A 144,179-nucleotide genomic window follows, 5' to 3' on the forward strand; every position below is an offset into this window, starting at 1 on the left:
AACGCAGGGCTTTGATGATGAAATTAAAACTCTAGATGAAGGCTGAAGATGGAGTCATGGCCTAGTTGTCTCTCAGAGGTCATACATGATTATAGCTCTTGGGAGAGTATCTTCTCAATAACTTTGCAGGTCTTGACAGGCCTGATATCAATAGCAGACTGATTCCACTGTTGTTAGGTATCCAGGTGGAGGCGTGTGCCCATGTGACCTGATGGTTGACCCACCCATTGAAGTTGTGGCAATCAGGAATTTCTCTGAGAAAATTCAGTTTTGAATGAAGAAACACAGCAGGAAAGATGGGCTTGTGAAACTTTAAGGTTGTAGAACTTTGAAGAAAGTTTAAGAGCCTTGCTGAGGATAATGCTTTGAGTCCTCACTTGGATGTTTAAAACAAGGTCATTAATGCTTGCCCAGACTGCAAGGCAATGATTGCTTCTGGTTAGCACCTGTCTTTCAAGTTCTGACAGTCAGGGTCTATCCTGTGCAAAACAAAACAAAACAAAACAAAATAAAACAAACAAACAAACAAACAAACAAAAAACATCGCATCCTCAGGCAGAAATAACTGTAATATCAGCCCAGTCCACTGACCCATCTTTTTTTTTTGTGGTTCAGATAACCCAGATCAAGCCATTATCTTGGCATCAGAGACTGGTTTAATGCTAGGCAAATGACTTAATTCAGACTCAAATGACATAAGAAGTTTTTGGTTTTATTATTGTTGTTGTTGTTGGTTTTGTATAATTGTTTGTTTTAGAGAAATCTGCGGGCGCTCATTCTTGGTTTTGTGAAGAAATTACTAGTGATATGCTGTCAGTCCCATTGTTTTACAGACAGTTACAGCAGCTGCAGCTTTTCTTTCTTCCACTGTGAAGCAGGAGGCCTGGAATAGAAACATAAAGGGAGATGTTTGGTTTGCTTTCTTGCGACTATATCAATCTAGTTTGACTTTGGTCAGATTCCTATGAATCAAACACTGAAACAGGGTTCATGTTAGGGAATCACAGAGGAAACTGGAGTGTGTAAAGCAGATATATCAATGTGGTGTAGCACAGAGGCAGTCTGTCAGGTGTGGGAAGAGGAGGCCACACAGCATACAATGGTGGGGTGTAGGGTAGAGTCAGTAGGACCCCAAAAGAAAACTTCAGTAGGTTACAGATAAGTTTTCTTTAACTTGAAACAAAGTGAACGGGGATTTCATGGCTCCACATCAGTCACTGGCTAAAACTGCTTCAAGAGAACATAGAATTCTAGACACAACTTTCTGTGCATGAAGGTCAGTCTTTCAAAGGGTTTCAGATATGTGCTGTCAAACTGAAGCCACAGAGGCCAGGAAAGGAGGGTACAGATAGGATACAATAGATCTCTGTCAGAGAGGATCTGAGTGTAACAGCATCCATCACCCTTCAGATAAAGCTACCTTAGTTCCTTTCATTGTTTCCTTATCAAAAGAATCATTAGCTAATTTAGACAGGTGAACTCAGGGCACAGAATCGTGGTGATGGATTGGTGTTTGACAATGCTCAAGGAATATTATATATTGCAACAACAGCTAGCTAAATGCTCTCAACAGATTCAAGCATGGTAGCCTAGACAGACCCTAGGTGGGCCTCATAACTTTGCCTTCTGCTGCACAGCTTTGCCTGGCCCCTTCTGACACAGAGCAGGGCTGGTCTGGTTATCAGCTAAGCAGTTACAGAAGTGACAGATTTTCACTTATGAGGGTTAGTTGAAACTATTCTCATAGTTCCACCTTAATTGTTGGGACCACTGGCTTTTAGCAAAGTCAGATGTCATGCTATGAAGGTGCACACAGCTGTCTAGAGGTCCATGTAGAGAGAAACCAAGGTCTCCTGCCAATACCCATGTTCATTCACGCCCATGGGACACACTATTTTGGAATTGATCCTCCAGTCCCAATAAGCTTTCACATAACAACAGCGGACATCATGACTGTAACATCTAGTGAGAAAAACCTGGCTGGACAGCTTGGTTATGTATTTTTACATTCCTTACCTGAAGAAATTGTGAGAGAAAGTAAATGTCTATTGTTTTATGTTGTTCCAGTTTGGGGTGATTTTTTAATGTGGCAGTAGATAATTAAAGCCGTGGCAAACATCCAATGTTCCAGACATGACGCTTTATATATCTATGACAAGGTCCATCTCATCTCTACATTGCCTATATTGATATCTGTATCTAGATGCAACATACTCTTCCATAGAATAAGTACACCTTATTTCATTCATTCATTCTTTGATGGTGCTTTCAGCATATGCCAGGAACTGTGATGGGTCCTTGAGACACAGTGAGTACCCTCTAGGTGCCTCCAGCATAGATTATAGATTTTTTTAATGTCAAATTCTTGGATTCATATCAGGTTTGTCAGCCATTGGTAAGATCCATAGAAAACACGTGACTCAATGGCTCCACGTTACTCAGCGCTCTCCCCAGTCTCACCACCCAGCCCCTTGCAGCTCAGAGAGTTGCTTGTGTGCTTCCTTTTCCACCGGTGTTTAAAAATTAATACACAGAGGAGGCTTCACTGCGGGCTTTTCGTTTGCACTTCCGTCAGCCCTCCTCCACTCCTCCACTCCCCTTACCCCACCACTCCTCCTACCTCCCTTTCTACCGTGGGTAAACCCTATGGTCTTCCGTGTCATATGGATTCTAGGCCTCACTTTAGACTCACTTTGCCCTCTTGCCGTTTCCTTTCCAGTTTTATGATCCATTTCCTCTATATATATCAAAGCCTGTGATATGTACATCTTAGAAAACAAGCAATATTTGTCTGAGTTATTATGCACAATATAACAGTTTGCATCTCTATCCATTTCCTATCTATGATTTTTTCCTTCATGGCAGCATGAAATTCCATTGTTTACATGCACCATGCTTGGTTTATCCATTCAGCTCTTGACCGACATTAGGATGCTCCTGTTTCCTGGCTATTGTGAATGGCATAGCACAACTCACTGGTAAACACGAGCTAATGTGGAAATGGATGTGTCACTGAAAGTGATCCACAGATTCAATGCAAATCTTACCAAAGTTCCAGTGATTTGTATTCTATTGTAGTAGATGGCAATTCGCTTTCTAGGATTTTACAGTTGTAAGTTGTGTGCCCTTTTCCATTCTATATAATTTGAGATCCACATCTTCTTGGGTTTCTGTTTCCTTTTCTTTTGTTAATGGGCAACAGTTTGATTCTCGTTTTGCTGAGAAGAGCTCTATCAAAGCTTATGAGTCAGTCTGTTGCCTTTCAGCTGCTGTTGAACATTAGGCTGTAATGTCTGGGCCCATGTCTCTTTTTGAACATATGTTGTTAGTTCTCTTGAGGAAGCTCTCAGAGAGGGATGGTTGGTCATAAGGTAGGTGTATGTCCATCATTTCAAGGAACTGTTGAGTTTTCTGCAAACTGTTCTTTACTTTCCCACCAGGACAGTGAGAAGGTTTTGGTCATCACTTATTTTTCCCAGAAGATAGCATGGCCAAGTCTTTCTTTTTGGTTTCTAATTGGTATTTATGGTATCTTGTAAGCACACCATTCTATTATCTAATAAATGTAGCTTTCATATGAGTTTTTTCTTACCTGTATAGTGTTTTAAAATATTTATTTTGGGCTTTGGAGCTCTACTTTAATGTCCAGTTCTGATAAACATGGTGTAAGGTCCTTTCTAATGAAACTTGGTTTGTGAAAGTAGGGATGGGAAGAATTAAGATCCAGAATGTTGTGGTGTGCCGGTGAGCTCTGAGAATGAAAGGATCACTGCACTCCTGAGCTGTGGTCACCTTCGAGACATTTGCAGAAGATTATGTCAGTCAGCACACTGTCATAGAGAAGGTGTGAGCTCACTAGTCCCCACCAGCTCCTAAGGATCTCATGAGGTTAATGATGAGACATTTTCTTCCATGGTGTAGCCACTAGTGAGGGACTCAAACCTCTGGAAATAATGCACCGTTCATGCTTCTGTTAGAGCCCCTAATGTAGCCCACTGGGTACATATACTCATACACACACACACACACACACACACACACACACACACACACACACGGCATGCAGGCATACAACACTGCCCTGATTGCACACCCTAAAACTATATATCATGATCTTTTCCACTCTACTCTTATTTTTTAGCTGTTTTAGTAATAGGAAATATTAGCATTTCCATGTAAATATTAAAATCAATATGTCAGTTCCTATAAAACACACTTATAGCTGTCTTGATATTACATTATGTCTTTAGATAAATTTGAGAGTTGTCAATATATGAGTCTTCTAATCCAGGAAAAATTTATATTTTTCGCACCTCTGTGCCACCAGAGACCCTGGCTCCTGGCACGAAGGCTTGTCTTCTTCTGAGGCACACCAAAAGGCAAGCTTAACTCCTCTAGACTATACTCTTTATCAAACAGAATTTTGAGGCCATACTGCCAAATCTGAACTACATGCAGTTGAACTTGTCAGTGGTTCACAAGTTTCCCACTTCAGGTGACAGAGAAGTACTAGAGCCATCCATCACCCAAGACTCAGAGCATCTTTTATTTTTGTTCTTCTCGTTCAATCTCTTACTTTGTCTGTTTAGAAAATATTTCTTATCATAATTTAAAATAAATCTTTCAGATTTTCAAAGCAAGGAAATGCCAAATAGCATAGCTGCCTGAGGTATGATGAATGAAACTTGCTTTATGTATGACTGCCTGGAGAGTTTCATGCTTTGAGAGAGAACCTTTATTCATTGGTCAGATAGGAGGGTTCCTTGGTATCAAGAGAAGTAGTTAGACTTTGCTTCATGTTTTTCTGAGTGGCCATTTTGTCAAAGACAACCAATGTCATTGCAAATATATTATGACATAAATGTTTCCATTCTTAAATAATAAATTAGGGTAGCACTTGGCATCAAGGCTTCAGAATTACATCTGATGACAGGAGTCTTCTGGGTGGAATAAATGGTCAACATGTGATACGGAAAAGACCTCCGGATTATTCTGGCATCATTGTGCCAGCTCAGGGCTGTGCAGTGTGACTTCCACACAGACAATGTTTTCCTGTATCTGGACCAACAACTGTTGAATGGCAGTGAGTCTAAAGGTCCCTATTTGATTGACATTTCTTTTATAAGACTGACTCTGCTTTAAAATATGATTCCTTCTTCATGTTAAAAATTTGTCACTGAAATGTTCAAATTACATTCACCACCTCACAAAGAAGTCAAGGAAAAAATACTAAAGGTTCTCCCAGGACTGAAAGCCTATCTCACCCACATCAATACTTGAAAGAGCAGATTCCAAGGGGTCAACAAATGGAATCAAGAGTTTGGCTCAAGGACTCAGTGCCAGTTTCTAACAGGCTTTTGTGGACCTCCCACCCCCAAATCATGATACTGAGACTTATTATTAGTTATGGATGCTCAGTCTTATCATACGCTTGTCCCACTAGCTCTTATAACCTAGTGCAATTGTTTCTCTTCATCTATGATTTGCCTTGTAGCTTCTTACCTCCCATTCATTCTGCATGTCTTACTTTTCTGCATCTTAAATGTATGGCTGGCTGGTGGCTGCCTGACCGGCTCCAGGCATCCCCCTCTCTTTCTCTCCCACCAGCCCCTCCTGTCCCTCCTCCTCCTGCTATTGGCTGTTCAGCTTTTTATTAGGAAGGCAAGGTATAGCAGCAACATACCTTGACATAGTTAAACAAATTCAGCATAAACAAAAGGAACACAAGCTTAAATAATTAACAAATGCAGCATAAACAAACAAATGCAACACACCTTTACATTGTTAAATACTTATTCTGCAACACAAACAACTGTAACACATCTTCACTTTCTTAAACAAGTATTTTATTCCACAACACCAGTTAGTTAAGGAAAAGGATTCTGGAAGCAAACATGAGAACTTGGGAAAACGAGAGCAGATGTTACCAAGGGCAACCAGAGTGTGTGCAGATGGTCTTTAATCACCCCCACAGTGTATCCTAGGACCCTCAGGGGATGCCTCAGTGATATGATCACGCCCTGTGCAGAGCAAGTTCTTTTCTGTACACACCCATCTACGATGTTTAGCTTATGTTTGGGCATAGTAAGGAGTTAAGAGTAGCTGACAATAAAATAGACTAGTTAAAACAACAGTTTATACGAGTATTGTATCTCAGCATATCTTGTGCTATAGTGCCTTTGTTGTGAGGATAGAGAATAATGCAGTCTGTGTAATACTAAGAAGTGAGGTGACTACCACAGTCAGAGTAGTACTGTGTTGGGCTATAATATAATATAAAAGTCACTTGAATCCAAGCACAGTAGAAAGGGACAGTGTATCTGGTAACTCAGGTGGCTACCAAAAAAGCAAACAATCAGGTAGGAAATACGGTGTGGATATTTTGACAATATAAATTATGTTCCAGACAGGAGAGGTTGAGACTTCTTCCCACTGCTAAGAGCATCAAAGTGAAACTTGTGAATTGTGTATTCCTTGAAATTTCTATATGACATTTGACAATCACTCTTTCCCAGTGATTAGAGTAAACCCGGACAAAGGAGTTTACCATTTAGATCCTGGGGCTCATCCTTCCAGAGGATCTTCTATGTTCTTCATATGGCTTGTCCCCCTAAAGCTTCCTGCATAGAAGCTGGTTCCCTGAATCCTTGAACACGTGGGACTTGGGGAGGGGATGAGACCATGAGGCTGTAACCACATGAGTGGATTAAGGTTGCATAGACCCAACAAATAAAGAGGGAGCCTGGCTGCTTCATATCCTCCTATTTCCATGATTGATCATGTGATCTTTCTGCATGTATTGTCTTTCCAGGACGTGTCCTTTGACACAGAAATTATGTGACTACCCAGTCACAACATGGGCTAAGACCAAGCAGCACCATGAGAACACACCTTAGAATTTCCTCCTTGAGGGCTCTGAAGAACACAGCCATCATTTCCTGTCACCTATTATATGTGTTTCACTTCTGCCTGGATATAGTTGGGAGGTTTGCCAGCTTATACAGAGAGACCAGAGAAGAAAACACAGATGATCTTGTGGTTTGGAGATAAGGTCTTCATCAGTGGCTAGTAATGCAGTTGTCCACCCTGGCTGCTCAGAAAAGAGACTGGGGCTCCTCTGAGCCTGGGACAAAACACTTGCTACATATTTAAGCTTGCTGTTTCGTCCTGAAAGTGTAGGATTCCTTGAGCAGGCGAGATGCTTCAGGGGGGAAAGTTCTTGTTTTAAAAACCTTGAAAGTTTAGTTCAATTCTAAGAGTTCATTACTGTTGGCCATCTGGGCATGAAGCTTACCCACAAAAGTGGTTTATTGCCCTGGAGAAACTCCTTGAAGAAAACTAATTTGTATTTGCAAATGGTTATCAATTAGCCATACTTCTGGGAGTTTGTGTACACATCTCCTTTCAGCTCTAAGACAAGAACCATCTTTCCAAAGTCATCCCCATCACCTCATAAGCATAATGCATGTTTTAAAAAGGCAGGATTCCTTTTTTAAATTGGGAGGTGTGAACTTTCTCCTGGCGAATGTGTTTCCTTCTAGAAGGCACTGCACACCTCTGACTAAAAGCATCCCAGTTCTGAAAAAAGATGAAGACACAATCGAATCTCTCTAGATGCAATGCCATGTAGATTTGGGATTAATGGCCATAATGGTAAGGTATTTAAAGCATTAATCCTAGTCCAGTGGCAGAGGCATAAATACAATGTACTAGGCAGAGCTGCAGACTTCCTAATAAGTCGCCTCACAAGGCATTAAAGGTAGCACATAAATTAGGTGGCCACTTAAAAGCTACACCAGGCACTCATCATTTCCCCATCTTTAAATCCGGTCAACCTTAATTTTAATGGTTTTAATCAGCACATAATAAGCAGTATACAGTTAGTTGTTCAATTCACTAGATTTTTACACACCAATGCAGCTGTACAGCCATTAATCACAATCAATACTGTGACTATGTCCATCACTGTAAAGGTTTTCTCACGTCTCTTTATGAGCCGCATCCCACAGCTTCTTCTGAGGCAACCCCTGATCTGTTCTCTGTCACTGGAGATTCTAGACAATTAGATATAATTAGATGCATACACTGTACACTCTTGTTTTGTCTGGCTTTTTATAGTCACTGCAATTATTTGGAGACTAATCCATGTTGTTATATGTATCAGGAGTTTATGCTTGTTTTCCAGCTGAGCATTTTCTGTGGCATGGATACAGTATAATTTGTCCATTCACCAGCTGGACTTTTCACACATTTGCAGTTTCTGGAAATCACCAAGAAAAAGCTTCTGCACACTTACATAAAAACATTTATGTGGCTGTGTGCTTTCACAAAGGCAAAGGCTGGGGATGTGTTGCCTGCTCTGTGTTCAAATATCCAGAAGCTACTAGACCATTTCCAGGGTCACTGTCTCAGTCTACATTCCCTCCAGTGGAGTGAGAGCTCTGGCTCTCCATCGCTGCCCACCATTCAGTCAGGGTATGAATTTCCCCCTTTGTAGAATTAACTGGGGTCTCATTGTCTTTTCTTTTGCATTTCCCTGAGCTCTAAGGATGCCCAATGAGGTTTCTAATGCGTTACTTTCCATTTACATGTCTTATTTGGTAAAGTATCCAGTAAAATCTTTTGACTGTTTTTATAGCTCCTTCCTTCCATTCTTCCTCCCTCCCTTCCTTCCTTCCTCCTCTCCTTCCTTCCCCTCTCTCTCTCTTTATCCCTCCTTCCTTTCCTAGCTTCCTCACTCCCTCATTTTCTTTCTTTTGTTGAGACTATCATATATGAACACTGCATCTCCATTACTCACACCTTCCCTCTCCAACTTCTGTGTAGCCCCTAACTCCCTCCAACCTTATGACCTCTTCTTCTTTAATTGTTATCAACACACACCCATGCACGCACACACACACACACACACACACACACATACACACACACACACACACACACACACAAGCTGTCATGCAGGTTAGAAACCTATGCCTGATTGGAGAAACCCAGGGAAACAGCTGACCTGAACAAGGGGGAGCTCATGGACTCCATACTGACAGCTGGGAAACCAGCATAGGACTGATCCAGACCCCCTGAACGTGGATAGTTAATCTATTGGGCCTCTGGTAGAGAATTAGTATTTATCCCTAGTACATGAATGGATTCTTGGAGCCTACTCCACACAAAGGGATACTCTCTCAGCCTGGACACATGGAGGAGGGTCTAGGCCCTGCTCCAAATGATATGACAGACTTTGAAGATCCCCCACGGAAGGCTTACACTCCCTGGGGAGCAGAAAGGGGATAGGATATGTGGTCTGTGGGGGCGCAGAGGAAGAGGGGAGGGAAAGGGAACTGGGATTGACATGTAAAACAAGCTTGTTTGTAATTTAAATAAAGAAGGAAAAAAACTTTGCCAAAGGAAGATAACAATGGGGAAAGAAAGAAAGAAAGAAAGAAAGAAAGAAAGAAAGAAAGAAGGAAGGAAGGAAGGAAGGAAGGAAGGAAGGAAGGAAGGAAAGAAAGAAAGAAAGAAAGAAAGAAAGCTACGCCAAAGCTCTATCCTGGAAGACTGATTTTCCTCTTAGTAGTCATTGATTGGTGGTCTCATTTCTCATTTTGCAGGACTTATTTAGGGAATTATATTCTTGAGATTTCATGTGTGCAGTATCCCTGTAATGTCTAGAAGAGACTGTTCAGCGGCAGGTGACTTGGTCTTCCAGCTCTTACAACCTTTCTGCCTTGTCTTCTGCCATTTTCCCAGAGCCTTAGTTGTTGTGGTTGTATTTCAGATGCATTGCTTGGGGTTGGCGACCCCACAGTCACATATCTCTTTCATTTTGAACAGTTGTGAATCTTTGTAACAGTCTCTCTCTTGGTTAGGGTTATAGCTATGATGAAACGCCATGACCATAGCAACTTGGGGAGGAAGGCTTATTTGACTTATGCTTCCACATCACTGTTAATCACTGAAGGAAGTCAGAACAGGAACTCAATCAGGGCAGGAACCTGGAGGCAGGAGCTAATGCAGAGACCATAGAAGAGTGCTATTTACTGATTTGCTTCCCATAACTTGCTAGGCCTGCTTTCTTATAGAATCCAGCATCACCAGCCCACGGGTGACTCCACCTACAATGGGCTGAGCCCTCCCCCATCAATCACTAACTAATAAAATGCTCTACAGGCTTGCCTATAGCCAGATCTTAAGGAGGTATTTTCTCAATTGAGCTTCCCTCTACTCTGATGACTTTAGTTCGCATCAAGTTGATATAAAACTAGCCAGCACAACTGTCATCTGTTGCAAAAAGAAGCTTCCTTGATGAGGGTTGAGAGCTACACTTATGAGGCTGGGCAGGTGAACCAAACTTTTGACTTCAGAGTGGTTTTTATACATTTTTGCTTTAAGTCATTCACGAGTATTTGATTAGCAAATGTTTTCTCTCCAGCCGTGGTTTACCCTCTTAGTCTCTTTATAGTTACTTCATAAAAACAAAAGTTCTTGAATTTGATGGTGTTCAATGTATTTGTTGTATTCTTTAGGAAACATGCTTTAGTGTAAGCCCAATTCGTGAAGGCCCTCTTTTCTTTTCTTCTCTCTTCCTTCCTTTTCCAGAATTGTATAAAACAGAGCTGAACACAGTGTCCCAGACCTATAATCTCAGCTGCTTGGGAGACTGAGACAGAAGAATTGTAAGTGAAAGCCTGCCTGAACTACAGAATGAGTTATGAGCCATCCTTAATACTTGATCATTGTAATGTCTCCAGATGGAGAATGGAAGAAGGGCTGAGTGCTAGCATGCTTGCCTAGCCTGTGCTAAGGCCCAGGTCAAAGGAGCAATGAACTTGGGGAGGGGGTGAGTCTGTGAGAAGATATGATCATAATATATTGTATATATGCATGAAATTCTCAGAGGATAAATAAATGATTTAAAGATATCCGAGTGAATCTACCTTAAATGACCAAGTATGGTTTCCGAAAATATATTTTAATAAAATTTCAATACTGGAAAATCCTGTATTGTTTGGAATTTTATGTCCAAGAATATAATTAGTTTTGGATTAATTTTGCTATGGTATAAGCTGCTGAACTCACAAGATCCTTTGTGTTTGACTTTCCAGTGGTGCAATTGTGGTAATTGTGGTAGTGAAAAGACCAACTTGGTTCTTTTGAAAATCTGGGCCTGTGGTATTTACCCATGGTTCTCATGCACTCAGCCAGATGCTGAGGCTAATGTGTAATCTCAGCATAACATAATGAGAAAGCCACAGCTTTCTGGTGAGTGTCTGTATATCCTGACCTGTGTCCTTCAGTTGCTGTGGTGGATAGTCCAAGTCAGTTCAAGTATATTTTCTTCCTGTCTCCCTGCTCAGCACACTGCATCTTGAATGTTTTCCCGGATATAACAGAATTGCCATTCGGCTTTGTAAATATAGTCTAGAAATGCCAGACAGCCATAGGTTCACGTATGAACGAGACCCTCCCTGAGGTGGAGCAAGCAGTGAAGCTTTAATCTATGGGTGATTGCTTCCCTCTCGTGCCCGTGAGCACTTCTGAGCCAAATTGGGGGAATCAGGTCTCAGTGGCCACAGCACAAGCTCAGACCCATACCCTCATTAGTCTTTTCCTCTTTCCTTGTTTAATTTCCCTAGGTCCCTCGTGGTTGCCTTCTGTGATTATGACACAAGTCAAACACCTGCACCCAAGTCATTGTCTTGGGCTTGGCTCTCAGGGGATGTCAGACTGAGACGATGGCTATTTTTATGCTGCTAGAGGCAATTTACTTTCACAAAAAAAAAAAAAAAAAAAAAGACCAAAAGAAGACTTTTCAGCGTTTTCAAGCTTATAGTGTAGATACCGGAACTTATAGTGTAGATACCGGAACTTGAGCCCAGATCTCTTGCCCCAGGTCTTTAGGATCATCCACCGTAGTCCTCAACACCGTGGCAAAGTCTAGGGGCTGGAAGGAGTCAGAGCGGGAGGAGCCACATCGCACGGCTATGTCACCTGCAGACTATGGACAGCAGCAAATCACTCACTGTATCCTGTGTCCCAATTTTCTCATATAAAAAATGGGCATAGTTTTTATTTTTATCTCAAAGGACTAAAGGAATTGGTATTTATAAAACAGAGCTTAGTGTGTGGTGAGCTCAGAGTGTTGATATTACTTGTGCTGTCTTTGTTGTTTTTCCTACCCACACCATACTCAAACTGTCTCCCCCCCAATGTCCAATGTACACATGATAATCTAGTTATTTTCCTGGGGGGATGGGGAAGAATGATGCTGAGATGATCAATATCAGCACAAACATATCACTTAAAAATTACTGCATCTTCTAGAGAAATCATGTACTGTGAGTACAAGGAATCTAACAATTTTGTAAAGTCTGCATCTCTTTAGAATGCCAAGAGACCACCCGTGCATCCCAGCTGCCTGGCAAAGCAAACCATGAAGTTGGAAACTGCATCTCCCCCTTTGATGGTCATTCTCACCACACTGTCAGTTTGTATTTCTAGGTACTCATTCCTATCTGAAAGTCTTCCTTTATTGCTTTGTCTGTGTCTTTTCTCTCCAGCATGGTGAGAAGTTCTCTGAAAATAAGAAGCTTGACTATCAATCATTTTCTGTGAATCTAGACTAGAGAGTGCAGCAGAGTAGGCATTCAACCTCTGAGGGCTATGGAGAAGCTTCTAAAATGTCATCATGGCTGTCTTCGATAAAACAAGGTTCTAAATATATTGAGGTCAATCAATTACCCTGATCATTTATAGATATTAGACAGTACAGTTAACTGAGCTTAAGTCTAGGATGAAGTAAGGTGAAGTTGAGAAGAGAGTGGTTTGGCTGGGATTTGAGAGGCATACTCAGGTCATCTGTACTTTCCTGCACTGATCTGGAAGTGAGACCATGTCCCCTGTGCTCCTGTCATATCTCCTCTTTACAGTCCGGCTGTGCTGGGTCCTATGCATGGCGTGAAGCAGACACTGGCAGACTTTCCGGGTTCTATGCATGGTGGGAAGCAGACATTGACTGTCTTGCTGGGTCCTACACATGGTGGAAAGCAGACATTGGCAATCCTGATGCAAGAGAATGCAAGGATAGCAACGAGGTGATCATACATCTTCATTGGTTTCATCAAGAAGCAACTTGCCAGTCAAAAAAATTGCTGAAGGGCAGACATCAACTTCAAAACCTTTCACAGGAAAGAAGGAATGCAATAGCATGCCCCCATGTCCACGGATGCATCTGACTTCAGGCACAGATTAATCAAGGAGTCCAGATGAGGACATTAGGATTCATTCTTAATTCTTCATGTCTGATTTCTGCCTTTCTTTATTTACTGTTCATTCTAGAGAATATTGTCCTTTCAGATGACCAATAGTTTTTCTTCCCATTCATCATTCTTTGGAGGATTTCTATTGCTGATAAATTCCAAGAAGAGTGTTTGGATTACCATCTATATGGCATGGCTTAAAAGCCACTGTTAGACCTCATTTCAGGACCAATGAGAAGTCAGTGGCAAGACAAGAGCTCAGCTTGAAGCTAAGGGTCGTGAAATTACTTTAGGGCAATACTGACAAGAATGTCATGGGAGTTTGCACTTCAAACATAAACAGCTATCACCATCATGTGAATGGAAAATGAATCCCTGGCAGGGAAAAGCTGAGACTGTCTTTAGGGAACATCCACATACTCTTCACCATGTCTTCAGAGTCATTGAAATCTCTTTGCAATAGTCTACTTAATTCTTGATTGCTTGACTCTGTTAACTTTGGTGTTATAGTTACCATTAAACCAAATCACCTTCTATAGTTTCTTTTTCCTGGCCACCATCATCATGTGTATCTATTGTCTCTATTGTTACCCCTTGAATAAACAATCTAGTAAACATGGTACCTATTCTGTAGACCAGGGGTTTCCCATTAACCACCACCCATGGATAATCTGCCTCCTCCTCTGTGCACAATGTAATGACTTTTAGTATAATTATTGGAAAGATCAAAGAAACTCCCTGCCCATCTGGAATTCACAGAGGTAGAAAAGCTGCAAATTGATCCCAGTGTACAAGTTCTTTGAATAAAGATGTTTGACCTGGATTTAGAGAGTCCACAGACTTGGACAGAAAACAGTTGTTACAGCTATTACATACTACATCGTTATTTTCACTTTTAAGAGAAATCTGGTGTTTCCCTTCATTATGAGTATAGATAACAGTCTACAGTTGTTTTAGAAATGCATGCAACTTTGCCATGATCAAAAACACTCATTTTCACATAAGACATATTATTTACACTTGCCAGCACTTTGAAATTATAGTAATTATCAGATGTGTTACCAGATCTTGTTGGCTAATTTGCTAACGCAATCACAACTTTTAAAGTATTTTGTTGAACAAATTTTAATATAATTGGGATACGTTGCAATTCCATGTGCTTTATTTTATCTAAATCTTGCAGTCTGATCACTGCACACCACTGAATTGTGCACATGACCTGCAGTCTAGTCGGGGTCTGTTCACAGAGTTGTCTTGAGTCACCACTCATTGCCCTCATCCTCAGCTACCCTACCTATTTTGCAACCCTTGGATAATGGTGGCTATATTCTCTTCTTCAGGGATATTCCAGAGTTTTATAATGCTTCCCACTACCATGACTGCCCCAATAGTAGCTAAGCTTTACTGACATGTACTCTGTCTGATGTCCATTCAACTCACTTAACCTGTGTTCCACAATTCACCTAATCTCAGTCGTTTGATATTTTGTGTACAAAATCTTAATAAGATATTCACCATCTTGTGGACTTAAAATGTATCTGATACTATTCTAATCCCTTTATGTATATTCATTCATCTAAAAAAACCAAGTGTGTAACATCATTTTAATGCCTTCAAAAAATCCCATCCTGCTTCGCCACACGCTGAGGTCCCTGTAATCTGGAATGGCTGTACTTTTATAGCCTGCTGCAAGATGCACTGTATTCAACATACATTAAAGTTTTTGGTTTCACAAATACCATTTTCAGTTTCTAGCCTTTGAAATTGTCCCCTGCCGGTTCCCCACCTCTTGTCACCAAAATTACCATTCATGTCATGCTGTCTACAGTGCCTTCTTTCGTAAACTTGAGTGGAAACACAACACCTCTCTTCGGTGTAGCCTGCACTTGCTAATTGAATGTCTGATTGCAACAAGGTGTGGAGGCCACAGAGCACCTGTGACACAGGGACTTGCTTTATTTAGCGTGTATTAACACCTGTTTGTTAGCGTACAAGGGAAGAAGGCATGGGTCCTGGCACCAAGAGGCTTGGAGGAGACAAAGCATCTGTATATTCCAACATCACCACATAAAAATTAGGCACACTGGGAGGATGGAGGTGCAGGAGTAAACGTCTGGTGAACCACAGTCAGAGCCCAGGACAGTAGAGGGAGGGGCTGTGATGAAGGAGGGAAATGTAAGCTCTCAGACACTAACGGAAGGGCATGGAGAGAAGGCTCCCATCAAGGCAGCACTGTTGCTGAGATATGTACAATACCCGAGAACCTTAGTGGTAAGGTTTCTGAGAAGGCAGACTGAACCTAGGTGCACATATGGTAAATTAGAGAGGACTCTAGCTCTTAAACCTGGTACTGTTTGACTTTGTGGGCATCATTAAATTGCTCGACTGTATAACATGGAGGGATCAATCATATGTATCTTCAATACCTTGATGGGATGGACTGCAGTGCGTGTGTGTGTGTGTGTGTGTGTGTGTGTGTGTGTGTGTGTGTGTGCATGTGTGTGTGTGTGTGTGCATGTGTGTGTGTGTGTGTGTGTGTGTAACCCTTTCCAAATGCCTTCAAGAGGATCATGTCAGGACCCTCACAGAGTCACTCAGCTCCTTAAGGTCTTAACACTTGGAGCGCATCATCTGGGGTCCAGTGGGATCATCAGTGGGATCCTGGCAGAAGACATGGTCCTTGTTTTGCTCTGCTTTCAGCCTTTCCTTCTGCTCACCTCAATCAAGACAGCAAACAAAGACCTAGAAGCAACAGAGACTACAGATGTGGTTACAGGTATCATGTAGGGAAGACACTTGAGGGTACTCTGCAGCTGAGAGCAGCTTCTTTCTCCTGAGATGGAGGCGATTGGTACTTCAGGGCAAGTCTATTTCCAGCTATGGCCACACAAGCATCATCTGCTCCCTATGAGGTTCCGTGTTCCCAATCTTCTTTCCAAAGCTTTCTTTCTTCAGAGCAGATCCCTTTTCCAAAGTGAATCCTTGCCAAATCTCCTAAGTGGTGGTCAGTTGGAACACCCACTTGCTAGGCCACTTCACCATTCTCGAGTTGGTCTTTCTTCATGGACTCCAGTGCCACAGGCCATAACTCCCACTGGCAACTGCTCTTGCTGAAGGACCTAGTCTACGGGAACTCCAGAGGCCAATGGGGAGGCAATCAATCAGACTGTGCTCTCCAAGGAAGCCTCAGGGACATCAGACAAACACCAGCATACCTTAAACTTGTAGCTCAAGTACCATTCACCATTACAAGCCACAGGAAGGACAAGCAGAGCAGTTGTCATCTGCCAAGTCACTTTCCCTAAACATATAGCTGGAAAACAAGGAAATCCCAACTCCAAGAAATATTGCAGCCCCCCAAAATAAAGTCTTCTGAAAGAGGGTTTCTCTAACTTATAATACAGGAAAGATGTCTTAAGTTTAACTTAGGTGGATTCACACACACACCTACCTCTCAAGCAAAATGTTTTCAGAAAACCTTTTCGTACCCATGCTCTATATTTAACAAAACAACATCTCTCTCTAATAGAATGGAATTTCTGTTATTTAAGTAAACAATAATTATTTTTTTCAGTGGTCAGGAAAATACATTTTGGCTAAAACAATGGTTTATTTTGGCCAAGCCTGGCTCTTTTTAAATAACCACATTCATAAATTTTATAAATACAGGCATAAAAATTGGACAGAATCCAGGATTATGAGGACAGTGAAAAGGCCATGCAGTGACTGTGAGGGTAAGTTCATACCACCACGCATCCCACACAGAGCCCACGCGGGTGTGAATTCATACCATCATACATGTACACAGATCCCACTTTGAGGTGATTTCTCAGCACTATATGTGTACCATTAGCCATCCATAAAGACCTCTGAATTTCCCCCAATTTGAACCCTGCTGTGAACACAATGTTGGCTGACAACTATGTATCAGTTGAGTCCAGAAGTTGGCCCCAGTGGATGACTCTGCAGGGATGTCTGCTAGTAAGAGAGGCTGTACAGGTGGGGAAGAAGGAGCTTGGGGAATTGATCACTTTTGCGTATGCCTGTAGTGACCCTAAAGCTGTACTGAAAATAAATTCTACTGAAAATAGGGGCCTGTGAGCCTCATGCCTTTCCCAGGCCTTAGGACCACAGAGGAAGTTTTTGTGCCAGACCTCCCAATTTGTCCCAAGTCACCCATGTCAGAGCTTCACAGATCAATGTTAGTGTCAGGCTGGAATAGTAACACCACACACCGTTCTGCCTCAGCCATGTTATAGCAGGGGAACAATGAAGGCATGAGAGGCATGGATAATTCAATAGTGTCTATTTTTAAGGCTGTTTAGAGCTTATCCATCTTGGCAAAGACTATGCCCTCTCCTTGAACCGTGGCTATTCAGAGACATTGCAAACTCTGGGCCATTTCTAGGAAAGAACCAGAGAATATGGAAGGACATGGGAACATACTTTGTAACCCATTTTAACCAAGGTTTCCTGAGGAATTAAGGACTCTGTAATCCATGGTTCTTCAGACTTTAATGGAAATGTAGGTTTAATGGAAAATGTTGATTTTAGAGCTGTGGGTGAGAAATGCCTCGACTGGAGAGTCACATATGCAGAGACATGGGCTCACTGGCTAGAAGAATGAGATTTGTGTAAATATGAAGCCATGCCCAGGGAAGGGGCAGGATATCCACATTAACTTTGTTGCCCCTTTGATGAAATCTCATGGTTCTGGTCCCCTTCTACAGTGCTGAGGGTGTGGTGACTATGAAGATAGTACTACTGTTTCAGAACCTTATGCCACCAATAACTGTCACCCTCTAGAGTCCATCCACATTACATATTCATGACCAATCAGAGTTTGGAGAAGTATATTCTGCAGGCTGACCTGATCTGCCACTTCCTGGAATAAATAACTGTTTATTGAAACCCATTTGTGTTCATGTGGGTACAGTTTGTATTTACATTCATGCTAAGATAGCAGAATTGAGTAGTTATGACTAAGAAAAAAAGGATCCACAAAGTCTAAAATGTGTCTCTAAAGAAAAGGGGAAAATAGAACAGAGAAAACATTTCAACAGACTGAAAAACAGTAAATAGAAACTTTGTTCAAAAAAAATAGACACATTCCATGGAATTTATCTGAGCAGATAATAATTTATGAATAGGTGATTCTGGGACTCAGTTGAAATTCAGAGTGCCCTGGACTTCACTAATGACTGAATGCTAAAGTGAAGTTCAGGGTCAGCCTGTTTCTTGGACCTCTTGTCTTATTGGTCATGGTCTGGCCATTCTCTGCCTGCCACTGGCTAGCACTTGGGTGCATGTGATTGGCTGAGATGCAGTTGTTTCCTAAGGTCTTCAGGTAGATTTTCAGCTTGTTTGTAAACTCCGAGACTGTGTTGTGTGACATGGGAACTAGTAATCAGACAGGACTTCAGGGCAGAAGCCTATTACTTACTGGTTTGGAAATACAATGCCAACAACAGAAAGTAGCAGCTAATGGATAGAAAGTGGTTTTATTCTTGTCCATCAAGGAACACAAGCCTTTTAAATGTACCCATGCTAGCTGCCCTTCTACAATGAGACTTCCGTATATAAGGTTTGTGTATATAAATGAAGTGATGGTGCAGGAAACCATTATCTCTGCCTTTCTCCACAGTGAGGATTCCCCCTCTCCTTTCTTTAGGAATTTCCAGAAAGGTGTGTCCCCGCGTCCTTCTCTGTGTGACTCCTCTCAGTCCTTCAAAGTTCCACATCAATTCTGTGAGTGTGCTCTGTGTTGCTGAACCAAGCGAATGCCCTCTCTACTCCTCACCTCTCTCTCACAGCCACCGGAAGCACATAGGTGCCACTTCCTCTCCCTCAAGGCTGTCACAGGTGTTTCTGCTCTAGGTGCCCTTTCCTCTGTTTCTTAGAGCCACCATCACAGTGTGCTTCTGTTCTCCCCGAGCAGGTGGCCCCTTCCTCTTGCTCATATCCCTGGGCTAAGCGGGTCTTCTTTGTACCCAAACTCGTTGTGTCACCTCACTTCAGTGACTCGTGCTGTACACCCGCTTCTCTCACAACCCATTCCCCTGTGTGACTATCCAGTCCCACAAACCTAGACAAATCATGTGCTCCCATTGTAGTGCAGCGGAGTTTGTTTTGGTTATCTCAACTCTCCATGATTAAGACTGGAGTCCTTGATAACCTTCTACCTCACCCATTCTAAGCCAACTCCCTTTGTAATCTGATAACTTCTATAAAGACCTAAACTCAAGTCAATCTTCATCTTTCTTCCCTTAACCAATCACTGATTTCTATGCATTTACCTTCAGAATACACCTCCAATTAACTCATTTCTCTCCAACTCCATAAGCAGGTATTCTATTTACCTAAACACCGTACTGTGTATGCTATGTGTCTCTCTCAGCATTCACTACTGGACTCCTACTTAGTCTATCCATTAGCTACCAGGATCTAGGCCACTGGTACAATTCCTATTTTCGTCAGTCCCATCTCTGTTCTGTCTCACTCATGTGTGCCATTCCTCCGGAATGCCTTTCAGCCATGGTCAAACATTCTAAACCATGTGACATTTGGACCTGTCCTTCCTATAATGCTTTTCTTCAGGACTATATGTATATAGTCTTTCTTAGCCAGTCACCATAGTTAAGGAATGAGAGGGGGAGTGAACATGGAGTTGGAAGGGGAGAGGGAAAGATAGAGATAATATAAATATAGTATTCATACATGAAATTCTCAAAGAATAAAACTTTAAACTAAAAAAACCAAAAAAATAAAAACAATTCAAGACAAACAAAAAATAGAAATTCTATGGTTTATAAGAAAATATATGCAAACCAAAAAACTGATAGTAAATAGTACTCAAAATATAAGAAACTCATGCAATCCAGTGTCAAAAGGAAGCTCTTCAAATCCCCCAATAACCCAGTTTAAAACGGATACTGTATTCATTAATTTTCTACTACTCTGAAGAGACACCATGACTATGGCAGCTCATATAAAGGAAAACATTTATTTGGGGCTTGCTTAGAGTTTTAGAGGTTTAGTCCGTGATCATGGGAGAAAGCACAGAGCAGCAATTGAGAGTTGTACACACTGATCTTTGGGCAATAGGCAGAGGGAGAGGCACTGGACTTCTAGTGAGCTTTGGAAGCCTCAAAGCCTACCCCAGTGACACACCTTCACCAACAATGACACACCCCCTGATCATTCCCCAAACAGTTCCACTCCTTGTGACTAAGCATTCAAATATATAAGCCTTAGGGTCATTCTCATTCAAACTGCCATAGGCATGGAACCAGAATACTTATTTTTGCAAAGAAGGCATAAAAATAGCTAACGAGTAGCTAAAATGCTGTCTCACCTTAAAAATAAGGAAGGAAATGCATTAGTAGCTAGTTGCAGAAGGACAAGTGATGTCTCATTCCTTTGTGGGAGTATTGCCTGAGTAGACAGTATGAATTTGTTTGGTTGCCCATGACCTCTAGACTGAGTCTTTACACTTGTCCTTGTTTTTCTTAAACTTAATTGAAGGAAAGCTTTTTGAGAATTTGATACACAAGTACCATATTGGCTTCATTTCCATGCCTCAACCTCCAACTCTTTCTGTGTGCCCAACTCCCTCTCAAGTTCATGACTATTTCTTCTATAATTATTATTGCTATATACACATGTGTACATAAGAATGTATACAAACTCTCAAGCCTATTTATGATGTTCTTCATATATATATTTAGTGCCAACTACTTGGATTGGATAACCCATCAGGGGGATCATCCCTGGAGATAACGGATACCCCCTCTCTAAGTAACCTCCTTTTATCAGCAAAAATGAAGAAAATAAATTCTTTTGTGGTGTCTAGCCACAAAGCATACATGCCCCCCCACACAAATATAGACCATACATAATTTTAAGAAAACTCATAAAATGATGATTTTGTGGCTTTTTCAAATATCCTCCATGCTCATGGTATTTATCTGTCTTTCCCCCCTCTCCTAAGTCCACAGGACTTTGGAAATGGTTAAGGGGGTAGGAAAGGACACTGAGATTTTAAAAAAAAGCCTGTGGAGAGGCACACAGCACACCCATGACAATGAAGCTTGCAGTGTCAAAACTGGAGAGGAAGCCCATGAGCTACCTGCAGGAGCAGGCAAGATATCAAGCCCAGAAAAGGCAAAGTTTCAACATCTTTCAGGGAAAATTGTCACATCTGTCATCTGGATCCCTAACATATCAGTAGTGCCATCAACACATTCTCCAAAAAGGAAGAATGCTGCCTGTGGGTAATGTGGGTGTCTAATGCATTGCTTCAGACATTAATAATACTCTCCTGGCATTATTAGAGAACAAAATACTATCTCTGAAATCAGATGGATGGATTAGGGCAAGCTATTTAATGTTCTTGGAGAAGGAGAACTTTCTCAGGTTGACAGGACTTGTACATTGTGGGTGCTTCATAAATGGGAATAGATATTTTCAACAAATTAAAAAAATCTTGAAACAAGTCACTGTCCCACTGGCTTGTCCCCAGTGTGTGACAATACACCTAGCACATAGTGGATGTTTAGTATGAATTGAGTGAAGTAGATGGTTGAGAGACCTTGGCCAGTACAGGGTAAATTCTAGACTTATTTCAATCCACAGTTCTTCTTTTACTGCTTTTTGAGACGGACAAGTTAATCGTCCTCATGGTCTTGCTCTCTTGACACTTAGTTTGACTTGTCTCTGCTCTGGTCTTTGTAAGGTAAACACATCTAGTTAATTCCCGGTGCTTAGTTATCACAATGACAGTCAGAGGCCAAGGCACTGCTTATTTTAGGGTGACACACCATGAGTCCAAAAACGAAGCACTTATTCCACACATCTCATTTTCAGTAGGACTAATATGTTTAATCAATAGCAATGATTCCCGAAGTCCCCGCTTCCCCTTGAACATGCCCTGTTCCTTTCCTGGAGTTTGTGGCCCTTGCCAGTTCATGTTTGAACTCAGTGATGTGCAAAGCCATGTTGGAATTCTTTTCAGGTATTATTCAGGTGGGATAAGCTGGGCTGTAATGACTGTCATCTTTAGTAAGCATCAGGAGCTGCCAGATCATGGGACACACCCTGAACAGTATCCTCAGCCTGTGGTGTGATCCAACTTTCCCTGATCTGTTTTACATTGCTGCATCTTTGACTATCTTGGACCCTCTTCCTGGGCCTTTTGTTACCAGAAATCTCTACTCATTTTTGGCCTCCAATTCAATGCTGTTTTCCCAATTCATTCTTTGTTCTTTCCCCTACTCCAAAAACATCAGCCCAACCACTTCACCTAAACACAGCTGGGTTCCCTTTCTGATCATATTGCAGTCTGTATGTTAGTGTGCTTCTGACTAGGTTTTTAGCTTGCTTAAGCCAGAAACATTTTTCTAGAGCCTTGTGTCTTTACTAGGAGAGTGTTAGATGCAAAGACATTTAAAATATATTTGTTCTCAATTAAATTACTACTCCCATTTCTTTCCTCCTTAGGTTGAACTGTAATTGCATTTGCAGATCTATTCTAAAGGTGTTCAGTTTTCCATTAAAACTGATATGTACCAGATGGCCCATGAAGGCTTTAGTTTAATTCGCAATATGGGTGTTGGTAGTTTTGGTAATGATGATGCACAACAAGGATTTCAAGCAGCATTATCACAGCTTAACAATTACAACTCTTTCAAACCATCATTGTCTTCAGGGACTCTCAGCAGGCCACAGTCATTAGCAACAAAACCACATTACCACACTTTCCAAATAGGAAGGATGCTGCCTTTGGGTGATGACAGGAAGCTGGACCAGAGATACTGTGTACCTCAGCATCATTTCAGGTCAGGGACAACCAAAATCTATGAATCAGCTTGAGATTCACTGAAAGTTAAGATGAAAAAGAAATTCCAGAATGTCTCAGGGGGTGCAAGTGTCTGATAGCTACTTCTGCTTCCTTGAGCTGGCCCATGAAGGGGCTCAGTGCATTGCCATAAAGAAGAAAGATGCCTCTCTCAAACAGTTTCATTTGTTTGGTTGAAATTTCTCGTTAAGAATTAGCATTTCCAGACAGACACTGGGAAGGTTTATTGGGAGCTGGGGGACAATCATGCATATTAGTTTTACAAAACCATTTATCCTTTCTTACAAGGATGAGCCACTATATATTGTAAGCCTGTGTTTGAAAAGAGTGTTTGCCCAGCCAGATGACTGAACGTTTGCCAACAAGGATCCTTTGCACCTGGATAGTGTAACACAGTCAACATTCACAGCCAAGAATGCTACTCATTTGTTCTCCACCCAAAAATCTATCCCAAGAGACTGAGTATGGGGCTTGGGTCCCCTGATTACCCAGCAGCTAGAGTTATTGCCTAATAAAGAACCAATGTCTAAGTCTATGCATGTTCCAGGAGCACTGGCATTTAGGAAGCCGTTACTCCACTCAACAGAGAGTGGAGCTGAGTATGGATGCAAGCAAGCTACTCATCAAAGTTGTGTGACTTCAGGAAGCTGATAGAAATGTTAGACTTAAGGGCTACACACAAAGTTATAGCATGAATTCTCATTGGTCTTAATAATAAAGACCCTGAATCAGATAAGGGTCTTATTGCTTAATGCTTAATGCTTTCAGCTTAATGCTGAAAGATCTTACCTCTACTGAATCCTAGACCAAAGTGACAATCCTGTTCCTGCTAATCCTCAGAGCGAATGCCACGAGCTCCTGTCTCCTCCTGACTTACACTCCTCTCTCTCCCAGCCATGTCACTCCTGTCTCCACATCCCTAGGGCTGGGATTAAAGACCTGTGATTCCCAAGTACTACGATTAAAGATGTGAGCCACCACTGCCTATTTCTGTCTCTCTTTTTGAATGGATCAATCTCCTGTAACGCAGGGTGGCCTTGAACTCACAGAAAGCTGCCTGTTTCTGCCTACCAAGCACTGGGATTAAAGGCGTGTGCCACCACTGCCTGGCCTCTCAGGCAAACAAATGACTAGTCCACACTCTGATCTTCAGACAAGCTTTGTTAAAGCACAAAGAAAGTATCACCATAGAAAGCATTTGTGGTAATTGTAAAGAGAGAGCTAAGTAGCAAAACTGATACAGATTGAGTCAGATCCAAAGACCCACCTCTCTTTTGTGGGCCTCTCAGCCTATTTTCTCTTTGTTTTTCAGGTCTGGACTTCCTCTCTTTGTGCTGTTGTTTCCTCTGTCCCTGCTGATTCTGATTATATTTGTTCTTATGCCTTCCCCCCATGGACTGTTAGCTTCTGCTTTCTCATGACACTAGCTAAACAAACATTTTGAGACAGGGTTTCTCTGTGTAGCTTTGGAGACCACGCTGGCCTCAAACTCACAGAGCTCCACCTGCCTATGTATCCCCAGTGCTGGGATTAAATGTTTGTACCACCACTGCCTGGGCCAAACACACTTCTTTTTATTTTTTTAAACCTCCCGTTCTTCTGCTCATTCCCAAACTTTCAACTCAACAGTTACATAGGAGTGTGACTGATTTTCTTCCAGACTGATGATATTATCATTCATTCTCATCAACAGTTAATGAGAGCTTCTACTACTACCAATACCTTGTAGCCAATGGAGCTGCCATTTCCTTTCTTTAATCTTAGTCATTCTAACAGATGTGCAATTGCAAAACTTGTATGTTGTTACAGATAGATGCTGAAAGGGTTAAACTAAACGCAAAAAAGGCTTCAAACTTTCAGAACAAACCCAGTCCACCTTCCCCTTTAGTCTCTAGGAAACTTAGTTCTTGGAGATTATGTTGTGTGTAACAGGCCTAGGGCCAAAACTTAACACAAAGAAACTCCAGACCCCCTAACCTCCTGGATACTCGGTTCCTGGGAACTGTGTTTGGCCACAATGAAGTTCCATGAGAGACCAAAATCTCCCCTGTAGTCTCCAGGGTATTTAGTTCTGAAAAATATTAGTATCTATGTACAACAGGTCACCTACAAGTTACAAGAGAAGGTCATAGAAAACACAGAATGTTCCTCCCATCACTGACCAATGAGAATAATTGGTACACAAGTATCTCATGCCAAAATAAGACTTTGAAAACTTCCCTTGTTCTCCAAATGTCAACCAATCAGGAACCAACCCATACCTCTTCCCTCTCACTGATGTAGCCCTACAGTTTTTCCTTTAAAAACCCAGCAGTAGACAAGAAACTCCACTTCCAAGTCCCTAACACGGTTGGATGGAACAATAAACCTTGCCTTTACAGTTTGGTGGGTCTGTCTCCCTGGTGGTCTTTGGGGGATCTTCACTACTTGGGTATAACAGATACATGCCTTCTGATAAGTCTTCATATTATATAAATATAAATTTCTTTAAGTAAGAGGTCTCCCTCCAGGAGCCTGAACTAGGCCCTCTGTATGTGGGGGACAGTTGTGAAGCTTGGAGTAGCTGAGTGTCCCCTGGCAGTAGGACCATGACACGAACCTGGCACATGAGCTGGCTTGTTGGAGTCCACTCTCTATAGTGGGATGCCATGCTCAACCTTATTGCATGGCAGAGGGGCCCTGACCCTGGCCCAACCTAGTATGCAAGACTATGTTGATTCCTCATGGGAGTCTTCACCAATGAGGAGGAGTAGACTCAGGGTGGGCTATGGAGGAGTGAGGGGGAGGGAGAGGAGACCAGGTGGGTCGGGAGGAGGTATGGGAGTGAGAACTGTGGTTGGAATGTAAAATTAATAAAAATGGCAAAAAAGTAAGAGGTCTCCCGAGGGGGTATTTCCCTGCTTAGATAAAGAAACTTAATTTCTTGGTAGGAGAAGCAGTAGGAGCTGCTTGGGCAACTGGGGCATATGCAGCAACAGTGTTAGCAGTGTCCAAGAGCTTAGTTAGAAATGAAGACTCCCAGCCCATAACTCAGACCTGTTCAATACTGATCTACGTTTTAATAAGATATCCAACCACACTGTAAAGGAAAATGAATGTTGTTCTAGAATAGTAAGTGAGCACATGGGTTCACAAAGGTGGAAATGCCTGCTACATGATGAATAGGAGCTGTTTTCCAGACAGTCCTGAAGCCTTGAGTATAGCTGTCTTAGAGACACTGTTGCTCATCCTTTCAGGTCCTTCATTCTATAGACAGGCAACCAGTTGCTCAGGGTTATGCAATTAAATAACCAAAAAGAAGAAAATAACCTAAACCCCATTGTCCATTGCACACAGTATTGCAAATACGAAATCAATCTTAAATAGTGAAGTAAACCACTGGTAAAGTACACTTCCATGTACAATTGAAGAAAGAAGAACAACCAGTTGTATCCAATGACACAGAAGGCTGAGTTTTGACTGAGGTGCCTATGAGCTGCTTGCATTTATGGAAATCACCAGTCCTCAACTTGCAGAAAAGCTAAAATAACAACCCAGAATCTTTGTTAATCAGTACAACTACACTTCTGGGAACATCCAATGGCTCTTAACAGCCAGACAAGACAATGGCCAGACGATGGCCAGGCTCTGATATAAACACACTGGATCTTGTACAGCTGAGGTGGAATAGGAAACTCTGCCTTTCTCAATGACTAGAAACCCCCAACAAATTCTGTCCTCCTCATCCCCATACCTTGGGAGGTGACTATGTCATTCCTACTTTGTTCTCACAAAGGGGATTCATCCTATGAGAGAGGCAGTGTCCTACGCACCAGTGGGAGGAGAATTAATTTTGGACTTGCCAGTCCAGAACTGTGAACAATAAAACCCTGTCTGCTCATGAATTCCTGCTAAGGAATTTAGCAGCCTTGAACACATGAAGCAAACCCCTGCCCTTGCCACTCAATATGTGGCCAGCAATCCTACACTTGGAAACTCATTAGAAATGCAGAATATTAGTCTTTACCCCAAATCTGCCGAGTCAGAATCAGCATTTTAATAAAATAACGATGAATTTTGTGCACTTGATGATTGGCATGCTACAGAAGTAAATTCAATCAAGGGACAAGCACCAGGCTGTTTCCACGGCAGGTGATTTCCAGTTCTACGCTCAGAGAGTTCCACTGACGGCCACTGACACAGTCACAGAATACTTCCTGCTGGAGACACAAGACAGAAACAAGTGTGTGCACTGCTAAGTAGGTATAGTTTAATTGCTAACTGGAGGCTGGCTATGAAGCCAGAAGTTTCAGCTCTCCCCCTTGAAAGTGACGCTGACCATGTCTTCTTAGGTTACACCAAAGTATAAATGACATAAGAGAAAATTCTGACTGCAAAATGTCTGCTACATGGTAAGTACCAGATAAACACATTCATGTTCTCACATAGTAAGATAACCTCTTTTAGTTTCAGAATTTCTTTTTGTATGTTATAAAATTTACTTATCTAAAGAAAAACTGTGCTGGAAGACAAAGGTGGGAAGACTACCGTGAGTTGAAGAGCAGCTACATAGTGAGCTCATGATACCAAGTCTCATAAAGTCAACAACAACAGTAATCATAGCAATAACATGTATCTGTAGATCTTTGCATCATATTAACCTGATATATAAAATTCATATTTGCCAAAAAACTTTACTGAAAAAATGTCTGCAATATTTTCTTTCACAGTTTACAAAGCGTGGGTATTTAAAAGCAAAGATGGCTTAGACAAGAGAAAATCAGTCCTGCTCAGTCTTTAGAAATGGAAATATGTTTGCTGTGCACACTGATGAGTTTCCTAAGCACGTTTTCATCTAAATATTTTATGTCTATGAGGTTTGGCCATATTGTCCTCCTCACCTTCTTCTTTTTCACTTCCCTTCCCTTGTGAGTTCATTTCTTTTTGAGACTTGCTAGTGTGTGTGTAGTGTGTGTGTGTGTGTGTGTGTGTGTGTGTGTGTGTGTGTGTGATTTCATGTATCTCTATAAAATCTAGGATGCTCTTATGACAGCAATGACATTTGTTTCTGTGTCTGGCTTATCTGACCTTCAGTATCCATTTTCAGAGAAAGACACCAAGCTCTTCGTACTCAGAGGCTTTGCAGGAGGTGAGCTACTCCCAGTTTGTGAGTTTTCCTGAGGGTTCTGATGACCTCAAGATGGCCCATGCCCCAGCTGCCCGAGTCCCCACTGTGTAGAGCTTCCAGTTCTGCTGCAGGAAATCTGCTGGCCCATGTTGCTGAGCTCTCTCCCACCTTCTCCTGGAAAAGTTTCTGAGCTGACTGTTTTCTCATTCTTGTTTAGCTCCTTCAACACTAGATCACAGACTGCTCAATGGCCTGCCTTGGTTTCTTATGGTGAGGACTCAGCTTGGCTCCATGCTTTAAAAGAAGACAGGGCTGGGTAGGAAGTGAGAGCATCTTCGTAGTGCAATTCTCCAGGTTTGCTCCTGTCAGCAGGTTGCCTGAGGGTGAGCTGAAATCCCATGTTCCATGTCCATCAGAGTGCTGAATAGACGTCCTTTGCAGAGACATTTCAGGGGACTTGATTGCTCTTTCGAGCTCATTACATGACATACTGATGTCCTGAGACACAGAACCAGCCCTGGCCTCAGGGCACCTTCTCTGGAGAGGGTCGCTGCGGAGTGTACATAAAGGGTTCCTTGAAGAAGAGTAAGGAACTCGCTGGCCTTCTGGACAAAATGGAAAGAGGGAACACTAAACGGCTGCAGTGAATAGAACAGATTTTAATGTAGTACTTCAGGTATTAAATATTAAAAGGTACCATTTATATTTGTAGACACACAGTAAATATGGGGATGCATTATACTGATCAACACAATTAAATCAGTAATTAAGTAAACTAGAAATGTTTTCCAATGGAATTGTAAATCAGTTTAGCAGTCATACCATTCATCTCAGGGAGCAATGAGAAGAACAGCTAATTTAATATGTGTGAAGTCAACCCCAGTTTCTGTTGGAGAGCTCTTAGAGCTGATGGGACCCCTCCAATGGATGATAGGGTCCAGGAGTACCGCACGAGAACACTGCATGCTGCTGCGTTGCAGTGGCTAGCTTCTCACCCTTTGCTTGGGGACCCAAGATCGAAGCTTGTACTTGACCTTCCTTATAGACATGATTGCACAGTCACAGCAGACATGCAGCTGCTGTGAGAGAGTCTCCAATTCCCACTCATTTTAGTCATAGCCATCCACAGGAGGCACATTAGGGTATCCCAGGTCAGAGCAAGGGACTAGGAACTGAAGGGAACAATAGCTGTCCTGTTGTCAAATAATTGTTTAGCCAGGCAAAGATGAGGTACATTTTTTTTCATGCTGTATTTGTTAACTATGTAAAGACGTGTTGTGGTTGTGCTAAAAAAATAAAATTAACATGGCCCAGAGAGGTAGGGTTAGCAACTGGCTGACAGGAAGTAACAGGGAGGAGCTTAGCATGCTTTTTTTAGTTGGGGCAGTGTGGAAGGGAGTGACTTCGGGGACACCAGCAAAGAGAGAAAGTTAGCCAGTTGCCTCTCTTTTCACCCTAGCCTTTGAATCTCAAGTTTTAGTCTAACTATAGAGATTTAGTTAGAACTACCTTTAGCAGCAGCAACAGAGCCATTGTCTGGGGGAACAGAATTATCCCCAAGCTATAGCCTTTGCACCTTGACCTCTAGTAGTTTAAAGGGCAGCCACCATAACTAAGGTAAAATAAAATTTTGATGCCCAGTGTGGGGCTCGAACCCATGTCCCTGGGATTAAGATTCCCATGCTCTACTGATGACCATGATGATCATGTTATACTGAAGGGAACAATAGCAGTGCTCCTGTCATTCCACAACCTATGAAAGGAGGCCTGCTTTAGAAACCCTATGGTCATGTTTATTATATCAGGACGTCGGAGGAGGAAATACAATCTGAAGTTGAAAGTGTTGAACTATTGTTACCTTCACCCCGGTATGGGCATTGTCAAGGAGGCCATGGCTATGATCAAAATGGAGGTGACCATAGTGACACAGGTAGATAGATAACTGTGTCAGTCTGATAACCAGTCAGCTGTCTACTAAATTCATGATGCATAACCAATCAGCAACAGTCCAGCAGTCAGCATGACTTGCAGTGATCTTGAGGTACTTATTAAAAATCTGCTGGAATTGTCATGGATCATCTTATCTCATTTTGAGCCTCTAACTATCAGCTGGGGACCCATTCCCTTGTCTATGGGAATAAGTTGTTTGTTTGGAATAAAATAGGAAGACTGCAATGGTTATGTGACAAACCTAACATCATGGGGCACTGCCAATCTCAGCACATTTTAAAACTTCTTCCCCACCACCCTTAAAATGTAGAGCATTTATAAAGAAGAACCTCAGGAAACAGTATCCTGAATAGAAATCACTAGAGCACCACTGCCCATCTCTGTTAACCAATATACAAATTATTTAAATGGAATCCTTCCCTCAAATGACATCTGCAGTGTTGGAACTTATTCATGCTATGAACTGATAAGCATCCAGGAATCAAATGAATTTGATGCTTCACAGCCTGCTTGTTGGCCTGTTGTGTGCACTGGAGGGCTGGCTAGTTGGCAATGCTATCTCTCCATCTCCCTTTCTAGCATTAGTAATGCACATCTGGTCTACTCAGGGATGATCACTCACTCCCTTCCCTTTAACCATTCTTCTCTAAGGAAGTGGAGGCTTCATTCTAGTTTTATCACTTATTAACACATGGACAGACTTATTTTGGCCTGTTGCCTCTTGTGTCAAATAAGCTTTGGCCTGTTGTCTGCAAAGGTGGCTTCCTGTAAATCTACTCATGCTAGGCATGTATCACCATTGCCAACCCCCAACTTGAACCTGTCCTCCTGACTTGCTGCACTTATCCAGGAGGATTCATCGGTGTAAGAGCCTGGCTCAGATCCACCTTAGGCCTTGAGAGAGCTGACAGCCTCTGCTTTCACTCTCTGGGAACCATACTATGCTGTACAGAGAGTGACCCAGTAGAGGGAGGGGCTCATTGGAGGTGGGGGCATGAAGACAGAGGGCTACATGGGAAAGTGACTGCATGTAGAGGAAATAGCTGTGTGTAAAGGAGGGGAAAGGTATCTGACAGCCATGGAAAGCTCAGCCATGTGAGTGAGGTCTAGGATTTGCCAATCAGTGACGTCTAGCCATTCTCTATCCTGGCATTTTCCGATATAAGTTGTCCACTCTGAGTTCAATCCCAATTCCTGACACACAGGTCCTCAATCAATGAAAGCTAATGTTATGGTCCTCAATTGTTAAGGCTTTTGAAAGCCAGAGGAAGTGTTAGGTACACAAGCTCATCTAAACATGTCAGTCGCTAAATAGTAGTGATGGTGCATTAGTGTAACTAGGGTTTTATGCCAACGTCACTTGAAGCTGTCTGGGACATTGTATGTGCAACCTCTACACAGTACTGCAGGCAGGGAGGAAATGTGAAAGACAGAGGTGAGAGGCATGTTTTAACAGAGATGATGATACATAAACACCGCATTGTGAAGGTCCATTTATAGTGCCCCAGGTTAGGGGTTGGCTGATGATCCACTTTTACAGTAAGAAATCTAACTAGGGGCTCAAGTACACCACCACATGAAAAGGCTGCATCCAGGTCATCCAGAGGCCAACACACCTTCTAATACAGAATGCCTTCTCGTTTCCTAACGGTGTCTTTGCAGGTAGAGAAGCGTTCAGAAAGAGCGGCTGCAGTGATGGAGTCAAGAGACGGAGAGTGCATTTCAAGGCTCGTGCCTTCCCAGCCTCCATTAAGGAAGTCCATGCTGCTCTTGCCCTCCTCCACCTTAGGCACCCTGAACTGAATCAGGCTGCGTGGCACTGAGGGCAAAATTCGCAGCTGACGAGGCTCAGGCGGATGTCTGTACACCAGGCCCTGTTCCCTGGCAGGAGCTCACCAACATCAGAGGAACCACCTCATAAATTCGCACCAACAAGTCTGTTTTGGCAGCTTTTCAACACAACTGAGGCAGATGTGAATATTAAAGCTATTCTTGTGTATACATGATCAATAAGAGCCACTTAAAAGGGGCTTGGGGGGCCTCTCCCTGGAAAAGTTCCTATCTACTTGTGTTAGATTCCTCTGTCTTTTTCCTTTCCCTGCCCTTGTGACCATCCTGTTTGTTATATTTAAGAACTGCTGTCAGCAACGTTGTAGTGTGAAAATAATTACCGCAATGTCAGCGATTTTTATAATCAGGGTTTCATGCGTTATTCAACACCAGAGGAGTCGTTCCCTAAGACTTCATCTCCTTGGATTTGAATTTCATTATCTTGTAAAATCCACACCACTAACCTTGTATTTTTTTAATTTCTCAGTAAAAGCAGTAATTCACCTTTACTCCCCCCACACCAAAATGCTCAGATTTCTTTTTAAACTGGCTGATGTTCAATCATGGTTCCTTGAAAAATGTTCAGGCTTTAAATGAAAGCAAGCTGTTTCCATTTTTTGCACATATTAGAAAAATCCATCATGAGTTACCTACCATCCTCTTTAGCAGAATTTACCGAGGTAAACTTATTTTCTGTGCTTCGTGGCCTGAAATAGCTCACCCTCTTTAAATATCTGCCAATATTCAAATTCATGTTGAAAATGTATTTTAGAAGCAACCAGCTTTCCCGATCAAACTGATGCTCACTTTTTTTCTTTGAAAATGCTACCTAAAATCCCTTTATTCCTTTTTTAATCAGTGCAGCCTAAAGGTAGACATAGGACACAATTTCAAAGTGGCTTTCAGGGGAGATTCAGGAAGTTGCTGGCTGTAAGAGGGATAGATTTGCCCACCTCAGTTTAGGAGACGTAACCACAGATACACACAGAAGGGACAGCCACCTTCTACAAGCCAACTGTCACGTAGTGTTCAATGAAGCCCTGTCAGAGTAAGTGCTTTGACCTGGAGCATTCGAAGTGTGTCCCTTAGACGTTCCTTCAAATCTGTATGATACTGAGAGCTGTTGAAAGGCAGACCATAAAACAATGAACAATAAAACAAGCCAGCAAGTGAAACCACCCCAGACTCTCCAAATATATTTTCTTCAAACTTCAAGCTCCTTGGAATTCATCACTAGAACCTTTTAAACAATATCTTGGATGACTCTCAGTGTTTGTTTATATGGCTTCTTGTTTGTGTTTTGGTGACCATGTAAATGAGAACATATATTTTTCTCTGTTAATTAACTATGTTGTGATTTAAATGACCAGTTTTGCTAGCTAACTTCCTTGAACTGGGACAAAAAAAATGAAATCAACATAAGAAAATGTGGTGTCTAATCTTGGTTGTCAACTTAACCACATCTGGAATTAATGAAAACCCAAGCAGCAGGGCACACTGCAATTGGATCATTTGATGTCTGAAGACCTACCCAAAACCTACATCTCACCTTCTGGTGGCAGCCTACCTAAAAGAACATGGAAGAAAAAGCCTTTGCTTTTTGCTTTCTTGTCCTCACTCTTGATGTTGAATTCATCTATCCTGCCGCCAAGGCATTCCTTGATGGTCATTAGAACCCACTTCCTCAGGATTCCAGTGTGTCCTGAAGACCAGCTGAGACATCTGGCCTTGTGGACTCAACAGCTATTGAATTCTTGGCCTTTCCATCGGGAGATAGCCACTGTTGGATTAACTGTTCGAGGGCTTGCAAGCTACTCTAATAAATTCTCTTTTAGTGTATAGAGGTTTAGTTCTATCATTCTTATTCCTCTAGAGAACCCTGGCTAATACAGGAAGAAGCACTTAATTCATTAATAAAAATAAATAAAAAGATTAGTTAATAACAAAGAGGTTTATTTTGGTTCACAGTTTAAGGATGCAGTCTGCCATGATATAGAAGGTGTGGGGAGAGAGTGTTGAGGCTTAAAGGCAGAAGTGTAAGGAAGAAGAGAGAGGAAACCTAGTAATTACCTTACTTCCTCTTTCTCTCACTTTCCATTCAGTTCAGGACTCAGCCCATGGGCTGGTGCCACACACGTTCAGGGTTGGCCTCCTCACACATTTGTAGGACATCCCTTGATAAACCACTATAATAATACACTGTTGATTGCATTAAGACTCTTCTGGATGCAAGGAACAGAACTACAAATTTTAGCATCTTCTGGGCTACAGAGATATCAGCAAGCCAGGTTACAGCATGGAAAAGAAGGGGATATTTCTGGGCTGAGTAAAAGGACAAGCAGACTCACAAATGTCCTTACCTCATGACTCTCTTTGACACACAACCACTTCTTTATTTGTATTAGCTTTAACATCACCTATTGAATGCTTGGTCTCCATAGCAGAGAAAGTCTCCTCTGTAAAATTGAGCATTACAGCCCAATGCACAAAGGAAGATGTGTTCTCGAGAAATTCCAGTGAAGCTTATGATCTCACTTAGCCTTGATGCTGTTCATTGCATACCCTCCTAGCCACAGGACAGGATTCTAAAATTAGGCTGAGGTGGGCATGTGCTCAGCCTTATGGCAAAGTAGTTGGAAGAAAAGGAAGGACTATCACAGACATTGCAGCTGGGGAAATGTCCTTAATCAAGTGTCAGTTGGCTCATGTCTACTTGGCATTCACCTGTTTTCTTGCATGACTGTCTCATATATCATGTTCTTTCTGCCTGCCTCTCTGGGATTTCAGTTTAGTTGAACAAGCATTCATTCAGGCCAACTATTTCAAGTTATTGGAGAGGGAGCCTGGGAAGCCGCAGATAAATAATTCATGTGTCCTGCTCTTGAACAGTTGTCTGTTAACTGGAAGCCACTTCCGTTTGCCTCTGTGTTCCAGGACACTCTTGATTCTGTATCTAGTTACAAAAGTGCAGGTGTTGAACCTGTACTGATTTGCATTGCAGACAGGTATTTTAACCTAGTACTGGACCCTTTTTGTGATGCTAACACAGGGTATTACATGGGAGTAGAAAATGGGTTTTGTGCTGTGGGTCACAATGGCTGCTTATGCAAGACTGGAAAGATTCTGTCTCTGAGGTTATGCTTGACATTACTGAGGGAGCTATAACCAGTCCACTAGCCTCACGGGGAAGGCAGAGAGGTGCAAGCTCACCCTCAACTGATTGGAATGCCAGGCCCAGCATTCAGAGCTCGACAATGCTGTTAATTGACATCACTGTCTGAGTCTGTGCATTTTATCAGTAAGAGAAGAACTGCCTTATGGTTGTCGTTACCAACCAAGTGCAGATGTATATAGCTTCATATACACTTGAGTTTATACAGCTGGCCACATTCAAGATGGCAGGATGCTTCTGATGCCTGATGCGCAGCGTAACCAAAAGATACAAGTGCTGAGGTTGTAGCTCAGGGGAAGGTCACATGCCTAACATACACCTCACTCCCCTCTTCAGTACCACAGGGAAAGAAAATGAAATACTCAGGCAGGAGAAGAAGCAGCCGTCTTATACCTAATAGAAGAGTAGGTGAGTTGGGTCAAGTTCAAAGGATACTTCACATTTAAAACCACTTCAATTACAATTGATTTATTTTGCATACATGCATGTGGGTGAATCGCCAGAGTGTGTGTATGGAGGTCAGGGGACAACTTGGAGAAGTCGTGTTCTCTTTCTACCATGTGTGTCCTGGGGAGCAAACTCAGGTCATTTTGCCAGCCCCACCCACATTTTTCATTTTTGACTTAGGGAAACTGAATTTTCACATAGAAATAGTTTTCTGTGTTATCCAGGGAAGAAGAAACTTATTTTGAATCATAAAAGAAAGTAATACTTGCCTTAAAGCATCAGGTCTATTTTTTTTCTTGGTTTTGCTTGTTTTGTTTTTTCAATAATTCTCTGGAAGCACTTGACTGGCTGGAAATAATTGATAAACCTGTTTTGTTTTTAATCAGTCTAAATGGTAACTTTTATTCTCCTCTTGGAGTCAGAAAGATTCAGTTGAAGAAATGATGGCCAGAGAATGCGGAGCAAGCATTCGTGTTCATGTTTAGTTAGGAAACATTATGGGAGGACCAGAGCTCTGAGGAAGAGAGCTCTTCCCCTCATTCATGGAGGACTTCCACACAGGTCTCAAGCAACCCTCATTACCTGAGAGCTGCCTTATGTAAAAACCATTTTGGGTTTATTTGCTTGGAGATGTTGAGAAAGCTGGGGGACTTGTCTGGATTCCTGGGGCTATTCATGGCTATTTAAAGGAGGGGAGAAAGTGGATGCAGGGGTGAGAAGAAAACAAAGGCCCTGCAGAGAGCAAGAGAGGGTGGTGCTGAGAGAATGATATCTTCAGAATTGCTTCCTAGCTTCCAGACCCTGAAGGGATCACGTCACATCTTGGAGAAAGCATCTTGCTTTCACACCAGCAGTTGCTTTTCATGGTGACACAGTTGCCATGGGGATGATGTACTAGCTTGTGGCACTTTCTCATCTCTTGCAAGGCTCTGTTATAAAGTGAGCACTGGGATTCCATACCATAGACATGGATCTGCAAAATGCTAACTTATGAACTAACCTGAAGATCAGCTCCACAGCTCTAGTTGATCAGTCAGCAGCTTCAGGGCTCCTTTCTAAAAACAGCGCGGAAGTGGCCATGGGTCCAGCACAGGCATCCAAAATTAGAGATAGGTATTTCTGCCAGGCATTGAGCTCTGCAGAGTAAAGAAAGAAAATGAAAAGCAATGGAAATTCCTTTGGCTATGAGCACAGTTTACTCACACTCTGGTGGGTTTCCAGGGAATATGTGCTTTCTCAGTCTAATAACTTGAAAGCATTTTCTTAAGCTTGTCAAATCCAAAACTTTTACAAACATATGGATGATAGATAGATAGATGATAGATATAAATCTTCAAATGCAGCCTTTGCTTGTATGTAAAAATCTGCTACTGCATAGGATAACTTCTAGGGGCTTCCATGTTCTTTATTCATTGCTGAGCTTGAACACACAGAAAACACTATTTCAAAAAGGAATTTACAATCCAACACCTCGTTCATACTATACTACCTGGCTATTTTGGCCATAGCCTGTCTCTTCCAACCAAGTTACCCTCAGAAGGTAGCAGTCGTGCTCATTGTAATGCTGAGCTGCTCTGATACGATTTCCCATTGTTGGAAACTTCAGCTGGTTTTCACTGTGTAACTCCATCCCTACTTACCAGATTATCTTGTGTCAATCTTCTTTCAAAGAAGAAGAAGAAGAAGAGGGAGAAGAGGGAGAAGAGGAAGAAGAAGAAGAAGAAGAAGAAGAAGAAGAAGAAGAAGAAGAAGAAACCTGCCACATTCTGCTAACTCCTTTTAAAGATTAGCACCTAGAACATTGTATGCAGATCAGATGTTAATAATCCAATATTGCTTTCCTGTTTTAGTTTTAGTTTTTATTACATGTATATGATGATTTACTCAGGATAATTACCATTTCCATTGTGTTGAGAATCCTTGCACTCCTCTCTGCTAGTTCTTCACAAAGTATATAGGACTTTGTCATAAACTGTAATGTTCTGTGCTGTAGGGCACAAGAACAGGAAATTGTCATAAACTGTAGTGGTCTGTGTAGTTGGGCACAGGAACAGAAGCTGCTGTGTCTTCAAACTTGTTAATCACAAGGCATACTGAAGGCAGCTGTGATGTAGTGTAAGCACCACACACATGCCCTTCACAGAGCTGTCTCTGCCCCCTGGGGTCGCAGTGCAATGTGTGCTTCATTGCGGCAGGCTTGGCCATGGACTTGCTCTGGCTGAGGCATGACAGCAGTGTGACATGGGCCATTTACAATGGAAACCTGAAGAGTGTTTGGATTTCCATCCTGTTATCCTGTTGCCTGTTCCATAACTCCTACCTTGCCCCATATAGTGTCTTCCCTGTCAGCTGAGGTGGCAGAGAAGTGACAACTTAACTAGAGCTACAGCTCACCCAAATTAGATTCTAAGACTTTGGATGTTCTGAATATGCTCCCTAGGGTTGTGGCCTTGGCCTCTGTTTTCAAGCCTGCTTGGTCTCTTTTCTCAAATAAGAGAACATCCCAATTACTCTTTGAAGTAGTCAAGTGACTATTACAATAATAATGACGAAAAGCAATGGATTTCATTTATATTTTAAAACACATAGTAAATTCGTTCATCAGACAAAATTGTATTGTGTACTCAGTTAAGGGAATCAACTGTTTTTTCCCACTCTTGACCTGGAACAGGGGATGGGCAGTGACAGTTTGGGTGTCTCAGTTATTAAGCAAGATTAACCTACACAGGATAGGGATGTGGTATGATATTTTACCAGGGAGAAATCACTTACATGAGAAGCCAAGAACCCACGATCAGCGGGTCTGATGCTCTCCAAGACCCGACCGGAACCCTAAGACAGAGCGAGTCCCCTTCCTCTCAGCTCTTTATCCCTCCTCCCTCCCCTCCCCAGCCCCCAGCATCTTCTACATACCTGTGACCACGCCCAAATGGGCATGGTCAACGCTACAGGTACCTAAGATCTCTTCCTACACTTAGTGACCTTAGCACATCCCTTCCACGTGGAAACCTGACACATTCTGTTGGGAGGCATTGTTTAAAGCCTGGTCCAGCCCCCAGCTTTGCATGCCTCCTTGGCCAAGGGCCCAGGCATGTGAATGGAGATAGCCTTGGCTTCTCCAGCCCCACACGTCTCAAGATGTGGGACTGGGCACCTCTGCAGTTCTGCAGCGCAACATCCCAGTTTCTGCCCCTCAGACTCCCAGGCATGGAGAATGGCTGGTTCTTTGGGGTGGAGTGTTGCACAAGCAATGGGTAACTGGGTATTCTCCTGGATTACAGAATCACTTTCAGAAGATAGAAAGCCTCCCTTATTGGTTTGCTCCTCCTGGTGGTGTTAGCATTAGCTGAATCTGTGTTATTTCTGCCCCTCCCAGGACAGTTTTTAACCATTTCCTTAGGTTTGAATACCTAATATACCCAATAACCCAGAATTCTACACTGTCACCCCACCCCCAAAAGCACCCTTGTTAAATTCTAACACAATATTGTAGATATAGTTTCTGTTTCACCTGGTCCCACAGCCTATTAACCCCAAATAAATACACAAAGACTTACATTAATTTATAACCCCTTTGGCTGATGGCTAGGCTTCTAATTGGCTTGCTCTCTCTTAATTATTAACCTTTTTCTATTCATCCAAGTATTTCTACATGGTTTTATTTTACTGGAGAACAGTCCAGTTCTCTACTCCTTCCTCTGCTACTTGGTGTCTCCCTTGGCCTCTCTCTGTGTTGTCTCCCCAGCCTTCTCCTCTTTTCATGGACCCATCTATACTTTCTGTCGGGCTACTGGTCAATCAGTGTTTTATTCACCAACCAATAAGAGAAGCATATATACAGAAGGCTATCCCCTATCACAACATATTCCATTTGAAAATTGCATTTAGTTTGAGCAAGGGAAAGGAAAATTAAAAGAAAACAAAATGAATGTTTAAATAGAAAATATATTGAAAAAATTCTGCTATGTACAAGAAATTACTGTATGGAATTGGCATATAAACTTGGGCATTTTAATAACTAGTATTACTTTAACGAAGGGATCTTACCTTTAGTCTGGGACTCACTCAGGGCATGTCAATACAGATGACTGGACTTGCCATGACAATTGTCTTTCCTTTGGGTGTCACAGAGCCCATTCTGTGAACCTCACTGGATGAGCCCTTCCCTGGCACATATGTTTCTGCAAATCTGTGACAGGTAGAAATATTTCATTGGTCATCTGACATTCTCTTGTTTAGCCAAATAACTCATTTTAGTTGGAATTCAAGAGCAAATCTACATGATGTGTAATATACCCAGGAAGCAATGTGAGTTCTTTAGCAGTTTATTAAGGCTTGTCTTATTCTTTTCTTATCTATTCCTTCCTTTATTTGTCTTAATTAGTATGACAAAATGGCCTGCTTCCTTCATCTTTACTCTTTGAAGCACTGACAACCTTATCTAGATCCACACACATGCTCCATGACCAACTACCACCTGGGCCACACCCTCAGATCCTAAGGCTGTTGTTCAATTGATCAGAAAACCAAAAGCAGTAAGTGTACTTCTGCCTTCTCCTACAGCATTGCTTAGGAAATATTTAGACAATGCAAACTAAGAGCTACCTTACAATTCTTGCTGTGTCATTGTGTATGCTGAAGAAACACAAAACCAGGGACAGCACTTTTAAAAAACTGCATTTAATATGAGGCATCAAACTATCCATAGGTGTGCTCACTTTCCCTCCCTCCTTCTCTCTCCCTCCCTCCCCCTCTCCCCCTTCCCCCCTTACACACACACACACACACACACACACACACACACACACACACACACACAGAGGGGGGAGAGAGAGAGAGAGAGAGAGGGAGAGAGAGAGAGGAGAGAGTTGATTTTTATGTCCTGGATGCAAGGTTAAAGTTTGGGACATGTGTCAACATTGCCTGAAAGCTATCTCCTTACTGTGATAGTCTCTCTTTATCAGTCATTGCCAAGTTTGTTCAGGTTGCTGAGAACATCCTCCAGGACATAAATTGAACTGTGGTGATACAGTCTAGTCAAGAATAGCAGGAGTAAATAACTTGTTTTTCTTACACTAAATCTGAAAAAAAATGCGTTGCCAAATTGCCGTGATCTATTTTCTTACAGAAATTTTCTTCTTTTCCCAAGAGCAGGCTTTGTCTTTGAAATATTAGAAGATTTGAGAGACATAATTTCAACACTTTATTGTTGAAAGTCTTGAAATATTCATAATTTCTTTCCAGTGATCAACAATGAATTACAGCTTTAGCTTTGAAGAAAGCCTGAGTAAATATAAGACATTTGGAAACTTTTCTAACTTCATTCTTAACTTCTTCACAAAGGAAAATGTCACAAAGGATAGTTATACAGTGTGTACATTTTAATCGAGAAACTACCAATATTGACATTTAAGGTAACATTTGCACATTTTTTCTAATGTTTGGCTAAGTCCTGGATCTCTTAATGAGACATAAACAATGATGAGTGGGGATAGTTGGTGATTCTGTTGACAATTGGCATAGTTATTTGCATATTGCTGTCTATGTCCAGTGAGATGCAGAGCCAGCTTTCCCTGGGACAGGGAAGGGTGAGGATGGCTGAGTATGGCCCTCTGATTTCATCACACATGGTTTCTATGGCCCCCTAAGGTGACATGGGTTACAGACATCAACATCAACCTGATTTGGCATCTGCATCTGGACTACAGGGGTGTAGCCCTGTTTGGAACATGGCCCTCTGAATTAGCTCGGGCCTGGACAACATCCTGGCTCTGAGTGGAAGTAATGACTACTGAGGTTGGGATGATTCTGGAGGTGGCATAGCCCCTGGATACTACTAAGGCCTCAGGTTGTAACTCCAACCCTGGGCTTCTGTGCGACCTTTGGTGGCAATACAAGTGGATTTCATCATGCATTGAAACTTTTAAAGGAATTTTCTTTTTCTCTAGCATGGCCATGTCGTCACCACTGACAATTCCTCATACCACTATGTCATGTTTGCAAAACTCCGACATAGACAGCTGGTCCTGTGGAAAGATACACACAGGATCTCCATGACTCAGGGCAGCTGGGAAATATCCCAGAGGGCTTCCAGTGAGAATTCATAAAGGTTGGTGTACCAGAAACCAGATCAATGACTCACTGCGATGAACAATTGCCAGTAAAACTGATTAGTCAAAAGGGTATACTGTGTGACACACCATTCCCAATGCTACCAGGATGAATGAAGAGGTGTGGGAGAGCCAGGAAAGAAGGAGAAGCAAAGAGAGTTTGTTTGCTTAGTTTTGGTTTGCTTTGTTCTTATTTTTGTTTATTTGTTTCTCATTTGTTTGTTTTGGTCTGAGTTTTTAAATTTTCTTTTGGGGCTGCTTCAGGCATGAAGGGATGATATGAGGGAACTAGGGGCTGAGTGGAATTCGGGTGCTTGATGTGAAATTCTCAAAGAATCAACAAAGAAATTATGTTTTAAAACAAAACAAAACAAAACAAACAAGCAAGAAGTTTCCCAAATTGCTCCCCCAACTCCTCACTCTGGTGCTTGAAAATGCGTATGATCCTCATGACCCTGAAGCACAAGGGTTCTCCCAAAGCTTTGCACCCTGCAGCTCTGGGATCCTCCCCATTTCATCTGGGTTATGGTGTCTTCCTGGAGCTTGCGTGTGATGTGGGCAAATCCTCATCCTTGTAGTTCATTGCGTCCCATCTTTTTCCCAGTCTAATTAATCTTCCTTCATCATGTTGACCCTATACTTGTCAAGTCTCTGACCTTTCCTAGTAAGCTGCAGGAGCCTGAGGTGAGAATGGCTCCTTTCCTTCTCCTTGTCCAAAGCAGGTTCCAATAAATGGAAAAGACAGCACCCATCACTTCTTCCTGACACTGAATGCTCAGAGAGGTCAGCATCCCAACTTTGGAATTCACTATGAGATTTTGAGCAAATCACCAATGGTTTTACTTTTGTTTTAACAGAATCACTGACCACTCTGTACAGAGTGGGATTTAGAAAGTGCATACTAACCAGGGAGACTACACTCACTAGCCAGCTTCCAACCATTTACATCAGGCTCATGGTAGTGGAGGAGTGCAAAGATTGCGGCCCCATTAGAGCATGGAGGGTCTATTTCCCAGAAGTCACCTAGGCAAATATCTGGCTTCTGGATCCCAAACTCTCCCATCCACTTGCCATTATGTGGAGAGAAGACCAGTGCTGACTTTTACCTGGAGAGGTGGGCACCAGTTTTTCAGTCCCTCAATTAATGAGATTGGGAGTAGTCCAAGCTTTCTTGCTAGTGCTGAACAATTGCAGTCTATTCAAGGACCTTTAAACCAGGTGCTATAATATATATTTCACATCTATGTCTCAACAGTTCCACGAGTCCCTTGTATATTCATAATATCTTCCTCTTTTCTTAATGCTACTAACAATTAGTTAACATTTTAATATTCCTTTTATATTTCAGCAAGACTTTGGGACATAAGACAAGGAACTCATGTACTTAATAATTTGAATCCGACCAGAATGCCTCTCAGACTACAGCTAACATGTCTGCATACGAGTGTAAATTGCAGGAGGTGTTCATCAGAGAACTGCATGCTTTGGGCCTTTAATTGGGCTCATTTAACCACAGTGTCTTATTTTCTTGGAGTCTTAAACTTTGTTGGTCAACTCAATCCTGCAGGTGACAACTGGAGGGAACATAATCTAAGAACAAATAATAAATAACCATAAGAATCTAAAGGTGGTCCTGGCAGCCCTGTAGAGGGGTCTCTACAGTGAGGGCATGGACTGAGGTAGGAAAGCTTTCCCACATGGTCAGATTTTAATTAAAGGCAGTGATGATTGAATGGGTAAGAGACACGTGCAGGAGATGTGTGTGCCTCTTCTGGATGGGGACCTGGGTATGACTGAAAACAAATGGGAAAACAAAAATAGTCTAGAGAAGCATGGGTTAGAGGGAAGCCTGATCTTGAGCAGGCAAGTGGGGGCAGCTCATATCATCAAAAGAAAGTGCCAGGTCAAAGCTCAGGCACAGTTTTGTCTATGGAGGAGCCTAGGTTGTCTTCTGTGAGAAGAGTGACATTACTCAGAATCAAGTGACGATACAGTCAACTGGGAACATCCTGGTGTATCCTACAAAAGCCTGGACCCAGGGTAGCCTAAAACCAGCACCACTTGCATAATACAGATGCTGCTGTAGGGCCCATCTGCTCAGTTTATGAACTGCAGGTAGCTCTGTCTGGGCTTGTTCTGTGACTCTCTGGGGCTGTGGATAGAGGAGCGAAAATCTGACCTGTGGCAGCTGATGAAGATGACATGGTTTGGTAGTTACCTTTCAAATGACTGAAGCAGTTCTTGAATTTCATGTTAGGAGATACAAGGAGACTGTGAAAGCATGAACAATGGCCATCAAGAAGAAAAGAACAAAGGGGCCCAATGAAACAAAATGCTTGATGACCAGGTTCTATAAGACCAGGCCATTTATTGATACTGAAAAATCAAAAGTAGGACAAGATGTGGAGCTTCTGCTCCAACTTAACCACCTCTCCAGGTAGAGACTCAGCACTCAGTGAGTGACTTCTTCTATCCAGGGGGAGTTTTCAGGCTGATACTTTTCACTATTGGCCAAAGATGAGACAAATGAATGTTTATCTGTACTCAGAAGGTCCTTCCAGTCTAGAGCTAAGTCTCATATTTGTTCACATTTGAGTCATGGTAGGGACTGATAACTGGGATATTTTCATGAAGGTGTTCAGGGGAGCCTTCTGAGGATGAAAAGAATACAAATCACATACTTGGCAAAACAGGCAATACTTTTCTCACATTCACTTTGTTGGTATAGGTTTTAGTTTGGAAATTTCTCAACTATCAAATATTTGACAGTACCTATGATTGTCTTTTAATTTGCTTCAAGTGAAAATTCATTTACAATTTCCTGTGATGGTAGAGTTTCCTGCTTGTGTGAAGCTCATAGCTCTTCATGAAGAATCCTGTTGCAACATGTGGATACTTAATGCCGTACCTAACCTAAAAAGCAAGAATTACATGATGGGTGTGATATCAACTATCAACTGATGTTCTAGGTAAATAATAAAATATTAGACTTTGTAACATTGCTCTAGTAGAGATAAACTGAAAGAAATAAGTGAGATATTATGTCATAGTAAAATATATTCCTATGAACCAAAGATAGATGAGACTAGCCACTAATCAGAGAGGTTGGTAAGTTTCATTCCCAGCCTCAGCTCCCATAGGGCACCCTTCTAAAATAGTAGTTATCAGCTCTGGTCTTCAGAAGTACAGAGGGTGAATGGATTGAGTAGGGGATAGGCCTGAAAAGAAAGAACTGTGTAAATGAACATTTACATGTTTCATAGAATTTCAGTCCATGAAGTAGCACAATCCTGGGATTTTCTTTGTGTGTGTGTGTGTGTGTGTGTGTGTGTGTGTGTGTGTGTGTGTGTGTATGTGTGTGTGCATGCACATGAACATACACAGGGGTGGAGGGAATTAAACCCAAGGCCTTGCACACACTAGGAAAGCATGCATCATCTGTGACTTCAGAGCAACCTATTAGGAGACATTGCCCTGAAACTTCCAGTTAGGAATATGTTACTTGAACAGACCAAAGCAAAGAGATTTGATATTTATTGCTTATAATGTGACCCTCAAAAAAAGATATTAAAAATTTAAAAAGATTATTAAAGTTAATGCTTTCTGGGATTAAAATCCAAAGGGAGACCATGCCATTCAGAGCATAGCTGGGGACCTGAAATAAGAGGAAAAGTAAAACCATTGTAAAACCATGAAAGAATAAGAGACCCAAAAACTCATCTACTCAAACCCACTATTACACGGATTTTATTAATTAAAACAGTGAGGACTGACAGCATTGGCTTTGTAGGCACCAGGACAAGGGAACAGAAATGTGAGATGTTTGAAGCATCAAAGACCATGAGCACTTGTGAACTCTTTGCTCTTTCAGAGATATTAGGAGAAGAATCAGTTTGCAGACATACTGAGATTGGGACGATGATGGAACAGTACAGGGAGGTATGCGTATCTTGAGGGACAAAACACTAAGTCAAGGCTGCTTGTTTTCCAACTCCAGAATCCTCTAATAAGAAATTGTCTCTAAAGACTCATGCATATCTCCTCTGAGAATCAGTGCATGTGCAAAATTTCCATTCACTCCCACAAAATCAGTTTCCCCAGCCCACACCTGCTATCTTGAATCTCTACCTGTAATGGATCATCACTCATAGCAGGAGAACCACTTTGATGTTATTTATACCACGCAAGTCATTATGTAAATTGAATTTCATTTTACTTACTTACAGAATATAACTCTTGGATGCTTTAGACAGGTAAAGATACAACCTTAATTGCCAAATCTCTTGTTCATGAGACTTGTTTTAAATAATTATCATTTTAGTAATTTTTTGTTTGTTGTGACAAGGTTTCTCTGTGTAGCCCTGACTGTCCCAGAACTCTCTCTGTAGATGAGGCCGGCCTCAGACTCACAGAAACCTGCCTGCCTCTACCTCCCTAGTGCTGGGATTAAAGGCATGTGCCACCACTGCCCAGCCCATTTTAGTAAATTTTATTGTGTTTGTTCAGCACCATAACCTGTAAGTTAACTTTAGTTATTTGAGATGATTCAGGGTAGAAATAAGAAAATGTCCATCTAAGTTGCTAGAATAATCACACAGAAAATCATCAAGGAAACAGACACTTGACTAACCTTGAGCTGTCCTAAACCTGCGGCCATGGAGAACCCTGCAGATGGTCTGCATCTATATGTGTTTCTCTACTGTTTTTATATCTTGAACATTAAGAAAGTCATGTTCATTATCTGATATTTACTATTGAACTAGAAAGAATTGAGGGATATTGATATAGATCTTGGCGAAAAACTCACCATGGTTTTCAGATTTTAGATGAAAGGTGGGCAATTATAAAACCCAAGCACTAGGCATGGTAATAACTAGAAATATTAGGTAAAACTTTGAAATTAAACATTTATTGCAATGGAAACTTTCCAGCATGTCCATATCAGGTTTTCAGGATTTCTGAAACAAAATACCAGACAAAGGATGATCTAAAAGAATGTATCTTCATTTTGTTCTAGAAGCTAAAGTATAAAGTCAGTGAACCAGCAGTCATGCTACTGACAACTCTAGGGAAGACATTTCTTGGCTTGTGGGAGCATCACTCCACACTTCCATCATCCCTGTATGTCTGTTTCACCAAATCTCTCTCTGTGTTAAAGGCCATCAGTCATTGGATTTGGGTATTTCTACTCAGAATGACCCAACCTTAGCTTCATATGCAAAGACACTGCTCCCAAACGAGGCTTCCTTCACAGATTCTCAGGGTAAAGACCTGAACACATCACCTGAGGAAAAAAATTCAATCTACAGTACCATTTATTTGTGTTTATTAGAATTTTTACATCAAATTTCATGGTACAAAGGACTAGCATCCAAGTCTTTCTTAATATTTTTTTATTATTAATTTTGTTAAATTCTTGGAGTTATGTTGATGAGAAAAATAGTGTACATGAATAAACAGTACAAAAACTAAAACATGTTCGACCATTCAAAGTTGACAACAAATGGCATTGTATTAAAATAACCAAGCAACTCTTCGTTCTTTTCATTGATAGTGAAACAAAAGGCTTTAGACTCTGTTAGAAAACATTTGTTCTGAACATATGAAAATATTGAGACTGTATGTGCAACAAAGTAAAAGCAGTCATATGGAAGGGAACTTGAACTTGGATATGTGTCCACTAAAATAAACTGATACAAGAAAAATAGGCAGATGGAGGACTGGGGGCTGGAGCTGTGCACATCTGAGGCCTTTCCGCAAGCTCTGTAGTTCACGGCTAGCATCTTTTCCTGGCTTTTGAACAATAGCTGCTGTCATGCACCTGGATTCATTACACAGCTGCCCAGTCCATACCCAGGGACAGCATGTGCTCTGCTAATAGCAGGTCACTCCTTGGTGTTATTCATCTTCTCATGTTGAAACCACTGGTTCTTAGAGTGATGCATTGTATTGTCACTGCATCTGTGGGCTTTGCCTGCAGATACCACTCAGGGTCCCAAGTGACTCTCGGGATCTGACATGATCACAATAGTCATTGCTTTTTTGTTGTTACAAAAATGCCATGTACAGAGCAATTTTAGGGAGGGTAGATCATCATGGTGGAGAAGAAATGACACCAGGAGTGGGAGGCAGTTGGTCACAGTGTTAATAGAAAGGAAGCAGAGGGACGGGTGCTGATGCTACATAGTTTGTCTGTTTTTGTATAGTTCACGGGACAGTACTATTCACAGTTAAAATGGGGCTTCCCACCTTATTTAGACTAGTCTAGATATTCCTTACAGGCATTACCAGGGTGTCTTTAGATGATTCTAGAAACTGTCAAGTGGACAATCAATATTAACCATAATTATCAGCCCAAGGCCACAGTTGAATATTTCTGGGGCTGATAGAAATACTCACAGTCATACACCAGGAATCAAGTCTTGGCATAGCTGAGAAGCCCCATTATAGCTCATATATGTGAACAGGCAACATCTCCAGTTTGTGCCAATCCTGTCTTCATGTGGATATACAATAAGAATTGATATTTTCCGCTTGACATTTAGATTATCAAAATGACAGCTTAGTCAAGGGATGCAAGAATCAAGAGAATGGTAGACACATCGGGTATCATCAATATTTTGACTCCAAACTCTCCATTTCCAAGCACATACCATAGGTTTTTCTTGCAGTACACCAGTCAACTCATCTACTAACACATCCTTGATCCACCATGCATTAAACATCCTCTTAAGACCTTGATGAGTAGCAGGCCACTCAAGAGCGCAGTTCTCTAGGGACAAGCTTCCAAGGAAGAGGAAGAACTGCCACAGTTTCATTCCATCCCTCCCAGACATGGGAAAGTGAGTGTGATGTCCTGCAGAGAATCTGTTCTCCAGGGCTGTGCTGAAGGTGATGATTACCCTTCAGTGAAAACGAGCACTTGCGAAGGCAGCCTGGATTCTCCAGCTCTGAAGGTGTCCACTCCTTTCATGTAGTCATTTTTGCCTCTCATTTTGCCCTCTTGGAAAAGGGATAAGAATTTAGCAGTCTGTTGTCTGACTGTCTTAAACTCACTCACTCTTGAATTTATTCAGCACACTAAGAAAGAGTTACCACTATGCAAACTACTGGCAGAGGTGTATGAACCTTTTCATCTAGAAGATGGAATTTCTTAGGAAATAAATTACATAATTCATCTTTTTCTCCCTAAATGCATCACAGAAATGGGGTAGTACTGATGTCCACTCTGTCTTTTTCCTCTGTCTTATTCTGAATGGAATAATAGTGCATTTGCCTGGAAATCATGTCATCTCAGATTGCCTGTCCATCATGCCTACCTTTAACTCAAGTTGCTTCACCTTTACCTGTCCTGATACAAAACCTCCAGTCTGGCTTACTCCTCTCATGTTTGCTTGTACCATCCTGTCTCTCCTGTAATCATATGGACTATCTAAAGCTCAAGTCTTACATGAGCTATAGATGGGCTGTATGTATGGTAGTGGAAGAAGCCCTAAGATAACTCCTGAGTGAATGTGTATTGCTGACATGGGCATGGCCATGTAGAAAATTCCATGTCCTTAGACCCATGGGAAATCAGTAAAAATGTTTATCCACGTAGATCAGGTTCAAGAGAGTGGCAAAGTTTTCCTTGGGGTCTGAGTTTGAGTATCTATGGATGGATTAGTGTGCACAGAACCTAGGCAATTGTAGCTTCCTTCACCTACTGAGACCTCCTACTTTGTCTTGGCTAGCAGACCCTTCATCCTGTGCTGCTGGACCTAATCAACACACTGAAGCTTGGGGCCCTTCATCCTGTGCTGCTGGACCTAAGCAACACAGTGAAGCTTGGGGTGCTGGCAGTAGTAGGCATGCTTCATCAGAGTGATCACACCTCCACCAGACCCCAGCTTTTCTGTATGTGTGTCTGCGTGTCTGTCCTTTCTTCATGTCCTTGCTGTCCTTAGGTAGGGTTCCAGGACCCACGCAGTGTGGATCACAATATCAGCAATCATTGGAAAAGGCAGGTCAGTTAGTGGTTTGCGGCCAATAGAATATCAAAGCAAAACTGCATAAAGACCCTAACTTTACGTTGATTCCAAGCACTGGTGAGTAAATAAGAAAAAATAAAACGATGAAATATTTAGAATATGAGTGGTTTTGAAATCTTGACATCAACAAATTTCTTAAGTGACAGAAAGAATGACTTTAATTATGAAGGTTGATTGATATATTGTTTAATATTAAGATAATCAACTTTATTTATCACAGTAATCCCTTTAATATAAAAGCAAGATCTAGTATAAAGAGATACTTTTAGTACACGTATCTAATAGAGGTCTTGCTCATAGCATATCTAAAGGTTTCTAAATCAGTTAAGCAAAGACATAAGCCTAATGAAAATAAACAACAGATTTCAATAATCTTATTATGAAAGACTCTCCACATAGCCAACATATGTATATACAATAGTGAACCATTTCATTGACTATCAGGAAAATACGAATTAAATCATAAATCTCAGAACACAATCAAACATATACTTAATAGGAGAGTAGCAAGTACTACTGAAAACAGCAGAGCTTAGGTTTCCATTACCTTTAGTATTTTATTTTAGAACACCATTTGGACAACTAGTTGGTAGTAGATATTAAGCTAAAAATGTTTATAATTGTATGTTCTAGCATTCAAATTTCTAAGATATATCACCCAACAAGCATAGAATATATGACTCTTCACCAGATGACATAAATAAACTCAACAATGCTATTTTTGTGATACCCCAAAGTTTGTAGAACCAAATAGATGATCTCAATAACTTTTGCTAATAAAATGTATACAGTGTGTAATTTATTACTAGCACAGACCATAGATACAGCAAAAGAAATGGATGGACTCCTCTTACAAGCAAACACATGAATGAAGACAAAAGTTGAAAAATGTAAGTCAGACAAAGTGTACCTTGTAGAAAGTTTAGATTAGGCAAAATTTTCCTTTGGTGTTTTATATCTGGATGGTAGTTTTATTAGCTGAGTTTCTGGAAAAATGGTGATAAGGCTTGGGACAGTGACAGGAAATGTGGAGGATCTCTACTACCATTGCAGGGGAAGTGACACCTCACCCCAAGATGACAAACCCAAAGACATCTACAAAATACAGAATGGGGACCTGGGAAAGAATGTCCTAAGTCAGAGAGCAGATGATCTCAGTGCCAAAAAAGTAGCCCAAAGCCAGGTGCCAGTCACCTCCCACCAACTGTTGATCAGAGGTGTTTTGGAGACTTGTAAAATAATAGGACAGTAAGTATTGTCATTGATCCTGTTAGCCCACCAAAGCTTGATAGTAAAATCCTATTGCTGAAGACACCATACAGTTGGTCACAGCCTTTGGAAAAGTCAAGTTAGTGTGGAATAAATAGCTTCCTCCCAGCTTTCATGGTGCTGGAAGATGCTATGTAGGTTTCTGGGGTTGGAGGACTGAGCAGTCTAAACCAACTGTGAACCCTGCGACCTGTAATAAGGACCAGTGTGGCAAGATAGGTACATGCATAGAATAGCAGCATTTATGTTATGTGGGCAACTGACCATTTTTTTCATTGGACTTAAAGTCTGCTTCACAGGAGGTAATGCATGCCTGGCACTTCAAGTCTGGTCAAGAAACCATGTTCAGCAAGCTCACAAGCTTTATGGGTAAACCTACTGTTCTTCTGCTGAATGGACAGAGTATCAGACTGCACTCTAAATTCATATTTATGTACTCATAGATTAATGAAGCTCTCAGACCTTATCAGGCAAGCTTCTTTATGCTATGGGTGGTGGTTAATCAAAACTTACAACAGGTCAAAGTGTAGAGAGTAAGTGACTGGGGAGTGTTTAGCCACAAATGGGACACCTATATTGCATCTCCTCCCCAAGGCTTGGGGACCATGGTAGAAGAGGGAGCAGAAATATAAGAATCAGAGATTGGAGAGGAACAGCGTCTTCTGGACATGACTGTACCACTGCATCCATAAACTCACAACAACCATGTTTATTTGCACAAGACCTAGCCAGTCAACATTCTAACATGCAGTGGGGAGGAGTTCATGAGACTACCCACTCCTGTAACTGAGCAGTTAAGGACAGTTGTTGGCTTCTGGGGAGGAGAGAGCTCATTTTCTTTAAGGATGTTGCTTTTGGTAGGCCCTCCAGTGAATGGTCATGCACCCAGAAGTGTAGGGACAGCACAAATTTGTGTGCATGGGTTAGTATTCTTAAAGAAGAGAGAAGACATAATGTTGTGGGGGAAGGAGGTAGAGGTGAACCAGGGAGGAGGAAAGGGGAAGACTTTGGGGTGATAAAAAACAAAGTGTATGAAATTAACAAAAAATAATAAAACTATTTGTTAGAAAAATCAAATGATGACCCTTCTAACTGTGGTGGGACATGAAAAAAGAACATTGGGAGCACCTTTGAATACAGACTTTGTTTTCTAAATTCAATTACTCTAGAATTTCATAAAATCCCATTTTATTCTCTAAAAAACAAATGAAATAAAATGGTTTTTGATGTGAATGACCAACCACCTATGCCATCTCCCACAATTCTTTTTAAACAGATTTATTTTATCTTATGTGTATGACTGTTTGTTTGTAAACACCAAGTGTGTGCAGGGGTTTGTGGAGAAAAAAAGAGGGCATTGGATCCCCTGGAGTTGGTGTTATAGATGGTTGTGAGCCTCCTGCTGTGGATTCTGGGAACAGAACTTGGATCCTCTGCAAGAGCAGTAAGTGCTCTTAACTGCTTAGCCATTTCTGCAGCCACAACTTTTATAATTTCTAATTCTAATGTTTCCTAGGTACAAGATAATTTTCCTGCATATTCTTCTGTCTCCCGAGGGATACTGCCCTTGATTCTCACCAAAGGACACCCATCCTCATACTAGTCCTGAAACCCAGTTTCCATGGTATTGCCCTAATGTGTCTCCTCACTTTTAAGGCTTTGCTGTCATTCCTGCTTTAAAGACCCAGAGGTCTGGTGATGTCATCCCCATCACATTCATTCAGGAGCTTAATTTCTTATCTAATTAAGTTTTGAAATATCACCTTGACCACAAAACCAGAGGAAAAGCAGTCACACACTGTCCCCAGACAGTAGCCAGAGTTCTCTGCAGATATAACTACTTCATATGTGTTCTCAGTGGCACAGGCAGATTTCAAAACCACATAAAAAGAAGACAGTTGACAATTAGAAGAAAGAATATGCATTCAAGTGATTATTTCAACACATCTTATGAGGCAAAACAGAAGAAGAAGGAAGAGGAATGATTAAATATATGTGCAGTATGATATATAGCACTTAAAATGTACAAAACATGTTCACTAGATTGGTACATGGTACATTAGAGACTGCTATGATGAACTCAACTATGTGAAAAATAAAACAGAAACAAAAATGTAGTAAAGGAAATATGAACTAACCATGGCTGCAGACAGATTGTTTTGATTGCCCTCTTTGTAAGATCCTGTTTCTGTAATGTTCTAGAAACACCCTGTGCTTCTTTTCTGTAGGAGAAAGTCATTAAATGTTTCCTGTGAAACTGAAACATTAATAATAACAGAGAGAGAAAGGAGAATGCTACTGTCTCTTGTGAAACTGGGTCTCTTCCCAAATCCTCATTTAAATATCCCCTACCTTTAAAGAGACCTAGAAATTGGAAAACAAAGTAAGTAACGCTCTCTCTTTGCTTTTGGTTTCATAGGACCACGAAGTACCTATGTATTCCCTGAATTTACCACACAAGGGCTCATAGGCATTTGTATATGCTGTTTTTCCATGCTAGGAACCATGGGGACTCAAATGCAAGTTACCCAATCTCTGATGGTAGTAACAATTTAAAATACTCCTTTAAAAATCAAGTTTGAAGGATACTCTGACCACCTATAAACACTAAATCTCATGTTGCAAAACAGTCCGTGAAGACCCACAATCCCCTAGGTGCGACAAGGCTGGCTTTCTACAGGAAGTCCTCATCAGAAGGCAGACCCAAAGCTTTCGGTTATCGTCACCAGCTTACTGCCATGCGTAAATACAGCTCAGCATCAATTCTGGACAGCATCCACAGTTTTGATACTGGCTGCAGATGATGGGCATGGATGGCAGAACCAGGACTCCTGATGATGATAATCCTAGCTCTTCAATACCTTCACATCTGTTCTCAACAACCAAAGTGCTTGCATGGTTCACTAACTTGGAGGGACACCGATTTGACACTGGCTCATTCAGCACAAGGCATGATTGTCAAGTAGAGAAGTGAATACCAAAGAGGAAATAACCTTGGTTTGATTTGGAGCCTCTATTAGAGAAGAGAAGTAATTATCAGAAAAATAAAATAAACTGTAAATGAAGAGAAATCTTAAAGGCAGAAATCATTTTAGATCATGGAACTGATGTTTACGTGGAAGCATTTTTTTCTACTTTGTATCATTTCCTAAATTTCACAAATGTCTTTTTAACAATGATGAGTTATCAGCTAATTTTGAAATATATTCTTTTAAAGCTATACCTGTGGCCCTTGTCATAGAGCCACTCATGTAAATAATCAGTTATTATGCTGTTAAGTTATTGAACAGGAAAAACCGTTTTACTGTCAACAGTGATTAAACACTGGATCCTTCTAGGAGCTTTTGCTGTTAGAAGACTTCAGGTGACTGGAAACACTTAGACTGTTCTGTTGACAATTTGTTTGCTATTAGTATACTGAGAAACCATGAGAGAAGAGCAATACCTATTAAGCATCCACCCAGTCAGCTCCAGCATCCTCCTTTGGTGTCCAGTGTTAGCATCGCAACCCTGCAGGAATCTGTTGGTCACCTTGGCAGTACAAGGAGTGAAGGTCAAGTGCTCAAAATGACACAGATTCAAGCTGGTACAAGCAGAAGCCCCACTGGTGTGTACAGCTTCAGGGTCCAGGTACCTTACAGCCTACACTGTAGAATGCCGGTGGCATCCTTAAACACACCCTAACATCTTCGCCATGACTGACAGTTGTCCTTTCTTCTACCAATCCAGTGTTCAGAGAACTACATGGAACAGGTTGTCTTATTTTGCATCTGAACAGTAACAAAGAAAGATTCATTAGTTTGACATGAGCATCCAAAACTCATAAGTTACTATAAATCTGTGTAATTTCTTTGATTTCACACTTACAAAATATATTTCCTCCTCTTTCAAAACTAGGAAAGAAAATAACAAAAAAGACATCATGACATAGTCATGTTTTTAACTGAAGTTATGTAAGCATGCATTTGCTGGTTTGAAGCCAATAATTGACCATGAGTTGCCATTCTCTGGCTTTTATTACAGTCTTTCCTGAGTAAGCGGGCATTTCTCTATCACTGAGGCACTACAAACAGTCCAATCTGATGGGCAAAGCCTCCAAAACAAAGACAGGAGTGTGCTGGTATGAGGTGGAAACCCATGGAACCAAGTTGATGATATTTGAAAATAATAGACAAGCAATGTCAAAGCAGGATCAGTCTCATCACACCAAGCAGACAGCATATCCTATGAAGGACAGAAACACATAGATAGTGATTTATAAATATGCAAAACTGGCTTAAAATAAAATTATCTCCTCCCTCTCCCTGCCCCATCCTGTTTCTTCTCTCCTTACTTTCTTTGCACAGTCTTAGCTCTGTAGCCCAGGCTAGTCTCCAACTTGTGGTTCCTCTGTCATTGCATCCCTGAGTGTTACATACCCCCAAGTCTAAATTGAATGAAAGGAGATCCCACATGCATAGTGTGCTTTGGTGTCTGTAGTGGGTGTGCTCTAACCGCAGTGATGCTGCTGCTACGGTGAGAACAGAATCTCTCACCACCCCCTTTCGGGACTGTCCATTCCAGTTTGTACCGATGAGCACTTGATCATCACCCCAGGTATTTCCAAAGTTAACTTGGACTATTGGTATCTGAAATGCAAGGCGAAAACCGTGAGATTGCCTCCTGCCAAACATCAGAGCACTTGTACACACCATGGGCGGCATGGATGCTGTTTATTAAATAGCTTCAATTTAGCAAGCAATGAGATGGAAAACTCACTTCCTTGCTGAAGTGCCATCAAAACAGAAACTATTCACAGGAGAGGGCATGTCAGGGCTGGTGAAGGAAGTTTCCACACGGTGCTCAGTCTGAAATACCCACTTGCCCCAATCTATGCAAAACCCTGGAAGAGTCAGTGAGGACTGCCACGCAAGGCAGGTGGGTGAAAGAAAGTGGATTTGCACATTCTTTTAAATAATGAAAGCCTGGATTCGAGGCCCACCAGTCCCTTCTGATTTTTAACCTTCAAGGCCACACACAGCATTTCTCATCATAGATTTTGGTCAAAAGCCCCAAGTGTCCACAAGCTCACTAAGTCATAGCTCTCTCTGACTCCTGATGCTCCTCAGCCTATTGATTATCTGCTCACGTCTCCCTGAACTTGGGCTAGCTCCTTTTCATGCTTGTCAGCATGGGGCCGGTTCTGAGAGCTCATGAGAACTCCTGTGGGTCAGTAGATTTCAAACCAGAGACAGAGTCTCAAATCTGTGCCTCTCCCTTTCTGTACAGAAGGGCACAGTGGCGGCGGCGGGTGACTGGCGCTCTGGCTGTTGAACGGAGGGCCTCATGCAGGTTGCTCAGGTTGCTCTCACCACCACAGAGCTACATCCACATCCACAGTGGATTTTGCCATACTGCTTTTTGTGAACCACCCCTTTAGCAGTAAGTGTGACCTTGGGTAAAAAAAATGGATAATACCCCCTTATGTCCAGGACATTGTGGCCAATATCGCATAGAATTGAAGTTTGGGTAAAGCAAAAAATGTCTTTCTTTATCACTATACTGGAAAGGGATACTGGAGAAGGCTCTACAGGCTGTGTTTATTGTGTTTAGTCAGGCAAGACATGCACATGAAAATTAACATCACTGCTCTGCAGTCAGCTGCCATCTCAGAAGGAAGGTGGACTTGGGTCTACAGCAGATCTGACTGGATAGCACGCCCTCTGTTAATACAATCCACCAAAATAATACAGTAGTTTCAAAAACAAGTGTGACTGTCCCCAAGGATTCAACAGTGATAGACTTTCTTTCTGACTTGCTTATAAAACAAGTTCAGTAAAGCTCCATAGTAAAGCTTCCATATTGAAAAGCTTAAGTCAAAAACATTATCCACTGTAAACCAATACCATTTGCAAGGTTCTATTAGTCCTTATTTTCTTCAGCATGTACTTCCCTGGAATTTTCACTTAGTGTGTGAGATCTTGGTTTGGTGTTGCTAGTTTGTTATTCACTGTAGATGACTGAGAGATAGCACTGACCATAAATAACATATTAGAAGTCATGTAATAAAGTTTCTAGACATTGCCCTTAGAAATACAACCTCCACTATGAAGATAATGCAGCATTAAAGAAATAGGAGCACAAAGACAAGTGGTACAACCTGCAGTTAACAGCAGAACACGTGGATATGGGCAGTGTGGTAATGACTTATCACACTTCACAGGCAAGCCTCTGGGTTTGATCGCTAGTGTCACAGAAAACAAGCTAAGACTATTGTGAAACCGTCTCCAGGTTAATAATGCTATTGCCTAACAGGAAACAGTGAATTCATTGAAGTAAGATCTTTGTTCATCTTAACTTAAAAATAAAAACAAAACACAATAATTAGCCATATGAATGCATACTATGCACTGGGCTTGGGAAAAACAACCAACAAACAGAAATTCCTGAGTTACGCATAGACATGAAACAGCATTTACTTGTGTTCATGGTTACACCATTTCAGTTTCCTCCTATAAAACCCAAGTGAAGACAACTAACTCAACTCATGTCATAATAGAGTTGTTCAGTATCTCCCCAACAGTATGACTGGAGCAATGCTTCCATAGGGGAGCAAGATCATCTTCGGGTGCTTCATAGAAAACTCCAGCTGGTCTATATGCTTCTCCCATACCCACATTTCTCCGATATCCTCAATTCTTTGAAAATACTATCTTCCCACTATTTCAATTGCTACTGTAATAAACTACCGTGTATCTTAGAGCTGGGTGTGCTTGCCATCGGAGAACTCACCTCAACCAATTATTATGGAAACCTGCTAAATCGGAGTCACTGTTCACAGCCCTGGGTCAGAGTCAGAACACAAATCTCCCAAACTAAGATTACATTTCTTCTCACGTGCTCCACTGGGGACCAGAGTTCCAGTCCACTGGGTTCTTTGCCAAGGTCACACAGCATAGTGAGCTTTGTACTCTTTGTAAAGCAGATATTCTTCAGACAGCAAGGGCTCCTCTGAGACCCCACATACCTTCTTGTGACGTTATCAACTATATTACAAGAAGGAAATTTACTCCTTGCTTCAGACTTTAAAAACATAGTATTCTACAAACCATACCAAAGAAAAGCCTTACAAGTAACACGTTGTGGACTCAGGTATAGTCACTAGAGAAAAAGATAACATTAAACTCCTTAAGATGAATGACTCCGCGAGACAATGTGAATAACACCAAAAGAAGAGAGTGGATGATACCCACTGAAGTGCGAGAAATAGGACAGGCTGTCTAAAATATACACAGTCCTTTTCTTATCCCTTAAAGCAGGACCAGAAGACTCTTGCAAAGTATGAAGAAACTCAGCTCTTCTGTAATTCAGTCCAAAGGGTCCCCAACCTGAAATACAAATGAGTAGATCCCTCTGCAGCCTGGTACCTGACACAGATGCTTTTCTTTTCTTTTTTTGGTTTTTACGAGACAGGGTTTCTCTGTATTGTTTTCGAGGCTGTCAGTCCAGCCCAGCCTCGAACTCACAGCGATCCGCCTGCCTCTGCCTCCCGAGTTCTGGGATTAAAGGCGTGCGGCACCACCACCCGGCTCACAGATGCTTTTCTGATGAGGAGCTGTTAATAACGCAGTTTCCTGTTGAACAATCCATGACAAACTTCAAACTTAAGTAAGCAATAACATCTTAGTAACAGGAGCTGCCTTTAAAGATTAGCCTTCCCTTCCCTCAAAGCATCGCCAAAAGGCATGCTAATATGTTTCAGAACATGTAATTTAAAATAATTAGTTATGCCTGGCAAAAGTCTTTACTGCTGAGGGAAATAAGGTATTTCTTTAATATTATTTTTAAAACATTAATTCAAGTCTAATGCTTCCATTAAAATTGATACTGGAATAAATTAGGAAAAGATAAAAGTGTCCTTTCCCACTATAATTATTTACTGGTTTCTAAGAAATGTCTCTTTATCAGGTAAGGTAAAATAAAAGCTACAAATAATTCAAATAAAGTATTGGCATTATTTGCATGGTATTTGATTATCTGGTTAAATAAATAAAGAATAACAACTTTTAATAACACAACACTGAGTAAACAGATTTTATATATTCTAGTAAGCAATAGTATTTTAATAATCAGCATATATTAAAATACATGATATAACACAATAAAGTAATTTAGCAATGTTGACTCAAAATATGAAAGACTGAATTTATCAATAACTGTGAGGATTATTTTAAAACCACCAATATTCTACTAAATAATAAAAGACTTGACTAAACTGATTTGCTAACACTGAAGGGGAAATACTTTTAAAAACTAGAGCAGATGGAATGGTAATTGATTTTGTACAAATAAATCTTGTATAAGGCAGAAGACATGCTGGCTAACGGGGATGCTTAGCAGCTGCCAACACTCAACTCAACTGCAGAAAGACCTTACCTCACAACAAATGAACCCGACAATACCCACAAGGAGCCAGTGCGTGCTTGTCGAGCAATGGGTTGCTGGAGCTGTGGGGAGGTGCACACACTCAGCTACTGGTCTGAAACTGATTGTCCCAGCTTGTGGGGGGACATTTTGCTAATCTATGATGAAACAGAAATTTATCCCTCCTTTAAGTTAGACATTAAGCTTGTGGAAATTGTCCTAAGGAAAATACCCGCACATATTCACAAGGTGTATGTTGAAGGAGGCTTCTTCTTGGTTAGTCTGAGATGATTAAACAACACTAAAAATAAGTCTCTGTCAAAGGGAGGATGATTGATTCGTGTGTGCCCAATGAAATCAGCTGCTAGTGCAGGTTAAACACAATGGTGCATAACACAGATCTGGAAAGATGCCTGTGATACAGAGTCATGGCGGTGGCAGGGGGAACGAATGAGCACAACGAAAATCAAGTTGTGCAAAACGTTGGGAGGAAATGATTTTCAAACAGGTACAGCTCTAGCATGTGTAAATTTGTAGCCGACCTTCTCACAACCATACTCTGAGTCAGTCTTCTTCCATATGTTTTCCTATATCTTGTGAGATATCTGCAGTGAGTACATATGTACATGTGTGTTTCAACATGAAATAAAAAGGAAGGTTCAAACAACATCTCTTCTTGTATCAGAGAAACTCTAAGATGAGCTGGTGTGGGTAATTCTCAGTATAAAGAAAGTCTATCCAGCAATTCAGATGGTTGTAACCAAGTTGCTAGGTCTGGAGCAACTGAAACTCCTTCCTAGACAGCCATCTTTCTAGGTAGGGATCCAGGCTGCAGACTGGAAATGATGGAGACAATGAGGATCACCCTGTCTAAAGCTCCAGTGCTCTGCTTCACAGCTATGAATATTATTCCTCAGGTAGCTAGAGCTGAAAAGAGCTCACTTTTGAAACACGACGCTTGCTTTCCTGCTTAAAAAGCCAGACTTTGGGCAGGCAGCACGAGCAGGTAAAAGCCACTTTGGAGATCAGACAATGTATTCTAAAGGTAAACAGAAATATGCCCACAGCGCCCCCATCCCCATCACCATCCTCACCACTTCTGGTCCTGGATTACCCAGTGGAAATGAGTACTTGCATATATGAAGAAGTCAACACAATGGTGTATGTGAATTTATAACAATCAAGAACAGGAAACAATCCAAAAAAGAATTGTGGAATACTGCACAGCAATTAATAGAAAGGACCAAACTATACAAAACCATGTCAGAGATGGAAGTCTTAGTGAAAGAAACAAGTCATGAAAACATCACTAGTGATTTTGTTTCTATTAAACATGAAGACACATTGAAAGTCAGAATCAAAATTGCTTTAGGGCTGGAGCAATAAATAGCCTTAGGTGGCATTGGAAATACTTCATAATGATTTGAGTGCAGCTATACAGATATACACATATGAAAAATTTGGCTGAAGCTCATGCATAGATTTTTGCATTTTACTTTCTCTTTAATTATGAAGTTATTTTAAAAGTAACTAAAAATAAAAAGTCAGTCTTTCCAGGAAGGAAAGAATGAGGTCAAGCCAGCAAGCTGAAGTGTCTCTGTGGTGAGGACTCAACACATAGCACACTCCCAGGCAATGAGAAGATGACTGTGTCACCTGAGCACACTTAATTATTACAACTGCCCAGGGGTCATTTATAGAAATGGCTCATAAATATTTAAAAACACTCTCTGGGAACATTTCCAAAGGGCTTTTAATACCTTCCAGTTAAGGTACAAGGGTGCGACATCTCCTAGACCAAGATCTTGACATTGAACTAATTGAAAAATCTTGTGAAGATGAAGCTAAACATTAAGAAATCTGTCATTTCCTTGTCCCTTCTTTTGCTCTGCATTCTTTTATTTTAGGCATGTCATCTTCATTTTGCTAAAATTAGTCACTTGTCATGGAGCTCCTACCCAGTGCTCTCAATCTGTCCGCCATCCTCATGGCTCTGACCAGCTCCACCTGGGGCTCTTCAGCCTTGTCTCTACTGTTAGAACTGTCTTAAACTTCATCTGTGAGGGAGAACAGAGGAGAACGTGCAATGTCTCAGGATAAGATTGTTGTATGTTAGGGGGAGGGGAACATGGCATGGGTTAACCAAAACTAATTTCTCTCTCTCTTCTCTCTCTCTCTCACACACACACACACAAACACACATACGCACACAAACACACCACTGTTAAAGGAGTTTAAACAGAGGTAACTTGGCTGAAGTTATTGGATAAAAATCTCAGTTCCGGGTATGGGATACATACCTATCATTTACCGATCGAGAAATCTCCAGAGACACCCAAAACAACAAACAACAAAAGTTATTGCCATTGCTCTTGGTTACCTACCATTGTTAGTTGGTAAGACACCATCTTCAGAAGTTACAACACTTTGGTGGGAAGACAGAAACTTAGCTAGAACTGACCTGGAGATTTCTTCTGCACTAAGCAGCTTTCATGCTTCTGGAAAGTGCTATGTAGGTCGTTGTGAAAGAAATTTGTCCATAAAGTTGCCTAGTGATCACTACATGCTGTAATACTAACATGCCAGGCAACCTACTGGTAAAATAATAGTATGGATTCTATAGAGATAATCAATTGCTTTCTCTTTGTATTTGAGTGCTGCACCATAGGAGAGAATTCATGCCTGGTACTTCAAACCTTGTCAAAATCCAATGGCTGGAGAGGTCATAGATCTAGAGGCGAACCTACTACTACTCTTGTGTTACATGGACACGTTATCACACTGACCCCTAAATATTTACACCTCAGATTACTGCTGCTCTCAGCCTTGGTCAGAGAAGGTTCTTTTTCAGTAATCAATAGTCAACATAGACACTCTTAACTGGTCAAAGTGCCTAGAATAAGTGATTATGGAATGTTGTGAGATGGTTTTGTCTGGGCACGATGTAGCCACTTTACTGAACTTACAGCAACTATGGTCATCTGTACAAAACCCAGGTTAACATGGCTGCTTGGTGTAAGGGATCATTTATCTTCTTGGATATGGCTGTTGATAGGTTGCTCATATTCTGTGGGATGGTCCCACATCCAATACACATGGCGGGGGCTCTGATTGAACTCAGTGAGACTTAAATAAAAAATAAAGAAGATTAAAGAAGATGACATTAATGTAGATGGAGAAAATGTTGTGGAAATCCCAGGGCAATGGGAGGTGGTACATTGTACATGCATAACATTGTTAACACACAAAAGAAATCTAATATTTTAAAACTATAGTATGCATCTCTCACAGTTTTGAGACATCACTATAATTCTTTCGTTTTACCATTTCTCTACTGAAATGTGTGAGCTTACATGGGTTTTCAGGTCCTGCACACAAGTGCAAACACTTTCAAAGCAAATACTTTACTCATTGAACCATCGCTACTGCCCCTGGCTTATTTATTTCTAACATTCCCCTGGGTGCCCCCATGGTTCTGTTACACTAAGCAGTGGGAAGGACATGAACGAGCGGTTAACCAGGTTTCAGATTTTTTTCTTATTTCTCTTTGGTACATGTGCATTCAATACCGAATTCTCTCTGAGATTCTGACATCCCTGTAGATCTTTTTGCCCAGATTATGGCTTTCCTGTGAGGTGTTTCTCAGGTCTGTTTTCCTTCCATTTCCATGTAGCATGTGTGACTTGGAGCTGGGTAGTAGCAGTGACACTAGTGGGATTTGGTGTTAGAGAGTGGAGTGGTTCTCGGATGGTTGTGTGCCCTTTGCTTCTTTATGTATCTCTGATGAGTTGATCTGTGTCTGGGAGGTTGGCTTGAGGCCTGGCCTGTGTCCTACCTTCTGAGCCTCATTTAGCTTCACAGCTAAGAACCTATGGTTAAGGTTCTGGGTGAGCCTTGGTAACCTCAGCTTCTCACTTGGTCTAATTTGCATTGTACCTGCCTCTGTATATCATCCAGGCCTAGAGGTACTTCCTGGTTTCCCTGCCTCCCATCTCAGCAGGCTTCACACAGTGTCACTTGACTTCACCTAGCCTCATTATCGTCAGCCTCCAAGGACGAGTATAGAGTTTAAAATCTAAACTCAAACCCTTGGCAGTGATCCTTCATTTTGATGTGAAGAAGATCTAAAACATGGGTTAATGGACTCAGCCCTCAGAATTTGTCTTTGAGTTCCTGAGTTCAGAGTATGGCCCAACAATTTGCATTTTAAAAAATTTCCCAGATGCAGCTGATGCTCATACTGTAGCTTCTATTAACCTTTGATGTACAGTGGTTACAGGACAGAGACTGTTCAGGGAGAAATCAAAATCCACTGCTTCAGTTTTACCTGATGTATCCTATATAGATGAATATATCCTTGTATTCTGGACTCCCTAAAGTTAGAAGGGTTCATATCACATGGTCATTTGAATAGATGCTAAAAAGGCCTTTGAGAAAGTCCAACATACTTTCCTGATTAGAAGTCCTAAATGAACTGAAAATTGAAGGAATGCACCACAATAAAGAATGTACACAATTAGCCTGTAGCCATTATTACAATTAACTGGGGTGGGGTGTCAAAGTTTTTCAGTTAAAATTAGGAATGAAACAAGGGTGGTCACTCTCTCTGCTCTTAATCAACGTTGTACTTAAGTTTTAGCGAGAGCAATAAGGCAGGGAAAAGAAACAAGTCGTGCAAAAAGGTAAAGAAGCAAAATATGACTATTTGAAGATGATATGAAACCATGCTTCACTAGAAAACATTTAGAATAGTTGAGCATGGTCAGAAAAAATAGTTAGATCTGAATCAACATGCAAAAATCCCTTTATACCAATAGTAAATATACTGAGAAAGAAACTTGAAAAAAATAAAACATGCCATTCATAATACCTTAAGTGAAACCCTAAGAATATACTTAACCAAGGAAGTAGAAGACCTCTGTATTAAAAATTGTAAAACACTGAAGAAATAAATTGTAGATAGCTCATGAGGATGGGAAGACTTTCTGTGCTCACGAATAGAATTGATATAATGAAAATTGCTATACTATCAGAAACAAGCTAAATGTAATCTGTATTAAAATTCTAATTTTATTATTCACAGACATAGTAGTAATTCTGAAAACTGTGTAGAAGCACAAAAGACTATACACAGCCAAACCAATCTTGAACATAAAGAGCTGTCCTGGGACAAGCAGTGTGTTTTTATGCCCAGATCTTGGAGTCCTCCAAAATCCAAAACGGAGACTGAGTCCCATATGAAAAAGAAAAAAGCCTTTACTCAAGTTGGAACTTGGTCTCTCTGTGCATTCAATACATTGACATGATTAGAGAGCCTCAAGCTCAGTTGGGGTGGGGTGAAGGATTTCTATGATTCAGGACCCCTGATTGGCTGACATTTGTTTAGGGGTATCTTGGTGAATGGGGATGGGTATGTCTGGTTTAAGGGACATCTTGTGATCCTAAATACCATGGTTAGAATGTTAGATATTTTTCTCTTGAATGGTCCATTCTTGGGTGGTCCCCATTTGTGGTCTTTCCTGGAGTCAGGTATTGTCTTAGGGTAAACTGAAACTTCAGGACTACTTTCTGGTTGGTCTCTATTGAGCCTGCCATAGCAGGTGTATACCAAGCTGCCCTGGACCCTACAGGTCTCTGATGTCAAGCTATAATACAGACCGACAGTAACCAAACCAGAATGACACTAGTAAAGAAACAGACACATAGATAAATGGAATAGACATAAACACGCACAGCAGTAGACACATGATTTTGACAATATACATTGGAAAAAGAACAGTGTCTTTGGCAAAGGATGCTCATAAACATGGTGTCAACATACAGAGGGATGAGATGGGATTACTGTCTCCTATCCCACCCAAAAACAAGTTCAAAGTGGGTCAAAGACTTTAATTTTAGACCTGAAACTCTTAGAGGGAAACATTAAGATATAGACAAGGACTTTTTGTAAAGGATTCTCATAACTTAGGAAATGAAACTGCGAATCTCCAAATGGAACTGCATGAAATTAAAAAGCTTCTGCGGTGAAAAGGAAATAGCTGTGTCAAGAGACATTCTTCAAAATGGGAGAAAATCCTTACTAGATAATCGCATCTGCCAGAGGAGTAATATGAAGACTGTACAAAACACACAAAGTAAACACAAAAAGTCCAACCCGCTCAATTAATAAAACACAGAAGGCTATGAAAATAAAACTTGAAAGTAGGAGTGGGAGGTGATAGAAAGAAGAACAATTCTAGAAAGTGAGGGGGTGAGGAAGGGGGTAAGATGCGGTGGGAATGGATATGATCAAAATACATTAGAAACATAAGAATTTGTAAAAGAATGAATACATACTTTTTAAAAATAGGCCACTATTCTCAAAGCTTGATGTTCAAATACCCAATCAACATGTGGAAAAAATGCTTAACACTCTTAGCCATTAAGGAAATGCAAACTAAAACTATATTGAGATTCCATTTCACCCCATTCAGATGGAATCATTAAAATATAAGTAACAAATGCAGGCAAGAATGTGCTTAGTTGCCTTCCTCAAACTGTAGCATAATGCCTGACCAAAGCAACTGAAAGAATGAGGGGTTTCTTCCGGCTATAGCATGAGGTTCAGTGGGGTCAAGGCAGGAAAATCAGGGGCACACAAGCAGGTGGTCACATTACATCTGCTGTCAGGAAACAAAGAGATGCAAGTCCATGCTCAGCTGGTTTTCTCTTTCTCATGTAGGCTGGGAACCAAGCCCAGAGAATGATGCCGCCCACTCATAGGATATATATTCCCACCTCAACTAACCTGATCAAGGCAACTTCCCACAAATATTACCAGTGCCTGTCTCCAAGGTGACTAATCAGTATTAACCATCACAGTGGGAGTATGGATGTATATAACCTCTATAAAAACCAATAGAGATTGCTAACCTAAAAAGGAAACTACCAAATAACCCAGCTGTGATACACACTTATATTTATTGCTACATTGTTCACAGATGCCAAGCTATAAAGGCAACATAAATGTCCATGAACCAATGTATAGACTTTACAAAGCCAATGTATAAACAATGGAATTTTATTCAGCCATAGGAAAGAATGAAATTATGTCATTTTCAGGAAAAACGGATAAAACGGGGAGCATCGAGTTAAGCCAAGTAAGTTAGACTCGTAAAGTCAAATATCAGATGTTTACTCTTACATGTGGGTTCCATGTAGACACACACACACACACACACACACACACACACACACACACACTCACATGTCATGAAAATGGAAGTCAGAGTCATTGAGGACTGGCGGGCTTGGAGAGGCAAAGGGAAGGGGAAGTTGTGGTGGGTGGACCTGCTCAAAGAACAAGACACACGTGTAAAGATGTGTCTGTGAATCCTGTAACTACATACAGTAAGTTTAGATCAACAGTCCATTCTCAAACGGCTCCTGAATACTTCCCTTGGGCAACCACCAGTCCTCTCCTCTGTGGTTTCTTGCATTTCCCACCCTCCTCTCTGCTTCCTCACATCCTTCAATTCCTTCATAAGCCTTTGCAAACAGAATATTGGATTCGGTTTTCACACCTCCTGTGGGTACTAGTCCCTCACCCTGAACAACAAGCCAAGTAACCCAGCTGCTACAAGAAGGCAAAAAGCCCTGAGTCTAGAAATATTCAGACACCCAGAGTGTTTTCCCTCTCCAAAGAAAGTCTGAGTTGGAAGAGAATTGTCTTTCTGAAGGATATTTTGATCGCATTAAAAGTTAACTCCTCTTTCTGAAGCTCAGGTTTTCTGCTTGCATTTCTGATGTAATAACCTCGCATCTTTTTTGGCCTGTCTCTTCATCCAGGGTAGCAGGCAACTGGAGAGCTCTGGTTACAGCTATGGAATTGCTCATACAGAATAATTAATATTTTGTTAAATGGTTCCTGTTATGGAAAATGTTCAATGAAGACCCCATTCTATTTCTCTGTGAAAAAATTGTTCACCAAAGGGCTTCAATTACTGAGCATGCTGTATTGTCAAACACAGAGCCAGTCTATCCTTGTTGCTAAAATACTATTTCAATTACTTAATTAAACATTATGGAACAAAAATCCTTATATACTGTAATCATTTTCAAATATTCACTTTCCCTGCCAATAGCTATAGTTTGGAAGGGTGTGGAGACAAAGAAAGTTGGCAAGATGGCGAAAAACCTGTAACTGGCAGCACAGAACATTTTTCTGCTGCCAATTTCAGGGGCAGGTGCCTGGGATTTGATAAGATATGAGAAGAAAATGTGTTGCTATGATTCAGAACTTTATTGAAAGCCACTTCCTGCTATTTTAATGTTCCAGGCCCAAGTCTATTCTGGCAAAGTTTTTTGGGTAGTGATGCTATCTTGGTTGGGCCTCACCATAGTGCATCCTTCCAAATGGGGAGAAGACATGATGTGTAAACAGGTGTCAGGTCTAGACATCAATTCATGTACCACAGAATGGGGCCAGTTATATTTGTATATAAGCTGTGTACTTTTTTGATGGTGGAGTTCACTGGGGGGATTATCTTATTCAATATATTGATTTTTTGAGTTTTTTGAATTGTCTTTAAGGATAGATCATTCTTCAGCTATTCATCAAAAGATGTGATGATTGGGGTGTTTCCCACATGTATCATCCCACAACAGGAATGACAAACATTTTCCAGCCTCTGTTTACTTTTGATTTTGTTCATTAGCATTAATTTCTATTAAGACGGGTATGAAGAAGCCGGTTGCATTGAGAAAGACAGATTTGGGGTTGGAGAGATGACTAAGTGGGTAAAAGTGCTTGATGTTTCTTGCAGCAGACTCATATCACGTGACTCCCAACTGCTTGTAACTCTAGGCCCAGGGGATTGCCAACCTCCTCGGGATTCCAAGGGTACTGAACACATCTTGGGTGCATCTTTCCCCACAGAAAGACTTACCATTGAAAGCAGCAGAAGTAAACTCGATCAAGGATAGCTTCACCTCACAGTCATTCTGTCCTGCATCAAGACTTCTGACCTGAGCAGGCTCTCTCTTTGTGGTGTTTATTGACTGGGTGGACTGTGCCAATGGAACAGACCTTTGCTTTTCCAAAGCCACTCTGGCCTTCCCTTTCTATCTAGTCCGTTCAAAACAAACTTTCAAATCCATTTTTGTAAGAAAGCATCCCTACTGCAACAAACAAGGCTGTTCAAAAGAGAAAGATGTCATGTTCAGAGGAGTCTATCTTGAGTTACTGTCTTTGGTTTTAAATCAGTGTAATGGAATAGGCAAAACATTGCACCAGAGATGATAAAATTGAAATTACTCCCCAGCTCACACACTGACATTATACCTCCAGGAGCCAGTCACTTCTCTCTGGATATTTTCTGTAAAATAGAAGCTAGAAAGAGAGGATAGCTGCTGTAACAACACAAAGATTTACACTATGGGATCTATGAGTCTTTGGCTTGCTCCCTCTAATGTACTCACTATCTGCTAATATGCTCCAGTAAAACATGAACTTATAGCAGTCCAAAACACTGTGGTGCATGCGCACATGTGTGTGCCCCCTTGTGTGACCCCGGGGTGCATTGATAGATTCCACCTAGATTTACACAGTGAATAATTTCCAGGATCTTCACTAACACCCAGCATGCTTGTCCCACAGAAACCCAGTGTGCTTTGGACTGCTCAAAGAAACCAGCAGCTAAAGGAATGCAGATGTGTGGTTTTGGGAATCTTCAGTAGAGAATTTCTTTCTCACAGCCAGACTTTTGTCATGTCTTTCTGGGAAATAAAATTAGGAGAGCTCCCTGAGCAGCACCGTGCATCATGCTATATGGGAGGCTGCAGTTCAGTTTACATTGGATCATATGTCACCATATCCTCAGGCACATCAAAACCTTCAGGAAGATAAAAAGAACAGGACTGACATCTAGAGAGGGTTTTTAAAAATGATTGAATCAGTGCCCTTAGTCCCCCAGGTTAAAGAAGAGTTTGTGGTTTCTCCATGCCTGGGTTTGGTTCTACCAGTCCGTAGAGCTGCACTAGTAAGAACCATGTCCCAGTGTATTAAGTTGTCATCTGCAGACAAGAAGAGTTTCTAAAACAAGACTCTCGTGAAGCTTTAGTTGTGCCTATAATTACCCCAACCTAGTCAAATCTAATTTTAATACCTCCACATAACATTGCAGGAAAGGAATTACATGTGCAAAGTGGCTTTTAATGAAGTTGAAAAGAAGCTGTGTGCACTTGGCTCCTGGTGTTTCCCACCTCTCTTAATCAGAGCAGGCACATCAGCTTCTAAATGGCCTGTGATTAATAAGCATTTGTTCCAGGGCCACAGAGACTAAAATAAGATGAACACACATTGACAGACTGGGAACCACAACAGAAGGAAGTAAGTGTCACTGGTTTAAAAGGTTCATTGTAAGTGATTCCAAATGCCATTGTTAAACCAGCATAGGGAACCAAGGGCAAATTTTATGGAAGTAATTAAATAGTCTCATCACCACAGGTGGATCCTTAGGTCATCCCAGAAAACTAGAAACTGGTGAGAAAACAGCTACCTGGGGTTGATGGGGAGAAGAGAGCTTGACACCTAAGCTCTTTGTACTGAGTGGCTTAGTCTCAAAGCCATAACAAATGTTGGATCTACTGGGTTTAAGTTGGGAGACAGTTCAAACAGATGACACCAGAGTCAAATATTCTTCATGTTATCCTGTGCTTACAGGACCTCAAACAGGAGTGACAGGAAGAGGAACAAAGTGGGAACTTGCAATATGACAGGGCAAAGTTCCAGGCAGTTAGTGGTTTGACCTTGACTGCCATTCTATGAGGAGAGAAGCACTCCGAGATCACATGATGTTATGTCGCAGTTCCTGATCCTCCTTATTATAGGACTTTATGGTCCCTTAATTCTTTGTGGACATGGCCTGGATATCTTTTGTTCAGGAAACATCTTTGTGTCTATTTTCTCTTGCCAGCCATCCCCTACTTGACTCTGAAATAACTGAAGTTAGAACTTGTGCTAATGATTAATAAATCATTGTATCTTCACAGCATCTAGACCACCATTCCCTCTTCACATATTTAAGGAACAGGGAGCCTAAACAAACAATAAACACTGCATATATTTTTTCTGTCAAAGAATATTTCATGGTATGTTCAAAACATTTAGAGGTTCAAAGAGAGAAGATCTAGATACCAAGAAGCAGTTAAAGTTGATCTTGATGCATAAAAATTGTGTTACATATATTATAAAAAGAAACATAAATATCAAAAAGCAACCATTTATGAGTACGGAAATGATGGTTTTATTTATTGACTTTCTGTTTCTTAAGAGAAACATGTAAAATGGTAGCAAATGACAGCTGTTAAGAAAACACTGACTTGATAACAATCATTTTATTTTGACTGAAAACTTAATTCTGAGAGCAATCAGAGAGGAAAACCCTCTAAAATCCAGCACATGTTTCATAGGAATCACTGAGAGGATTTCATCTGTCTTTTGGAAGAATCGCAGTTCTACTAATCAGAATCTAAGCACAATATTACCATGCATCTTGCTTCTTGGTTCTTTTATCCACAAGGGTTTAATTCATCAAGTTGTTCTCAAAATGAAGTGTAAGAGCATCAGAACTATTTGGTAATCCACTCAAGAGAGTCTTGCTTAACCAAGCCAGGGGCCAAGGAAGGAAGCCTTTGTTGGAATGTCTGTTTTTAGCATTGTTCCCTGAGAGGCACTGAAAATTGGAACCATGGACCGGAGCTCTTCAGAACTGCTTCCTTTAAACTCCTCATGTCAAGGTCCTGACTGCTCAGACACTTGGTGCTCTTTCAACACTTTGTGACGATGAAGAAAACTTTTGAACACACTTGGGCTGCCACCTGCATGGAGCTGCTTAAGGGTCAGTGAAAGCCGACACAGCCAAATCTGGCAGCAGGCTTGAAACCCATGGAAATGAGAAGAACGTTTTCTGTCTTGTTGCTATAGTTAGGCATTTGCTCTCTGTATTTTAGCTGCAGGACTGATGCCATGCCTAGTTACTTCACACATGGTTTAAACAGTTTGTTTAGCAGTCAGTTCAGTGACCAGCACAGGTCCATTTTGACATGGACACTGTTCTGTCTGATAAGACTACCCAGTTCTACAGCCAGTGAACTGAAGCATTATTCACAGAGGACTGAAAAATAATAGTTTCTCTAATTGACCCTTTGCTGTTTTGAAAAGATTTCTTATGATTTATTTAATGTTTATATTACTCATATAAACATTATATTGCAATTATGTATATATACAAGCATATGTATATGTTCTGCCTGGTTATAAATTGTCACAAACCTCCTTTGTGAAAGAGACGAAGAACAAAACATCCTACAATGTGCTGTCTCTTCAAAGTGAAGACATTCAACTGGAATTATCTAGAGATACTTAAAATTGTTGACTGGTTTTACATGAACCAAGAAAGTAAGCACAAAGTTTTTAAAAGTTATTCAATGTTTTTATTCATTTTATAGACATAGTGCATACAAAGTAGCAGAGTATACAGAAAAACTAATATGAATGTAGCTCATATTTATATTACATTGAAATTACCACTGTAAGCATGTGATACAGGTATAAACATTATATTCCCTTGACTTTAAAGATGTGTGTGTGTGTGATAAATGCAAAGTTCACAATAAGCATACATATTTCAAATAATTTCACATTTATAATTTTAAAAGGCTGGTAATAGTTTATATAAGTCTCTTTTGTGTTATTGCAATAAATGTTTGAAATCATCAGAGTATGAAGAGAGAATGTTTGTGCCTCACAGTCCACTTCAGGTCAGCCATCTTTTGAATGTCCTGATGGATAGTGGTGACCCATGAAGGTGGAGTGTAACTGAGCAAAACCTGTTTCACTCATGGCCAGGATCAAAGAGAAGAGAAGGCATCCCAGCATTCCTTCAAGAAAACTCCTTTGATTACACCAAATCCTTCAGTCAGCACCACACTGGAGAATAAACCTTTAACCCATGACTTATGGGAGACACTAAGGACCTTTGGTGGCTTGAAAGAAAGTGGCCCCACATGGAGTGGCACTATTAGGATGTGTGTCCTTACTGGAGTGGGTTTGGTCTTGTTGGAGCAAGTGTGTCACTGTAAAAGCAGGTTTTGAGGTCTCATATATGCTCAAGGCATACCCAGTGAGACACCTTACTTCCTGTTGCCTTTGGATCAAGAAGTAGAATTCTCAAGCACCATATCTGAGTAAATGTTGCCACATGCCCAACCCATGCTCCCTGCCATGATGATAATGGACTAACCCTCTGAAACTGTAAGCTGCCACCTCAAGGTAATGCTTTCCTTTATAAGAGCTGCCATGACTATGGTGTCTCTTCACAGCAATAGAAACCCTAAGACAGAACCCAAAGTACAGGGTTGTTCCTTCATTGAACAGTGACATTACTTAGTGACCCTTACTTTTAGAGATTAAGAAGACTTTTTATACTGGTTGTCATTAATGTTGCAATGATACACTCTTCGCTAAATTCTTAATTACTGAGGTTACATCTCACAAAGGTATGTATGTTTTAAATCTCTGACTTGTTACCAGGCTCCCCACAGCATCACTGATGAGAGTGCTATTCTCCCAAACCCTCTGCAACACTTCGTGCTAGAGGTGGCATTGCATTCCTTACTATGACCTCAAGTATGAATTCACAAGACACAGTCAACGTAACGTGACTGGTTAGTATGAGGTTGTCAGGGTGGGATTTAATTCAACACCACCAGTGTACTTGTAGAAAGGAGTGTATTTGTGCAGGTACACGAAAAAGTTGCCCAGTGACCATAGAGACACCCATTCTCTGTCAGTGAAAGAACACGTAAATGGCCAGCATAGATCATAAGTATGTAGGTCACTTTTCTGGTCAGTTTCCAGTAACTTGCAGATTATTAGGGAAATAGGAATTTGGTTTACTTACTTATTGTACAATTTGATTACTGGGATTTCTAGAAATTGGCATGGTTCTAATAAAGTATTCCTTGCCAGTTTCCTCCAATATAGGTAAAGTTATCAGCAAATACAATACCAATTCAAACTTTCCCTTAAGTGTTCTGGCCATCACAGATATTATACTACAGCTGAGTGAAAAGAGCAGGATGGAGAGATGGGAACTGGGAAGAAACAGAGAGAAAATGGATTGATTGTGTGTGACTCAGAAAGGACGTACCCATTTTCTCATTGATCAAGTTGTTGCTCCCTGAGCAGAGGAAGGCTGCCTCACACAGGGACATTAGCAAAGTATGTGGTCCTCTATCCTGGAAAGCAGTCAGACCAGTTCTTCATTCTGAGCCTCAGAAGGTTCTTGATACAGGAGGACATTGTTCACAGTCATGAGTGACATCACTCACTCCACAATCTCAGTGTGGTTCTTTCTCGAGGCTTCCCAGACTCCCATGCAAGGGTTGCTATTATTTGGCACATGTGGTTCTGGCTCCTCTAGAGCCCCATGCATGGATTTCAGGTGGAGAGCTGCCTTCCATGAATTACATGCAAAATGTTTTCTCCAAGTAGATTGAGGCTTCAGAGACCTCCATGGCCTTTCTAAAGGTCCAATGGCTTACTTTGCCAGCCCTTAAAAGAAAACTCAGAAAGAGAAGCACTGTGGAGTCTCCAAACAAGCACAACATGTGGGTTTAGTTTTGTTCATCGAAGCTCAGTCTAGAGGGATGTTAATGACGTTTATTTGAAACTCACCCCTAAGAGCCTCCATTATCCTAAGTATGTGTATGCCACACCATCACAGGAGACAATGCAGGTCAACTGTATACAAATTTATGTTATCTGGACCATAAATGAGCAGTCACTCTTCCTGCTAAAAGCATCATCACTGAGTCCCTGATAGTTCCATCTTTGAGTGATGCCTTGTACAAACTGACTCATGTTGATATTCTAAAAGCTCTAAGCAGTGGTTCTCAGCATGTGAGTCCTGACCCGTTTGCCAAACCTCTATTTTAAAAAAAATTAACATTATGACTCATAACAGGAGCATAATTATGAAGTAGCAACAAAAATAATTTTATGGTTTGGGGTCACTACAACCTAAGGGACTTGTTACAGGGTCCCAGTGTTAGGAAGGTTGAGAATCACTGCTCTAGAGACACACATATGATTACTCAAATAATATGCTTCTTTAAAAAAAGATTTACTTTTATTTTTAGGTACTCACATGAACTTTTGTCTACATGGGGGGTTGTGAATGTGAGCCCTGTTGCCCACAAAAATCAGATGAGGGTGAGGGATTCCCTGAGGCTGCAGTTATAAGCGATTGTGAGCTGCTGGATTTGGAGGCTGGAAACTGAACTCGAGCCCTCCACAAGAACAATGTGAGCTCCTAACTGCAGATCAGCCATCTGACCAGCCATCAGATAATGTATTTCTTAGAGGCAAATGAATACAACAAATTATGTGAGTGTGTGTGTGTGTGTGTGTGTGTGTGTGTGTATGACATAACAAAGCTCTTTATTTTGTACACTAATTAAAATTACATTTGAAAAGATAGTTTCTTTAAAAGGATTTTAGATGGTGGAAGAAAGGCTGAGTCTAAGTTACTGTTTCACTGAGGTGCTGTATAGTAGTTTGATTTTTCTGATCAATTTGAACTGAAATGTTCCCAAATATCAGAAATCTCACCCTACTATTTAAAAACATTTTGGTATATGTTCATTGAGCTTTTTGTCAGATCAAAATGAAGTGGTTAGCAAATATGAAAGACATCTCTTGCTGCTTGAGCACTCATCAGGGTTTGCCAGGTATCTTATTGTAATACGTGCATATGCATATCCTTCTGGGATAAGTGCATGTTTCTTCTTGGCCTGATGGTGCCACATAACTAAGAAAATTAATTGTGGATTCTATGCATTCCTTCCACAATGGAAATGGGAAGGCCTTGAGGCAGAGACTTCAGAGTCAGTCTGTTCAAACCGTGACTCCCTGTCAGATGGCACACTAGCTACCCTCTGCAGGGTAGCTGCTTCTAGAATGGTTACTGGTAACCCATTCACAAAGTTTTTTAGTGTTGAATTGGGCGGTTCTGAATTTGAAGAATGGACATTGATGTTGCACTCATCGTATTTCTAACAGCTCATCAAGTGTTCTGGTTTTCCTGGTGCTCACTGTTCTCTGCCTCTCTGTTCCCTCCGCTCTTCATCTTTCCTTTGGGGCTGACCAGGACTCATTACTGTCTCCTCTTCCTCTTTAGCCATTCACTCACTCTGGACAATCTTTACCTCATTCTCATCTGCTTCCTGGTCCCTGGGCTCAGACTTCTCGTGCAGTGTAGACCCTTCCATGTTGGTTCTCAGTAAACATCTTCTTGCCATGTGATGTGACTGAATGTCATCATCTAAACTTATCGTGGTCACATGCAGCAAAATAAGACCAAATCACAGGATATTACCTGAGGAACTGCAAAGGAAGAAATCCAGAGGCCTCTAGAGATGACTTCCTCTGTCTAAGTGAAACAGGAAGAAGAAATACCAGGAAGGGGAATGATAAATACCTGAAATCTGGAAAATTTTCCTTAGTGTTCTGTCTTTATATCTTTCTCTGCTTCTGTCTGTCTATCTGTCTGTCTGTCTACCACCCTTCTCTGTTTGTGTGAGAGGGAGCGACAGAGAAAGACTAGTTGTATTATTCACTTATACACTTTTACATGAATGAGAACAAAATTCCTAAGGAAGAATTTATTCCAACAGTTTCCAAAGGTTCAGTCTTTGTTGATTTGCTCCATGATCTTGGGCTGCACACCTTGGTGGTGGAGATGAGTAGAAGAACAGATTCCTCAGGATGAAGGGGTCAGTGGCCAGGTACATCCTTCAAAGGCACACCCTCAGTTTCCTCCAACTAGAGCCCACTTCTCAAGTCTCTGCCACCTCCCATATAGCTCCACCAGCTGAGGGCCAAACTTTCAACACAGAACCTACTCACACCCCACCACAGCAGCAGCAGGAGATGCTCAGGGGGGCAGCCCTCTTTGGCCTTGTGGAAGCCCTGTGAAATCCTGAGGTCTATGTTTCTACCATGTCTCCGGTTGTTATTTTTGCTTTGTGGTTTGAGGGCCTGTTTTGTAACAGATGTAGCTCCACTTTACAGCACACAGTAAAGTACATAATATAAAGCATACCTAACTCCTTTTCCTCTAAGAACATCTGCTCTCCTGCTCCTCAGTCTGATATAATCTTCATGAAATGTAGTTCTGTTTCCAGGGAAAACCGTGGAAAAGGAGGCAGTTAATTCACACCCAGCTAGTCCTTCATGATTTTACAGGAAGTAGCCAGGCAGCATCAGAGACCCTTCTCTGGCCCTCGTAGTTATGCTCTTCCGGAAGCGAGACCTGAGCACTTTTCCCATGAGTCCCTGCTAGAACCAGCTCCACCAATCCTATGGTCAGATACAAACATGTTCCTGATTCACCTCCACGCCGGCTGTGGCTCCTTGTTAGTGAGTGGGTGGTCTCTTGGTGAAACAGTCACCTCTTTGATCCGTTTTGAACTGATTTGCCTCAAATTTACCCCGAACACTGCGATCAGAGCGAAACTTTTGTGCCATTGTCTCTCCAGATCCACATTGTCAAAAAATAGTAACAGCAACCATGATGAGACACACACGATCTGAAAGTCCCTCTGCCAGGCTTTGCATGACCTCAGTGACAGTGGTCAGAATTGTGACAGCCACCACAGGTATGGGGGAGGAACTAGTGCCACAGCTCTTCATAAGTGTCTTCACACAGCTGTATCAGGAAATGATCCCCAAACAATGACCCGTGGTGGGAGGATACCTTGGATTTTTGCCATAAACTTCTATCACTATTTTAATCTACATATTAATAAATAAAATCTTAATTTAATCTGATTTCTCCCTTTTCATGCCAGCGTATATTAGCCTTTCCATTCTTTATATAAAATAATTCTCAGTAACATTTACAGTGAGTTTTTGTAACCTTTAAACAGGGTTCAGTAAGCCCTTAGGATTTAAGTCTCTTTTATTTTTCACTTTTGAGCTATAATCATAAATTAATTTTGCTCTAAATTTCTATTAACTGGAACAATAGTTTATCCTATGGCTAATCCTCAAATCATAATGGAGATTAAGGGAAGGGAATTTTCCCCTTAATATTAAAAGCACTTTCATTATTTTTAAATTATAGAATGATTCAACCAGATGAGTTAGGTTAAGAAAAAGGTTCAGGAGTTGAGTGTAGTTTTATTAAGGTAGTTATTTATTCTGTTCCTTTAAAGAATAGAGCAAAACATGTAAGAAACCAAGTTATTAAGCAACACAAAGTGACTTCTACAAAATCAAAACACATTTCTGTGTTAGATCCCAGTTACAGCCTGAATTCATTACGATGAAGTATGAACCCAAAAGGTCACACAGCTTTGTGATACACTTAGGAAAATGAGCTGTGATCCCAAGAGGCCATCCAGCCAACCCTGTTCTTCGTGATGCAGAGGATGAGTTCAGAACCCTAGACAAAGAGAGAGTCTCCAAGGGAACCCAGCTCTCAACCACATATAGGAGCAGACAAAGTGAAAATGAAAAACACAGTACTGTCATCATCTGTAGTGTCCTAGCTTAGTGAATGAAGCAGACTGGATGGGAGGGGTACACAGAGTGCCAGGGAACTCACCTTTGTGAAATGGGCTGATAAGGTTCAAGAGAACACAGCCTAACGTGAGCACACTGAACCTCCAGTTAAATGCAGCATGTTGTAGAGGCAGGCCAGAGCTGGGTACAGCTGCCTCACCCAAATAAGACTGTCTCATCCTTAGGATATTAAGGGGAAGGCTTCCTTCATGAGACCTTCTCCCACTGAAACCAAGTGTTACACAGGAGAGGGCACTGCACCCTGCTATCATCTCAAACAACAGAGAGATGGGACATGGGAGAGAGCAAAGGCAACAGGGAAACTCGGAGAAAGCAAAAGAGAAACAGGGAAAGAGATAAGACAACAGAGGGAAGAGAGAGAATAAAGGCAAAGGGAGAGAAGAGACAAGGAATCTCAGAAACAGATGGAAAGGAGGAATAGAGAAAGAGGCAGAGCTGGAGAGGAGACGATGGGGAAAGAATGAGAAAGATGGAGGAAGGACATACAAAGAGACGGGACGAGAAAGAGAGAAGAGGGAGACAGACACTGAGACAGAGAGACACAGGAAAAGAGACAAAGGGAGAAAGAAAGACGGGTGCGAAAGAGAGAGAGAAACTGAAAATTCATCATGTGAGACCCTATCAGAGACTTGACAGGAGGGAAAGAAAAACCATGAGAGAACAGTGAAAGTCTATCTTAAATTTCAATGTTAAGAAAATCACAAGGAAGAGAATAGGAAGTGCCAGGATTTCAATAATTAGAAGACAAAGGATAAAGGCTAGAAAAACAGACAAATGATTGTGTTATATAAACAGAATATGATGAGCTAGTCTGGAAATGCATATAACTGTGTAGATTTGAAAGAACTGTTGACATTAAAGACAAATGTAAACCACCTGATGGAGGTGTTTCCTGTGTTCCAAGATGAACTACCAGCTAAGCATCAGCACTGTGGTGGTTTGAATAGGCATGGCCCCATAGACATGTGTGTCTGAGAGCTTGGTCCATAGAGGGTGGCACTATTAGCAAATGTGGCCTCTTTGGAGGAAGTGTGCCACTGTGGGGTGGGCTTTCAGGTCTCATATGTGCTCCAACTACACCCAGTGTAGCACACAGTCTCCTGCTGCTGCCTGTAGATCAAGATGTAGAACTCTCAGCTCCTTCTCCAGCACAGTCTGCCTGTATGCTGCCATGCCGCACCATGATGATAACAGACTGAACCTCTGAAACTGTAAGCCATGGTGTCTCTTCAGAGCAATAAAAACCATAACTAAGACCTGAGATCTTTTAATGTGGTGGTTGAAGGAATGAAGAGTTGAAATGGAGAAAAAAATTCATGGACAAGATTTACTGCCTCATCAAATGAAATAATACTCTATCACCATATTTCCAGTGTTCAGAAGGAAATATAAAGAAAAGTTAAATTATATCAAATTCCTAGGAATTCAAATATTGTAGCACTCATGAATCTTATTTAGAAAACTAATTGGCGTTGAATCCCATTTTAATGAAAATAAATTATTTAAGATGAAAAACCATGGGAAAAATCAAAAGAATTAGTTCTATGAAATAAAATAATTTGACAAACAAAAGTCATAAATGACTTAGGAAAATAAGTAGCAAAGAGTTAGCTACTAATTTCCTCATTTTACAAAACTAGGGCTTCAGTATGATGTAAAAGTAGTATGTAGGGATTTAAAATTTCTTCACATGAGTTATAATTTTTGTCTTTAGAGAAAAAATGAATATCATAGTTCATGCATTTTACAGAAATAAGTTAAATTCAATGAATCTTTTATAATCAGGAAAATTAGATGTTATATTAAAATGCAATGCAAAACAGAAAAATGAAGTCACTCATTATTTATAGAGGAATTTAAATGCAATCCTATATTTTAGAAAAATATTCACATATACTTTATAGACATATTATAAAGTTCTTCATAATTTAAAGTCATACAAATAAACAAAAAATCATTCTCCCGAGATCAAAAACAAGCAATGAATAAAATTCACAAATTGTCCCCCCAAATCAATAAATAAAAAGCCATGTAAGCATTCTCAACTTGTTAATAGTTAAGTCAATGCAATTCTAAATGAAATATTGATTTTCAAATTAACAAAGCACATGCACACACATGCACAAACACATATACAATACCACTTAAGGAAGTAGAAAAGACTTAATTAAAAGCTGAAAAACAACACAAAGCATTTCAGTATTTTTTGATGGTTATCTATCTGAGCAACTGACAGAATCTTTTTGAACATTCATTTACTAGTATTTATCAAATACCTTAAATATTTTATTTTGTCATCTACTAATCACCTTTTCAAAATGTATCTTTTGAAAGTATTGTAGTTGGAGAAAAACACCTAGGTTCAGAGTATTTTTGAAAAACATTTTTTTGTGATGCCTTTCACTGACACATGTTTTGAATGTTTGCATGCACATTTTTAAAAATTGTTTCACCCAGGATAAACTTACATAGGATGATGATAGGAAGGTAATAAGCAGATGACAACAACAGATAAACTGATGGACAATTAGCTATGTTTTTGTTGCTGTGGCCATCATACCCCGAAAAAAACTCAATGGAAGAAAGGTTTGTTTGAACTCACAGTGTCATCACGGCCCGAAAAGCAGAGCTCATGGTAGCAGGACTGTGTTGTAGATGCTCCTGAGGTTCCTCTCATCTCAACAGGCTAGGAAACACAACAGCAAGTAACTCATCCTCCGCAGTGACCTTCTTTCATCCATCAAAACACTTCCCTAAAGATCCACAGACTGCCAAAATAGGACCAAGAGCTCAGGGATAGATATTCAAAATAGGAGCCTGTGAGAGACATTTCAGAGTTAGAGTCCTATGAGGAAGATATATTTAGTTCAACTCAAGAGTCTCCATAGTCTCAACAATTCCACTCTTGTTGTCTAAGTCCCCCAATTTCTACTGAGACTCAGGGCCATACTTACTGTGAGACCCTGTAAAATTAAATGCATGCACGCCATATACTTCTTATACACAATGGAGCATAGTAAACATTCCTATTCTAAAAATAAGGCTAGCAAGGGAAGACTGAACCAAAACAATAGGGCAAACATTAAATCACAGAGTTCCATGTCTGGTGTGGTATGAATGAAAATGGCCATCATAGGCTCATAGGGAGTGACATTGAAAGGATTAGGACACATGGCCTTTTACTGTGGCTTTCTTGGATTAAATATATCTATCCCTGGGAATGGGCTTTGAGTTTCAGCAGCTCAAGCCAGGCCCAGAGACTCATTCTCTCTTTCTAATGTCAGCCAATCTGGATATAGAACTCTCAGCTCCTTCTGCCTGTGTGGTATCATGCTTCCCAACATAATGATAACAGAATAAACCTCTAAACTATGTATGCCTGCCCCAATTAAATGCTTTCCTTTATAAGAGTTTCTGTGGTCATGGTGTCTCTTTATAGCAATAGAAACCATAACTAAGACATCTGGCAGTGAGCCTCATGTCTCATGACATGCCGGTTGGCTTGGTCAGTGCAGTTCCTATGTTCTTACCATTTCCAACCCTGGGGACTGCTAAACCAGCTCCATTCCTCATCTGCAGGTTTTCTCAGTAGATGTCTATATCCCTGGCTCCATGCATCATCTGCTCAGGTATCCCTGTAGGAAATCTGAAGCATTTATACATTGTCCTATTTTGTGGACTTCTAAGCACCTTTTATAGTCTCTAAGAACAAATGGTGTGGCTGCATTTTAATCTTTTTAACAACCACATCTAATTTGTTCACCACTTTCAGAGCTACCTGTCCTCATCAGCTGAATGCTTTTCATCCTTCATGCTTTTGATTCTCACCATAAACCAAAGCAAAGGAAAGTCAGCAATAACCACGACAGTCCTCACCATAAACCAAACCAAAGGAAAGGTCATAATGGCCAAGACATGCATTCTATACTTGCCTGAAATTTTCTTTCCTAAAGTTAGTCTATTACTTTTGAGTTTAGCCTCAGTTAAATTTTCAGGCCATCGCACAGTTCTTTGTCAGAATGTAACACAAGTGTCCACTATACCCATTCTTAGTAAAGACTCACTCCAGGGATTCTGGAAGCATCTTTTTATGGTCCACCTTTCTTTGAATGTCCTGGTCTTCTCAGTTCCCTGAGAACCACCTAGTGATACCTGCTTACTGAATTTTCAGCTTCTCTAGCTTATACCTCCACATTTTCCAAATTCCTTTTACAAACCAGTTCCAAAGGTCTATGAATTACAGAATCAGTTTTAGTCAAACACAGCTGCATCTCTCTGGTGTGGATTTCCTTATTTGTGTGTCACTTGATCCCAATGTCTCACAGAAACAATTTGAAGAAGGAAAGCCTATCTTGGCTCATGGTTACAGACGCTTCTATTGACCACCACGAAGAGAGTCGAGGAAAACACATATAGCAGAAGCTCCTCATACCAGAGATGGCCAGGTAGCAGAGAAAGGTGAGATACAGGGTCTGAGCATAAAATGCCTGACACTAGAAACCTTTACACCAGCTGGACCCCACCTCCTCAAGGTTACACTGACTCCCTAGTAGGGCCACCACCACCACACAAGGAATTGGCATTTAAAACAGGAGCATTTGGAGGGCGCTTTAGATCCCCACCATGACAGATGGGTGTCTAGAAGATAGATAAGTGACACATGGACAGATGGATGATTCATAGATAATAGAAAGAGAAAGGTTTTATGGTGTGTATAATGAATTAAAACCTCACACACACATTCTACCATGTTCTCCCTGCTTCAGATAATTTTACAAAAGAAATATAGAAGACAATATAAAGGTCTCAGCAATTTGAAATGCTGCTAATGCTTAGTGCCTATGATCTGTATATTTCTGGAAAGGCTGGAGGTTCACATAATAAAGACAAGACAATTTAATACCCTAAGGTTGTCCAGATATTCACATGTCATTTAATATTTTTCTGCTTTGAAGTTTTAACAGTAGAAAATAAAGTCATGTGTCAGATGGCATTCACACTAAAGTGCTTGGATCCCAGTCTGCATGATGGTGTTGCCCGGAACCCCAGTACTGGAGAAGCTGAGGCAGGTTCAGGCGGTTGAGGCCAGTGTGAGCTACACAAAGAGACAACATCTCACAACTACAACAACACCACCATAAGCCAAGCAAACAAGAACACCTCAGTTTAGCTTGAAGAAAAAGTTTCTCTTTCACATAAAGAACTTCAGTTTCCACAGAGGGAATGGATTGAGTCTGTGATTTGCCTTTGCCTGGGTCTATATGCATTTGTTCACAGAGTGGCCAGTATGCAGCATTAGATACCCAATATTTGTAAGGCAGTCTTGGGATGAGTAGCCTTTTCATGTGTAAGTAGCAGCTTTCTCAATCAACCCCAAACTGTTCAGACTTCCCATAATTACCCACCTCTCCCAGGTACCATGTGTCCACATATAAGAACTTTTCCTTGTTGTGCTAATCATGCCTAATTAAAACCTTAACTTCCAGATGTTCCTGGTTAAAAGTTCATCGACTGATGAAATAACCTTTTGTGTTATAGCCAGCTTTAATTGGGAATGTATCATTTCCTAAGAAATGCTTCCATGCTTACATCTACAAAGCCTCCAGACTTCTTTCCCATTCCAGCTTTCCAGGATGCCTTTTACCCTCTTTGCTTTTATGTTCTACCGGTCTTAAATTTTGAACAAAGAGTATTACATTCCTCAATTCTCATCTTTCCTTTGGGGGACAAAAGAGACACATTTGCTTCTTGCAACTGTTCTTTTATTTTACCATTGAATTCATTATTTAAGGGGAAATTTTCTTTTTATACATTGCATTTATTTTTTATTTCCACCAAAAATTTAGTACCTGAATGTTTCAGTCAGTTTTAAGTGTTATTGGGGGAACATTTCTGATAGTTAACTGTAAAAATAACCATGGGAAGCGATATAAAATTCCAATGTATAACTGAGGCTTTCAAAATGAAAAAAAGCTAATTGTCACTGATACTATAATTGAGATAACATTATTTGTCACTTAACTTAATAAAATAGATTAATAGAAAACTTGTTTATGTAAAATGGAACTCTGGTCTTGGAGAGTCCAGAGCACTTGCTGTTCTTGCAGAGGACCAGAGTCTGGTTCCCTACACTCAGATCTGGTAGATAACAAACACCCATAACTCCTGCTCAAAGAGATCTTGCATCCTCTTAATCTGGTCTCCAGTGGACTTGAATGTAAGTATACAGATATTCACACATCAACCTAGTCACAAAAATAAAATGGGAATAAACAAAAGTAGGTGGGACTCTGAAAACCCTAATATGGAGGAATTTTTCTCTTTCTACATCACTTCCAGAGAAAATAGTGTTATTTGTTTTCTCCCCCAATTCAAACTCAAGTTATTCAAACTTTCACAAAGGGTTTTTATTGTTGTTGTTGTTGTTATTGTTCTGTCAAACCCATTATTTATCTTAAGCCAAAAGAAAAAGTTTGTGTCATATACAAGAGGCAAAAGTTATAGAATAAAGTAAAAGTTACAGAATGAGTTGGAATGCAAATTTCCAGCCTCAGTAAGACCCACGTGGCTCCTGCCAGCATCTGACCACAGACTGTTGGATGGAGAAGCTGAAGCCTGATACATGCAAGTGAATGTGCCTGTAGGTGTGCCTTGCTGATGGCAAGTTCAAATCTGAGTTAGAGCGCTCTGGGCATGCTGTTAGGCTTCAGATCTGATGGCTCAATTCATGTCACAGGTTAAGGGAGGAAGACTGATGGAGGACCCCCTTGAGGTGACTGAGATAAGGGAACACTGGGGTGGCACACCTCTGAAGCAAGTGAATGCCTTGTTTGACATGGCAAAGAGCACATGTAGGCATAAACTAAAATCTCAAGTTGAGAGAGAAACCTGGATTATCTACATTAACTCTAAGGGCCATTAGCAGATGGAGACAGCAAGATCGCGGTCGGGGAAGAAAGGTGATAATGGAAGTAGGATGGGCAAGAAAGGGACGGAAACCAAAAAAGCCTGGTGAGCTCCAACAGCTGGAAGAGGCCAGAGAGAAAACCTGCTCTCAGCCATCAGAAGAAACACAGGCCTGCCAGCTCCTCCCTTTGAACTCTACAAAGATACAAGGACAAATTTTGGTTCTGTTAAGCCATTAAATTAAAGCCATTCATCATAGCAGCAAGAGGCAACACATTTTTCAGGGATATAATTAAGGATATCTACAAATCTGGAAGTTTGTGTGGTGGTCTCTGGAAAATTGGGACAAGAGTGGAGGAGATGGAGTGAAGCAGACAGGGGTGAACAATGCCAAAGACAGAAAATGAACAAGGCAAAATGGACATAGTGCTGGTCAGGAGAAATAGAGGAAACAAATAGAATTGTCAGCCTCCTGGTTGATGATCTCCAGTGAAGATAATGACATCACCTATAAAAGGAATCATGAGAGTAAGACAAGAATGGGGCAAGATGAATGAACTTGAATTTCATGGAAGTCTTTTGAATTTGAGGTGCCTTCTGCAAATGAAGAGTATACCTAGGCTAAGTCTTACAACACTCTGGCATATATTTGGATAAACATGATACTTGGTCAGAGAAATTAAGACCCAAAAGAAATAAAGACTCCAAAGGGAGAAAAGGAAAATTCTGGAGGCAAACTGGATACTATGATGGTTCCAAGGACACTGAACAAGATGATCAGGTAAGATGGGAGCTTTATGGATACTCACTACACTGCACAAGAGGGTATCAGCTAAGAATGGGGTTACGTGGATGCCCCCTTCATTGAACAAGATGAATTCAATGGTAAGAAGTGGGTCATTAGAGGGGTTTGAGTCACAACCAAATGATGTATATTGAGAGGAGAGAGCTTATTAGAGAAGTTTGGTAATAAGCCAGAGTGAGAGACACTGGGAAGTGCTGGTACAGACATAAACGTGAAGGTAAAAATTTCAATTGTTAAGATATGAGTGCCTTAACATTGTGAAAGGAGCATGCTATTGAAAAAGTGAACTTGAATAAACAAGAAAGAGAAAGAACAATTAGAAAATGGATGATGCTGGCATGCAGTGAGATGGAAGATAGAGAGGGAGATCACCTAAAACAACAGATATATTAAAAAGTCACAAGGAAACATGATGCATGTTAACATATAAGTTAACTCAAAATAAAATGAAAAGAAGGAGTTTAAACAGAGTTACCCTGCATGAGTAGATAAAGTAGCTCCCAGAAGCTTTAGGGATTAATAAAATCCCAGTGCTTGCACAGGGTATCCATATGAGTTGTCAATCTGGCATATTTGAGACCTCAACAGAATGCAGACCAATGCCATTACTATTGTTTGCCCATCAGAAATAGCTGAAGGCACTAAAAATGAACATAGAGAAATCATGCTAAAAATGAACTGTAAGCTTCCTATCTACTGACTGGATCTCATAATCTAGAAGGTATAATATAAGCTGCTTGGAGAAAAGACTGTATTCTGTCCATTGTAATACTTACCTGTCAGGTTAGGTATTCCCATTTGGTGTAATAGTGGTATTGCTGTTATTGGATGTCCAACCACTTTCTGGTTGATTATAGGCCCACTCCACCAAGGCAGAATTAACTTCTGTTATTTAAAACCTGATTAAAACACCCTGTCATGGATGGAGGAGGAGTTCATGAATCCCTACACTTCCACCAACTTATTGGCAGCAAATGATTGTGGAGGATAGGGAGATATTTTTTTCAGCAATGCAGCCACTGGTAAGTTGCCCATGGTCCTGTAAATAATCCTTCGTCCATGTTCATGTAAGCACTCTTAATTAACTCTGAGTCAGATACATAGAAAGGCAGAAAAGTAGGCAAGGGGCTAGTTGGGAAAAGGAAGGACATCCTCAAGCATGTGAAAAAGGCAGGAGAGGTTAATGGGATATTCAGGTTGGAGAGGCTAATGGGATATTCAGGTTACAAAAATAATTTATGTTTCATACATTATGAAAGTGTCATAATGAAACCCATTATTCTATATAATTAATGTACACTTATAAAAATTGATGACACCCTGGTGGGTGGGGGTGGCACAGAATCAAGGAAACTGCCTCTATTTTAGTACCACAAGCTACATCTGATCTACACATAGAAGCTCCTAGCATCTATGAGCTCAACTTTTGACTAATTAGTTTTGATGATTAAACGCTCTTAATTTGGCTAAAATCAATTATGAGTTATCTCATTTCTCCTTCTAAAGCAAATAATGACATTCTATTCTGCACACGTAGCTCTATGAACTATGGAGAAGCCTTTTGCCAGTAGACATAATAGTCAACCAGGTAACCCATGAACACCATGTTCCATGTAGATTAGTCACATATGAGACCCAAGACATCCAAAAATATACATTGAGCATATCTCCCTTAAGACATTGGCAGTTGCCTGGAAAAATATGTCATGAAAAGATGACTAACATTTGGTATCAAGCACGGCTGAGTTGGCAGAAAATGACCTCTCTCATGCTGCACTGCCCGGAGGAGCATACGTTGGCACAACTGCTTTAGACAACAGTTTGGTTCGATCTGGTAAGACTAAGAATCTTATCCTACATCCAATTGATTCTATTTTAAATAGATGCTATAAAGAAGTGTTCACACTTTAGGCTAGAGAACATGTGCCAACATGTACTATGCAACCAAAGACCAGCTAAATGAATGTGATGGTTTAAGCTTCATTATCAAACTGACTAAATTTGAAATCACCTAAAAAAGGTCCTTATGAAGGATATTGCCAGAGAGGTTGAACAGAGGACAGAATATTGACACATCATACCAGCTGGTGCCACAAAGTAAAAATGAACCCCCCACAAGTAACACATACATACACACACTCTGCATACATACATTACAGACACATCACACAAATGACACACACACCATCCATTCCACACACACCACTTACACCATACCATGTATATACACAACATACCATACAACACAACACCATATCACACCCTAAACACATGTAATATGCCACACACACCACACACATACACCACACACTCACCACAACATATACACATACAACACAACACACACATACACTATGCATGCATATACCACATGTACACATATACACCTCAGTCACACCACACAAAAAACATACACATACCACCCATGCCATACACACATATACATACTACACACACCACCATATTATATACATATACAAAGTATATACACAATATGCATGCATACACCACACACAATGTCCTTGCACATGCATACACCACACAGACACACACATAGGTACTCATGAATGCCCTTGCACACACACACACACACACACACACACAAATATGATAAAGGGAACTGAGCATCAGTACTCTGCTTCCTGACATTGACTGCAATGTGACCCTTGATGGACAGAATTCCTCTGAATGGATACCCAATAAACCCATAAGTTGCTTATTATCAAATACTTTTTTCAGAGGAATACAAAATATTTATGAAGGAGTATCATTATATAAATAATACATAAAATGTTTATATTCATACCAAGCACTATTAAACCAGATGAATTATGTGTTTGCTATATTAATAAAAGCATATCTCCAAAAGATATGGCAAAAAGTATGTCACAGAAAATATACAGTTTGATGTATTTATTTAATGTTTAAAGGTATACAATGCTCTTTATTGCATGCACAAAAGTACACACACAATATTACATATGTATATTATATATGTATATTTTATATATTATATATGTAAGTATATATAAATATACGTGCTGCAGACATAGCTCTACAAACCATAGACAGCCTTTGGACAGTAGACACAATAGCCAAACAGTTAATCCATGAACACCATGATCAATATAAATTAGACACATGAAAGACTCAAGACATCCAACAAATTTAAGTTCATCATGCCTCCCTGAAGACATTAACAAATGCCAGGAAAAAATTATGCTTATGAAAATACTGCTAGCATTTGGTGTCATCAAGTTCAGACCAGCTTGTAGAAATTGTATATATTAGGCAGCCAGTAGAGATCAACTCCTGTCCTCAGTGAGGCTCTTGTTCCACCCTCCTTTACTAACAGGCTGGGCACACAGGGAAGAGTACAAACAGGAGGTGTGTTGTCAGTTTAGTATCTACAAGTCCAAATGGCATGAAACAACTTAAAACAGACAGTTCTGAGAAGTGTTGCAGGCCATAGCTCTCAAAAGCTTTGGGATGCCAGCCAACCATGGGCTGCGTCAGAGCATGTCTGCAGGTCTAAGAAGTGTCAAGGCTCTTGCAGACAGCTGGAGAACTACATCTCTGAAGTGGCTGTTAGTCTTGATGTTTTGAGCTTAGAAATTGCAGTAGAATGAATTCTGGCCTGCAGGTGAGGTGGGTGGAGTCTCAGAAACTGAGGGAGCTGGGCTTTGATTGCTTGAATAGCAGAATGCAAATGGGGTGAGAAAATGGGGCGATCAAAGAGGAGAACCTCAAGCTCCCCAAAGTTAGGAGCGGCTCACATTCAAGCCCATAACCCATCTTCCCAGGTGCTTTTCTTGTCCATGTGTTTCTGTCAGTTGTGTGGGTGGCAGTGGCCTGGCACTTCCTCACTCTGTCAACTGGGGGTCTTGGATCTTTTGCAGTTATTGATAGATATTAGCAGTCTATATTCTGGACTAAAGCCTGCTAGCGTCCAGAAGACTCAGAAAGCTCCACACTGGGGCCCCATGGAACCCTAACATTAACTCACCCAACTGTGCTGTGGCAGTTGCTTGGCTCTCGTTGCAGGAGGAGATAAAGAAACAGAACAGACATGATTTGTCTCTCCCAATCTCACCTACCACATGGCTGCCGTGAAGCTGGTGGCTTCCCATGTCTGGTGTTCAGAAATGAAGATGGCAGCTGGTAGCTATTTCCTGCTACTCTCAATTTGTTCTCTCCATACATCCGGGAGTCTCCAAAAGGAATTGTGTAGCCTGATGCAGGTGGGTCAATGTTGGCTCACAACAACCTACACACAGCCAACTGAGTGTGCTTGAATTTGTGTACAAGTGTCCCTACTAAGCATACGTGTGTAATTCTCTTTATTCTATGACATTCTGAATGTGTGCTATTTAAAATCTATTGGTGCTGGGATCATGTCATTTTGAATTTGCCCCTCAGTACAGTAGGGGTGTCTACCTCAGTGCTGGAGGATGAGGGAGTCAGTCCTGGCTTTCTTTTCCCTCCACTCTAGATGACTGTATCAGTTACTTTTCTCACAGACCCGGGGAAGTGAAGCAACAAGGAGTCTGGGGAGGTGCATGAATCTCACTATGAAGAAATGGACATTGCCAGTGGATGGGCTTAGGGACCTGAAAGAGGGAGTGGGGATGGGAAGAGGAGGAACTGGGTAAGGGAAGGATGGAGGCAGAGAGTACTGGGAGAGACAACTGGGGCATCTCTGGGATGAGCGAGAAACCTAGTGCAGTGGAAACTCCCAGGAATCTATAGGAATCTATGAGAGTGGCCCTAGCTAAGACTCCTAGCACTGGGGGATATGGAGCCTGAACTGACCACCTCCTGTAACCAGGCAACACTTCCACTGGAGGGACTGGGGCACACCCCAGCCACAAATATTTAAACCTACAATTTGTCCTGCCTACATGATGTGCTGAGGTAAAGATGGCACAGAAATTGAGAGTGACCTACTAATGACTGCCCAGCTGGAGACCCATACCCTGAGAGGGAGCTCACCCTTGAGTGCCAGGACCCAGACGATGGATACCACAGAGACCTAAGATAGAACCAAACAGGAATGGGGAAAAAAGTCAATGGAATGATTCCTAGTGATATGCTATACTCATAGATTGGTGCCTAGCCCACCTCTTATTAGAAAGGCTCAGAAACGGATGGAAATAGATTCAGTCACCCACAGTCAAACACTATGCAGATCTCAGAGAATCCTGTGCAAGAAGAGGAGTAAGTATTGTAGGTCCCAGTGTTGCCAAGATCACCACAAGAAAACCCACAGAACCAACTAACCAGGCCTCATAGGACTCCCAGAACCTGCGTGGGACTAACCCAGCCACTCTGCATATGTGTTACAATTGTATAACTTGGCCTTCACGTGAGACTCCTAACACTGGAAGCAAGGGCTGTCTCTGACTCTGCTGCCTGCTCTATTGGATTGCCTACCCAGCCTTAATAGGAGAGGAGGTGCCTAGTCTCATTGCAGCTTGACATACCATGACTGGCTGATGTCCATGGGAGGCCTGGCTGCATCTGAAGAGAAACAGTGGAGGAAGAGTGGACGGAGTATGGGAAGAAAGGACCTGGGGAAGGGGGAGGAGGGGAAACTTTGGTTGGGAATTGAAAACTAGCCATCATCATCATCATAAAAGACCATGACTAAGGTAACTTAGAGAAGGAAGGGTTCACTTGGCTTGTTGCTCCAGAGGAATAAGAGTCTGTCATGATAAGGAAAGGTAGTAGCAAGCAGTAGACACAGTGGGGTGACTGGAGTGGCAAGCTGAGAACTCCCATCTTGAGTAGCAAGCAGGAAGCAGAGAGTGGATTGAAACGTCTCACTAGTATGAGTCACAACAACAAATCTTCAAAATTAAGTATGTTTCTGTTTTAACTCCAGCTCTGAAACCTACTGTTTTCACCTTCCTCCAACTCCTTTTTGTTCCCATTAGAGAAAGATAATGGGGTAAGGAAAACAAAGCACAGTCGAGATAGAAACACTCAAAAGTGGCATTTGGATTGCCTGGGCGTTTGTGAGCTTTATGTGTTTGGCACCTGCAGGAAAACAGAAGGCGATAATGCCAAGCGGTACATCATGGTAAGCTGTTTTGTAGGCAGATTTTTAATGTCTTGTTGGGGGGCAGCCACACGGGCTTTCAGAAATTGTATCAGTCAGGGCTCATCAATCTGACTTTTTAATTTGACTATAATAACCAAAGAAAAGCAAGCCACACTGATATCCTGTATCATTTCAGGCAGGGCTGGTGTGTTGCCTGTGACATACACTGATGTCAGTATTGCTCCTGACAGGCCATTTCTGTTTGTGTTCTTACTCTACCCTTACCTGATGGCCAGCAGCTTCTCCAGCTGCCTCTCTGCATCTCCCTTAGGCCATTCTTCATATATATTCATCATACATAAATAAAATAAGCCATTAAAACCTCCCTTAAAGTTTGAAATATCTCTTATATGTAGCCTCTTACATATAGCATTAATTTATGGTTGTTTCTATTTCTTTTGCCTATTATATTTCTTGTAATGTTTTCACTGTGTTAGAAATTTTTCAAATGAACAAAACCCTTTCAGGCTGAGTCCTAAATTGAAGGAACCAAGGAAGTTTGATTTCTTTGTTCAGTGATTGAATTCTTGGTTACAGCATCTCAGACACTTCTACATTAAAATAAGGACGTTATGTCTGTCCTCGAATAGTCACAACAGTGACACACTAAAACTTTCACTTAACAATCCATATTTTTATAAGAAGCCTTGGTGAGGCACTGCGGATGACTGTACCGAGTGTCCTCAGCTCTGTCAAGGCATTTCTCAGTCACAAAATTCGTCATGTAACTAAGGCTGATTTTAAAATTTCTAGATGAGATTTTTCACTGGGAGAGATTTTTCACTTGCAGGCACACTCGTGCTCTGGGCAGGTGAGCATGAAGCTGGGAGCACACTACTGAGCAAGAACACAGATGTGAGAAGAAGAGGCAGAGGGTGCAGGAGACAGCTGGAGTTCCTTCCTGTGTATTCTAAGTCACACACATGATCTCTTAGAGCATTCACCCTGTTGTCAGGGCAGACCGATGAAGGTAAGAATTCACAGGTTAACTGCACTTTGATAGGTCAAGATGGACCAAAGAGGCCCTGCATTGTGATTTAACAGTTGAGAAGAAAGAACCATTGCTATAAAGGGAGACTTCTCGGCTGCCTACAAAGATCGACAGAGCCAGCAAAGGAACAGAATGTTTTCATCTGAGTGTTCTAAGCCTGTTACAGAGAGCTGTCTAGACTAATGGTCTCTAGGCAGATGCCAGTAAAGAAAATAATACTATGAAATAGTCATTGTCTCCAAGGAGGTAAGGTCTATGTCCATGTTAAAATGATCAATACACTGGTGACTAAGTACTTCAAAATGATAAAATTTGGATGTCAGCAAAAAACAGAGATGAGCATGAAATCACCCTTGTTTATTGTGTTCATAAGTCTCTCACAAACTGGACAGTGTAAGGAAACAAAATCCCACAGTGACAGCCAACACGGGTCCACAGTGGCAGGCCAAGTGGCAGTTTGCTATGTCCTTAAAATACCCAATAGCAAAAGAATACACCAAAAGGAAATTATTTCAAAATTCGTAGTCATCAAGTAATAGACTATCTTGCATGCAGGATTCCAAATTCTATTAATTCTGCAAATGCAACATTTGATTATTGCTTAGATGTGTCCCTGACAAGGAGCCTGTACTGGGAGCCTGTTCCACCATGACCTGGTGCAGAGAGGGTGACACATTTTTTAGGCTGCAAATTCTGCCTCCTGCTCTCCGTTTCCCGTCTCTCACCCTGCTGCTTTCTGTCATGAGATAATGCAGCAAGGAAGGCCCTCACCTAAATGTTGGGCTCATTAGCCTGCAGAGTCATGAAGATTAAATTCAGAACACTGAAAAATAGAATTGCTGGTTCTTTCATTAGTGGTATCTTGTTACAACAACACAAAGTAGATCATTCAATAACATTTTATCAAGTTGAGTTTTCATTTTAATGTGAGTATGTATATGCATGAGTATGTGTGAGAGTATGTGTGTGTATGTGTGAGAGTGTATATGAGTGTATGTATGTGAGTATGTTTATGTATGAGTATGTGTGTGTGAGTGTGCATATGAGTATATATGTGAGTATGTGTATGTATGAGTATGTGTGTGAGAGTATGTGTGTGTATGTGAGTATGTATGCGCATGTGCATGGGAGTTCAAGTTCCCACCGTGGGCACAGAGCATAGGATCCCTGAAGTAGATGTTACAGGCAACTGTGACCCACACGATGGCGTTGGGAATGAAAATTGAGGATTCTTCAAGAACAACAAGCACTCTTAACCACTAGACCATCTCTCCAGCCCTCAGGTTGAGTTTTCAAATACTGGCTACTAGAAGTACTATGCATTATCGTGGTATCAGCCATAGAGATCTGTATATATATATATATTCCAGGACTGAAACTAAGAAAGGAAGCCAGAGGCCCAGTGAATGAGGAATCTTGGCTTAGGTCTATAGGGAAAATGCTATCATTCATCAAGCATGACCACCAGGAGTCACGTGGCCTCTTTGAACTTTGGTAGTTTCATTGGACAAAAGGAGCTGTGTGGAGCTGCTCCCAGTGAGGGGAAGAAAGTTAACACACACTGAAAAGTGTGAGGTATTTGAAGGTGGAGTCATGTACAACACATTGCTTTGTGTACCAGTAGGAATTCAGCAGATCACTTTTAATAGAAGCTTCCCTCCCCCAGCCTTATACTAATCTCTTAGCAGAGCTGGCAGTAGTTTCCTGCCTCAGTGTACCCCCAACAAACCCTCCCATTGTCCCGGCAGGTCCTGAGCACACTTCACAGCAGTGCCTGCTCCAAGTGTGGCTGTTATCATGTAGTCAAAAACTATTATTTTGCTAGGAGAGAAGTTTTTCTTCCCTACCCCACTAGTTCGCTCCATGTCAGTTTCAGGTCTTTCAAGGCTAATTTTCACAATTCTGATTTGCACAGACTGTGAGAACTTGCCGGTGATGATTCCCTTTGCTGGCTCTGGTCATCGATGGTTAGAAACCACTTTTCTAAAAAGCATTGTTAAAGCCTGGGTCCGAGGAGGGCAAATGACTTTTAATGGGATTGTTTCTCTTTTCTGCTCAGTGTCTCTCCATGCGATGTCGCCATAAGGCCTTTTCAGTGTCACACATGTCATTCTTCCTTTCTTACTCACATCACTGGCTGAGCAATTTTTACATGAGTGTAAAGGACTCTCTCATTCAGAGTCCTCTCAGCTTTTCCTTAGGAAAAAATAACTTTCAGCCTGTAGACACAAGACACACCTGACTTCCTGGCCCTGGGTGGTGAAGTCAAGGACACCTTGTGCTAAGTAAAGACATACAAATACGCTATATATTTCTTAGTAAAATGAATCTACATGCACCATGTACTTAGATACACACTGCAGTCTTAGCTCAATGTCCCTACTACACACTAGTTATTATAAAGAAGGGTTTGACCGTGAGTAAAACACAAAGAGGTTTGTCTTTGCAGAAACTGATGGGTAGAGTTTTAAACCGTAATTTACACAACTGGAGGAGAAAAGAGTTACAGTATGAAGGCAGCTGATCGTCCCTTTATTATTCTTCCCAGAGATCTTCCAATTAGATTAGAAGTTACGGCATCATTGAGAAAGAGATAGGCATGAGGGGGTCTGGCATCTACATTTTGCTGGACTCAAGGACAAGAAAAACAAGGCAAACGAATGACAGGATGTATAATCAAAAGCTAAGGGAATAACAAAGTGTAGGGACAGATAAGAAAGGCTTATATAACAGCTTGAATTCCACAATGAATGAAGACTGTATAAGTAGAGGCAGGATACATTTTTTAGGAAGAAAAGAAACAAAAAGAGGTGAATTCACCTTCACACATTCTGTTCAGAACTCTGACAAGCTGAGCCAAAATTACAGGGGTGAAAGAGCTTGAAATTTCTCAAAGCATTTCCCAAGAATGCAAAAAAGTGGCTCAAACAGAAATGATGAAGGTGCTCCTGAGCGTGTGGCCTAAACTGCAAGGACATTGGCTCGTCCCTCAGGCTCAGAGGAATGTGGATGATGCATTCACAGCAGCAAAGGGGAAGCCGGAAACTGATCTAACTACAAGTGGCTCTTAAGAAAAAGAAACTAGAGGTGTGCAGACAGGGTCCCCAAACTGAACCTGACAACCTTGCAGTTGGGTCATGAATAGAAGGAACCTACATAGTCCTTACATTCAAAGGGACTAGTGGGCAGATACTTCAATAGATTCCATAGGGGTTAACACAAAGGGCTAGAATAAGCATAGAGGGAAGCTCAGGTTTCAACCAATTAGGGACCAATGAACACAACAGCCCATAGGTCTGATTCCTCAGCACTTCCTCCCTGGTCCTATTCAGATCCTGAGAGAGAGACAACAAAGAGGGTAGTAGTTATTAGAAGTGGCTTGTTTCACAAAACCTAAAGGTCTCTTCAACAGGACACAGATTACTTTGTTGGAGACAGAAATAGCAGCCAGAATGAAAAGTGTCTACTGATCTGATATTAATGTCACTAATATAGTCAATACTGGTTTGGAATTCACAGACAGGCAGAACCACCTGACCTTTACCATGCAGAAAGCAGATGGGAAGGACACACTGTGAGATAGATCATGCCACATCACAAATCAGAGAGAAGTCAGCTTCATTCTATTTGGAAACCTCATGCATGGCCTTAAGGGGTTATCAGTGCTTGAATCCAGCTCAAGCACAAGGCAGAAAACTCACTTCCAGGAAAGCAGTTGAGGAGTCTTCGGTAAGTCACACCTTCTCTCAAAGCTCCTGCTTCCTCAATGCAAATGACTTACCAAAGTTAGGTCAAAGTACAGCAAATTATCTAAACAGACATGGAAAAACCAATGATAGAGACAGACAGTAATTTTAAAACCTCCCAACTACTAAAAGACCAGGAACAACAGATGAAGTCAGCAGAATTTTACCAGACCTTCAAGGAATTAACAACAGTACTCAATAGTTCTGTAAAATAATAAAGGAAGAAGAACTTCCCAATTTTTTCGTGAAAGTCAGATATTGAAACCAAATAAAAACCAAAAACCAAACAACAATAAGCAAAGAATTACGGGCCAATCTCCTGGATGAACATAGATACAAGGCTTCTCAATAAAATACTTTCAAATCAAATTCAAAAGCATTGAAAAGATCATCATCATCTATGATCAAGCAAATTTTAACCAGAGATTCAAGTAAGATTCAACATATGTAAATCAAACAAATGTAATCAACTGTATAATTAGACTCAAGCAACAAAATATATGATTATCTCATTAGATGCAGAGGAAAAGATTGGACAAAATCCAACATTCCTTGATGACAAAGTTTCTGGATCAACAAGGGATGCAGAGGACATATCTCAACATAATAAAGGCAATATATACCGAGGCCAAAGTCAACAATATGCTAAATGAAAAAAAATCCAGTATTTTCACAAACCAGGACCAGAACACTGTTCATTATAGAGCTTGAAGTTTTAGTTAAAACAATAAGACAACTTAAGATCAAGGGGATACTAACAGGAAATGAAGTTCTAGTATCCTTATTTGTGGATAGTATGATTTTATACATAAAGTATGCTAAAGGCTCTTCCAGAAAACTTCTACAGCCAAAAAAACATTCAGTAATAGAAGAATACACAATTAGCCCAAATAACCAGTAGTCTTCCTATATATTAACAAGAAACATATCAAAAATGTAATCAGGACAACAATTCCATTTACCATAGCCTCAAACAAGATGCAAACACTAAAGAAAGAAATAGAAGAAAACATTTGAAGATGAAAAGGCCTCCCATGCTTATGGACTTGTAGGATTAATATTGTGAAAAATAACCATCCTATCAAAAGCAATGCACATATTCAATACAAATCTTCATCAGAACTACAATGAAAGTCAGATGTTTGTGGTGCATGCCTTTAATCCCAGCACTCCAGAGGCAGAAGCAGGTGGATATATGTGAGTTTGAGGCCAGTCTGGTCTACAAAGCAAGTTCCAGGACAGCTTCTAAAAAATTAAACAATACAGAGAAACCCTGTCTCAGAAAAACAAAAACAACAACAACAACAAAAAACAAAGAAGAAGTACAATGACATTCATCACAGACTTTGGAAAAGTAATCTCAAATTTCATTTGGAATCACAAAACCCATGATAGTGAGATTATCCTAAATAGCAAAAACACTACTGGAGGTATCACCATCCCATATACACAGTTATACTGCAGAACTATAGTAATTTTAATAACATGGTAGTGACATAAAAACATATATATTGATAGATAGGGAGGAATTGAAAACAAATGTATGTAGAATCCTGTGCTCCTACAGCCACCTGATTTTTTTATATATTAGATAAAAGGCAGCACCTTCAACAAGTTGTTCTAGAAAAACTGGATAGTTATTTGTAAAATGAAACTAGATCCTCATCTCTCAAGTGAATCAGGAACTCAATGTAATACATGGTACTTTGAATGTGATTGAGGACAAAGTAGGGAATACACTTCAACCTATAAGTACAGGAAAGGAATTTATGAACAGTACTCTAATAGCTAATGAGCGCATTAAGGCCAACAATTGATAATAATAATGGGGCCTCAGGAAACAATGTACAACAAATGACACTATTTCTTGAATGAAAAGGTAGTCCATAGAATGGCAAAAAATTGTTACCAGTTGTAGCAGGCTTTCTTGAACTGCCAACCCCCAAATCATGATATAGAGACTTATGATTAATTATGAATACTGGGCCTCAGCTTAGGCTTGCTTCTAGCTAGCATTTTTAACTTAAAATTAACCAATTTCCATTAATCTATGTGCTGCCCTGAGGCTCCTTTACCTCATCTACATATTGGCCACCGTAATTTCCTGCTTCCTTCTGACTCCCTGGCTGCCCCCATCCCCATAGGATGCCCTGTACTTGCTCACTGACTGGCTCCCCTTTCCTCCTTGCCCACCAGTCCTACCTATCCTGCTTCTGTCTAGCTATTGGCCTTTTAGTTTTTATTAGACCAATCAAGTGCCTTAGGCAGGAAAGATGAAATAGCAACACAACTTTACATAGTTAAACAAATACAGTATAAACAACTGCAACAACTCTTTACACAGTTTCCTTACAAATATTCTATTCAACAACAACCATCTATACATGTGACAGAGGGTTGGTGTCTTGAATATAAAGAAAACTAATACCAACAAACAATCCCAATAAAAATGGAATAAGGAGCTAAGGAGTTCTCTAAAGAAAAAATACAAGTGACCAAGAACTGTTTAAGACTATATACAGCAAATTTAGTTATCATGAAAATGAAAATTAAAACTACTTTAAGATTTTATTTTACCTCAGTCTGAACAGCTAACAAATAAACAAACAAAAAGTACAAAAAGATGGTCCCCAGAATGAGTCAGCAGCTAGCAGTACTCACTGCTCTTGGAGAAGGTTCTGATTTGGTTTCCTAACACCCAACTAACCGAACTTCCAAATCCAGGGTATCAGAACCCACCTCTGGCCCTTATAGAAGGCTCATGCACACACATGATTGACATACATACATTAAAGCACACATACACAAAAGGAAAAAACTTAAAAAAATTAAATGACAATAAATGTTGGCATGGAAATAAAGAAAAGGGGATTCTAAGTCACTGTTGGTGGGGATGCAGAAAAGGCACAGGCTCTTTGGAAATCCATGCAGAGGTTTCTCTAAGATCTACATATATGCAGGTCTACAGTATGGTCCAACTATACCATTCCTAGGCATAGTCTCCAAAAGCTGTATCTCCTAATATAGGATCATGGACTTTTCCATGGTTGTTGTTGTTCAGTGCACAATAGGTAGGAAATGGAAATAGTCCCTCAACAGACAAATGTGTAATGAAAATATTGTACAAACACATAATGGAATATTTTTCAGTTATAAGGGATAGATGAAAAAATGAATGAGAGATGAAAATAACCATTCTGAATGAGGTAACCCAGATGCAAAAGACCAACACCACATTATCTTGCAACAGTTGTGGATTCTAGTTTTGTATCTTTAGTGTGTGTCTAACTGAAGTACCCTCAGAACACAGGAAGCTAGTAAGGGGTCATGAGATGGGTATTTCAAGAGAGGGAGAGTAGGACACGGGTGCTTTGAAGAAGAAATGGTGGAAATAGACTGGAAGTGTTTACTGGAATGGGAGTGAGAGGGAAGAATAAGGGAGGGAGTGTGGGCAGAGCTATCTAACACCAAAGGCCTTTGAAAACACCACACGGAAAATTACCACTGGGAAAGCTTCCTAAAAGAGATGCATGCACATGTAAATGAGTTACCCTAAAATAAGAGGTCATTCATAACTGGATGGAAAGACAAGAGTACTAAAGATACCACACACTTTAGTCACAGGACATGGAGAAATCAGACTGGTACCTACCTGGGAGCTTCATCCCTACTGGCTAACTTTCATTGTGCTAGAAGGTCTAAGCATGCTACCACAGGAGAAAATAATCACCAGTATTACCTACCTGTGAACTCTGCAAGCTACAACAACTGGCATGGCATCATATGTTGCAGGAGAAAACTGCCACTTTCTTACTGGATTTAAATTCCCCTTCTCTAGATAAAACTCATGCTTGGTACCACTAACTGGGCCCAAGATCATCATGGTCATCATGGACCCTAGGGGAAAATCTAGTACTGTTATTCTACTAAATGGACATAGTAATTAGCTGCTCTCTGTGTTTGAGGAGATGGAAATTAGTTCAGACTCCTACAATTGGCCAGCGTGCAAAGAGCCAAAGACAATGAAGTGCTCCACTCTAAGAAGGACACTTATGTCATACTCCCTAATCTAAATCTCAGAGATTATTGCAGAAGAGAGGGCAGAAAGATTGTTGGAGACTCAGGAAATAGACGTTTGCAGCAAAATATCTGCCAAGCATGGCAATGCTAATACACACACACACACACACACACACACACACACACACTCGTATATTCATAGTTGCTAGGACTACATGCACAAGATCTGTACAAGATCACTCTAGCCCGTCTCCTAGCATGAATCAGTGACGGGCTTAAGAAGTCTCACTCTTACCAGACTAGTTACTGGTGACTTGAGGGTCTAGGTAAGGAATGATAAGTTTTCTTTAGGGATGTAGGCTCTGAAAGGACACACTCCAGTAGATAATCCCATACACACTCATATGCACACAGGAAGGACAAAAGTGGACTTGGTGGGTATAAGCACACATAAACTTGTGTGGTAAAAGTGGTGAGGGATCGGGGATTAGTCTAGAGGAGGGAATGTAGGAGTGCATATGATCAAGACATATTAAGTATGCATACATGAAATTTTCAAACAATAAAACAAAGAATCCAGGTATGGTGGTACATGTCCATGATCCCAGCAGTTGCGTGGCAAAGCCAGATTGCATATTTAGATAGAATTTGTTTTCAGACTTCACTCTGAAGAGATAGTCAAAATGTGAGTCTTTCTAGGTTTGCTCAGAGCTGTGTGTGTATACTCAAACAGGTGTCAGCTGCAAAGCAGCTGGTGTCCTGAGTTTCTACTAGTTTTCATACATCTTTTCTCCCCTTTTTCCTGCCCAAGTAAACTGATACAAAAGAACAGTGACAAGGGATATGGACATATATTAATACGGACACATGCATGAACACACAATGGTGTATCAGACAGAAGGACACAATAATGTCCTTTCTGCCAGTAGTGCTGACCAGATCTGCACTCCAGCGCTTATCTGAGCCTGCACATCAGCATCTAATATGGGCCAAACACACTCAACACATGAGTCCTGTGAAGGTGCAGTGTTCAAACATGTCAAAATATGTTCTTCCTTCACTCTCTATGCCATGATGACAAAGCTCTTAGTTGTTGTGTACAGTAATTAAAAGGAAACAAACATATTCACCATTAGCTTATTTTACATATATAATGATTTATATTACATTAATAACAATAACACAGAAGTACAGTAAATTTCAAAACTTGATTTCTTTTTCTACTTTAAACTTTGGATTTAACACCACCAATCTTTTGAATGTTTAGTAGATTAATATAAGATTAAAATTTATTTTTTCTTCTCACTAATAGTCAATATATTTATAAGTTTTAAGTACTAAGAGCTTAGGAGATCTTGTTTATGAACTATTAAACTACCTAGACACTTGGTTGAATGAGTTCCCTTAAACATTTTAAAACCATTCTTAGAACTTAATATATCCCGTTCTACCAAATACCATCAGTATGCAAAATTGAAGTACTTAAGGAAAGCAAAAAATAAAACTAATATATGAGACTTACAAACATAAGAAGTAATTATCATCTGTAGAAAAAAATGTGAATAAATCAAATGCAACAACCCATAAACTCATGGGCAAAGTCACCCAGAAACATGGTGCTTAAAAAAGATACTATATTCTTTCTAGCATTTCCTAAATTTGTGATATAACATTGTTACAAATGTCACCAGGAAACTTCTGCAAGTATGAAGTGCTATCTTCCTACAATCCCCTGGGGCACACTTTATTGCTAGCATCTAGCATGTCCTAGAAATTCACTTAAATTCAATGCTCAGAGTTGAGGAAGGGCTCAGTGCTCAAAGCGCTTACTGTGTAAATACGAAGGCCTGCGCTAAGGTCTCAAGCACCCACAGGGGGAAGTCTAGGTATGGTGGCATGCCTTTGTAATTCCAGAAATGGAGGGCAGGGTGCCAAGTGTTGAGGCAGGCAGATCTCAGGGGTTTTCTAGGCCAGGGCAACAAAACAGCATGCTGTTTTGTATATAGTGTATAGAACAGTTGAGGAAGACACATGATATCAACCCAAATTCTGGCTTCCATACATCCACATGTGCTGCACACACACACACACACACACACACACACACACACACACACACACACAAATGCATGCACATAGTTATAGGCACACACATAGTTACATGCGTGTATACACACACAGTTACAGGCACACACATAGTTATATGCACACCCACACACACACTCACATACAGTTACAGGCACATGACCACATAGATCTCCAGGGTGGAATACTTATCAAATATGAGAATCTCATGCATCCTTTGGGTGATCCATCAGGAAATTCATAGTTGTTAGGCAGAGATGGGGCAGCTCCATCATTTCATTACTTCTTCGAGAAGCCTTCTTTCGAGCCTCAGGTCATTACCAGAGCTGGTTCCTAGAATAGCAGACATTTTACAGCCCCGTTGCCGCTTCTGTTTAGGTTGACTGGCAGCACAGTGTATTGTTTGGTTGCCTCGTTTGGTTTAAAAATCACAAAAATTGTTTGGTGACAGTTTTACAAATTCTTCTTACCCAATTCAAGTTGATAAAATGTGTGGGTGTGAGCATGGGTGCACATACACACATGCACACACATGCGCGCACACACACACACACACACACACACACACACACACACACACCAATGTGAATTACAAGTCTTTTTCCTTGCTCTGTGATGGGGATCTGTGCTTGCTGATGTTTCGCTGTCATGTTTTTCTCATTAGGCCACTTATGTACCAACATATAAAACAAGATGGAAGAGGTTAACGCCAAAGAAGTGGGATTGTGGAGATGAGACTAGCATGCCCTGTGACTATGGCAACTGGAAAAGAAGACTGCTGGGAATTGTCTTAAGGGGTGCTTCACAACTGTACGAGTTTCCCATTACTTTTGTAACAAACTCTCACATGTTGAGTGCTGTGAAATAATGTAACGCCACCTCACAGTTTTAGAGGTCTACAACCAGCTTGCTACCATGGGGTCAAAGTCAAGGATGAGCAAACCAATGTGTACTTGACTGGCTTGAGGAACTGGCCATGAGGCCCAAGTTCAAGGGGGAATATCATGAGGCCATCTATGCCCCATCCTGAAAGCTAAAGGGAGAGTTACGATGCCACCCACATTTGACAGTGTCCCTGTAAGTTCTCACAGACAATATTAGCTCTTCACATCTCTTATAATTCTGTCTTTCTGTTTCCTTTACCTCCCTCTTCTCCATGTAAGGACACAGACCCAGGAAAGACCCCAAGGTGATTGCTCTGTCTTGAGGTTAACTGCTCAGCATATAGCACAGTGACTACATGGAATGGCCTCTGGGATTGCAAGAGTGTTTTCAGGAGACAGAATATAGGATAACATAAAAACAGCCTTTTGAAAAAAAGAACTAATTACTATGGAACAGAGAGAGAGAGAGAGAGAGAGAGAGAGAGAGAGAGAGAGAGAGAGAGAGAGAGAGAGAGAGAGAGAGGATACAAATACCAGAGAAAATGAAAGGCCTGGCAAAGATGTGTTTCATTACTAGAGTTTAAGCCCTGTCTTTGATGGATTAATTTTCCTAAACTAGGTCAAACTGGCAGCTGAGAATGCATTTAGAATGAAAGTTTTTCCTCTTTAGTGCAATCCATGTCCTAATCTGAAGCATGTTCTCAAGCTCCCCATTATGAAGGAAGGTGATATGCACATACAACACCTCAGAAGGCCATGAAATATATAGGATATCTTCTCCCCGAGAGTGGGCTCTTAATGTGTCTTCTACATAGAAGATATGGCACAGCTAGGGTCTGTAGAGTAACATGAGTATATGACTACATATATTTAAACTTTCTGTTGCAAAAGAGGTCATCCTAGAAGACAGCACCACTATGGCAAGCTAGAAATGGCTTTAGTCATTGTAAACATCAGGGCATGAGCTACTTGTTTATATTTTAAAATATCAGCAAAATGCTTAAAATGAATCTGAAAACCTATTTTAAAAATATGCTAACAATAAACAATTCTTCCACTGTTTAAAACTTTTACCCAACTCTTTCCATAGGGAAAGACATGAGGCAGGTAGGTGAGGGCACAGATCCTTGCTCCATTTGGGCATCACTGGGGTGGACTAAGTTAGAACCTGTTTCTTTCTTTGTACACTACTGGTAGTAGAAATTTATGTTTCCAAGTATCAGGATACTACAATTTTCATTTCCGTGATTCTGAAACCAGATCTATGTTGTAGAGCATTGTTATGAAAGCAAGAACATGTAGAAAATTAAATGTACTGTTAAGTATCACCATTTCTCTAAAGACTGAAGCTGATATAGAGAGATAGATGCTAATCCTGAGACTCAAGAATAAAAGGCATGGAAAGATTTCAATGGACTCTGGCTAGACTACAGTTAGAATCTCCTAATAAGACTTTCCTAAATTAAATGAAGCATTTTCCCATCTAGGACAATAAAGACCTTTGAGACACTACTTACCAATTGCTTTTTATGAATGCATGCACATAGGCACACAGGCACACACAGCTTCCTATGTCCTAGAAGATTCAATTGTCCTATCTTAAGGGATAAGTTACACTTTTTTAACTTTTTGCTGGTCACAGTACCAAGTACTCTAAGGATCAAAAGCTGAGAGCTTGTTCTGGCTTCTCAGATTTTAATTGGATTTCCTTCCTGAGTTTCGTTAAGAAAGAAGGGAAGAAAAAAGGGAGGAGCAAAGAAAGCGTGCGCGGGTCTTCCAACTGAAGGGGGAAGTGATTTATGGTAATTAGACTCACTCAAGGCTAGACAGGCCACCAGTTCTCTGTGTCCCCTTTATCTGAACATGCCCTCATTTCCATCTTGGAATGATGATCCTGATGGCACAGGAGGAGGCAGAGCTAGGCCCTACTTAGACACCTTTAGTCATGTCTTCAGGGAATGCTTCATTGTACAAAGGACACCAACCAATCACCCCCACCATCTTCCTATCCCTAAGACCTTATTCATGGAACTTTTCTATAAGGGCTCCATTATCAAGGCCATTCAGCTGATATTTGAAGGCTTTTCCTCTCTGGACACCAGTGCCCTAATACATCTTGTTCCATTTTCAAAAAAAAAAAAAAGACTGTGAGAAAATGAGCGTGGACAGCCTGAGCCTTTTTCTACCCTGAGTAAAAGTGAGCTGACGATGTCCTGAAATGTTAGTTCAGAGAGCTAAAAGTGGAAACTACGCCTCCTCAGCAAGCACTGGAAAGGTACTACAGAGAGGAAACTCAAGGAACAGTGCCGTGCCTTTGCTCTCCTCTGGCAGTTAGCAACCCATTAAGTGATTTCTTACACTGAATTCAAGTTATACTTTGCCTTCTCTAGATGTCCTAGTAGGTGTATCTAAAATCCTGGGGAAAAATGGTTTTTATAGCCCAAGTTATAAATCACCAGAAATTCATTCTAGGATTTCAGATTCTTTCTCTTTATTGTGAAATACTAATGGTTTGAGTTCCAAGTCTCTGCCACGCCCCACTCCTTAGTCAAATGGCTAAGGACCTATACATGAAAATGTAAACGTGCTAGGTCGAAATCTCAATTTATGGAAACAGTTTTGTACTCAGAATCATTTGTCAAAGTCCAAACTTTTTCCTTCATAAAATTTAATGTTTAAATAATGGGTTTTCTTATAGGAATACACACCTTTATAATTAAATATAAATCAAAGTTACTTTGATGAACGACAATGTTATGACTTATGTGGAACCCAGTACAGGGTCGGAATTCAATAAATAACCACCTCCAGCCCTTGACTTTTTAATGCACATTTGCATATGCTCTAGAACAAGGATCATTTTGCCTGGAAGAATATTGTTACTCTAAAACAGCTACAAAAATATCTGCTACCACAAAAAAATAAACAAATTACAGAAACCAGTGTCGGTCTTCTTTCATGCTGGTCACTCACATCTTTGTCTCATTAAGAACTCAAGTTAAATGATGCTGTTAACCAATACAGTCTGATATCTCTTAGGTTTTCCTATTAAATGTGATGAGGCTGAAAAAACCCAGCTCTACAAGAAAATTCTTACAGCCCTTGTCCATATGGGAAAACTGTATCGAGGATGCTGGCAGCACTGCTTCTGTGTTGGACTGGAAGCACATCCCAAACCTGCTTTGTTTTCCCTGGGACCTCAGGTCTTTTCCCCCACATCCCTTTCCCCAAATTGCATGAAGAAAGATCTGAAAGTATGCCCCAGATGTTTGAATAATGACACAGAATAAGGAAACACTGCTTCAAAGTGATCATTAAAAACACAAGAAGTGGAACATACGGGGAAATAGATCTACACATGGTGGGAAGAGACCAGAAAGGGAAAAAAACACAACAAACAACTAGCAGACTGTTTTTCAATTCAACATGTTCGCTCTCTGTAGATTTCCAAGTGTGAGTCAGAGGTGATCCCAGCCATCTGCGAAAAGCATCCAGACGAGCAGACACGGGAGCATCTGCTGGGGACAGAATAGCCCTCAACTTTCAGATGCCACAGGAATTGGTGACAGTGCAAAATCATCTTCAAAGATCCACTACAACAAGGAACATTCCAGAGAAAAATATTATAACATAAGGTAATGTTTACTTCACTTGTCGCCGGGACCCTTTACCTACCCAATAAACCACTACAAATCAGATATTGACAATGCCTTATGAAAATTCCAGAAAAATAAAACAACTTGTTTTACTTTGCTTGAAAATAAAACACATGTTCAAAACAAGGACCACAATCAGAAATAGCCAAGGTCAGTGTCAGACACGAAGACTCTGAAATAAGCCAGCTCTTGGAGGCAGGCCACCTATGCCTGACCAGTCTGTGGTTGATCCTCTTGTATGGTGGAGCCTGAACCATTGATGTGCCTAAACACTCAGTGATGGTCCTTCCTTACATAGCAGACTATGAGACATATCTCTGCTTGCTAACGTTTTCTAAGCGCAAAGTTCACACATGCGTTGTTAGCGGGGCTGCATCTGGAAGAGGTTGCCAGATATACCAAAATCCTGAAAGGTAAAGATGAAGAAAGACAGCCATGGTCAAGGGAGGCCTGTGCATTGGTGAGGAGAGTTGGGCTCACCCATAGGCTCTGCCATAGTTTCTCCCTTGGGTCTTGTTGGCATGAGAAAATTACAAACTCAGTTTTGGTAGATTTTCCAATTTTCGTAAGAAACTGGAGATCTAATGAGTATGTTTCTAAAGCTTTACATCTAGTTCAATTTTTAAAAGAAGAAATATCATTTGAGCAAAAGTACACACAACTCAAGCCCTGTAAAGTTCCAAGTTAGATGATGGAGTTATAGGAAGAATGCTTTGGAGAAGGAGAATAAAAATCACTATGCTTAAATTCACCCTTAAATGTTTATTTCCAGAATTCTATTTCAACAGCTATAGCAACTGCCTCTGCTGTGATCTTAAATGCTGGGTCTACCATCTTCCAAGGAATCCCAGCATATCCATTTGTGCCACCTCTTGACATGAGTTCCAATGGTTTTCACTATCCATTCCACAAAGGCTTCCTTCCCTTCGACTACCCTAGAGTAGTAATCACAGGAACACAGCCTTCAGTGTTCTGTGAATTAGCTTTCAGTCTTGGCGTCTCATATACCAACTCGCTTTTTCTTAGTATGTTACGAAGTCTCTCTGAGTGATAAGTGGTTTGGTTGCAATTCCAGAGTAAACAATGATGCCTTCCCTGCAATGATCATTTAAAAAACCTTCAGCTGATGCTTGGACTCAACAAGTGATATTATGTTGCAGTCAACTTCCAGAATGCCCAGAAGCTGTCTCTGAAGAGGATCCATGGCAGGGAATGACGTCTTCTGAGCTGGCTTTGACCCCGGCACGCTTACAGATAGAGGGCTGCTGAACTAAGTCAGCGGTTCCCAGCCATCAGAAATCCTTACTGAACAACTTGTTGGTTCATAAGATTCTTGAAAGCCAAAAGAAAACAGCACCCACTGGCATGCTCCCACTAGCCCACGGTAGTTTGAAAAGGCATGTATGTCCCTGTCCAGTGCTTAACTCCTCCAGCAGTCTGTCATGCTTTTGTTAATAATTGATAAGAGCTAAATCTGATGTGATAGATTTCCAATTATGTTTCACATTCTTTTCATAGATTAATAATGAAGAACAAGAAGTTACCTGGCAGTGAAATGTATTACACTATATGGTTCTGTCCAGACATTTATTTTGAAAAATGGAATTTAGAGCCCTTTGGCTATTTAAAATGGAATACGAATAGGGGCATTGAAATGTCTACATTTTCTTGGTTTTTACCCCATCTTCCTGTTATTTTGTTCTCCAGTTCAAAAAAGTTGAACAAAGAAAACAGTTTTTTCTATAAACATGTGGCGAATTCTTGCTTTAATAACTCACACAAAATTGGAAGTCTATTATTAGTATCGACATGATGGTCACATGTCACTCGTTCAGATAGGGATACTGAGCACAAGTATAAACGGTGCATGGTATATCTAGTCATGTGTGGTAGCTTCTTGAATCTAAACTGGGGGTCAACAAACATTCACAAATGTCAGACCAGGTTTCTACTATTTTCTTACAGGTATTAAATTCAGAGTCTTAATGACTATACCTCTTCCTCTATTCTTCCTTCTTTCTCTTCATAATGATCATAACATCATTAACTTTTTGCTTAGTCAAAATATGGATAAGTTTTCGACAATTTCATATATGAGCACTGTATTTACATCAGTTTTTTCCTCCCTTTTCTCTCCCCAAATCCTTCTGTATACCCCTCTCTTTTCATAAGTACCTAAGTAGATAGCCTTATAAAATTTTAGTACAACTCTCTGAGTTGTTTTAATGTTGCTCATAGATACATGGCTAGCACTGAGCAGTTGCTGTTGGATGACCAGTTATGGGGTTCATAGCTAAGGAAGTCTAATTCTCCCTTTCTCAGCACTCATTGATTCCCTATAACTATCGGTTGAGATCTCGTGATATGTCCCCCATCTGTGTTGCATGTCAACTGCTAGTATCGTTTTTCAGGTCTTCTTCAGGCAACCATATTGTTGAGATTGCATGGGTCATATATAGAAGTCTTACAGTAGATGTTCCAGATCTCTGACTCTTGCAATATTTCCCCTCCTCTCCTGTGACCCTCCTTCAGCCTTAGGTGTAGGAGTAGTGCTGTAGGTGTATTGGTTGGGCCTGGGCATCCCCAACCAGTTGTTCTCTGAATTTTGGCCAGTTGTGGTATCTATAATCATCTCTATATACTTTTTTAAAGAATCTTCTTTGATGGGGGATAAGAGCCATACTTAGTGAACTAGATCTAGGCACAGGCAGGCGACCTCAGCTAGGCCTGGAGATTGGATGTGGTCCAAGTGGGTTGGATTCAAGTCAGTTGCAGATGAGCAAAAAGAGTATGTTTGAACAGGGAAAAGGCTGGGAGTTGGTCATGGTGTAGGCAGGATTAATAAGACTCTCAATGACTATATTCTTAATGGGCCTTGGAGTGGGGGGAAAAACTATTGCTTTGCTGCAAAACAGCATTGGGGATACTTTGATATAGTAGATTGAAAAGGGAGAAAAGAAACATCTAATGGAAGCTAAAGCCAAAACAGAGCAATAGGGAGGGGGAAGAGAGAAAGATGCTGCAGCAGTTTTAATGTAACTGGTCCCATAAAATTATAGGAAGTTGAACCATTAGGAGGTGTGGCCTTGTTGGATTAAGTGTTTCACTGTGGGGATGCGTTTTTAAGGTCTCCTATGCTCAAGCTACCCCCAGTTCAGTTTTCTTCCTGCCGCCTGTGGATTAAGATGTACAAGTCTCAGCTGTCAGCCTGAAGTTTGAGGTCTAATTCTAGTCAACTTACAATTTCCTTGAGGGGGCACACCAAGATTTGGATAATTTTAAAGATCTACAAGGCAGAAAATTTAAATAGAATTTCATGAACGAACACAGCTATCCAACTTCCAATTTTCGATCTTTAGAGAGTGCCCCACAGCACAGACTTGAATTGCAAATGAGCAAGTGTCTCGATGTCTGTGTTCAAGAGCATCAAAGTCTGGATCTTTGGCTTCAGAAATGGTGACATCCATCCAAGGGTCCATTAATAAGCAGTTGGCTTTTACACATTTTCTCAGCTCTCATGAAGCTGTGAGCCAGAGAAAAAGGCAGGAAGCTGAATTTGTGAGTTTATTTATGTACAAGGTTGAGGGAGGCAGTAAAGAGCACAGCGGGGCTTTCTCCAGAGTAAGATGGATGAAACATCAAAGCAACCTGTTTTCCTTCAAAACCCAGGTCATGAGCCTGAGCCTCAGGTGTGTGAGCACTAATGCTATTCACGCATCTCCCATTTCTCATGGTGACCTATAGTTTCTGACTGAAATTGTCGATACAGATTAGTTCTTCAAGGGGAAAATTAACTTAAAATCCAGTCTGAGTTGGAAGAATAGCCCCTTCCCTGCTCTCCGCCCCCCCTTTCCTTTCATCAGACACATAGGATTCTTTTTATATTCTCCAAATCAGACAATGACATTGAAGAACAAATCAATAGCATCCCACACACTGTCTCTGGGATGCATGGTCACCATGCCTCAGCAAGTTGCTCATTTCTCTTGAAGGTCCTTAAAAAGCAAAGTTATTCTAAGCATAGACCAGTTGCTTTGAGCAGCTCGGGGAGGCAGCCTGAGCGGTGTGCTGAGCAGGGCAGGGATTGCACTGTCTGTGCAGAATGTTGCTTCTAATTGGCTCAGCCTGCCAGCCACTTGAGACTACCTGCCAGCCCCTGACAGGAATCAAACAGTCCTTACTCAAACCAATTGGACTGGCTCTACTCGAATGAGTTATCTTGACCGGATATAGCTCCCAGTGTGCGTTTGGAAACTGCCTTTGCTGCCTGCGAGTTCCAAGAAATTTTTTGAGCAACAAGTCAGTCATCTACAGAGGAAATCCATGTGTCAATAATGCCAAGGAAGACTCGAGCTTCTTCATGGTAATGAGTATTAGTACCTTAGCCAGTTACTTCCTATCTGTCTCAGAGTTCTATATTTAGCCAGCACAGGCTGGGGAGACAACAGACATCCACAGAGCCCAGCTTATTTGTAGGAACAACATAACCTTTAGGCTTGATAATCATGCCAAATATTGCATATTTAAAAGCAAATGTTATTCTAATTAACTGTGTTCACAAATGGCGATAGTTTTTCCCACAAACGCTGGTCTGGAGAATAAACCCCAAGGCTCAAATCAGAATGGAAAAAAAGTATGAACTTAAGCCAATTTTATACAAGGTCATGACCTTCAAATGTCAGCAGGTATTGAGACCTCATGTATTTTACAGACAACTGTCACCAGAGAATGCTACACTGTCAGAGTCAAGAACCCCAGACACTGAGTAGGAGACACTAGGACAGATCTCTGAGATGGCAGAAGCAGAAAGATAGCTGTTCTGCATCCCAGGGAAAGCAAACCTCTCTTCTTCCTGAAATGACTTTCAGGGATTCAGTGCCCTGGTGAGTTTTCTGTCAATGCTCTGTTTCCTTTTATTAACATTCACTCAGACTGGTAATATGTGTTTGTTATTTTGATATAGATAAACAGGAAAGTAACATTGAAAACAGAAACACTGTTTACTTGTGCAAACATACACAAAATATTAATGCACTAAAAAGCTCAATCTGTATCTATATCATGCACACACCCCCACCCCACACCCCACACACCCCATATATATTTTTCCTGAATTTTTCCCTTGCATTCATGAGAGGTATAATATGAATAATATATGGACTTTATACAGAATGCTCTTCTGAGATATTTTTTAAACAAAATATTATGTTTCGGTGTAACTGAATACACATCAATCTCATCATTTAACAGAGTCATAATCATAATTGTTTAATTCCCCTTCTTCTAGCAGACCTCTTGAAGATATCTGGTGGACAAATGTGTAAGTGCTGCTAACTCTTTCTACAGTCTTCACTGGACATTTCAGTGTCAGTTCTTAGAAAGCTTTCTGCTTACCGAAGTTCCTATCAACACATTTGTCTTGGGCAATGAGCTCCTGCACCCATGGGCTGTGAATGGATGTCCACACTTCTGAATTAAGCATGCTAACAACCAGCAAAGCTCCACAGTCTTCCAGTATGTCACAGGTTCCCCCAAACCCACCCAACTCTTGGACTTTTTAAACATTAAAGTGAAATTCTTTATTCTCTACAAATCAGTTTTAATATTTTTACCCTAAAGCCACATATTTAATTGGCCTTTTGTGTTTATGCAAATATATCATCAATTTCCTACAATATGGCTGTGATTCTTAGGGCTACATAGCAGCAACACCAGTTGTGACATGACTGAATGTGGAAGACAGCTTCAGTACACAGTAAACACACTATGAGGGGTCACTCCACATGGGACTTCAGTCAGTCAGTGTTGCCAACGCCTCCCACAGTCTCACCCTGCTGTGCTCATCTCATCTACTGACATGCCTGCCTTGAGAAACATGTCACCTCTGCTCCATTTGGAATGTTCCAGTATCATTTATTTTCTGGAGCTCTAGATTATGGAAAATGAAAACAACAAATCCACTTTCCACAGGTCTAATTTCTGATGGCATGCTTCTTGTTCTCACACAGCTGTGAGCTCTCCTCCTATCTGGATGCATCTTACCTGCCCATACCTCTCACGGGAACAGCCTGAAGACTACCTTTCCCCATCCACACAGCTCTCTGCTATCAGCGTGTCGAGTTCCTCCATCTGCCCACACCTCTCCCTATGAATAACCCATAGACTACTTTCCCCTTCACATTTTCCCCTACTCACAGTGTGACCACCTTCACCTGTTCCCACCAGCAGTGCGACCACGTTTACCTGTCCATACTTCTCCCTACCAACAGTGTGACCATCTTTACCTATGCACACCACTCACTATCAACAGGGTGAGTATTTTCATCGATCCATACCTGTTCCCACCAACAGTGTGACTCCCTTTACCTGTTCATGCCTGACCCCATCAACAGTATGATTACCTTCACCTGTCCACTCCTTGTAATGCCAATGACTGACCAAAGCTTTTTCCTCTATTTTCCATCTTCCTTCCTAATGAAGAAGATATTTAGAATGCTCAGAAATATTATGCTCTTTGTTTTGGAGCTTCTTAGGTATTGTATGTGACTTATAGAAAATTATGACTCAGCATCTAAACAACATATCATTGAAAAAGTAGATGTGAGAAAAAATGCTCTGTAGTAAGTGCACATCACACAGAAACAAGTACAGCTATTTGGGTTGTGGCCCAAACTTCTATCTGCAGCTCCTAATAGCAAAACATAAGAATGAAGCCTGCTCAGATTATAGCTTCATTAGTTCTTGGAGATAAAAGTAAATTAAATATTAGATCAGAGACTTGAGAGAAATGTGGTTTGCTGGTAGGCCAATGTGGTCTTGGGCATCTGTGTAAAAAAAATCCTACCTTGCCATCAATAGCCAGACCCTGTACTCACGACTATAGAATCTTCCATGATCCAGCTTCCATGCTGTTCACCAAAGTCAGTAACTTAATCTTCCTTCCTCCCAGTTTCAGGAATTGTGCATTCTAAGTGCCAGCCTCTGGCCTCCTCTGTGATCTCATTTAGGGAACACACTCTTCAAAGCTTATCTTTGTTCCCCATCAACAATGGAACAAATGAAAACATGTCTCAGTGCTATAGTTGTCACTAAGAAGTAACAGATTTGCACATTAGTAACTCATTATATTTAAATAGGACAGAGGCCAAGGCTGGCTTTATGATCCAATCCTAATAATTTACAACTTACTTTGGTGTTTCTCAGCCAACCAGTGAAGGTAAATTGAATACAATTTTCTTAAATATCAAGCATATACAACAAAAAGCCGACATAGTTAGGTTTATGGTCAGTGTGAAGAAGGATAAATAATGTTAGAAATACTCCTGCTAATATCTGGCTCCTGGTCTTCAGGTCTCCGAACCCTCCAGGTGGGGTGAGCATGGTTTGGGGCAGGGTCAACAGTGGCACTTGCTTTACTTCCATGCTAAGAATTCTGAGCGAGCAGGACTGTCTCTGAAGGACCTAATTCTATGGCTGTAACTTAAGTGCCAAACACTTTTGTCTATAAGCAGAGTTTAGATCTATTGTTTTCCTTTCCCATTCATTTCTCTTGGTTTCACCACCCAAGACAACAATCATGGAACATCACTCATGTCTTGCTGATGTATTTCTGCCCAAGTCCTTACCAAACACAGCTTAAGGGGAAAAGATATTCCTCACCAGCATTTTTAGTGTGTTTACTTCCCTGGATGAACTATCCTGCCTCTTCCTTCATCCCAACAGATAAGGCTATATAAACACCTCTTCTGGATACAATTGTTTGTACATAATTCTCTGCATACCATTTCCCATTACAGTGGATAGGTGAGTGAAAATGGTAAATGCTTAAAATGAAAGGGGCTGACTGAAAAATCCCCAAAACCTGCTGAAGACTTTGAAGGACAAAGGGTAAGCATTTGCTACAGTAAACTGTCGACATTTTGGTTGTGTTGGTTTCTGCAGCGTTACCTAACCTCTTCTGATTTTTTCAGGGGCTTTGAATCACCACAATGATTCAACTTCTTTATGATACTTACAAAAAGTAATCAAGCATATGGGCTTATGCCTGGAGCTTTGTACATGCAAGACAAATGCTCCACTAATGAGTTACATCCTCAGTGCTTCATTTGTGACACAGAATCTCACTATGCAGCCAAGGTTGATCTTGAATTCACAATTCTCCTGCCTCTGTCTCTGGAATGGTGGGATCACAGGTGTGAGTCACCATGCCTGACTAGCCAGCCTTCTTTTGGTAAATGTAAAACCATGTTTTCATCCAGCATGTACTGTAGATGAAACCCTGATTTAGGATGAAGCCAACATTTTTCTATATCTTTCAGCAAAGTAAAAATCTGTGCTAATTCTAATAATTGGTAACATACTTTGGCATACTTTGGTGTTTCCCAGCCAACCTGTGAAGTTGAACAGAATTCAGCTTCATTTAATACCAAGCATGTACATGACAGCTTGACCACACTTTCTCAAGGTTACTTTTTTGTGCTTGTCTCCAGTGCTGTCCATTTTCTTTTTCCTTTTTCCTTTTTTTAAAATTTAAATTAGAAACAAGCTTGTTTTACATGTCATTCCCAGTTTTCTCTCCCTTCCCTTCTATCCTGCCCTCTACTGACCCCCTATTCCATCCCCTTTCTGCTCCTCAGGGAGGTTAAGGCCTTCCAATGGGGAATCTTCAAAGTCTGTCATATTATTTGGGGCAGGGCCTAGACCCTCCCTTGTGTGTATAGCTGAGAGAGTATCCCTCTAGGTGGAGTGGGCTCCCAAAGTGCATCATTTACTAAGGATAAATACTGATCCACTACCAGAGGCCCTATATATTGTCCAGGCCTCCAAACTGACATCCTTGTTCAGGGGGTCTGTAAAAGCCCTGTGATGGTTTCCCAGCTGTCAGTCTGGGGTCCATAAGCTCCCCCTTGTTCAGGTCAACTGGTTCTGTGGGTTTCTCCAGCCTGGTCTTGACCCCTTTGCTCTTCACTCCTCCCTCTCTGCAATTGGATTCCAGGAGTTCACCTCAGTGTTTACCTGTGGGTGTCTGCTTATGATTCCACCAGCTACAGGATGAAGGTTCTAAGATGGCATATAAGGTAGTCAAAAATCTCATTATCGGAGAAGGGCATTTAAGGTAGCCTCTCGACTCTTGCTGAGATTGTTAGTTGGGGTCAACCTTGTAGATCTCTGAACATTTCCCTCCTGCCAGATTTCTCATTGACCTATAATGGCTCCCTCTATTATGGCATCTCTTTTCTTGCTCTCCTCTATTCTTCCCCCAACTCCATCTTCCTTCTCTCTCCTGTCCTCCTTTCCCCACCTCTTCTTTTTCTCCTAACTCCTTCTCCCATACCCCCATGCTCCCAATTAGCTCAGGAGATATTATCCCTTTCCCTTTCTCTGGGGGACCATGTATGTCTGTCTCTCTTAAGGTCCTTCTGTTTCCTAGTTTCTCTGGCTGTGTGGATTGTAGGATTGTAATCCTTTGGTCTATGTCTAAAATCCATATATGAGTGAGTACATACCATGTTTGTCTTTTTATGACTGGGTTACCTCACTCAGGATGGTTTCTTCTAGTTTCATCTATTTGCCTGCACATTTCAAGATTCCATAGTTTTTTTCCTCTGAGTAGTATTCCACTGTGTAAATGTACCACATTATCTCCATTCATTCTACAGTAGAGGAGCATCTAGGTTGCTTCTAGGTTCTCACTATTACAAATAACGCTGCTATAAACATGGATGAACATGTCCTTGTTGTATGAATGGGCATCTTTTGGGTGTATTCCGAAGAGTGGAATTGCTGGGTCTTGTGGTAGACTGAGTCCTGTTTTCCTGAGCAACCACCATACTGATCTCCAAACTGGCTGTACAAGTTTGCACTCCAACCAGCATTAAAGGAGTATTCCCCATTCTCCACATCCTCTCCAGCATAAACTATGGTGTTTTTGATTTTAGCCATTCAGACAGGAATGAGATGGTATCTCAGAGTTGTTTTGATTTGCATTTCCCTGATGACTAAGGAAATTGAACACTTATGTGTTTTTCAACCATTTTAGATTACTCTATTGAGAATTCTCTATTTAGTTCTGTATCCCACTTTTTAAATGGATTATTTCATGTTTTGCTGACTCGCTTCTTGTGTTGTTTGTATATTTTGGGGTTGGTGAAGATCTTTTCCCATTCTGTGGGCTGCTGTTTTGTCTTGTTGACTGTGTCCTTTGCCTTACAGATGCTTCTCAGTTTCAGGAGGTCCTATTTACTAATTGTCAATATCAGTGTCTGTGCTACTGATGTTATGTTCAGGAAGTGGTAGCCTGTGCCAATTCATTCCAGGGTATCCCCTATTTTCTCTTTTAAGAGGTTCAGTGTGACTGGATTTATGTTGAGGCCTTTTATCCATTTGGACTTAAGTTTTGTGCATGGCAATAGACATGGATCTATCTGCAATCTTGTACATGTCTGTATCCAGTTATGCCAGCACCATTTGTTGAAGATGCTTTCTTTTGTCCATTGTACAGTTTTAGTTTCTTTGTCAAAAATCAGGTATTCGTAGGTGTGTGGATCTATATCAGGGTTTTCAATTCAATTCCATTTGTCTACCTGTGCCAATACCAAGCTGTTTTCAGGACTATAGTCCTATAGAGCATGAAGTCAGGGATGGTGATGCTTCTAGATGTTCCTTTATTGTACAGGGTGGTTTTGGCTATACTGGGTCTTTTGTTTTTCCATATAAAGTTGATTATTGTTCTTTCACAATCTGTGAAGAATTGTGCTGGGATTTTGATGGGGACTGAGTTGAATTTATAGATTGCTTTTGGCAAGACTGCCATTTTTACTATGTTGATCCTATATATCCAAGAACATGAGAGATCTTTCTAGTTTCTGGTATCTTCTTTATTTTCTTTTTCAACCACTCAAAGTTCTTGCTATATAGGTATTTCACTTGTTTAGTTTTACCCCAAGGTATTTTATGTTGTTTGTGGCAATTATAAAGGGTGATGTTTCTCTGATTTCTTCTCAACCCATTTATGTTCTGTATATAGTAGGGCTACTGATTTTTTTGAGTTAATCTTGTTTCCTGCCACTTTGCTGAATGTGTTTATCACCTGTAGGAGTTCCCTGGTAGAGTTTTTCTGGTCACTTATGTAAACTATCATATCATCTGTAAATAGTAAACGTTTGACTTCTTCTTTTCAAATTTGTATCCCCTTGATCTCCCTTTGTTGTCTTATTGCTCTAGCTAGAACTTCAAGTACAATATTGAAGAGGTATGGAGAGAGTGGACAGCTTTGTTTTGTCCTTGAATTTAGAGGAATAGTGTTGAGTTTCTCTCCATTTAGTTTGATGTTGGCTGTTGGTTTACTGTTAGTGCTTTTATTATGTTTAGGTATGGTCCTGTTATGCCTGATCACTCCAAGACCTTTATCATGAAGGGGTGCTGGATTTTGTCAAAGGCTTTTTCAGAATCTAGTGAGAGGATCATATGATTTTTCTTACTCAGCTTGTTTATATTTTGGATTACATTGATGGACAGTTGCATGTTGAACCATCCCTGCATCCCTGCGTTGAAGCCCACGATTTTTCTGATGTTTTTGGATTCAGTTTTCCAGTGTCTTATTGAGTATTTTTGCATCAATATTCATGAGGGATGTTGGTCTATAGTTCTCTTTCTTAGTTCTGTCTTTGTGTGGCTTAGGTATCAAGGTTATTGAAGCCTCATAAAAAGAGTTTGGCAATGACCCTTCTGCTTCTCCTCTGTGGAATACTTTGAGGCTGTGTCCCTTTTCTTAGACCATTTACTGAAAAGATTTATAAAATTATTTTCTCCCTCCTGATAGGTAATCTTCTCTGTGCCCTGCAGGTTTCAAAATCTGAAAGGGTCTTTCTCATAGGCCTAGAGGTCATTCCTTGGAGTGAACTCATTAAGAAAGTTGGTGCCCCGATTCAAATTCCAGTATGAGGGGTGGGTTTTAACTCTAGTTAGTGAAACACCACTCAGCAGACAGAAAGTTTTGCTCCACCAGTAATATGCCCCTACAGCTGTCCATGACCTTCCAGTCCATCAGGATTCCTTTCAATTCATATCTTGCAGTCCTAACTGTTTAACATGCACTGTGAAGTTTTCCCTTGACAGCCCTCAGAAAGTTACCCTACCTTGCATGTGATAAAGGCCTGAAAAAAAAACTATATACGTCAAAAGGCTATGATGTTAAGACTAATAATCTAGGCTGTTGAGATGGCTTGGTAAATGAAGTGCTTGATGAAGAAGCATGAGGACTGTTACAGTTTTCTTCCTGATGCCAATAAACACTGAACAAAGCAAGTTGGGAAATAAAAGGTTTATTTGACATACGCTTCAAGGTCACATTCATTCATTGAGGGACTCAAGGCAAGAGGAAAATCCATAAAGGGATGCAGCTTGTTGGTTCACACAAATAACTTGCTCATTCGTAACCTGATTTACTACTCAATTCAGGACCTCCTATTCAGGGATGGTAACTGGGATGGCTTCATGCATCAATTAGCAATCCAGTCAATGTCTCCACAGACATGCAGAAGCCAATATGATTTAGGCATCCCTCCAGTCTTACTCATGGGAGTCTATGCTGTGTTAAGTTGAGAACTGTAGGTAACTATGACAAAGACTTAAGTATTTATGCCCTGCACCCACATAAAAACCTAAAAAACATAAAAATCTGTATGTACCCTGTGGCAAAAACTAAGGTGGACAATAATAGAGGGATTCACTAGTGATGACCTGTGATATCCACACAAATATGTGTGAGTGAATGTACCTGCATACACATGCATGTAATACACACACACACACACACACACACACACACACACACACACACCACTGACAGGCACTATTCTAGGTATTTTACGTGTATTGACTTAATTTCATCCCTGCCAAAGTACTGTAAGGAACCCATTTACCCACTTTAGACACAGCTAGCTGAAGGGCAGAGTAGATCTCCTCAGAACTCTTTGCTAGGAAAGGGCAGTATGACATTCCTCTCCTGAACAATACTGTCTCTCACACAGAAAGTGAATGTCCCACCTACCAACTTTGTGTGAGAGCCCACACAGAAATATCCACTCATAGAACACAAAACTGATGCCCCAAAGGAGGGATGCAGAATTCATTGAAAACCAGTAAAAGACTGAGCAGACCCAGCAAGTCCCATTCAAAAATTTGTGCTTGGCCCTGGTATCCTCTGTGACATGCTGGGAACAACTATACCAGTGCTGAGAACAATTACAATGCTGCTTCTTGCTATTTTCTTTTCCGCCTGAGGCCAAGGCGGTAACCTGGCACTCAGTGAATGTGTGAATACCAAGGCTGAGATGCATTGGTCACTATCACCCATCTTGAGTTCTGTCTCTTTCTCAGGGTTTACAAGTGTGCAATGGCATACTGGTCACACGTAATTCACAGAGGAGGGAATATGTGAAGCTGTGATGAGCTACTGTTACATGTGTGGTGGCCACAGGTGACCTGCTGTGTGACATGTACCTCACCTCATTTTCTGCTTCCCAAGGAGATAGCATCAAAGAACCAGACAGGCTGGTCTGGACACTTGGTGAAATCAATAGACTTGGGTAGCTGGAAAATCAGCCTGTGCCTGGAGACAAGCTTTGGGTGCTGAACATGGAATATTCAAGCTGTAGGAGAAAATCCAAACCTAGGGACTACAGCTCAGAAATCAGGTCTTTTGAAAAGTATAACAGATAAGATGGCTTATTATTTCCTTATCAGAACTGAGTGTTGTTCACTACTGCAGGAGGAGGTGACCTCCAAGTGAGTGATTGGTTGGGTGAGCCAAGTCATGCCATTCCATGCTGCCACTGAAGACAAAATATGCCAGTTGAGTGTCTCAAATGTTTGCATAGTAGTCAGATGTTGAAAAAACCTATACAATTATATCATTCTATTGTTGCACACACTTAGAAAGCCATTTGTTTCCAGCTAGTGTCACACAAAAGTGAAGCTAAAAAAAAACTCCAGGTTGGAGAATTTAAATAACTACAGTGGGATATTTAAATATGGACTTAACGTGAATATCCACAACAAGCATATTAGTAGTTTATGAGCCATGGCGGCATAAAAGAACTCAGATAAAGTCACCAGGAAGTAGCTGGGAGAAACCATTGCTACTCATTTTATTGCTACAATTTCAACAGTGGAGAAACTGAAGAGCAGAGTGGCTTCAATGTCTGATCTACGGCCATCCCACTATCGCACAGTCCACCCTCTGAGCACAGCCTGCAATTTTAAGTTATAGGCCTCCATGTGTGTAACACATGTGTGTTGTACATGCCTTGGATAACTCCACTGACCTCTTCTCTTTCCCACTTCCTCAATTGCTGAAGGGGTGTCGATCAGTCCCCAAACACCTTAGTTAATGATCAGAGTCGCAGAATGATGGGGTCTTTGTGTGGCTTCCCTAGGAAAGGGATTATTTTTCCTTTCCAACCTTTTCTTCAAAATAGTGGCTGTGAACTTGACTGGAAGTCTTGAAAAGGCCTCACTTTCTCCAAACCCAGTGTTGCATCGAGCCTGAGTACTCTGTCTCAGAGTTAGGGATGTGCCTTTTCATATTCAAGATTGTCTCATTGGTAAGTATTACTGCAAGAGAGACACAGGGGAAGAAAGCATTTCCTTTGACTAAAACAGTCCCTTCCGGGCTGCTGCATAGGTAGTAAAAGAACTTCTGACTACAGTGTTGCTGCTTTTGGGTCATGGCTGCCTACTCTGCTTTCAATGAAAGCACTATCTAGCCACTGTGAATTCCATGCATCCTGTCACACATGGAATCCTGGGTCTCTAGTTATAGTCCTTTTACTTCACCCATGTATGTGTTGTCTTTTAATGTGGCAGCAATCTGTCTGCCGGAAACCCTCTGTGGTGAGGGTGACTCCATTGCTCACTCTCCCGTAGAAGAAATAGACATCACTTGAGCTGAAGGTTCATGCTTCTCTGACCCTTGTCCTAAGGACAGGGCACTGGGGTCTACACCCTAGAGCATGAAGCAGACCTGAATGCACACCTAAGAGAAACCACAGTAGAAGACTTGAAGCCATCATTAAGCAAGTGAGCAAAGAAACCAAACACTTGTAGAAATGTCAGGGTTGTTTGTCATGAGCATCATGTGACAGAAACCTTGTTGTGACTTTTAAGAAATAGAGCCATCTCCATTACCTGACCTGTATTTTTCTCTAGCTGCCATCACTCTGGCTCTCCATCTGATGCCTGTCCCTTTGCTTCTGGTACCCCTTTAATATGAAATGTCACCCACACTGTCATCCAAGCAACTCTTTTTCTAGGGTGCCCTGGAGTTCCATAGCAGCCCCTCCCAGACAGTAATGCTCTATGTTTTTTGAATATTCAATATTTATCAAGTTACTAAACTATTTATATCAGTGTTTATTAAATATTCAATACTCATCACACCACAAACTGGGTGACTCTGATGAAGATGACAACATCCTTCTCCTGGTGGGAATTATGGTCCAAACAACAACCACCAACTCGATGTGTTAAGTCACTGTCTCCTACTACACTAAGCAGCCAGCTTCTCAGAACAGGGGCCATTCTTAGCATCCTGGAATGAATGACAGAATTGCTTTATGCGGTGAGGTCCTCAACCTTACTTGCTAATTAGTGAGGCAATGAGTGAGTTACTGCTCCTAAATTCTACAGCAATTCAGCCTTCACACTTTGAGGAACATCAAAATCTATCAACAGAACTTCCGTTCCTCGAATAAGAAGCAGACCTCAGGTTATGTAAATGCTGCTGTTCACAAGTGTATTTTAGAGAAATAGGCTTACACAGTGAGTCAGTCCACTCCACAGCTTCTTTAGCAGGGAACGGAAGCCACAGCGAGGCTTCTGTTCTGTCCTCCTCAGGTCCCGTGGAGGGGCTTGCACATGCTGGCCTCTCTGGGCCTTGCTTCTCCTGCTCTGCTATCCCAGTACTGGCACTTTCTCCAGCAACTGAGAAGAAACCATCTTCTGTTTTCAATGGAACTTTAAAAGTTCATGGCCTGATCTATACATCCCCGTGGAATTGCCAGGGATTTATGGTTTATTTATCACTGTCTGAGACAATTCATAGTTTCATTTCACTTTTCCTGGCTTCACCACAGAATCTGAGGGGATAATTACTCCAGAACCTTCACAGCTATAACAAGCAGCAGAAGCCTGGGCACAAGTCCAGATGTTTGTGCTATTTTGGTACTGGGTTTTTGCTTATGCCACTGATCAATGAGCTGATGACTTTGACTAAGGAATTTTTTTTAAAATAGTCCACAATGGTATAACAGCCTCATACTTACCATTTAGTTACATAAGCACTCCCTTCCCTTGGCAGCTACTGTGGATAGTTTATTGTTATCTTTGAGGTTATAGAAATAATGATGACAGTCATCTACTTCTTAGCAAAAGATTCCTCCTTGTAAAAACCTCCTGAGTTTAACCTAATAGCAACTGGATCTCATTGTATCCCAGCACTCACAACCACATACCCACCTACATGCATGTGTGCATGCATTCCCATGTGCGGTGTGCACGTGTGAACACATGTACACATACACACACATCTATACATACATGTACACACACCTGCACACACATCTACACATACCTGTACACACACCTGCACCCACATCTACACATACCTATACACCCATATAAACCTGTACATTTACCATACACACCTCTGCACATCCGCACACAGCTTGCCGAAGACAGAGAAGGATAAGACTTCATCCTGTCACTTGCCAGATAGAACGTAACAAGCTGAACTTGGCCTGTGGTAAGGAATGACAGGTATCCCACTAGAATATGCTCTGGTGTCTACGCCATACCTCGGGTTTCTTTGCTTTTGTTTTTTCAGATAAGGTACTCCACATTAAAGCTCCAAGACCCATTCACAATAGTCAAGATGTAGAATTAGCTGGTACATCCATAGTTCTTTGCAATTGAAAGGATGTAACCAAAGATCATCATATGAAGCAAAATAAGTCAGATGCAGAAAGAAGTAAAAGGAATCCTCTCCTGGATTTGGAAAGGGAAATGGGGACAGTTGGTGAGTAAAGAGGCCAAGACAGTACATATAAGGATGGAAATGTCGGTAAATATCCACTCATTAGAATTTTAAAAAGAAACAGTGCAATGGAAATAAGCCAGGTTGGAATTCAGAAGAAAATATAAGAATGGTACGACAATCAAGCCTTAGTTTACTATTCAGGCAAGCAACACACAGTCAAATGATAAATGCACCTTTTGCATGAGGGGAAAGGAGGGGGAATAGGAGGATGGCTGTCTCAGACAAACAAGCTCGGGCAGGTTACCTGGTCATCTCCTGAAGCAAACCAATGGGTCTGTGTGTGAGGGACACACCCCAGCAGGAATGATTTAGTTCTTCCACACATCCCCTAGAAAGCCTCCTGTGTTTGAAAGCTAAACTGTCAGTAAGTCTCTAGTCTTGGAATGCGTTCAGCTCTTGCTGGGCATTTTCTGATGCTGTGATGAAAGGCTAGCACACGAGCCACATAAGTACGAAAATGTTTGATTTAATTTGTAGTTCCAGAGTGGACACAGTTCACCATGGCAGAGCAGGCATGGTAGCAGGAGCATGAGGTTAGACGACCACGTTTCTTCTGCATAGGAAGTAGAGAGAGAACAGGAAGTGATGCCAGGCTCTAAAGCCTCAGATCTTGCCATCCTTGATGACATACTTCCTCCCAGCGATGCCCCTTCTCATGAAGGTCCACAGTCTCTTTTAACAGCACCACCAGCTGGAGACAAAGTATTCAGACAAGTATGCATTTGGGGGAAATTTCCCATTCAAAGCACAATAGTGAGTTAGCTCAAGGAGAAGAAGAGAAAGTTTTCTTACAATTGAAATCACAAAGTGGAAGATACTCTTGGAGCTCTTACATTGTCTTTGGATTTGGTTTTGTTCCTGTTACAGGCTCCTTGTTAACTATTTGGTTTGACTTTTTCTTCCCAGTAGGCTAGATCTTTCCAGCAGTCCCAGTTTATATTCCTTGGCAATGCAGGGGCACTTTAACTGGAAATTTTATATGCTTACATTTCGGAATGGGAAACACACATGAAGACAAAAGCCAAAGGAAGTCCTTGATTGTGATGTGTCGTTTCCCTTGCTAAACTTCGAACATTTACAGAGAATGACAGATGAGTCAAAACATAAGGCTCATATCAACAGACAGTCTGAAAGCAAAAGGTTAGGACAGTAAAAGGCTAACTTCAGTAAGGGAAACAGTGCTGGGAAATTCTTGGAAAATTACATTTACCTCTACCCCACCATGATCCTCCATCTAGAAATGGCAGGGTTTTATTTTCTCTCTCGTAGGTAGATGCTTAAGGACATTGAAGACACTCTGAGAGAAGGTCAGTCCAGCTGTCTCCATCTCTGAGTCTTCTTTAGCTAAGTGTGGGCCCAAATCCCCCTCCTTCCTGGGTTCCTGCCTTCTTCTACCTCATTTCCACTTCAAAGAAACCCGAGGAGATGCAAACACAACGCAAAACATGGCTGGGTGACTGGCATGGTAGAGTCAGCTCCTGCCCACCCGGAGAAGGGGCTTAAGGCAAGATGAAAATAATCCCTGCCTGAGACGATTTCCTGAAAAATGATCTGTATTTCATTTTCTCTGCTCCTTCACCTGTCTTCAACCTCATCACATCAACATAGTCTTATTAGTCTCACGTTTATGAGGTTTTTGGTTTAGTTTTTTTCTCTGCGAAGTCACATCTGACAAAAGTGATTTTATCAGGAAAATAGTATTTTATGTAATTATGAATATTATCAGAAAATTTCCATTTTCATATTACTTGTGCAATTGAGAAATAATTCCAAATAACATGATTGTGAATACATTACATTTCTGAGCTTGTACATGTCCATGCTGTGAACATTATCTGATTCTTTTTTAAGGCCCAGTAACTTAAAAAAAAGTATGCTATCCATAGGGGTATAGAAAAATGCAAACAATTGAAATGAATAAATAGGCTTAACATCCACGACACAGAACAGTGAGGGGAAATAGCACTCCTTCTTACTCCACATGAAAATTCCAACATCCCCACTATCCTATGAAATCAGATTTGATATACACACTACTGCCTGAAAGGCTCAGGAGACTTCTACACAAAAGGGAATGGGAAGAGAGTTAGAGCTAGGGACAAGGAAAAGGGCCATGAAACACTACCTTAGGGGTTACTATGATGATTTGTTCTCTATGCTGTGACAAACACCATGATCAAAAGCAAATTTTGAGAAGGAAAGGGTTCCTTTTGTTTTGCACTTCGATGCCATAGTCCGTCACTGAAGGAACTCAGGGCAGGAACTGGAGGTGAGAACTGAAGCAGAGAGTGTGGGGGGGACACTGCTTACTGGCTTGCCCTCTGGCTTCTACCCAGTCAGATTTCTCATGCAGCTCAGGGCCACCAGCTTAGGTGTGCCACCACATTGGACTAGGCCTTCCTAGATCAATCAGCGATCAAGAAATGCCTCACAGATGTGCCCACAGGCCAATCTGATCAAGGCCATTCTTTACTGAGGTCTCCTCTTCCCAGGCGCATCAACAATAAGCCATCAGTCAGTTGCTCATGGTCCAGTAGCCAGCCGTGGCCATGTGGGTGGACCTTCTAAAGCTCAGTAGGTGAGAAAGCAAAACCAGAAACAAAACAAAAAAGACATGAAATCTTGCTGGGAGGAAGTGGGGGGGGCAGGGGAGTGTAGGGAGAGTGTGACCAGAATTTTTACACAGGAACTTGAAATTGCCAAAGTACAAGTTAATAATAAAGATATTCATGGGCCATAGAACAAAACACTTGCTTCCCAGCCTCTTCATCATTTTGCTATTGAAGATACTGAGCTTGGTGTTTCTACAGGCAAAGAGGAGCACAGCCCAGACATCCACACATCAGCCACAGATACAGTCTCTGAATCCCCCATTCTCATGGTGAGATCCATCCGCATTAGTGCTGCCTCCTGTACTACACATCCACTACTCTTAACATTTTTATCTTCCAGTTCCTACAGAGCAGCTCACCAAGCTGAAAACACTACTAACTTTGATAGCCCAAAGCTCCAAAGTCCTTCCACAATCTTCCCCCAAGCCCCCACAGCATGGTTAGTTCTGTTGTAGCAATGATTTCACTCCTGGTGCCCACTTGTCTTTAGAGTCTTCATTCTTGTGATTAAACACCATGACCAAAAGCAAGTTTAGGAGGAAAGGGCTTATTTGGTTTACACTTCTCCACTGTAGTGCATGACTGAAGGAAGTCAGGGCAAGAACTCAAACAGGGCAGGAACCTGGAGGCAGGAGCTGATACAGAGACCATGGAGGAGTGCATTTTACTGGCTTGCTCAGCCTACTTTTTTTTGGCTTTTTTTATAGAACCCAGGACCACCAACCTTGTCTAAGTAATCTCTCACCGAGTCTCTCTTCCCAGACATTTAAAAATGATCCCGGAAGGTGATGAGATGGAACCCAGCCCACACAGATATTTATAACAATATATTCAGATGACTTTTATTTAATTAAAAACTTTTCATTTCGCTTCTAAAGCACAGAATTCCCAGGCAGGAACCACTGGATTCCATGGGTAGCCATCTTTCCCTGTTGTTGCCTGTCTGCAGGAGGGATGCTATGGGCTGCAGGTTAGAGCATGGATTTGCTTCTTTACAAGGTTGCTGGAGAAGACATAACCCTGGTCTCTTATTTTGATGAATTGAATCCCCCAGAAGCACTTTTGTCTTCAAGAGAAGGTCAACAGTGTCTGTCACACTCTCTTTTCCAAGATCTCACTCTCTTCTGGGCTGTTGTACCCTCACAAAAAGAGGAGATTACTGATCTACAAAAGGAAAACTTCCTAAGTACCTGGACTGTGTTGAAGGATGGGGGACAGTGCAGAGTACAGCTGCACACACATGTAAAACCAGCACTTGAGAGGCATAGACAGGGCATCACAAGGTAAAGTGCAGCCTCGGCTATATCACAAGGCAGCAAGAATTTCGTTTCAAAATAAAATGTCAACAATAGCAAACCCATGGGGGCCATTTATGTCAAAGTAAGGTCACCAAATTACCTCTTCTCTCTCAATAGAAAGAACTCCCCCACTATGACCCTATTGGAGGTGCTATCCTTTAAGCAAACCCCTGCTTCTTACTGGGAATTAGAAGTCTCCCTTTTCCTCCACCAGGGATTTTCACTAATAGAGACATAATTTAACGACCAAGTGCATAAGATGTGATGCTTAAAATATAATACACCTATTAATCATTTATATATAAAAACCAACTGCTGTGGGTTCCTGTATGTAGAGAAATGCAAGTTTCACAGGTGGGCAGTTAGCTCCTTGAAGGTCCCTAGCAGGCCTGGGCATGGCAAAAAGTGATGCCAGCAGGCATTCCTCTCCCCCCTCCCCTCTCCCTTGTAAACCATAGATTATATCTCTAGAGCTAGCCACCAAAGTCTGTTCCCTTATTTGGACACTTTCTTACACCAGACTTATTGCTCAGGCTATTCACCAAGCTATCAAATTATGGAAGTCCAACAATCAAAAGCCCCCCTGTGGCTACCCTGATTAACATGCCCAATCAAAATTAACCAACCCATCCTAGCACAGGGTTTCCCCCTTCCCCTTTATAAACTGCCATTTCCCTTTGGACCATGTCTGTCTCTATCCAGATATAGTCCTTTGTGGCTCTAGGGCAAATAACCCTTCCCTCTTTCTCTTGTTCCTATCCCCTTCTCTCTCGCCCTCTGTCTCCTGTTTTTGTCTCTTATTCTCTGACTTTTGTCCCTCCTGGGCAAATAAATCTCCTTTGTTTATGGTGTGTCTTGTGATGATTTCAGTCTTTTCACTCATAATATATTTGAAATTAATCTGAATACATTATAAAATTTAAGCATATAAATCTTTGGATAAGGCCTCTTCATGTGTGGAAATCTATAAACCAATATATACATGGATACATACATGCCATGTAAGACATGGAGTAGAGTAAACAGCCATCAGCTGAGAAGTGCCCGAACAGAAAGGCCTAAACACACTATGAGATGCCATTCAATCACTGATAAGATCAGGGAGGGCTTCAGAATGCTGCTGCAAGGTTGTCACGGGAAAGCAAGACTCTGGGAAGTACATACAATCCAATCTCATGTTTTAATGATAGTAGTTGCCATGCGCCATGTGTACATGGAATTATTACTTGAGTAAATAAAAGATGTCGATTGGTGCATAAGACATCATTAACATGGTGGGGAAGTAGGTTGACCTCAAGAGGAAGAGAAAAGAGAGTCAGGTGCCACACACCACCATTAGATGGAAGGGGAGAGGCTGTGTGAGTAGATAATCCCATTGGTTAGGGGCATGCATAGTCATCACAAATGTGTGCACATAACTGTAAAGGAGATTTTCATTTAAGGAGTCTGTATAATGATGGAATGTTGTCTTAACAAACACCACGCACATGCAAGGGCGTGGTTAGCAACATAGTAAGCGGGGGGTTCTCATTCTCTGTTCATTCTGAATTCTCCTTCGGTCTGAAAAGTGTACACTTCACTTAGTGTTTCTTTTACCAGTGTGAATATGTGGCCTTGAGCTTGTCTCTCTTCGTCACTTGCAGAAGACTCCAGGACTCTTACCTCAAAGGAACATACTCTGTTTGGCTGCTGTGTGTGCCAGAATGTGGCTTTGCTTCATCTGTGGCTCAGGTGGATGTCTGTCTGTCCCCTCTGCTTCATCTGTGGCACAGGTGGATGTCTGTCTGTCCCCTCTGCTTCATCTGTGGCTCAGGTGGATGTCTGTCTGTCCCCTCTGCTTCATCATCTGTGGCTCAGGTGGATGTCTGTCTGTCCCCTCTGCTTCATCTGTGGCTCAGGTGGATGTCTGTCTGTCCCCTCTGCTTCATCTGTGGCTCAGGTGGATGTCTGTCTGTCCCCTCTGCTTCATCTGTGGCACAGGTGGATGTCTGTCTGTCCCCTCTGCTTCATCTGTGGCTCAGGTGGATGTCTGTCTGTCCCCTCTGCTTCATCTGTGGCACAGGTGGATGTCTGTCTGTCCCCTCTGCTTCATCTGTGGCACAGGTGGATGTCTGTCTGTCCCCTCTGCTTCATCATCTGTGGCACAGGTGGATGTCTGTCTGTCCCCTCTGCTTCATCATCTGTGGCACAGGTGGATGTCTGTCCCCTCTGCTTCATCTGTGGCACAGGTGGATGTCTGTCTGTCCCCTCTGCTTCATCTGTGGCACAGGTGGATGTCTGTCTGTCCCCTCTGCTTCATCTGTGGCACAGGTGGATGTCTGTTCTGTCCCCCTCCTTGCCAGTCTCAGTCATTGAGCATCTCTGTCTGCTGTCCCAGAGCCTCTGAAAAACTGGACTACAGATGAGTTTGGTGACACCACCATGCTGTTCATATCACTATTGTTCTACAGTACAACTCAAGGATGATGTGAAACTCCCAGAAATATGCTTTCTACTTAGGATTGCTTTAGCTGTCTGTGATATTTTGTGCTCACATATGAATTTTTACATTGTCATGGTTCTAGGAAGACTGTTAATAGAATGTTTATTGCGATTACATTGTAGATGACATTTGGGAATGCTGATGAGGGGGTATGGGAAAACAGGAAACCTCTCCACTAAGAGTGGGAGTACAAGCTGCATAGCCATTATAGAAATAAATATGTAATTTAAAAACCTTCAAAGAAAAATACCACATGTGCATATGCACAAAGGCCTCTACACTCAACCAGAGAGAAGCCTGCACACCTCTGTTCATTGCTGCTTCATTCAGAATTGCAAGGAAATAGAACCAGGAAACTGTCTAGCAACAGGTGAAGGTAATGAAAATGAAAAATTTATTATTCATAAAGAGAAGTAAGATAATGGCATTTGTAGGAAAATGGATACAGAAAATATTGTATTAAATGTGGTATCTCAGGCTTAGAAAGGTAAATACTACATATTCTGTCTCATGTGTGCATCATGTGGGTATAGATACAAAACTAGAAGAAACATAAGAAGGGACAAAGATAATGGGAAGGGAAGGGGATGGAACACAACTCAAACAACAGTGGATGAGAGGCTACCCCAGATGGGATGATACAAGGGGCCACAGGACATCATGAATACAAAGTGGAAGAGGGGGATCAACAAAACAAAATTATGCTTGAACCAGCCATAATGAAAGCTCTGTTCCTACTCAAATCTCACGAATGCTTTAAAGGAAGGCGAAAGTAGAAACACCCCATCATACCACCCTCCTCTCCTTGCTCTGGTTTGGGAGCAGTGACCTCCACTGTTTCCCATTTCTCTCTGTGACTACAAAGCTGGCTTCTTCCCATAGTGCTTTCACATATGCAGGATAGGTCTGTCAGGTCCTCCATGTGGAATTTTCTTCAGCAGATGCTTACACTTAAGATAACAAAATACTAATATTTTTACATCAGTACTGGGAAGGCTTAGGGTCATTGCATGATTTTCTGTAGTTTCTAAAGCATTTCATAGTGCATGTGTTTAGTGTGCCTTCCTTCTGCCATGCAAGTCTGTTATAGTCCTCCTGCCAGGGCAACAACCGTAGGTCTGGAGGCCCCTGCAACTGAAATTATAGCTGCATATTATTTCCCCTCACCCTAAGCTGCCTGTGATTTGCTGACAAATCCTGGTAGCATAATGTTTAGTTTAGGAGAAAGGTGACAATATTTATTATTCAGCTATCATCTGTCTGTAGTTCCCTTAGATGTTTGTCTCTTTGAATGACTGGAAAGTAATCCAAAGATAGGTCAGGTTGGAAGAATTGAGCTCTCCCCACTCCTGTTAATTTCTGGGACAATAATCCACTGCTGTGTAAGTAGAAGAATCTTGGTGACCTCGCTTATGCTCAGGATAATTGAGACGTATAATTTTATGGTTTAATAAATGTGCAGTGAATTGAATTTTTTAGTTGAAAGGATCATGGAGCCTGTGCTTCTGACCATGATGATTTAGTTTGCCATGGTAGATCACTCTCACAGACAGTCCTAATAAAATTAAAATCTAAGTAGGGAAAAGAAAAGTCTGCAGGCATTTGGGAACAAATGGGGCCAATGAGACTTGAGGAGTTAAGATGCTGAAGAAAAAAACGGCCAGAGATGAGTCACTCTGAATGAATGCCTTTGGACTCAGAACTAACTGATTTTAGGCCCAGGCTGAATCTTGCAGCAATGATGACCAGGCACATAGGTAGGAGCACAGGACAAATCTAACCAACAATGTAGGGGTCCCAGCATCTCTGAGGTTGAGGATGTGGTGAGGGACAGGAGCATTATCTGTAGAGATAACAACCAAATATTTTCCGACACTTGTGGAAGGCATTGTGCTGCACATTTAAAATTGTTTAAAATGCTAACCAGCATAAGTGTAAAGAATCATAGACCTAACAGGATCATAAAGCCTACACTGAAAGAAAAATAATTTCTTAAAAGGCAACCATAGAGACACATTAGCTTAGACAGAACAATGAGGTTCTGGTTGACTTTCTAATAGGTATGACAGTTCCACCTGAAAGACAGTGGCCTTTTAAAATATTGCTGCAAAATCATCACCTGAAAATCATATTTTAAGACTTGCCATTTGAGGTTAAGTCTTCAAATACAAAAAACTGCAATAATGTGATGTTTCTATGATGGAGACTTGAACACATAAGAAGGAAAAATGGGGGAGGGGACTACTATAAAACAGGTTTTAGGTTTCTTGATGCGGATCTGGAATCAGGCAGGCGAGAAGGCTCCACTCAAGGAAAGCTTCTCTTAACAAAATGGTGTCAGAAGTGGGATTGAATTTCCACACAAAACAACAAAAGCTTTAAAGGAATTTTAGAAACAGAAGAATAGAGAGAAGCACAGATTTTTGGTAGCAGCATTTTTCTCAGGTGTGCTCTGTTTTCCTAGCCACAAGCCAAGATTCATGTGGCTCGCTTACTGGAGTCTTCCTAACTCGACATAAAAAGAAAAAAAAAACAGCAAGGTTGTTTTAAGAGACTCTGCTAACGATTTAAAGGTGTGTACGTACAGCTGGAAGTGGCAGCTTTTGCTGGATGTCAGCATGGACTGAGGCAGTAAGCTGGAATCACGTTTACGCCCGCCATCTTGAAACGGCAGTTTAAAACAGCCGCGGTTTTACAGATAAGACACGTGGCCAGAAAAACATAAAGATTTACAGTAAAGTCAGACTTGGATGAACAAAACCTCTAAAGGTTTACAGTATGTTTAAAAATATACGTGAGATTGAGAGAGAAAATGAAACAACAAAGTGGTAAATAAATACAAAAGCCAGCATTGTAGTGGAGCACGCCGGTAGGATTTACTCCAGAGGCAGAGGCAGGCGGATTTCCAAAGAGAAACCCTGTCTCAAAGAAAAATAAATAAAAGTAAAATAAATAAAGTAATAATAGATAAATAAAAAAGCCATTTAAAAATGGAAAATACACAGAGAGTCTGGATACTGTATGCTATTGTGTTTTTCAGTTTTTTGATTGCTAAGGAAGGAACAGCTGCTAAAGTACACTTGATTATAAATGCTGCTAAATTAATCCAACTTCTATCTTTTAAAAATGCGTTGACTTCAAAATTTAAGTATAAGGATATGTTACTCGGAAAAGGAGTTTTTGCTTATGTTTCTACAGAAAATGAAAAGCTGAGGATTCCTTCCAGACTTTTGTGGTTTGACGAACCAAGACCCCCGGAAGCAGTGGATCAGATGTTCCAACAATTGAAACAACTAAGATGATGCAGTCTTACAGACCCCAAAAATATGGACTTATACAGGTTTCTGAGTTTTGTCATGATCCCCATGGTATGAACAGCGCCCCCTTCCAGCATGAAGCAGTTTGGAATGAGCGACGTCCCAATTCCCATCTTGGTTATAAATCTTTGTTTTCATTTAAATGGGATTGTTTATAATTGGCTAGTGATCACAGCCAATCTTTTTTAATGGTAAAAAAGGGAATTATGGTATGGGTATTGTTTTTCATTTATTGATACAAATTCAAGGTCAATTTTGTGATGCTTATATTTCTCCTCTTGATTAAGTATATTGCTTATACTGATCTTTTAAAATGTAATGCATAATTGAATACAGATTATAGATAGTTACTTATAATAGTCAGAACTTATAGTTAGGTAAGTTAGGTTTTCTAGATATACAGAAATATATTTGACATAGACAGTCTTCAAACCTTTCAAAGACCTTCAGAACATGGCATTTAAAATGGTTTAGGGTTTTTCTTGACAATGAGAAATGTCTGCTCCTGGCAGCACCAATTATGTATGAGAGGAAGATGGGCATGGAAGAAACTTGTTACGGAGTTTGCTTACAACATGGCAAGATTAGCCATTTGGGCAAGGAACTGCTCTTGCCTAGACTCTTTGACTGTTGCTGTATAATCTGGACATGCAGGACCCACAGGAAAGTGACTGCTGAACTCAGTCTTACAGGGTTCCTGCTTCATGAAAGAGTCTAAGAGACTTTCTATAGGACAAAGAAAAATGACTAACAGACTGCCAATGCAGATGAACAGTTTGAAATTTCCTGCTTTGCTGAGAAAACTTCTGGACACATTGTGGCCTACGGGCTGAAGATGGATGCCCCAATGTTACAGAGGAACTTCGGGTGACTGTCCAGGCAGTAAGATGTCTCTGTCAATCCTAGTGTTTATATATTATCCTTCTGTGGTCTTTGATGGAGTTGAAGACAGATAGCTATAATTATAGTTTTCCTTAGTTATGATAAGAGATAAGCTACATATAGAACTTTGGACTCACAGGAATGAGATAGATGATATTTTCTTTAAATCTTGCTAAAATATTGTAACTATGTTCTTACTTTATAACTGTTCTGTTATATATAATTTGACGGTGTTAAAGTTAAGACCTTTCTTTTGTTTAAACAGAAAAGAGGAGATGTTGGGGAAGTCCTGTTATTTGCCTGTTATTTGTCAATAAAGTACTGTTGAGCCTATAGGAATCTAGATAGGTGGGGCTAGGAGTCCAGGAGGATTCTGGGAAGGAGAAACACAAGAGAGTCAACATGTAACGCCATGGGGGTAGGAAGCCTGGAACTATTCTCTGGTAAGAAACATACTTAGATTAACAATTATGGGGTAATTACTTAAGTCAGAGCTAGCTAGTAAGAGACAAGCAAGGCCAACAGCTTCATAATTAATATAGCCTCCTGTGTGTTTATTTGGGACTTATGCGGCTCTGGAACCAGGCGGGCGAGAAGGCTCCACTCAAGGAAAGCTTCTCTTAACAGTTTCTGTTTTGTTTTGCTTCATTTCATTTTTAAAATCATGATTTTCTTCATACCAGGAATGAATAGAAACCCTTACATCCAACTAATAGTCTTATACAGCAAGGTTTCAAAAATAAGTAGGACCTGGATCAGCAGCTCTTCAGTTCTGCAGAAATGAAGATGAAGCTGTTTTATGTGAGAGTTCCAGCCATCTCATGGCTTCAGAGCACACACTTTTTGTAGATTTGCCTTCAACACTGGGAGCCACTGGTGCATCTTCCTAAGCAACTTGAAGACAATATGCTCTGTAAATATTCAAGAACAGTGTCAATGCAAACCCTGCAAAATAAATGGAACCAATTCATTGCAAAAAGCTTTAAAAAGAAATGATAAGAGTAGTCTATGCAAACTTTTGCATGTGGATAAAATGTTGGGTGGTTTGAAGAACTCAGATTTCTCTAGACTGGTCTAAAGTCAAATGCAATCTCAGCTAATACTCTGTTAGTATATTTCTTTTAACTTCTTGAAATCTCATTTAAAGCTTACATATAAAATTCTAAATGCCAAAAATAGCTAAGATGCTCCTAGAGAAGGCAAAGCCACACAGCTAGTTGTCAAGTCCTAATGAAATCTACTGACAAACTATCTTCTCAAGGTTGTAAAATTACAATTACTGCAAAGGACACACAGCGATACACTGCATATATAATTACTAACAACAAGCCATGCATCATATTTTTAAACACTATCAAAAAGCACTACCAGACAAATTACAGACCCCCATGATGAGAGTCAAGTGATAAAGCACCTGATTGGGGACATCAAGACAATGGATGAAGCAGAGACTTCAAAGTAGGCATAACTCAACAGAAATAATTATAAATTAAATATTAAAGCAAAGAACGTCCTTTCATTAAAGACATCATTAAGAGTGAGAGAAAGTAATCCTCCAGCTAAGGAGAACATACTCATATTCAAATATCCAAGAGAGGGTTCATATCGAGAATGGATATCTTTTGAAGTTAAAAAAAAGAAAGTCTGACAGCTGACTAGAAAGATTTGCAAAGGGCTTAGTAATATCCCCCAGAAGCTTCACAGACCATAAGCACACAAAGTGATGCTCAACCTTATTAGCAATCAAGAAAACAGACCCTCCCTGTTGCCTAAGTTGACTCGTGCTATAACATCTATGTGCACGAGCTCGCTGGCACACACACAAACTTTATATGATGTTGCCACATGACTTCCTAAAGAGACATGAAAAAGAAAATCTGTTCACCACAGTTAGGGATCCAATGATAGAGCATCTAGAGAACCACTAGACTTATTGGAGGTAACTCATAGGAATATGGATGAGGAGTTACGTCCTGGAACACAGGTGGCTCAAACAACTGAATCACCAAAAAAACCCTCCCCAGCAAGGGTAAAGACTCTTAAAAGCTGCATCCCAGGAGCTCCCAGTCTGGCTTTTAGGAAGCTTGGCTGGTGGAACATTCTCATCTTCTTAACAACTGTTACCTTAAGGAGGAGATTAGTAAATCTTATAAGTTTCAGGAGCCTTCTGAGATCTATGAATTTCATTTGCATCTCCAGTCTTAAGGAGTCCTTCTCTCCAGAAGATGATGCCCAGTTTGGAAGACAGAGCTATAAAACACATGTACCAGAATATTCTAGAAGTGCTTTTGTTATGGCCACATAACAACTCAGGTGTCTATCAAGAATAGAACGATAATTTAATTGTGTTTTTAACCAAGTGTAACACTTTCAGCAATGGAAACCACCCAATTGGTGAAAATAATTGTCACAAATAAAATTTTGAATAAAATAAAACAGACAAAAGAGGGCACATTTACAATTCTATTTATACTTTTTTAATCAAAGTTAAAGAGATCTGTGTTATTAGAGGTGTGGACCTTGGTTCCCTTCTGAGACGAAGCAGCACAAAGAGGCAAGAGATTAGCATTAAGTGTCATTGGTTTCCTATTTCATACACATGTGATGATTGCTTATCACTCGTTTAATGAAAATTCATCCATCAAGCCATACACTTAGGAACTGAGCAATTTTAGAAGGTACATTACTCTTTGGTGGAATTTAGATTAAAACAAATAAGCTTAGTGGATGGCAAGATAGTTCTCTGGGTACAGGGGCTTGCCACCAAAGCTGATGACCTGAATTTAATCCCAGGATCCACCCAGTGGAAAGAGAGAACCAATTCTTATTAATAGACTTCCACACATGATTTACAGCACATATGTGCACTCGTGCGTACGTGCGCACGCGCGCGCGCGCACATACACACACACACACACTAAATGTAATAAAGATGTCAGTGTTGGAAGTGGAAGAGCTCTCTTTTTTTTTTTTGCCCCGAGACTGTAGAACACACCAAGGGAAATATTCATGCTGATGAGCAGATTCTCTGGGCCAGTAAAGGCAGAGAATACATGAAAAATATAAGGGAAGGTAAATGTGCTGCCAATATTGAAAACTCAACTAGATCTTCCGTATCCTCTCATCTTCACTTTCATTGTGGCAAAGACTCAGAGGTGTAGCATACACCTGGTTACAAACGCTATTATCTTTTGTTCAACCCCAGTGCTGTTTTCTGTAAAGTTTTGCCTTGAGCCAAACAAAAACAAAGAATTCCTGGGGATTCCCAGGTAGAAGAGGGAGTGTGACATGAACCACAGAATTCACAGGAGCAACTTCCAAAATAAGTCAGCCAGGATGCTGCAAATATGGAAGCCTGTTCTGATTTTGAGAAAGGGCACTCGTAGAAATATCCACTGTGTCTTCTGTTTCAGTCAGCAGAGTGATGGCCACAAGATGTTTCAACCACCAGATAATCGAGTCACTGCCACCTGCTGCTGTTGATAAATCATTTGAACACAATGACATTTATCAAAATTCTTGCAGGAGAAGCTATGGGGAAGGTTTTTTGAAAATATATTTTTGGTATATAAATAAGACAATTGCTTCTCAAAAGCAATCTCATTCTCATGGGCACTTGGAGACACTAGTGAGTAGATAGATTTGGTGACTGGACAAGTTCTCCCACCAATCACAGAGCAGCATGAGGAGCTAAAATGTTCAGGGACGGCAGGCATGCATAGCTCCGATTGTGGCACCTAACCATCAAAATGGTGAAGAGGCACACTACATGCCAGATAGGCCCCTGCTGACCACATGGCCTTTAGAAATCCCACTGCGGAATGCATTATTTAAGCCTTTTCAAGTTGGCTGTCTGTTACAGTAATTACTGAGTACAGACTGGCTCTTGAATCGAACTTCAAAGTACTTCAGTTCACATTGTGTCATGGGGACGCTATATTATAGCAGCCAGGAGTGTTGGTCTGAGAAGACTGACCTTTTTGTGTTTTCCTACATGGGGAATTGGTTGGCTCGCTCTCCATAACATTTATCACTTCAGTCAGGAAGAGACTCCACTGGGGAAGCGGGTGCTTATTCTTAATAGCACGGAAGAAAAGGAAAGCATTGCTCTTGGCTACTCATGATAGCCTGATTGAGAAGACTTCCCAGCAGTTGGCAGAGGGTTTTGTTTTTTCTCAAAATAATACTCTACAAGAATCATTACTATTCTATTTGATAAATTTTTAAAAGGTTTTTTGTTTCTTCAGGTACTTGGGAAGATAACACTTTGGACAAGGTCACTCTGCCAGTAGACAATAGTTCCTAGAGGAACTTGGCTCATTACCTGCTCCAGGACATTTTCCTCTAAGCCTAGGCCATTTTCCTCATTTGGCAGCTAACAAACTTTTAATGCAGCCCACATGTTGTATTCAAATTTGCATTTATAGCTTGGTTATTTAATTCAGGTGAGTTGGGTCTTTTTGAAGAGAACCTACTATATCATGCTGGAGAAAGACCTGAACTTGGAAGACTTCAGCAGGGTTCAATATTTGCCTCCAGTTGTGGCCTTGGGAAGCCATTGTCTCAAGAGCTAAACCTTCAGCTGTGTGAGGGTCATGCCTGTAATACCAACACCTGGTAGAAGGAGATTTCAAAAATGTTCACAGCACTCGGAGATTTTAAGGTCAGCCTGATTATATAATATCCCGTCTAAAAAAGTAAGTTTAAAGATTGGATAATTAATTAATAATAAAATCTAAATGTCCATTTTACCAATTTGAAAAACAAGAGGACTGAATTCAGTGCACTGTTTTGAGACAGCTTCTATTTTATGGTCTGAACAGTTGAGGGCTAAGGCCACCACACTGTAGCACAACATGAAGGACAAAAGCAATGGTCTGAATACCTCATTCTCCTGGAGCAGAGCAATGGGTGGAGATGCTCTTCTCATGAGTGGGGTGTTCTTCCTTCTCACCTTGTGTGAGGCAACCAGTCACACAGTCTGCTAGGGTATGTGTCTGGGAGTGTCCAGACAGGTCCTAGTCATTGACAGGACAGACAGAACTAGTACATAGCAATAAGAGGAAACAGAGGGCAATAGCCTCTGTTCAGCCTCAGACTTGGCCATTTTCCCCTACTGAATGATGACTAAGCAAAAAGTCATGTTTTGGAAGAATGATGGCAGTTGAGTCAGCCTGGCTCATCGTGTGTGGGTGTGTGTGTGTGTGTGTGTGTGTGTGTGTGTATGTGTGTAGTCAGCCCACTCCAGCATCATCCCTACCAAATAGTACTTATCCCATCTTCAGTACACCCCCCCTAAACTACTCTGTGAAGTATCTACTCATCCAGTTTCGTCTCAGGATCATCTTCCATGTTGTAGCCAAATTTAGGGTGATGAGGAGGTAGGGATACAGGATAATTTGCTTCTTCCATCTGCCCTGCTGTAGCCATGCGGCCAAGGAGGAATTGGGAAAGATGCTGGGTATCTTAGTGGGAATATTTCAGTTCCTGCTGAGTTAATCCCTCCTGTTTCCTGTCAATAGATTTTCATGCCAGGTTACACAATGGAGACTAGAAATAAGCACCATCAGATGAAAAATTAGAAGGGCTAGCAGAGATGAGATCAACTCAAGACAATTTGGTAATTAAGTCACAAATCCCTTCTCTCAATTAACAGAATAAATCCAGTGTGTTTACCAGACAACTATTAGATTCCATGGACACAAATGTAAGCTACAACCTCTGCCATCAAGGACACTTTTATCCAAAAGGACAGTGTGTGTCTGGGGAGGGTGTTGCATCATTCCTTTCTTCTGCAGACACTCAGTGTAGAAGGCTGAATATCTGTATACTTTCAAATGAGCGGCTGTCTGAGTCTAACCAGCAGTAACAAGACTAAATAGTTAGTGAGTGTCTAGAACAGCTACAATAGTGAAAACATACTCTAAAACCATCAATGTGCTAGCCACCTGGGACACACTGGTAAACAAGGCACACAGGAACAAAGCCTTCATGGAGTCCTCCCAGAGGCCAGACAAATATGGAAGAATAGTCTAGATGCTGAAGTGAGTACTAATTCATTAATGATAAGTACTTAAACAGTCATTAAACACCCATTAATGATTAAGTTATCACATGCCCAGCAGGGTGTCTTTCATGGCACTTTTTTTCTGGATCCATAAACACTAAGGAACTCATTAATAAACCTGATTTGCAGAGAATAAAAATGAGGTACAGAAAGAGAATGGATGGACTTTCTCAAAGGCAAACAACATGTGCTTGAAAAATTATCAATCTCAAAATAGTCCTTTGGCCCCCAACTCAGAGTACCCAACACATACTGTACAAAGTGCCGTGTTTTCACAGACTAGCAGAAGTGTGAGTGTTGAGATGGAGTGAGGTTGGAAGGGACTTGAGCTGGACAGTTTAGGGATCACTTTGATCGGAGAGGAAGCCTGGGGTAGCTCTTGATAACCAGCTCTGAGATAAGAAGCTGAAAGACAAGAAGCTCATGTAGAAGAAAAATCCCCTGCTATGGATTTTCCAATTTAATAACAGACTAGATGAGTAGGTTACATCTTCAGTGTTTATACAGTTCTAATTAAACTAGGACTTTCTTACACACAGCCTCCACCACTGTCCTACCCTCAGGCCCCAGCCCAAGAATAGAGGATGAGAAGAATTTGTTCTGCAAAGTTGACCAGAAACCCAACCTTCCCCCACCGTATTAAATCCTCCAGATACTGCACAGTCTTTCCAATAACTGAAGATTCCCCAACAGCTAAGGTGAACAATTCAACAGTTCTTTCTCAGAGCACATAAATGTCAGAAAATCTCTGCAATGGAGGTCTTCCTCAGAACACTATTGACTGTGTGTAGTAAAACAGACTCATGCTAGTGACCAGCAGTGAAAATGGTGGAGAAACTAGGTCATGGAATTGCTTATCTCCTTGTTTTCCGAGTCTTCAAGAATCACAAGAACTAAAGACAGGGCTTAGGATGAAGTGCTTACCGTGCAAGCATGGTAACCTAAATTCAATTCCCAGAAACCACATAAAAAGGGTGGGCACTGGGCTGATGAGAAAGCTCAGTAGATAAAAGTTCTTGATCGCCTGCTTGACAACCTGACTTCAATTCAGAAACCCATGCTGGAAAGAGAGAAACAACTGGAAGGTGTGAAATAGTGCAGGCTTGTAACCCCAGAATTGACTGGCCAGCCCAGCACAATCTGTGAGTTCTGAGACAGTGAGAGACCCTGTCTAAGAAGAAGGGAATAGTACCTAAGAAGTGACACCAATGTTGGTCTCTGTCCTTCACACACATGCATAAATATATGTTCATATTGGTACATACAAACATAAACATACATCTACATTCACACATATTTACAAGCACATAAATATAAGGGGGCAACAGAGCACAGGAAAACCTGTTCAGGTCTTGTTTAGGCAGCCATGTTGTTGAGGTATCATGGGTGAAGCTGCCCTAGGAGACACAAATTTCACATCTGATTTCTTGTTTCTCTAGCTCTTACAATCTTTGTTACTCCTTTGCTGAGATGGTCCCTGATCCTTAGACAGAAGGTGTTATATGGGAGATATATCTCCTGGACTGAGCATGCCAAGGTCACTTGTTCTCTACATTTTGATCAGTTATGGGGTCATGTAATGGTCTCTGTCTGTTATAGTGAGAAGTTCCTCTAATAAGAGGCCTGAGCTACACTTGAGTAAGTACAGTACTAATAGATATGCCAACATGGATGGGGGAAATCTCACAACAACCCTTCACCAGGGATGAGTCCCCTAATTGAGTGGTCAGCTGTGGAATCATACACACACACACACACACACACACACACACACACACACACACACAAAATGTTAGATCTACTCGGCAGGCTCTATTTATATAGTTAGGCAAAGATATGTATATATGTGTAACAGTACAATCAAAGAGAAAGAGGCAACGAACTCTAAAGAGAATAGGGCAAAGAGATACATAGGAGGGATTGAAATGAGCAGAGTTAGAGAGATAAATGAAATAATCATATTTTAATTTTAATCTTTATAACAATTTTAAAAAACACTAATGGTTAAGAAGAGAATTCAGGCTGCTCAAGAGTGAGAAGCATATACCATGTGTCCAGGAGAGTGAGGGTGTGTAGCCATCAGTGTAGGTGTGATGAGATGAGGTGTGATGAGAAGTACCAGAGGAGGAATGCTCCAGGAAACCTCCCCCCAGGAAGCCTAGGGGAATTTGCAGTAGCCAGAGCACAGAGGAATTTTCTGGAAGTCTGGGCAAAGCAATGGAGTGTAAAAAGGTATGAGCACAGACTTCAGATGATTTAGCCCAGTTGAGGGGAGGGGTGAGAGAAAGGGAATGGGGAGAGAGAAAGCTGGAGGGAAGCAATGGGGGAGGTTTGGAAGCCATTAGCAGGAGTGACTTACAAGAATCTATATAAACATCTGGGTCATTAAGATGAAACAAAAGGTGTGCAATACTCATGCTGGAGTATTCTCATATTTTCTCTACAAATGACTTAAGAGTTCATCAGGTTACTTTTGAAATCCTATAATAAAACAATGCAAAATGAGATTGGGACTCTGATGGGGGATGTCCTTCTGTATGCTATGAATATATGCTTCTCTTATTAGTTGATGAATAAAGCTGCTTTGGTCAGTGGACAGGCAGGATGTAACCAGGCAGGAAGTATAAGCGGGGCTACCAGAGTAGGAAAAGGCTGGGAAGAGGAACTTGGAGAGTGGGTAGCCAGAGAGATGCCCTGTAAACCTGGGCATCACAGGTAAGTCAAGACCATGTGTAGAAATACAGACTAATAGAAATGAGTTAATAATTAAGAGAGAGCTAGCCAATAAGAAGCCTGAGTCATTGAACAAACAATTTATATTAACATAATCTTCTGTGTGTTTATTTGTAACTTAACAGCTGTGGGACCAGGAAGGACAGAAACTTCCCTCAATAGAACACAGTGAGTAAAGTAAGTGTTGTAGCCGGACATGGTGGTATACACTTGTTACCCCAGCATTGGAGAGACTGAGGCAAGCAGAGTGGCCTGAGCTCATGACTATCTTGAATTATGTGATGAGGTCCAAGCCAGCCTAGACTGCGTAGTGACACTTGATCTCAAAACAACAATTGAAGACAAAAGTACCTGTATTCATAGATCTGATCCCTTAAAGTGGAACCCAACCACATTTTCATTTTAGATAGGAAGTCAGACAGAAGAGTGAGGC

At 41.0% G+C, this 144,179-nt stretch overlaps 1 long non-coding RNA gene across 5 annotated transcripts; it reads right to left on the minus strand.

The window, feature by feature from the left end:
* Positions 1 to 691: 691 nt before the first annotated feature.
* LOC110342074 lies at positions 692 to 114,223 on the minus strand. 5 transcript variants are annotated; one of them, XR_005877865.1, is made up of 7 exons: positions 114,102 to 114,223; positions 81,592 to 81,696; positions 80,664 to 80,747; positions 44,501 to 44,641; positions 39,666 to 39,807; positions 36,619 to 36,754; positions 692 to 883 (listed from the first exon to the last, which is right to left on the minus strand). It is a non-coding gene; the product is annotated as an uncharacterized LOC110342074 (long non-coding RNA). The 5 variants fall into 5 exon arrangements; XR_005877862.1 differs by lacking the exon at positions 692 to 883 and adding an exon at positions 15,193 to 15,998; XR_005877864.1 differs by lacking the exon at positions 692 to 883 and adding an exon at positions 31,012 to 33,119.
* Between the last annotated feature and the right edge of the window lie 29,956 nt (positions 114,224 to 144,179).

Source organism: Mesocricetus auratus, unplaced genomic scaffold, assembly GCF_017639785.1.
Source record: "Mesocricetus auratus isolate SY011 unplaced genomic scaffold, BCM_Maur_2.0 Super-Scaffold_100006, whole genome shotgun sequence".
NCBI classification, from domain to species: Eukaryota; Metazoa; Chordata; class Mammalia; order Rodentia; family Cricetidae; genus Mesocricetus; species Mesocricetus auratus.